The 117151-nt window shown below is 35.8% G+C and overlaps 6 protein-coding genes across 7 annotated transcripts in view; 3 read left to right on the forward strand and 3 right to left on the reverse strand.

Moving 5' to 3' along the window:
- Positions 1 to 12431, forward strand: part of LOC121369696 (protocadherin-19-like) — a 46192-nt gene extending 33761 nt beyond the window's left edge. The window contains exons 11-20 of the mRNA XM_041494747.1: positions 783 to 956; positions 2012 to 2146; positions 2588 to 2764; positions 3648 to 3706; positions 4625 to 4769; positions 6161 to 6249; positions 7390 to 7464; positions 7901 to 7963; positions 9402 to 9575; positions 9894 to 12431. Of these exons, the coding sequence (XP_041350681.1) occupies positions 783 to 956; positions 2012 to 2146; positions 2588 to 2764; positions 3648 to 3706; positions 4625 to 4769; positions 6161 to 6249; positions 7390 to 7464; positions 7901 to 7963; positions 9402 to 9575; positions 9894 to 10998 (2196 nt within the window). The 3' untranslated portion in view covers positions 10999 to 12431. The remainder of the gene's footprint in view (positions 1 to 782; positions 957 to 2011; positions 2147 to 2587; positions 2765 to 3647; positions 3707 to 4624; positions 4770 to 6160; positions 6250 to 7389; positions 7465 to 7900; positions 7964 to 9401; positions 9576 to 9893) is intronic.
- A 2791-nt stretch (positions 12432 to 15222) lies between these two features.
- On the reverse strand, positions 15223 to 24537 carry LOC121371956 (mucin-5AC-like). Of its 2 annotated transcripts, none has more exons than XM_041498185.1 (4): positions 24373 to 24537; positions 18968 to 19189; positions 17093 to 18496; positions 15223 to 16583 (listed from the first exon to the last, which is right to left on the reverse strand). In XM_041498185.1, exons 2-4 carry the CDS (start codon positions 19179 to 19181, stop codon positions 16363 to 16365), a joined length of 1839 nt encoding a protein of 612 aa, XP_041354119.1. In that variant the 5' UTR covers positions 19182 to 19189; positions 24373 to 24537; the 3' UTR covers positions 15223 to 16362. The 2 variants fall into 2 exon arrangements, with proteins under 2 accessions (XP_041354119.1, XP_041354118.1); XM_041498184.1 differs by lacking the exon at positions 24373 to 24537 and adding an exon at positions 24092 to 24364.
- A 1514-nt stretch (positions 24538 to 26051) lies between these two features.
- Positions 26052 to 33039, reverse strand: LOC121371957. Its single transcript, XM_041498186.1, has 4 exons — positions 32882 to 33039; positions 30618 to 30697; positions 29805 to 29870; positions 26052 to 27775 (listed from the first exon to the last, which is right to left on the reverse strand). The coding sequence occupies exons 1-4, from the start codon at positions 32962 to 32964 to the stop codon at positions 27282 to 27284; spliced, it is 723 nt and encodes a 240-aa protein (XP_041354120.1). The 5' UTR covers positions 32965 to 33039; the 3' UTR covers positions 26052 to 27281.
- A 2151-nt stretch (positions 33040 to 35190) lies between these two features.
- LOC121372673 (TPR repeat-containing protein DDB_G0287407-like) lies at positions 35191 to 66857 on the reverse strand. Its single transcript, XM_041499119.1, has 19 exons — positions 66786 to 66857; positions 66238 to 66334; positions 62484 to 62720; positions 61982 to 62166; positions 60189 to 60299; positions 59131 to 59248; positions 54954 to 55049; positions 54078 to 54195; positions 53177 to 53299; positions 51842 to 51862; positions 51107 to 51225; positions 50648 to 50753; positions 48965 to 49086; positions 48013 to 48216; positions 46688 to 46900; positions 45254 to 45448; positions 44530 to 44678; positions 39255 to 39327; positions 35191 to 38940 (listed from the first exon to the last, which is right to left on the reverse strand). The coding sequence occupies exons 2-19, from the start codon at positions 66283 to 66285 to the stop codon at positions 38605 to 38607; spliced, it is 2574 nt and encodes an 857-aa protein (XP_041355053.1). The 5' UTR covers positions 66286 to 66334; positions 66786 to 66857; the 3' UTR covers positions 35191 to 38604.
- Positions 66858 to 67369: 512 nt separating this feature from the next.
- On the forward strand, positions 67370 to 75966 carry LOC121372150 (8-oxo-dGDP phosphatase NUDT18-like). The gene is made up of 8 exons (XM_041498421.1): positions 67370 to 67582; positions 68139 to 68262; positions 68677 to 68837; positions 71788 to 71908; positions 73227 to 73323; positions 74140 to 74286; positions 74702 to 74807; positions 75381 to 75966. Exons 2-8 carry the CDS (start codon positions 68157 to 68159, stop codon positions 75642 to 75644), a joined length of 1002 nt encoding a protein of 333 aa, XP_041354355.1. The 5' UTR covers positions 67370 to 67582; positions 68139 to 68156; the 3' UTR covers positions 75645 to 75966.
- Positions 75967 to 83447: 7481 nt separating this feature from the next.
- On the forward strand, positions 83448 to 109987 carry LOC121372675 (5'-AMP-activated protein kinase subunit beta-2-like). The gene is made up of 7 exons (XM_041499120.1): positions 83448 to 84478; positions 94116 to 94273; positions 94644 to 94737; positions 99011 to 99131; positions 103266 to 103408; positions 104418 to 104486; positions 105160 to 109987. Exons 1-7 carry the CDS (start codon positions 84338 to 84340, stop codon positions 105235 to 105237), a joined length of 804 nt encoding a protein of 267 aa, XP_041355054.1. The 5' UTR covers positions 83448 to 84337; the 3' UTR covers positions 105238 to 109987.
- Positions 109988 to 117151: the final 7164 nt, after the last annotated feature.

Consider the following 117151-nt stretch of genomic DNA (forward strand, 5'->3'; position numbering starts at 1 on the left):
TAACCTTTTCAAAGATGTATTTAAAATGCATGAAGTCAAACTAATATGTGCTAATCGTGATGACGTCATATTATCGATGGCGGCGACTTTTTTAACTGTGATTTATTCAAAATTTCATTAAAATATTAATTTAGAAGTGTTATAGGATAAATAGAATTCGCTACTCGTGTTTCTTAATATGTAAAATATCAACCTCGTCTAGTTAATCGGTATTTATCTCGGCAGAGCCTCGACAAATACCGATTAACATAGACTCGTGACGAATCCTTTATTTATATATCGATTTAGATGTATTTTATCATTGTATGTGAAAATGATTGTAAAACCTTTGCCTGCTTTACAAACTGTGGATATCATGAATGAAAAAAAATCGAATACAAAAAGAAAAAAACGCGTTATATGTCGTGCTGCTTAACAATGTGGTTATGATCGTATTAAAAATATTCATTATTTTCCCCGAAAGATGCTCTGTTCCCAACTCGTGGGCTATTATGGGTTTCTAAACATCCGAATCCCCATCTTATACGCCGCATTATCCCTACATATCTTCTCGTTCCAGCCAGTGCACCACGACTGGTATATCAAAAGCCGTGGTATGTGCTATCCCGTCTATGGGAAAGTGCATATAAAAGATCCCTTGCTGCATTAGGAAAAGTGTAGCAGGTTTCCTCTGATGACTACGTGTCAGAATCACCAAATGTTTGGCATCCAATAGCCGAGAGAGACGGAGTGAGAAATTGTAAGACAGACAGTAAATAACTGTCAGTGTATTGTATATTTAGGCGTACCAGGCTGACGGCAATCGTGGAACAGTGACAGCGACACTCTCCGTCCTTGTGCTGGACGTCAACGACAACCGCCCTCTGTTTAAGGAGACTGAATACACCATCACCATACCGGAACACACACTGGCAGGCACTGAAGTACTTGTCGTTACCGCCATAGACGCTGACGAGGTGAGAGTTTAACGTTGCATAATAATATAGAAATGGTTCAAATGTTAACATTTCTAAAGCATATCGTTGTTAATGACAGGTCATAACATTTCATGAAGTATATTGCGATTGGTAGTACAGGACAGTCATAGAAATACAGCGTGATAGGTAAAAATGTTATCACTCCATGCAAAATCATTGACGTTAGTTAATGCTAGCTTTACTGTCACAAATTGAGGGGATTGTTTTTTCGAAGACTCTCACACTTATAAACAGCATGTAGAACGTAAATTTCAAAGGTGATATTAAAAAAGCACGTCGGTGGGGTTTTATTGTTGTTGGTGGTGGTGGTGGTTTTTGTTTTTGTTTTGTTGGGTCTTTTTTAGTTTTGGGGGTATAAATAAAACAAAATATCAGTAACGCTTATACACAGAAAATAATTACTACGTCAAACACAATTTCATATATTATATATGATATACAATGCTGCTATATAGAACAACTGCAGGGGCAGATGCATGGTATTTCTAAAGAGAGTTTATAAGTATTACATCTACCAGAGTAAAAGGAAATGAATTCATAATATTCATATGTTATACACAAGATTTCCGGGTGCTTCGAAGTCGCGTGCAGCGCACCCCCAGCACCTCTCCTTTGGATTAGCGCCTGAATTGTACTGTTTGCCAAGGCACTAATACAAAATACCACAAGGTGTAATCTCTCCATATTATTAGTTCCTTACCGGTTCTACCAGAGGGAACTATAGGTTTTGTCTCCATCCGTCATTCCATCTGTCTCTCTATGTATGTTTGTCTGTCTGTCCGTCCGTCCGACCGTCTGCTTGGCTGGCTGTCTGTCTGTCTTACATACATTTTTCCGGACTTTTTCACAATACCAAAAGATATAGAGCTACAATTTTGCGTATAGCTTTATCATGTATCCGCTACAGATAAAGTTTTTGGAAGATTGTTGACTCTTGAACGTACGAGGTATTAAAATGTTTTGGTCACGGTAGGGGACATGCTGTCAGAATGTTTGTTATCAGATACCTTCTATAAGTGTCTTTTTACTTTCAGGGGGACAATGGCAAGTTCAGCTATAGAATCGTAAGCGGCCATGGGTTATTCGATATTGATGCTTCGACTGGGAAAATATCAGTCGCAAATTCAAGTGGTCTAGATCGAGAATCAAAGTCGCAGTTTAGTTTTACAGTAAGTATTATGTCAGTGGGCTCAGCCATAATAAGTATTGTCACGTCTCTTGTGGCCATGATATCACTGTCTTACATTCATATAACATGCAAATGATTATACAATGTGAATATGAACACATAATATATTACAGTAAAACGTTAAAGAATGGAAGAAGGGACGAAAAAAACGAAATGAAAAAAAACTGAAGAAAGAATCGATTTGAATATTGAAAATAGTAAATTTTACGTGTAATAAATACCTCTGGAACAATATACTGTCATGTCTTCTTCTTAGGAATTAACCAATGTGGCTAATACTCATCTTAATCTTTGAACTGTCGGTCTCGTGTGTTTAGATACCAATGTAATTTTTGCTCATGGGGGAACATATACATGTATAGTGCCATTTTAACTATGCTGTGTATACACTAGTAGGGTCTATATGTATAAATAATTTCAGATAAACACAACGGAACCAATGCCAGTGTTAGGACCGCCGTGTAACGCCTCATGTACAGTGACAGTCATCGTGAATCTTACTGATATAAACGACAATCCTCCAGTGTTTGTGGAAGACCGATACTCTTTTAGTCTAGCAGAAGACGCCACGACGGGATCTTCCATAGGAAACGTTACGGTATATTTTATCAACTCAGTCCAAGCACATGAAACGATCAATACAGACACATTTCACGACAAGTCCAGACACATGACAAGACAAGTCTAGACACATGACAAGGCAAGTACAGACACATGACAAGACAAGTACAGACATATGACAAGACAAGTACAGACACATGACAAGACAAGTACAGAGACATGACAACATAAGTACAGATATATGACAAGACAAGTGCAGACATGACAAGACAAGTACAGACACATAACAAGACAAAGTACAGACACATGATAAGACAAGTACAGACACATGGCAACATAAGTACAGATATATGACAAGACAAGTGCAGACATGACAAGACAAGTACAGACACATGAAAAGACAAGCACAGACACATGGCAAAACAAGTACAGACATATGACAAGACGAGTACAGACATATGACAAGGCAAGTACAGACACATGACAAACAAGTACAGATACATGACAAGATAAGTACAGAATCATGGCAAAACAAGTAAGACAGCTGACAAGTACAGACAGGACAAAGTACAGACACATGGCAAGGCAACTACAGACACATGACAAGACAAGTACAGACACATGACAAGACAAGTACAGACACATGTTAAGAGACGCTCAGTCACAAGACAAGTACAAGGATAACGATAAGGACATAGTGAGCACAGGCACCTGTCTTGGATTGGTATGTACACGTAAATTTGGTAAATATGTGTAAATCAGATATATTTCCGTAACATTTGTATTTACTCCCTACAGAAATATAACTTGTATTGTCATTTAATATGTATTTATTTGTAACATAAATTATGATATTCTCAACTCGAATCTCATTACATTGCATATGGTTTCACATTAAATCGTATCGTGTTGTATTCCAGGCAACTGATAAGGATCTCGGTGTGAATGCAGAGATAACTTACAGCATTCTGGGATCGAAGTAAGTAAATACACGCTGTCAAGTATATCGCGTAATACCTATTTTCGTCCACTTTTAGTTATATAGAGAATACTAAAACAGTGGCCTTTATTTACCAGTTATCTTAATGAGATTTTAAAAAACTTATCTAACAATTATTATGTATATACTTGTAGGGTACTTCAAATTGTGAAATCGTGTTTCTTTCTTGGTGGTCTCATTTTAATGGACTAGTGCAGTCAACGAATTTAAGAACACAACGAAAATATAATACATGTGTACATATTACGAATTTCTTATACTACCTATTGAATCTACGAAACGAAATGGGAGGGAGCAAAACCACGTGGGTAATTATATATAAATTTAATGTAGTTTTTAATGTTATGTAATTATATGACTATGTTGTTGTTTTTTTGTTGTTGTTTTGGGGGTTTTAATAAATAAATAAAACATTCCAAACAATTAAATAAAATAAAAAAAACATATTTGGGAGAACAGTAAAACTTGCACAAACGAAATGCGACTGCTGAATATTTTAAACTGTTTTATCCAATAAAACCAAAATATTGAGAAGTCTCTTGTTTAGGCATCATTTTCCCAGCTCGCCATAATTTTATTCAGTGTCTAGTATTTGGTAGTTACTTTAAACCTAACGAATTGGGTCACTTGAAAAGTAAAGCCATTTGGTGGAGGGGTTTCTCTGCAATACTAGCAACAAAATAGGATTTTGTAAAAAGTGACATTCGTAAAACGTATTACACATTTTCATCAATTTTGTTATATATATATATATATATATATATATATATATATATATATGTGATTACTTCTACTTTTTCATCAATTTTAACATTATTTTTTAAATAAAGTTTGTTGGCACCAGAAACAAATATGGAAGTGTCAGGGTAATTATATCTACTCATGTTTTTTTTCTAGAGATGCCAGTACGTTTTCCATAGATGCATCATCTGGGTTGATGACTCTGAAGACACTTCCAAACCAGGACCAGAAGTTCATAGAGGTTTTTGTCCAAGCAGCCGATGGAGGGACGCCATCTTTACTCAGATTTGTATCTGTTAAAGTAAGCTGAAGTTTACTCTTATATGATACCCAGGGTAACCTATTGCTATGGGTTTGCAATCTCTCTCTCTCTCTCTCTCTCTCTCTCTCTCTCTCTCTCTCTCTCTCTCTCTCTCTCTCTCTCTCTCTCTCTCTCTCTCTCTCTCTCTCTCTCTCTCACACACACACACACACACACACATACATACATACATGCATGCATACATATATATACATCAATAAATTTACAATTACTGTTATATGGTCGAAACACATTAAACAATGCTAATAATGAAGAAATATTTACTTGTGTTTAAATATATATCAAACAAACGCATCATTTTGATTAATAAAGTATAATTTACATTACCATGTGGATTATTTTTAAGTATGATAACGAGTTTGACTGCACGTGAAATATTATTTGTGTAATCTAATGCATCACTGTTTATTTTCTTCGTTTTCTTTCATATTCTTGTGTATACAATATATTTAGTTTAAATTTACAGCTATGTAATATAGGTCGCCATGTATATTGTATGTATATAGAAGAGGGCCTCGTAAGTTGTCAGACTTGTGCCCGATTTTTTTTGTTCTTTGTTTTCAATCAATCAGCATACATACACAGACACACAAAACCCTGGATTAACAAAAGCAATGTGTGACTGTAATGTAGTCATTGTTAACCCATTTTGTTTGAGTGTTTTATTTATAGATAAGGGCTATGTTTTTGTGTGTCAAGTTAGATCCTGGCTACTGGGCTAAATTCAGCCAGACCGAGCAGAAACTAGACTGGTTTGTGCGCTTTATTCAAATTACCACATCTGGAACCAGTCAAATTGTTCAGGCGATGGTCAGCTTGATACTCCCCTCAGCTCGATGCTGTGTTCAGCCAGACCGAGCAGAAAAACATCCGATAGACTGGTTTATGCGCTTCATGGTAAACCAAATAGCCACGTCGGGAACCAATCAAATAGTTCGCGAACGTTAGCGAAACGTTTGCGGGCTGAACCTGGGGCTGACTTTATAACGCCGTTCAAAGAGTCACGTCTTCACACACTTTCTTCTACGTCACCACAAGAACATAATTTGGCTTTGATGCCCGTAGGAGCATCGGGTTTCTTCGTGTAGCGTTGGTACTGGTTAACAACATGTAAGTTTAAGGTCATGACTGGACTCGAGATTAATCAAACGAAAGCTCTGTGGCATCATATTTAGGAAAAAAGTGTATTTTAGATACAGTAGCTGGCTACCATTTTGTCGTTAATTGCAGATTCAGTACATACAGTCCTCTTAAACCTTCCCTCGACGACATATAAAAGCTATGAAACCCAGAAACCGGCGTGTATGTATGTACATTAACAACCTATAGATTTCGTTTTATTATATAATGAAGTTTTTGTATTTTCCCAGGTGTTTCTTAGAGGTCGGAATGGGACAGTGCGCCTTAGTGTCCCGGTCGCTAAAGAACTTTTAGAAAAAGACAAGGTCTGGATTCAAGGGTAAGAAAAAGAAAGAAATGTTTTAGTGGGGTTTTTTTTTTAATACCGCAGTCCTATAGGATATATAAATCTTAAGTGCCATTATTTAATCGGCGGCCTAGGCGCGGAATTAAGGGGAGGGTGTATGGGTGTGCTCTCCTCATCCTGGTCGGCTGAGTTTTTTTAAAGGAGGATTGCTGTTTTAATAATGCATGCTAATTTATTTTTGGAGTACTCTATAGGTGCCTTTGTTCTACTGTGCACTCCATTCTGCTTTTGGGTCCATAAAATATCAAGATTATGACAAATATGATACAGATCCAGAATAATAGATATACATGTGTATACTTTTTGTGCACACAAGATAGCAAATGCCACGTTTGTTTTTGGGGGTGATGGGGGAGTGATGGAGGTGGGGGGATTGTTGTTGTTTATTTTGGTGGGTTGTACCCCAATCGTGGAATACATGATAAAAATTAGTAAGGCCTGTCGCTGGCCGATGCAGACAAAAGATTTGTTTATAGTAACACAATCAAATACAGCTGGATCAGGGACAGGTTTGCGTCCATTACGAATGTCATGGCAACCAGGATTTAGAGTCAAAATATTCTTAACGATTGTTATTGTATAATATAAAAATAAGATATAATCAGTTATGTGCTGTTACATGTTTTCCAGTTATAAATATGAGTCGACATAATGGTATTCTAACAGATAAATGTGTACAGACTGTTATATAAGCATATAGCATATGCAGAAATATTTGTGTCGGCTTCGTGTGTGGGTGTTGGAAGGGTATCTGAAGTGAAAAGGTTCAATTAATGGATTTATCCAATGTTTACTTGGATTATTTATTTTCATTTCATTTCAAGTTATGTTCGTGCTTATATCCAATTAAGGTTCAAGCACGCTGTCCTGGGCACATACTTCAGCTATCTGTCCAGGACAGAGGGTTAGTTGTTAGTCGTTAGTGCTTAGTGAGAGAGAAGAGGGTGTAGTGGTCTTACACCTACCCACTGAGTCGTTAAAACTTGCTCTGGGTGGGAGCCGGTACCGGGCTGCGAATCCAGTACCTACCAGCCTTATGACCGATGGCTTAACCACGAAACCACCGAGGCCGGTATTGGATTATTGATTGATACAAGTGTTTGTGTTTTTCAGTGAACTATCGAAGATTATCAAAGCTGATGTGAAAATAGACTACTTCAACAGAACATACTCACCATTCGGTGATAGGTAAATACAGAAATCTTGACACTCATTTCGTAATACATTAACTAACAAAATCAATGAAATGAATTGTAAGATAAGATATTAATTTTACTGGTATACCTGTACTCTCTTAAATGTCCAGTAATACGGTCTTAATGTCCAGTAATACGGTCTTTAAAGGGCATTTTAATTATCAATAATCTCGCAGCATGTTACCTTTACACTGTTGTACATTTTTGCTAATGTAAAAATACTTTAGTTTGACTGGCTGTTTTTTATGTCTTGTTGTTGTGTGTGTTTTAGTTTGCTGTTGGTGTTGATGATATCTTCGTCTTCTTTTTGTTGTTATGTAGTTTACTTTGTTGTTTATGATATCTTGTTGTTGATGGTATCTTCTTCTTGTTGTTTGGGTGATATTTTAACGTACATACATGTATATACTAATATATTTATGTTTCAGTTCAGCGATGTACATCTCAGCTACCAATAACAGCCTTCCTGTTTCTACAAATGATCTATTAAAGTAAGCTTTATTAACCTGTATTAAAGGGACATTCCTGAGTTTGCTGCAATTTTTAAGATGTTATCGACTAACAGAGACTTTTTGACAATTGTAATTACATATCAAATATATTTTTCTGCATAATATATTAGTGACTGTATATTAAACGTGTTTCTGATCGTTCTAATATTTGCACTAGTTTAAATTTCATTTAATTTCCTAAAATATTTTTTTTCGTACGAATTATTTGAAGACAAAATCCAGTTAGGACTTCTTACAAATATTAAGATGACCAGAAATACATTGAATATACGACACTAATATTCTAAACAAGAAAATATTTTTAATATGTAGGTTTAATCGTAGAAATATTTGAGTAGTCGGAAAGATCTTACAATGCATCAAACTCGGGAATGTCCCTTTAAACGATGTCCTAAAATAGTAATATAAAATGGACTCTTATGAAGGTGGCTGCTTAATACAAGTTGCAGTTTGTACTACATTAAATAAAACTTGGAGTATTCTATTAAAATATTAGGTATTAAGAGGACATATTAAAACGTGTTCTTATTAAAGATGTCACTCGTCTAAAACAAGTGCTCTTCAGTGATCAAACAGTGCTTATATGCAAGCACATTAAAACGGTGGGGTTAATATGGCAGACATCCCAGAGCCAGGGCCGTCAGTAATTTTTATATAATCCATTTGTGTCCCACAGCCAGTGGTGTGTGTGTGGGGGGGGGGGGGGGATTGTGTATTCACAATACTGGACAAAGTGATGAAACAAAACCACTATGATCAGACTATCCACTGGGTACTCTTGGGGTTATAATAAAGGCTTCACAATTGTATACACAACGCAAGCATACGAGGCTGGACTACTATTGAAAAATGTCTTAAGACTATATATCAGAAATACCAAATGTCTGGCATCCAATAGCCGATGATTAATAAATCAATGTGCTTTAGTGGTGTCGTTAAACAAAACAAACTTTAACGAGGCAGCCTTTCAATACACCCCCGCACTCTTCAGCTCTCAAAAAAAATATAGACATTCAGGCAAATGTCTAATGAAATGTCTAATAAAACTGACTGCGCAAAACTTGTACCGCAATCGTTATATAATACATACGATTCACCAACTAAAGTAGAGTATTTATATAAATATTATAATAATAAACTGTGCTTGGATATATCCTAAGATAGATATTCTTCCAATCTTACTCGATTATCGAAGCTTGAGTTTGTTGTTATATAGTGAGTTAAGGTCAAGGAATACATCAAGCATTTCCATAAATATTAACTTATAATTTTAAATATAAATACTAATGGAAAATAGTTTATCCTCGTATGCCATCCATTTGAAGTGCCGGACCTTTAGGGTATAGTATTTAGTGTTTACACACATTTGTTTACCGAGCTGGAAAGCATACATGAAGGACTCCATTTTAAATTTCAGACTCGTGAACGATAAGATTGATAAAATCCACGCTCTCTGGAAGAAGTATGAAAAAGTTTCACAACCAGACGACAAGAAGTTAACAGATGTCAGCATAGCGCTCATTGTCATAGCAGGCGTTATCCTTCTTGTTGGAATTATCTGTGCCGGTGTCGTCTGCATGAAATACGAAAGGTGAGCTTGAGGTTACAATCCATGTTTCTGGCATCTTTGTAATTATTTTATTTTCAGAAGAGGAATGGAAAGGAATGTTTGTTTAATGATACCTCATGATATGTTTAGTTATGGCTATTTAGTATTTATGATTATTTCGACTCTTGGTCGAGGTAAAGAGAGGGAGGTCTGCTGCCACCATGCACGCTACTCGTATTGAAATGTAATAAGGCGTCTTATATACACAATTCCATAGACAGGTTTGTACCTACCATAGCCTTTGGTGTACCTTTTCACTTTATCTCACACTACAATGTATTGATTGCATTTTATTCACAGATATGAGAAGAAAATCCGACTTTTTGAAAGAATATGTTCCGAGACTCCGATATACGACAACCAAGACGTGAAGTTAGAGATGGAGGAGGAGACTTCAGACTACAGCGGGTCTGGTTCCATGACGACAGAACAACTCGCAGCCAATGGCGACTACAACACAGTGACGACCTGCATCAATCCGGCGTACGAGTCTGACGAGGAAACGGAGGCAAAGGCACTGGAAGCTCTTCAAGGATCCCCAGCCGTTATTGAGGTGACTACTGAAGAAGATGTCCAAGAGGCGGTGTTAGACTTTGACGAAGAAGAGGCGGATAAAGGAGAGGTCAGTACATGGTGTGAGGATCGCGTGGAAAGTGAACCTGTTAACAGTATTCTTACAGTTGTACTACAGCATGACGAAAATGACCGAGATCTTTCTGATGATGAGGGGCAAGTAGTTATTGGCCGCAATATAAATGAAGAAAAGAACAGTGATGAAACAGATTATGTAAATTTACCACCTGAAGAGGAAACTGAGAAGAAAGACAGTTTGTCTTTGGGAAGAAGCAATGCTAAGTACCTGTTGCCCCCACCACCTCCTATTTCTCCAACGCTTGACCATCTTGAGACACCACCACCTTCACCACTACCACCGCAGTCAAATCTCTTTCCTCATGATCCTACACACGAGGATTCCGATGTCTTGCCACAGCCACCAACATCTTTGGAATTTTCGCTTGATCCTCAGCTCCCACCACCTCCAGAATTTAATCCAGACCTTAACGACTTGGATCCATTCCCCACTGGTTCTACGAGCGGCCTAGTTTTACCACCAACACCACCTCGGTGTAGAAAACATCTCTCTGAAAGTGATGAAGATGCCGTCCTTGATCAATGTGATGAACCCGAGCCGGATTACGCCAAGAAGGTCCATTTTAACGAAGCCGTGGTAGAGGTGAAAGACGACGATGCCAAGCTTGTAGCAGCTTCCTCGTCTGATGCAGAATCGGAACCAGACTTGGAGCCAAACATTGAAAGTGTACAAATCACTCCACCCAATGGTTTATTAGAAGAAGATTCAGCAGAGATGTTCCATATGGGAGCCGACGAAATCACAGCATTGTAATATTTATAATTGTTAACGTAAATTGTATTCTGTCTGTGAGCTATTGCAATCAATGTATTTTAAGCAATACAAGTTTGCTGGTATTCTGTTATTCCTTACGAGCCAATGACATAATTGTATTTTAACTAATACACTGACTATGGGCGTATGTGTATTTTAAGAATCAATAATAGCATAGCATTATAATTAATTATTGTATTTAGATTTCATTTAAATAATTGTATTTTATTACTACAACTTTGAGAATGATCTTTATTCTTTTGGAAGCAAAAGAAATCGTTGCATTTTATATATACACACGATTGCTTCTAGTGTAAACCAATGAAACCATTGCATTTGAACTAAAACACCTTTTAAATTGATTCGTGTTCACTTAGGAGCCAATGTAATTGTTGCATTTTTATTAAAAATGTGTTGAGAGTGATCGTTGACCTCATGGGAGCCAATGAAATCGTTGCATTTATGTAATTCAGCCTTTATAGTAATTTGAGTATTGTATGGAAATCAAATAATCCATATTTTTAATTAAAATGTTTTTCCGATATTCAGCTCTGTGTTATTACAAGATCAAATTCTGCTTACATGTGAAGTAATTACAATAATACGAACTGCATATTTATTTAGATTATGGAATATACTAGTAATTGGTGGTATGCAACTGTAGGTAACACGTTTAAAGACGGAAGTGGTTACATTGAAAGGTATGTTAAATGGAGTAACTACTAAGAGGTAGAATGCTAGTGCACAAACGTGTTTTGCCTTCCACGCAGCCTTTTAGCAATCTCTTCAGTTGTGGAAATCCTAAGAACCTTTGATGCGGTGACATTTTGTCACCAACATTTGCAGTGCTGCACACACTTGTCTGTTTAAACAAGATCCGTTTGGAATGATGATGTCTGGTCAACACCCACAGACAATTAATTTTTTTATGTGTATAGTTTCTTCTTCTGTTTTTGGCATGAGAACTTAAAGTTGGTGCCATAATTGGTGACATATAATAAAGAATAAATTTTGACTAAATAAAATTATGTTTTATAGGCATCTGTTAAGTAATCTTACGATGCACTGGTTTGTTAGTGTAAAGGAATGTGTCATTTTATTCTAGACAAATTATATTTTATCTGAGACAATGGGGGCAATATTTACCTGTTTATTTAATATTGCTATTCAATTTATATAATGTATAAATATCTTATTTTGTAACATTTTCTGTATCCAGTACTTAAAGCTATGGTAATAAATTATGTTTATTATTGGTAATAATCAGTGTAAAATGTTGCTTCATGTTATTTGCATCGTTCATCTCTTTAATCGTTTTTTTTTATCCCATGGAGAAGTTATAGGGAGAGGAGAGGAGGAGAGGGAGAGAGAGAGAGGGAGAGAGAGAGAGGGGGAGAGAGAGAGAGAGAGAGAGAGAGAGAGAGAGAGAGAGAGAGAGAAATGGGTTTTTGTTGTTTTTATTTCTCAAAGCAATCATTGGTGTGTGTGTGTGTGTGTGTGTTGTGTGTGGTGTGTGTGTTTGTGTGTGTGTGTGTGTATTATATTGGGTGTGGCAGTCCTCATACAGGCGAAACGGAAACCGTGATTTATGAAAGCAGTCACGATCTTGTCAAAACGTCTATTTTACTGTCTTGTGCCGAGATTCTATATGGAAAATTTGTACTGGTGTGTCGTTAAACATTAATTCATTAATTCATTCTATCTGGAAAATGTTAATATTTCTGTTGTTTGTGAAAGGACTACACAGCATGCACGTGTAATTTCAGTTCAATACTTTATTTTATATACAAGGTCATAAGCTCAAACACTAGTACAAGTACAAATAGACATGACGTTTCCAAAGAGTATCTCATTTTATTGAATTAGGACCACTACACAGCTGTGACGTAGATAGAAGTGATAGGTTGTGATTGACAATTATATAGCAGGTTCTACTGAAATCATCTGTAAACTGTGATCAGTATTGCTCAATGATGTGATATGCAGAGTTCTATTTTACATATTTTATTACTGTGGGAAATAAAGGTTTTCACAAATGTGTTCCTTCATTCAATTATATTTTATCACGTGTTGCTTCACTGTGCGAAAAAGAAAGAAAGAAATGTTTTATTTAACGACGCACTCAACACGTTTTATTTACGGTTATTTGGCGTCATACATATGGTTAAGGACCACACAGATATTCAGAGAGGAAACCCACTGTCGCCACTTCATGGGCTACTCTTTTCGAGTAGCAGCAAGGGATCTTTTATATGCACCATCCCACATACAGGGTAGTACATACCACGACCTTTGATATACCAGTTGTGGAGCACTGGCTGGAGCGAGAAATAGCCCAATGGGCCCACCGACGGGGATCGATCCCAGACCGACCGCGCATCGAGTGAGCGCTGTACCACTGGGCTACATCCCGCCCCTCATTGTGCGAAGAATATTATTTTGTTAATGTAATTTGAATATTTTTATCTAATCAGCATTGAAATGTGTTCAGCATTGTTTACATGTTTCATATTGACAAACATCAGTGGCGGGATCCAGAAAATCCATTTAAGGGGGCCCCAATGACACGAGGCGAAATGCCAAGGGAACTTTGGGGGAGGTTTGGAGGAGGATCGTAAAAAAAAAAAAATGAAAATTGATATATAATAAAATATATAACTGTCGCAAATTTAGTGGGACCGGGCCCCTGCCCCTGCCCCTGCCCCCCCCCCCCCAGATCTGCCTCTGAACACCTGCGTCAGAGAGAAACTAAATAAATAACACTGACACGCGTTTTGAATCGTACAGATTTTATTGCTTTCATACGAAACAACCCTGTTGTTGTGCATATGAAATATCAATGTATTCAGACCCTATACCTAGACAGCATAAGCATACGAGCTCCCATTTTTGTAGGAGGGGCAGGCATGCACTTGCCCCAGTTAAACATAACTGCCCGAATCTTAATAACAGTTTTTCATATTAACATTACCGCTAAATATCTATATAGGGTTGCAAACAAATCACTACGCATTTTTACATGAATTACAGCTATTTTTGCGAGTAGAATGATGGCAATACATGGTAAAAAGGCCACAAATTAGCATAATTTGACCGAATATCTCTATCATTTTTGCCCGAATTTCAGGATTCGCTCAAGCACATGTCCCTCCACCCAATCGTTTTGTACGCTTATGCCAAACAGTTGTTCTAACACCTGATTATCCCCATCATTGTGAATTGGTCTTCAAACTCACAGGATTTCAATCTGATAGAACACATACGAGATACATGTGGTACACGTGCTTTTACAATCTGTTGAACTTTCTGTTGACTATATAACAATTTAGCATAAATCCAAAGAAAAACTGTGTACTAGAATTTAATGTATCTTTTTCCGTTTTTCTGAACTGCGACCTGGAAAATCGTGGTTTGCGTTGTTCTATGGTTCGGTTTGGTTTTCTTCTCTTACTATTAAATTCTAACTGAAATATTATGGTGAATATATAATTTCTACGAATTCCCAAAGTGTTCATACAACATTCTAACTTGTTTTGCAAGTAAGTGAACCCTGTTTAAACTGGATCACGCCGGGAACCTTATATCCGATTATGACAGGATCCGTTGTTTAGAGGGTCGAGTGTTAGATTTTAGACAATTCGAAACCATAAACCGGTTTAGACAGGTTTCACTGTACTTGGAAATAATTAATAATCGCAAACCTCGTCATGTGATGGGAGCGATCACTCTCGCTACCCATCGCTCTCCTCAGACTAGTTCAAGAGGTGTCAATTTAAAGCTCCATTTACCATGCGAATATATACTTTTCAAAAAAAGGTAGGGGAACCTGAAATATTAATGTTAATATCAACTATTAGACCGAACATACGTTTTGACCACAGACATCTTAGTAAAGAACGTTCAGGTCTTTTTTATCAACACACCGAAACACATTCCATAGTTTGCACGTGCATCATGCAGTTGCCCCGTACACGTGCGTGGGGTGTCATTCTCGATTTTGACAATTTCCAGGAAGGTCCATTAATCACTGTGAAACATTATTTCTGTCAATCTTTTTTCATTCTGTTGATCATACAGTTGTTATTGTTTTGTTTTTAGTCATTTCTGTTGTTTGAATTTGCGATTTACTGTTAAAAAAAATGTCAACTTCAAAATTTCACTTCTGACCCCAATCATCCTTCAAGATCTTTGGTGGTCATAAAACCTACTGTAATACTGAACTACCGGTTGTAATGTTTGCCCAATTAATTCACTATTATCATATAACCATTCCCCACAGCTAATATACCTTACAATTTTGGCAATTGTAAATTCTTATTAGAGTTACCCTACTTTTTTTTTTAAGAGTTTATATGGAATCAGTATGGTGATATCTGAAATGGTTCCCCGGTTTGGTGGCCAAATGTAGCTTGTGTGAAAGATTCTAATTAAAGGTAACATGCTGCCCGTGAATAGTTTGTAAAGCACTCTTCCATTCATTACTCCAACAGGTCAACACATTAACAACATAATGTCTCAATTAATAAACGTGTGACACAATACCTACAAGAAACTAAAACCAGTCCCGTGCATTGCATGCATCTCCTGCACCAGGAGGTAGGTCTGTCACAGACAACACTAGAAAACTGGAACACCCAAACAATCGTATTAAATGAGATCGGTCTCGATGGTGTATGTAGTGGTTAAATCTTCGACTTAACGCTGGTAGGAACTGGGATCGCACCACGGTACCAGCTCCTATCCAAAGCGAGTTTTAACGGCTTAATGTGTAGGTGTAAGGCTACTACACCGATTTCTCTCTTACTAACCAGTAACTCACTGTCCTGGACAGACAGCCCAATTGTTTTAACCTTAATAGGATATAAGTACGAAAATAAGTTTAAAATGAAATGAAATATCAAATCACACATATTAGTTTTGTCTCACCTGTCCCTTTTACTTGACGTAGCCATGACGAATGGCATCATAATGTGCAGTGATATGTCACCTTTGATAAAAACGTTTTGCGCACTTAGTGCACTAAGGACGACCCTATATTTCTATCAAATACATCAAAAGATCTGACACAAGTGTGAGTGTGCACATCCCTTACACCCCCACCTTGTATCCGCCGTGCAAACCATTCAAACACAAATGCAATGATTACTTGCATTAAAATGTCCTGAAGCATGTTCGAAGGATGCAAACTTCATAACTGTGTGGCTGTCTGTGTGAAGCTTGATGCTAACGAGTTGCCACGCTCCAAAAGATGCATTGATGAGACTACATAAATCAGTTGTCTGAATCAATGGGCAACTGTATCTCTTGCACAACTATCATACCCTCATTCCTGAACCCCAGCCAACCCTCAGTAGACGCTCCTGGTCAATTGTACATTCCGTTCACTAGGTAGTCTATCCGAGAATAATGTCTTCTCTGCCAGCTCTCATAAACACGTCTACTAACAAGGGCGATAACTGCGACGAAAAATATCATGCCCAGAGAGAGGGCGCCTATGAGAACAGCGACAAGCCTTTTGTCAAGTGATGTAGTTGACATCATAGTACTGTTGGAGTCCATCAGTGTGGAATTTGCTGTCGTAGTGACTGAAAAACAAAGACTATATTAATCGAAAGATCATGGAGACATGGGTTTCTATTGTAAACATTAATTTTAATGGCTCATAACTCTATATGTGCATGCGTGTGGCTGCGGGTTCACAATCCCCCCCCCCCCCCCCCCCCGCCCCGCCCCTTCTCTCTTTCCTTTCTAACTCAATATATAACACAGTCTCACCTTCTTCACCCCTTTCTCTCTTTCTCTCTCTCTCTCTCTCTCTCTCTCTCTCTCTCTCTCTCTCTCTCTCTCTCTCTCTCTCTCTCTCCCTCTCCATCTCTCCCTCAATTTATGTTCTCTCTCACCCTCTCCATTCTCTCACTCTATTTATGTTCTTTCCCTCTCATTTATCTGTCTTAATCTATATCTCCTCTCTCTCTCTCTCTCTCTCTCTCTCTCTCTCTCTCTCTCTCTCTCTCTCTCTCTCTCTCTCTCTCTCTCTCTCTCTCTCTCTCTCTCTCCTTGCCCCTACCATTTATTATTATATATATATGCATACCCATAGGTTGAGATGACAAATAATCGCCTGGAATAAGTGTTAAAAGCACACCATCAGTTGAGGACGACGGTGGATAGGAAACACTAAAGTTAAGACTTCCAGTGACATCACTGACTGGTGCTTCTCCGGGACCACTTGTTGAACTCATAGACTGTTCGGTGACATTTTGAAGACCCTGTGTCGAATTCACAGATGGGCCTGTGGAATTGTGTATCCCTGCCGTCGTCAGTGCGTCGCTTGGTACTGTTGTGTTTGCTTCTACCGCTGTTGTCACTGGCGAATCAGTTCGTGGTGGAATGGTGGTTGTGTTATACAAGATGGTTCTATTACTGGGTAGTGTTGTCGTAGTTGTTTGCATAGACTTAGTCGTCACCTGTGGAGATGTATTGACAAACGTAGCGGTTTTCATCACTGTATTGTTGACTTGTCGTGTTGTTGTAGTTTGTGTTGTATTTGACGTAATTGTAGCTGGTGTTGTGGTATTTGATATTATTGCAGTTGGTGTTGTTGCTGCTGTTGTTGTTGTTGATGATGATGATGATGATGATGATGGTGGTGGTGGGCGTTTTGTTGCCGGAACGTCAGTACCATTGACAGTTGCATTTATTGTGGCATTTGTGTCTGGCCCTGTGGTAGAATTTGTCATTGTTGTTGCTTGCGGTGTGACTGTAATATTTGTTCCTTGAGAACTAATTGGTGCTTGTTGGTTTGTGACGGACTCCGTTTTATTTGTTTGTCCATTGCTCTGTGTCACTCCTGCTTGGGTTACTGGTGGGGCCTTTTCTGATGCATTAGTGTTCGGAATGGGCGGCTGGGTTGTTCCTAAAGCATCTGTTTGTGGAGCTGTTTGTGAAGTTGAATTAGCAATAGCAGATGTTGTATTCTTGCTTGTAGCCGAAGTTGAATTATGTAGCTCCGATGCAGTTCCACCAGCATTTTGTTGTACTGGAGTTGTTGTAATGATTTGTCCTTGACCAGATGTAATGTTAGTTTCCTTAACAGGCGATGATTGCTTTTCTGAACTGTTGCCAGTCTGTGCAGCTTGTTGGGTAGTCGCCGGGATGGTTACATTCGTGTCTGCTTTCAATATGGGCGTAGTAACAGTATCTGTCTGATTTGTCAGAGTGGAATTTGCATCTGTCTGCTGTATTTTGGGTACACTTGTGTTAGATTCTGTGACAGGATTAGGAGCTGTTGCATTGGTAGGTGCGTCTCTCCTAACTCTACTCCGCAATACAGGGTGGTCATCAACAAACTCCAGCATAACATTGTCTGCCAATGTTGCCATGGCCACGTTGGTGTACCTCTGAATGCGACATTTATTGTTAGCTGCACACACATACAAGAAACAGTTTGGCTCAGACGGTGTTGCGTCTTTTTTAAATATTCCAAGAATGCACTGTTCTGAAAAAAGAAAGAAAAAAAAAACCGATTTAGTATAGACTGTTTACTAGTTTCAGAAGTACGTACCTCTCTTTGTTGGTGGTTTCTTCTTCTTGTTGTTTGATTGATTGTTTGTTTGTTTGTTTAGGGCTGTTGTTGTTTGTTTGTTTGTTTGTTTGTTTAGGGTTTGATGTTCGTTTGCTTTGTTTTTGTTTTGTTGTTTGTTTTGTTGGTTGAGTTGTTTGGGGGTTGTTAGGAGGTTTGGTGGGGAGTTTGCTTGTTTGTTTGTTCATTTGATTTTGTGAATTGCTGGCATTTGTTATTGTTATTCTTTTGTTTTTGTTGTTGTTTGTTTGAGGGTTTTATGTTGTTGTTGTTGTTGTTTATTTTTTTATCTTCTACTTCTTTCTTTCTTTGTTATTGGTATAAGGAAGGACAAAAATAAAACCAATATAAAGAATTGCTCAGAAATGGAAATGTATCTTGTATTACCTTCTGTTACACTACAACATTTACGTCCGCAGGCTTCCTGGCTGTTTTGTAAAGGTGGTTTTAGATATTTCAGTACTGTGGATCCTTTTCCTTTAAACGGTTTCATGAGAACTAGTTGTGTAGTAGACCGGACAGGAAGCGCCGTACATTCGTCCCCCACAGTTAGAGGCAGCACCAGTAACAGCAGTGTTATGACGGACACGACTTGGGTCATCCTCACCTCTGAAGATAGGTAAATTCAAATAGGTAAATAGGTATATTTGGAGATGTAAATATAAATTAAAATATAATAATACAAAGTAAATGAATGTGTGTGTGTGTCTGTATGTGTGTGTGTGTGTGTGTGTGTCTGTGTCTGTGTGTGTGTGTGTGTGTCTGTCTGTCTGTGTGTGTGTGTGTGTGTGTGTGTGTGTCTGTGTTTGTGTGTGTGTGTTTGTGTTTGTGTGTGTGTGTCTGTCTGTCTGTGTGTGTGTGTGTGTGTGTGTCTGTGTTTGTGTGTGTGTGTTTGTGTTTGTGTGTGTGTGTGTCTGTGTGTGTGTGTGTGTCTGTGTGTCTGTCTGTGTGTGTGTGTGTGTGTGTGTGTGTGTGTGTGTGTGTGTGTGTGTGTTTTAACTTGATTATAATACGTCGTTGTCTCATTAAGGTTAAATATTCAATGTTTGCCTCTATTTACGTTGAGACGGAAATGTATTTTTTAAGAAACATACACATGTATATTTAAAAGACTTAATCATTAAAAAATAATCAAACACAAAATATTACCATCCATGATGAACTTAAATTACGTTTATTAATGCTAAACGTTTAAACATATACGATTGTACTAACTTAAGTCTCAAATAGTCAGACAAAATAGTATACATACGTAATTTGACATTTGTCATTTCTATTTTATATTCACTATTAACATTAATGTTAATTAACTAGATGTGTATTTATGTATATGCAAGGTAATGTAGTTATGTGTGGACCTAGCCCGAGTACAGACGGATATTTGGACAGTTATAACGCTCTCTTTACGGCCAGAGAAAACTTTATCAAAGATTCCCGCTCTAATACAACAGTAATCCTATGTTGATGTATAATATCTTTACATGCATCATTTTTTGAGTTCGCTGATACTCTTCCGATTGGCAGCAAGGGATCTTTTATTTGCACTTCCCACAAGCAGGATAGCACAAACCATGGCCTTTGTTGAACCAGTTATGGATCACTGGTCGGTGCAAGTGGTTTACACCTACCCATTGAGCCTTGCGGAGCACTCACTCAGGGTTTGGAGTCGGTATCTGGATTAAAAATCCCATGCCTCGACTGGGATCCGAACCCAGTACCTACCAGCCTGTAGACCGATGGCCTGCCACGACGCCACCGAGGCCGGTCTGTATGTTTTGAATGCATGAATTCACACAGAACTGGATACTGCCAGGACGAGAACAAGGATATTTGAATTAGGGGAGTGGTGTAAAGTTTAGGATGGTGGAAAGGTTGAGAGGTTGTTGTTGTTGTTTGTTTTGTTTTGTTGTTGTTGGGGTTGGGGTTTGTTTTGTTGTTGTTGTTGTTGTTTTTTGTTGTTGTTTTTTTTGGGGGGCAAGGTTAGTGATTTCAAACAAATCTGTAAAACATCATAATATTCAAATTGCTATACCGTGAAATAGTATCACAATCATCGAATATGAGTTGTACAAAATATGCAAATCAATGATTGAACAAATATAGAATATTATTCATTTAAATTCCATAGAGTAAAAGTCCATACACATAGGTATCGCAAGCGGGCGAAAGGCAGCGGTCAACTTCCCCCTAAACCCCCGCACCAGCCCTCCTCCCCCCACAACTCTGAAGATAATACATTGCGTCTGGCCGCCCCCCACCCCACCCCCCGTTGAAAAATCCAATTAATATATAGCTGCCACCACCTCCACCCATATGTTGCTGACAACACAATTACAGACATGGCCCTACCTTACTACACATCATTGCGAAGTAAAATAACACGTCAAACACAGTAAAACAGGCTTCATACCTAAAGCTGCCTTGTGGAATACAACAGTGTTATATTAAATATTATATTTTTAAAAGTTGTTATTCAAGACGACCATCTTTGCTGACGATAACGGTATTTAGCATGTCTTCTCGAAAATCGGTCCACGTTGCGAGTTAAGATAGCCAGTTTGTCAAACAAAACGGTTACCAGCGGTGAACACACCGCTGTACGTGACAGGCGGAGTAATTTTAATCTGGCGCAACATGTTGTCGCTAATTGAGAATTTCCGTATGTTCGATCAGTTGAAATTACGTAAGTAAACCTGTCAGTCTGTTGCATTGACAAATGTTTCATTTAGTTATGTATTTGCATACTGAGACTGACAGGAATAGTTAGACTGACAGAATTACAGACAGATACACAAATACACACAGACATAGAGAGACGGACACCCATACACAGAAGACACAAACAAAAGAAGCATATTACGAACCAACGTCTTTATCCTTTTGCCCCACCAGTGGTATATCAAAGACAGTGATAAGTGCTGTCCTGTCTGTGGGAAAGTGCATAAAAAATCCCTTGCAGATAATCCAGTAGCTGATGATTAAGAAACCAATCCGGAGTGGGGTGCACAATCTCTAGTGAAGTGGACATAGTCCACTGGCGTAGCCAGGATGTTATATTTAATTGGGGGTATCCCACTATTGGGAAGGCCAACTAACACTATGTATGTCTATGTATGTATGATTTTATACAATTTAATACAGTAAAAAAAAAACGAGAACAGGTCTCTGGTACAGTCTCTAGTGTAGGGGGCACGTCATTTGTTTTGCTTTATTTGGAGAAGAAAAAACATCTTTTACACTTTCGTCCTCAAGTAGAGACGTTTCCTCTACCTTTTCTTTAATCTATCAAGTGTTATAAATATTCGATCTAGCAGTGTTTATAACATAATAGCATCATTAGCGAATCCATCATTGGTTAACCTTTTACCCCCTCTCCCCCTCCCCTCGCCCGTTTGAAGTGCCCTTTTAAGTACCTTTTATTGTTCAATTAATCTCCACGAAATTGCTCGGAAAAGGGGCCTCTGAGCATATTTATTTTAAACTGTTCATATGCCCCTGGATCTCTACAGATCGACTCAAACTGCCTTTTTTATTTTGTTACTCTTACAAAATCATGGATCCGCCCCTGAATATTCTATTAATGATACTAGTATACAAAATAAAATAACTTGCCATTGTATTTCAATATAATAATATATATGGATGGAGCAGAGTATTACGCATAAAAGAATGACTTGAGTGTCTGTGTATCCGCTCCCTCTCTCGCCTATTGTCATTCTGAAAGAGTTTTAATATAGAACTAATATAGATTTACTGTTGAATACTGGTGAAAACATCGCCAATAAAACCAGCTGGTGCCAGGTGCATTCAAAACAATATATAGCATATTGTAAGTCAAAACCACAAACAAATAACAATCAATAAAGTGCTGGAAATTAATATATGATTGTTGTTGTTTTTTTCTTTTGAAGGGGTTGGTCTGTTCCCAGTGAGAATAGACTAAAATATCACCGACACTAAGTGTGGAAATAAGAATTATGTTAAAGATACTATACTGAATGTGTTACTATTCTAAGATATTTCTCAGTAATAAAATTGTGTAACGACTAATATTATATACTAAATATCGATTCATGTTTGGAATAGCATTGCCTGTATATTCAGTGTGGTTTTGTCGTCCTAATTGTAAGCAGCCCAAACTGGATTTCCACTCCTAATAATTTTGTACGTACGAAAAAAATATATATATTAGGAAATAAAACACCAGGTCTCTCAGGAACAGTTAATATATAACCACTGATAATGCATGCAGAAAACTATATTTAATATATAATTATTATAGTCATTAAAAAGTATCTTGTTAGTCGGCAGCATCTTAACAACTGCAGCAAACTCAGCACTGTCCCTTTAAGCTGTGTACATGTATAAGTAGAATGTTCAGGGGCAGCCAAATGTGTGTGTGTGTGTGTGTGTGTGTGTGTGTGTGTGTGTGTATGTGTATGTGTGTACGTGCGTGTGTGTTAGACTAGTTATTACAGCAATTACTTAAGGTTGGAATACGGGTTCAAAGAATGGATTAAACGTAATAACGGGTACGATTCTTATGTTTTGTCATTACGTGTGTACATGCATCGTTGCCTTGTCATTGCCGTCAAACGCTACATGTGCTGAAGTGTGGTTTATGGAACATTCTTTTCATTTTCTTTTTTTTAAACGAAGCTGTGCTACTCTTGTTTTTTATGTCACGCTGAGTTCCTATAGCTATAAACGAACATAACTATACGTTAAGCGGTTTACATTAAGTATTTCTCTTATAAAAACTAGATGCATACAACTAACTTGCGACGCTTTTTCCCCTTGAAAAGCAATGTGGAAAAAAAAATGATAAAATGAAAAAGAAAACAAAAAACGAACTCTTTTTAACTGTGTTGTTTCTTAACTCGACTGACAGTCCTGCCAATATGGCCAATATTTATTTTATTTTAACGTGTTGCAATCCATAACAGCGGGGATGTATCCTTAGGTTTTACTTTAAAATAACAAAGAAACACTTCGGTCTAAATATTTGACCTTTATACAAAGTTTGTCTTGATGTTTGCGTACCTGTGTGCGTACATAAGTACGTACGTCTGTGTATAACAAAAATAGAAAGGTGTTTTAAAAGAGGAAACAACAAACTGAAGCGAAGTGATATTCGTAATTCGGGTTACAGTGTTAATGTTTGTCTTGTTAGTTATTACCTTTGACGGGGCGGGATTTAGCTCAGTCGGTTGAGTGATCGCTTGAGGTGCTTGCGTCGAAGGATCAAACCACCTCAGTGGATCCATTCAACTGACTGGATTTTTTTCTCGTTCTAACCAGTGCACCACAACTGGTCAAAGGCCGTGGTATGTGCTTTCCTGTCTGTGGGAAAGTGCATATAAAAGATTCATTGCTGCATTAGGAAAAATGTAGCAGTTTTCCTCTGATGACTACGTGTCAGAATTACCAAATGTTTGACATCCAATAGCCGATGATTAATTAATAAATGTGCTCCAGTGGTGTCGTTAAACAAAACAAACTTTTTATTACCTTTGACGAACATCCTTCCAAAGTTCAGCTAAACTTTTATATCCAGATTCTTTATAGTCTTCACCACAAGCTAACTGTCCACATCGTACATTTTATGTGTTTATCCCGTCTCAACTAGGTCCCGTTTCTTACTCCAGCGCCTATAAACCGACTTCTACCATCTTGCTAGTAATGTGCCGTACAAGCTATAACCGATGCAAGTAAAGAAAAGTGTCGTATACTAATAACGTCGTTTCGTCTTACTATGATAAAATTAGTCCCCAAAAGAACAAAATCATTACTTTCGTGAGTAACCAGCTCCACGCCTTCAAAACTTCAACAAAGAGGTTGGAGCAGCTGTCGCTTCCGTAGCGAAATCAATGAACGCAGAAGGTAAATTTTATCGTCTGATTTTTCAAATGTCAGCCATGTTGGCTGGTTCTGGAATGCATTAGATCTATATTAATAACCTTAGGCGCTGCGGGGTTTCAAGAGTTGAGTACTTTTGGGTCAGTTATGCAGTCGTCTCGGCTGAATGACGATGTGAAAATTCTATTTGCCCATCTACTTCTTAAATCTATTTTGTATTTTATTTTATTTATTTATTTTTATTATTTACATTATTCATTCATTCATTCATTTATTCATTAATTCTCATTCATTTATTCATGGGGCAACACTGTGGTTTTACATAAATATATCTAAATAATATTTTCATATACTTACCATTTGTGACACCTAATAGCCGATGTGTATTTTTGTGCTGGGGTGTCGTACATAATTCTATCGGGTGATTACAAAAAGAATCCCACTATTTGAAAGTGATTACTGGCCTTGGTGGTGTCATGGTCAAGCCGTCGGACATAAAGCTGGTAGGTACTGGGTTCGCAGCCCGGTACTGGCTCCCACTCAGAACGAGTTTTAAGGACTCAGTAGGTAGGTGTAAAGCCACTACACCCTCTTCTCTCTCACTAATCACTCATAATTAACAATTAACCCACAGACAGCCCAGATAGCTGAGGTGTGTGCCCAGAACAGCGTGCTTGAACCTATATACTGGGATATGAGCACGAAAATAAGTTGAAATGAAATAAAGTGATTAGCTGAAAACGTATACAATACAGAACATTGCAATTAGACACAAAACAGTTCTGTTTTGGTGCGTATTTATGATAAAAATGTCATGATGATACACTGCCTACTGTTGAAATGGTGTATGGTACAGGAAGTAATGTCAAATAAATGCTATACCACTGACGATCTTCACACCGTTTAATGTGTGCACTAGAATAATGGTCGGCTGGCCTTTCAATCTCTTACTATTAATGTAAAATATGTTGTAGCATTTCCTTTGCAGACTATTTGTCATAATTATTAAAGGGACAGACCCTAGTTTTTATACACGAAGGCATGTTTTTCACTATTAGAGCCGTTTATGATCACTGAAATCAAATTTTACTTGTATTTTATTGTTTAGATTTCTTTACAGCCGAAGTTTTTCTGGTCATCCTGATGTTTTTAATACCACAAAATGCATTTTTTTATATTTTTAAAAACGCACGTGCGTCTGAGAAGTAACAGTTATGGAGTCGAGTTTTAGTCTATTTTAACGGTATTTCACCGTTTCAACCTTACATATTCTTGTTTCACTCTCTTGTAACGTTGTCTAAATGTGTTATAGGTTTGTTACTTAACCAAACTTAGTGTCCATGTTTACAGGTTGAAACTAGGGTCTGCGCCTTTAAATGGTTTGACACCCAGCAATAGATGATTAATTAATCATTATGCTTTAACTTCAACTCTTTTACATGATTAATTAATCAGTGTGCTTTAACTTCAACTCTTTTACATGATTAATTAATCACTGTACTTTAACTTCAACTCTTTTACATGATTAATTAATCATTGTGTTTTAACTTCAACTCTTTTACATGTATATAACAGAGCTTACAAGGATTACAAAAGGCAAGACAGCTGTAAACATGATTACAAATTCATTTCATTTATGAATACAGTACAAAAGAGTGGTACTACATTCTATTACACACAACAATAACAGAACAAATTGAGTTGCATTGTATACTTGATGTAGCCTCCGATTTTGAGTTTGTTTTTATGCTTTGTTAATTTACAAAGTTTATGGTGGAGTATACCATCATCATATTCAAGCATATTTTAAAGGATGTTTCTCTACAAGTAGACTTTTTCAACTCTTTTTTTTTTTTTTTTTTTGCTTTTTGTGGGGTTTTTGTTTTAATTTTTTATACATGATGCATGTTAAATCAAAATATATTTTGTGGGTGGTTATAAATTATTTCAATTTAATATGTAGATGGTAGGTATGAATATAATCGAATAATAATGAAATAGCCCTTTTCTGTTTGCAATAATGTCTGGCACATGTTTTCCTAAAATTAATTCCAAAACATTCATCTTAGCTTCCATACCATAATCACATGTGTGACAGAATAATTGCATACGTCATAGCTTTGGTGTATACATTAGCACAATTCCTTGCAGTTTAGAACAATTCTGTGCCATATAAATGCGAGGGGACAGCATGTTACTCTTTATATCTCACCATTAGGCAGACATACACAAATATAAACACAGTGAGTCTAATTTACGAAGCCCGCTTTTCTTAATCGCAGGCTGTTCTTTGTAAATGTTACACGCGAAAAACACTCAAACAGACTTTATAAATTTGGCTCAGTGAGTTCGCTTATACCAATATGTTGGCTAAATGGATACAAAGACAGCCATGAATGTACACGAGTGCTCTATCTCTCTCCATCCCTCTCTCTCTCTCTCTCTCTCTCTCTCTCTCTCTCTCTCTCTCTCTCTCTCTCTCTCTCTCTCTCTCTCTCTCTCTCTCATACAAATTGTAACAGGGTGGTCAACACTAACAATGAAATAAATAAAATAAAATAACACATTCAACATAAGCACATGCATACACACAAACACATGTACACATCCATACCAACATAACACCTGTATTTACAAACAAAGTGTCTCGGGGAGGGAATAGGAGCGGCAGCCAGGACGGAAAAACGGAGTGCAGAAAGGTGGGAAAAAAATATTCATGCATACACAACTGCATACTGTCACAACAGACGGAGCTAGTGATTGAAGGACATCAACCTCAATCACTACTCCCTTATAAAATAATCACATGGGGCCTATAATAGGCCACAACCACACAATTAACTCAATCCTTCTCGTAAATTGTTGGTAACGTTTGATACAAATCCAAAACATCAAAGAGAGGAGGTGGAAAGTCGACAGAGTGGGTCTCAGTCTGCGAGACGAGATCGACCCTCGCCCAGTCAGGGCAGTCGTCCAGGGCGTGCTCGAGATTCCCGGCCCTCTCTGCCATCTCTACCTCTCTGTGCCACATCACCCCTCCTTCACAAGAAGAGTCCGGGACCATGACCCACTCTGGGTAGTTCATGTGGTGGGCCGAGGAAGATCTTGATGCCTGGCCGACTACAGCCAGCTGTGAGTTGTTCCAAGTTGTTTCGGTATCTAAATCCACGTCTGACCATGTGACGTCATGAGTAGCAGTAGCAGAAGCAGCAGTCGCGCATATTTTCTGGAAGAACCGCCATGTCGAAGATATGGCCGATTGTGGATTAACCGGATTCTTTATATTATACTTCACTTTGTATCTCCTCAGAGTGAAAACGCAAAGATATGTCACTCCTGCAAGAAAGACAGTAATACACCAGTTATTAATTAATAATAATTGTAATGACGTCCAAAAAAAAACCTTTATAAGGCTTGAAATTTGTATTATAGAAAACTAACACATGTTATATGGTGAGAGTATCATGATGTTCAACATTTAAACGTCACAATGGACTTCGTGATGCATGCAAAGTGTTTGTAAGGTGGTTTCTAAATTGGTTCTTTTCGATTACAAACAATAAATTTATCGTAATTATTTAAATTTTATGTCTGTAAAGTTTCTTTTGGACGTCAGTGTATATCATTATAAAATGTGTTCAGCAGCCTAATCTAATATAAGATTCTGTTCTCAGAAATGGCTTTACACTTCAGGAACTTCGTTTCCCAGTGACAGCTAATGGTGTTATGATAGGACTATCAAGTTTTGTATGCCTGCTTTCTTCTCGTCCCAACCAGCACCTCACGACTGGTATATCAAAGGACATGGTATGCGCTGTATTTTTCTGTGTGAACGTGCATATAAAATATCCCTCGTTGCTAAAGAAAAAATGTAGCCGGATTTTCGCTAAAGACGTTTCAGAATTACCAAATATTTGACGTTCATTAATTAACCAATGTGCTCTATTGGTGTCGTTAAAAATAACTAAACATTTTATGAACTACTAAAAGCCAGGCCTTCTTAAAGGGAAATGCCCTAGTTTTAAACACTAAGGCATATTGTTTACTATTAGAGCCGTTTTTGATAACCGAAATCATACTTTACTTAGATTTTATTGTTTAGATTATTCATTTCGGTACATTCGAATTGTTTTTGGTCATTCTGGTGTTTTTAATATCACAAAATGCATTTCTCATATTTTTAAAAATGCACGTGCATCTGAGAAGTAACAGTTATAGAGTCGAGTTTTAGTCTATTTTTAGAGGGTATTCCACCATGTGACTCGTGTTTCACTCAATTCTAACTTTATCCAGATGTGTTACAGGTTTGTAGATTAACTAAACTTAGTGTTAATTTTCACGGGTTGAAACTAGGGTATATCCCTTTAAAGCTTCAAGACGACTTTGGCCACTGTCAGTTTTAAGAGCTCTGGCGACACACTTAAATGTGTACTCTCACGTATATTTGTAATCTACAATTTGTCAAAAAGATGGCGACGAGATATGTTTATCTCGTCAATGTAGTTGATGATAATAAAAACACTCGGGGTTATTAAAATGTGGCTAGCAATAGTAAACTATGTCATGTGATGGGGAGACGAGACTAGGAGTTTATTCAAACAGTGGTTGTGTTTGTGTCTTGCATTAGTAAACGATGTTAAACGATTGATAGGCGAGGTTGCAACTTTAAGATCAAAATTTAACAAATGTCTAAATCTGAGGCACCTACGGCCCTTTTTGTACCCAACTCCGTCGTATTGATCTGCTAGCAACGGATATGCCCGTCACCACAAAACATTTAAACATTTTAATTGCCTGTTAAGATTTTGTGTTAAACACTTTCTTTCCTCAAACATCTTGGTTGTCAGTATAAACAAATGGAATTATTAGCTATAAAATCTGATTCGATGTATCCGCATATGTATACGTACTCCGTAATAGGTACCTTTTTGAAAATTACTTTCTGCCAAGCATATGCGTATGTGTAACAATGTGTTTACATATATATATATGGAATCAAAATCAGACTTAAAAGCATTCGACGGAATATGGGGTTACGCGTGAAGTAACAGCTTTCACATACGTTTTGAACACATAATTAATTGCTTAAAGGAGAAGAACTGACTGCTGTTTCCGTGTGTGTGTGTGTGTGTGTGTGTGTGTGTGTGTGTGTGTGTGTGTGTGTGTGTGTGTGTGTGTGCGTGCGCGCGCGCGCGCGTGCGATGTAGATACTTTATCTTATCTTTACCTAGGATTCTTGAGAAATTCAAAACAATACGAATTGCTATATTAATTTGTAGTTTAAATTATATTTATCTCAGTTATACTAAATGTAAAATATGACACATGTGACTATGATAATGCTCCTTTTTGACGTTTTAAATACCTATGTTTAAAACGAAGACGCCTGATAACCTCAAAAGATAATTCTTTATAGGGATGACACTTTCTTCTGAAAAAGAAAAACCAGAGCTTATCTTTATTCGAGATTTCTATTTTTCAATAGGTAACTAATGCTAGGGTCAGACTGCCAACTGCCAGCATAAAGTTGGCCAACGTTTTGCGACAGTCTACAACAGTCCAGTTGGTAGTCTGAGCGCTCTTACAACTCGATTCACGCCGTATAACCCATTAGTTGTTAATCTGAGCGCATACGGCTTAGATCGGGCGTCGAGTTGGCCAACTATGTGCTGGCAATTTGTAGTCTTACCCTAGCATTAGTTGGAACTATATACGTATAATATTATATTACTATTTTATCTACGTCGTTAGTGAATGAATGAGTAGGTGAATGAGTGGGTGAGTGAGTGAGTGACACCCCTGTACTCGTTAGTGAAATCTAAAGTTATATACGGGTAACTACAAATCTTTTTACAGAATTTTCTAGTTGTCAAACTTGCATCGGAAAAACTTGGATCTTTTAAAATGTAAACATAATAATAATAATAATAATAATAATAATAATAATAATAAATAAATAATATTTTCGTAAGATTAAATTCGCCACCAAAAGAAGAGCATGGCATATCTATCTCCTAAATTTGCACTTATCATATATTAAAAAAACACCTCGATAATTATATTTAAATATGTGTATATGTTTTTAGCAATAAAGACGTTTTTGTTTAAAATTACAGTTTTTAAAACAAATAGCTATCATTATTTCTTTCTGGGTTTTTTAATTAAAATGATTACAAACCTTGACCCAACTTTGTTTCACATTCAGGTGAAGTTGATTCCTTCGTTTGATTGGTTAGAGTGACTGGTTTCTCTGACACACTGAAAGAAAAACGTGAAATACTTCAAACAAATAAATACAAATTGTAAATGTTAAAATATGACTTTATTTACTGTTAACTATATCTACAATCAATAAATAAAATCATTTGTAAGAAAATAAAGGTCAGTTTTAGCGCAAAGGAAATCGTAAACATTTTATTCAATTTTTGTAAAGCCTTAAGTCGTCAGTTTGTTTGTTTACATATCAAGTACACAATCATATTTAAACCTAAAATCTGTGTGGTAGGGTGTGGGTCTTTTGTGTATGTTTTTTTAAATTTAAAAATTGTAATGGATGGTATTTTGAAACGTATTTTCTGTAAAACATTTTCGAACTAATATTTCGAAATGTACTAGTGGTATCGATTTAAGTTATTTGAATTGAATTATTCTTAGGTCTAAAAAGATTGTTTTTTCCTGGAACGTGCCCAAAAATAATTAGGTAAGGAAGGTCGGCTTGTTTTATTATTATTATTTTATTTATTTACTTTACTACATTCACTCCAGTATGTACTCTTTTTACCTACATATATTAATAATTTTTAAAATTCGAATAATAATAAAAATAAAAAAATACATCCGATATAAAAAGTGTATATTTGTAAACATTTGTTTTGTTTAACGACACCACTAGAGCACATTGATTTATGAATCATCGGCTATTAGATGTCAAACGTTTGGTAATTGTGACGTATAGTCTGCAAAGGAAACCCACTACATCTTTCAGTTAGCAGCAGCTGATCTTTTACGTACTATTCCATAAACAGAACAGCACATACCACAGTATTTGATATAAACTATCAATCGTGGGGCACTGATAGGGATGGGGTAAAACCCCAATCACAAAATGTGTCTTTATGGGGATTCATTTCATTCCAATTTATTTTCGTGCTTATATCCAACTGAGGTTCAAGCACGCTGTGTTGGGCACACACCTCAGCTATCTGGGCTGTCTGTCCAGGACAGTGGGTTAGTTGTTAGTGGTTAGTGAGATAGGACAGGGTGTAGTTGTCTTACTTCTACCCAACTGAGTCATTAAAACTCGCTCTGGGTTGGAGCCGGTAGCGGGTTGCGAACCCTGTACCTACCAGCCTTATGTCCGATGGTTAAACCACGATACCACCGAGGCCAATGAGGGGATTCAGTCATTTCACCCAGTGGCGGGACGCAGCCCAGTGGTAAAGCGTTTGCTTGATGTGAAGGTCGGTCTGGGATCAATCCCCGTCGGTGGGCCATTTGGGCTATATCTCGCTCCAGCCAGTGCACCACGATTAGTATATTAAAGGCCGTGGTATGTGTTATCCCGTCTTTGGAATGGTGCATATAAAAGATCCCTTGCTGCTAATCGAAAAGAATAGCCCATGAAGTGGCGACAGCGGGTTTTCTCTTTCAATATATGTGTGGTCCATAACCATATGTCCGACGCCATATAACCGTAAATAAAATGTGTTGGGTGCGTCGTTAAATAAAACATTTTCTTCCTTCCTTCATTTGACCCAAGCACCTCAGACGAGAAGTCAACCAACTTGGCTAAAACCTGTCCTGTATATACGTGTAATGAACTTGTAGATGAAGGTATGTCATTAATTAATTCTGTTAATGGCGCCGATCGTAACCTAGGATTATTCATTAATCACCTAGCAAATAGGAGGTTCTAATGATGATGTGAGACCTCAGGATTAAGCATGTAATCACCTAATAAAGTTGTGGGTAAAATACATGAAATTAAGTCCGGCAAAATTATTAGGATGCCTACTGTTCTGTAATTTAGACTTATTACTAAATAAGGGTTGCTTGTGAAACGGTTTGCTTTGAAAATTAATTACTATTGTTAAAGTATATATCCTTTACACACGGCCTTCAAAAGAAAGTACACCGACGCTGGCACTGTGTTGGAAAACGTACAACAGAACACCTGTCAACATAGTCAAACGTCAACCTAAGTTTGATTCTTATTTAGGTAAGTGTTCATTTATTGTGCAATATATAGCTTTCATACTACTTTTTAATAGATGGGACAGTATATACCATAACATGTACTAGTCGTGGGGCACTGGTTGGCGTAGGGGGTAGGGGGTAGGGGGTAGGGCAGTTCATCTCTAGCGGACGATCGATCTACAGCCCACCCCTATGGAGGAGAAGGCTAATATCAAACAAGTGTTTATCAATTTAAATTTTACTTACCGAAAATTAAGATCCTGATCAAGTAATGGAAGCAATACAAATAATATAATTACATAGATATAAAACTTTTTATGAAATATCATTCTTACATGTTTCCAAAATGTGGGAAATATCGCTTATTGTTAAGTGTGACGTCATAAACGCCCGACGTGTTACGGATACAGCCGATAACAGTTAAACGTCTTCTTTTTCTTCGTTCAAGCTGCATCATGCTTTAGTTAGATTTGGAGTCGGGTTGTGTTGAAATATTCCGCTTTGGTGCCCCAGAGTTTGTCAGCCAGGGTTGCTCCTTTCGATCACGGGTCGGGACATAGCCCAGTGGTAAAGCGTTTGCTTGATGCACGGTCGGTCTAGGATCGATCCCCGTCGGTGGACCCACTGGGCTATTTCTTGTTCCAGCCAGTGTTCCACAACTGGTGTAACAGAGACCGTGGCATGTACTATCCTGTCTGTGGGATGGTGCATATAAAAGATCCCTTGCTGGTAATCGAAAATGAGTAGCTAATGCAGTGGCGACAGCGGGTTTCCTCTCTCTCAATATCTGTGTGGTCCTTAACCATGTCTGACGCCATATAGTCGTAAATAAAATGTGTTGAGTGCGTCGTTAAACAAAACATTTCCTTCCTTCCGTTCGGTCAGTGCTTTAACAATGCTTCATTGTACAAAGAACAGACTAAAGGAGTGCTCTCGATACTGTGACTTAACGTCTTCCAATAGGACTTATAATGGATGTGTCAAAAAACAAACAAATACAAAACAAACAAAATAATACAAAACAAAACAATAACAAATAAAATAAAATAGAACAAAACAAACAATAGAGGTTCAAAAAACAAATATAGGGCTTAAATTTTGCTTAAATTTACATTAAAACATGAAGTAGGCCTAGGACAATTCGACAAAAAAAGAAAAAAGAAAAAAAAAGCTTAAAGTATCTTGAAACTCAACTGAGGCCTGACGTTTTGTAATGATATATGTTGTGAGGGATACGCGTGTTTGTAATGCGTTAAAGTCGCAGAACCTAGTTTGAACCCGTGAAAACATGACACTAAGTTTGGTTAAAGAGACAGACCCTAGTTTTTAAAACACTAAACGTATTTTTCACTATTTAAGCCGTTTTTTATTATTTAAATTAGAAGTAATTACTTTTTATTATTTAGACTTCATTTTTGTTCACCTGAAGTGGTTCTGGTTATCCAGGTTTTTGTAATATCCCAAAATGCATTTTTCATAATTCTGAAAACGCACATTCGTCTGAGAAATAATGGTTATCGAAACACGCTCTACAAGTTCTAGTCTATTTTTGGACGATATTTCCCCCGTTTAAACATCATAGACTTTAGCCTCTCTATGTTATAACCGTATTCAAATGTGTTGTAGGTTTGTAGATGAACTAAACTTAATGTCCATTGTTACGTGCTGAAACCAGGGTCTTCGCCTTTAATTCACGAACCTCTAACACATCTGATTAAAGATGAAATAGATGAAACAAGAGTCCGTGACGTTAAAACGGGTAACTTCAGACTATAGCTCGTCTCCACAACCGGTACTTCTAAGACGCACGTGCGTTTTTTAGAATTATACTTTTTTTTTAAAGAAAAACATTTTGTGGTATTATAAAAATCAGGATGATCATAAACACTTCGGTTGTACGGAAATGGATATTCTAAACAAGAACAACTTATTTTCGTGCTTATATCAAATTAAGGTTCAAGCACGCTGTCCTGGCACACACAGCTATCTGGGCTGTCTGTCCAGGACAGTGGGTTAGTTGTGAAGTTGGTTATTGAAAGAGAAGAGGGTGTAGTGGTCTTACACCTACCCACCGAGTCCTTAAAAACTCGCTCTGGGTTGGGGCAAGAACCCTGTACCCACCAGCCTGTAATCTGATGGTTTAACCACTGCGCCAGTTTATGAAGCTTAAAATACCATATTTAACAGCAAAACATTGCAAAAAAGAAGTGAATCCGGCAGTAATATATTCCTTGCGCGTACTGTAACCTGACATAGACACAGACCATCTGTTCAAAACTCGCTAATACAATTAATTTAGGCGCTCCCAATCAAATCCTCCAAAAATAATCAACGTTAAATGTTCTTGCGTTTTCACCACCACCACCCTTTATTTTCCATCACAATTTTAAAATGATTGAAAATTGAAATTATATAATATAAAAGAAAACAAATTTGGTTTTAAAAAAGACGAGTTTTAGATGTCGATATAGGATTACAGCCTACAGTACTTTTTTTTTTAATTAAGTGTGACATAAGTTACATTTTTAAAATGAATTGAAAACAAAAGACAAACAATCATTTTAAAATTTATTCGAGATCTGTAAGGCTTTGTAAAATAAATTAAATATCAAAGATACAAATTAAGTATAACATTTGTAAAAGAATATTTCGAAGTAAAGTTTGTTTCAGGTTTGTAGCTATTCTTAGTTGAGAGACAAAGGATGCAATGGTGTCCCATTTCGTGAGAAAAAAATGCTTTTGTTTTAACTTCAACCAATACTCTACAAATGTACATCAAAGGTTATGGTCTGTGATATCCTATTGGTGAAAAGTTTAATTTAAAAGACCATTTGCTGCTGATTACAAAATAGTGGCCTACACGAAGTGATGGCATGCTTCTTTTTTGTTTGGCTCCAGATTGGTTGTTTTAAGTACATTGTTTACCTAATATCACAAAACTATAATAATTTATGTAGTTGCCATTCTTGATTTTTAATACAGATACTAAGTATTTATCTCAATATGAAACTGATTTGAATCAAAAAACAAAATAAAAATAAACAGAATTTTGAATTTATTGCCCTTGTCTCTTTTACTCCGATTAGCTACATGCCTGGTGACATAGGAATGTGCAGACTATAAATATACCATAAATATATTGTAAAATATATATAATGTAACAGGTAAGAGCAGGAAATGAGTAACATATTGTATAGTAACTAAAGTAAACAATATCTAACAGTACATGTACAAACATAACAATAACAGAAACGATCACTTTTCATTGTTCTACTTAAAAAGAATGCAGATAGATTCTGTTTCTGTTAAAGGCACTTTGCCCTCGGAAGGAGTTACGGTATTTTTATGAGAAAATTGAGGATAATCTGCGTTAATCTACTCATCAGTAATACACCATAACTATATACAAAATTTAAAGTGTGTAGCAGAAGCCGTAAAAAAAAACCCATGACAATTATGCATGTCATTAGCATATTCATAATGGCAGCTCTACACAGGACTGATTCCAAAAGATGTTATCATAGAGCCATGAGTGTATAATGCCATGGCTATCAGGTGCTTTGTCTACAGAGCTGTTCTTGACCATGGTATATGGTTCCAAATTCAGCCTGTAGGAGGACTGCCACTTTATGGAGTAATCCATTACAGGTGCCAAAAACCTTTTTACAGCTTCCTTAATCCATATCTGTGATGTCAAACTATTGTTCTAGGTGGAGATTATTTTTCAAGAATCTACGCCTGTGAAACAATGCAATCTGAACAAGTACAATGATTGCAAACATCTGCATCATCAAATAAACATGTAATTTAAGTCTTATAAATGGTGAGATTGTCGGAAACTAAATCTGTAAAGAGAGATTACACATTTAGCACATACATCATGCTTAATGTCATTCAGCCATCCACTGCTGAGGATTTCCTGACCAAATTGTTCAGGTTAGGTTCTAAAGGATCCTATCGTTTTGGGTTATTAGTTTGGTAAATATTCTTTGCCATTTTAATTACAAAAACATCAAATAGAAGTTAATTTAGCAGTTTAATGAATAATGGATTAAATCGGAGAATGCACTTGGAAGTGTAGATTCATAAACAATTTTTAAATGAACTCGCTCCTATGGGGCTCGTGAATTATTTTTTCACAAATATACACCTCCTCGTACATTCTCCATTACATGAACAAAGGGACATTTGAATGCACACACTAGTATGCATACAATAATATTCCAAGCAAGCATCTCTAAGAATTTAGCAGAAATATTGTGCAAACTATTTTGATGGCAAAGTACCTTTAACTGTTGATATGAACTTGATTAGAGAACCAACAGCAAACATTACACATACTAGGAAATACAATAAACTGGATCATTTATTTTAATTACTTAAATATTAAAAAATATATTCAAGATTGCAGCTTTTATTTCAGCAAATGAGGTACGTATTTATAATCATTTTTGTTTAGCACATCACATGGAAAACAGAATGATATGTATAAAAATCTCAATATTCAAAACAGATAAAAGGGTGGTCTAATCAACCCATAGATCAATGAAAATATAAATAATAGAATATCCTACTGTTTATGTACATATTTAAATGTCTTTAAAACGTCCACTGCATGATAAAATATTACAAGTACAAGTATGTAAAAAGAAACCCACATATACATATTATATATATTAAATCTGGAACAAAGGCAATCCTTAAACAAACGGTCGATTATAGAGTCTGCAGGCACTTGTTGGTATTTAGGATTTCCTAGGCGGGAGTGCACAAGAGTGCATTTTTTGGGGGGGAGGGAGAGGATCTATAATGACATAAATTACAACAAAAAATTTAATTGAACCAAAATGGACCTAATACTAGTAATATTATATCTGTTGGGGATGCATATGCACCCATCAAACTCTCCTGGGTACTGACCCGGTATCCCAAGGGCAGATCCAAGGGTGGGGACCAGGGGGACCTGTCCCTCCCCCTAAAAAATAAAAGTGCCCATAAATTTTAACAATTTATTTACAATTTTCATTGAAGTGGCCTTTTCAGGTAGTTGCTCTATGTGCCCTTTGCCCTTGGTCCCCTCCCTCAAATGTTTCCACCCTTGGACTAAACATCATAAGTTTACGTCTGCTACTAGCAGTTATACCGCCCGTGCGTTTACTTGTGTTTGGCATCTATTTCACGCAGAAAGTTACACCATTAAGGAAGCTGGAGTATTTTAAGAACAAAAGAAATTGAAATATGTGTTCTTCAAACTATATTTGTTGAACTGTAACAGTAATAAGAATTGTAGTTTCACTAGGCTTACGATGTTTTCTGAAACTGGGCCCAGTGCTGTAAACTAAATCACCATTTTTGCAGTCAGTCAGTCTGTCAATCATTTTATTGGTGAGTACTTTTTAAAAATATATCATGTTGAAAAAAAGAAGCAAACATTCTATAAGGTTGGAATACAGCCAATAGTATTTTGTTTACGTTTTACATAATGAGTACACTGTGCTTTAGGTATCTTCTTCACCACACAAATTAATATACTAGTATTTAACCTTTTACAACCTTTACACTATTCAAACTTCAAGTCTGTCAATAAGTTAAAACTGCCAGCATGAAACCTTATTACAAGTACTGGTGTACTTAACTGTCTAGTAATTTGTACAGTAGTCAGTCAAGAAGTAACATGAATTAAGCAGAAGGCAAGAAAAAACTAAAAAGAAAAGTAAACATGTTTTGAAAATAACAAAAACATACTATTTTTGTGTCCAATTTAGAAAACAATTGGCTCAGAAATAAATAACTTGTAGTAAATTCCATAGTATTGAAAAAATGTGTTCCCTGTGGAACGGACTATAGTATGCGTTACTTTCTTCAACATATTTTATCACACAAATATTAAAGTTTGGAGACTATTTGTATGAAATCTGAACCCGACTGATTTGGCTACAGAATTTTACAGTGGACCGTTTATTATTACCCTAATTAACATTAATCATCACACACTTTTTCCCATTAACTCCAAACGCACATCCATTACACAGTTTGCCTGCTATAGCCTTAGTATCATTTGGAAATATGTAGTGGTTACATAAAAAGCATGAATTTCTGAATTTCATGGCATGGAATGAACAGATTCGGCCGGTCTGACGGTTGCCAAAAGAAAAACAGTGAGCGGCACAAATGACGCAGCTGTGCTCAGCTAGGTTCATGTTGCCTGGGTTGAACGCTCGCATCCTTTTACAACACATCCAGCATATCTTCACGTCCTGCGTCATCGACATCACTTTGTCTGCTAGGCGGAAGCATCGCAGATCCTGAAACACAAAACATGTATACACTGTGATTACTATATGAGTGGCGGATAGAGAGGATTTACTTATTAAAAGATTTATTTCAAAATACAGTGAAAGCCGTCAAAACCTTTTTTTGACACAAAGTCTTAGACGAAATCTACATTTTTCCAAAAGCAGCAACGGGTCTTTTATGTCAACAGAACAAAGTGCAATCACCATTTTCCATCTTTAGGCAAGTATGGAGCATCTGCAAGCCATTGCTCGTTTGTTACAGAGAAACAAAAGATTGATACACACTAGCTAAAAAATATTTGTTGACGTTTGTTTCAGCTCACCTGAAAATATCTGCTGCGTTGGAATGGAGCCATCATCATGGAATTAGCATCATTACGGAGATACTCAATCAGACTAAATAAATAGGAAGAGAAAAAAATTCAGTCATATTAATTGAAAAAAAAGTTTTCTGACATTTGTGAAAGAATTAATTATCAAATAAAGTTTTGTATTATAAAACTGAAATATCACAAAACATGAAAATACAGTTAACTTTAAAAACTGATAAATACATGTACATATTATCTAATACAAGGTTTATGACATTATTTGCCCAAATGAGATAATACATAGAGGCTATTTCATGGGTTTTTCCGAATATGATTTTTATGTCAACTCGTGATGTGTGAAAACCATATTTTGATGAATTGCGAAGCAATGAGTGAAAATATGGTTTTCACACATCACGAGTTGACATTAAAATTGTATTTGAAAAATCACCACGAAATGGTCTATTTATTATATACATCTTTCCTAGTTTTTGACAATATTTTTCACTTTTTTGTTAATATCTTTCACTGATCCTATTGAAAACATGTAACGCCATGATATATTTCTTCCAGTTGAACTTTTGTTGAAAATTTACTTGACCATGTAATATTTAAAAGAAATACTAATAAAAAATATTTTTATTTAATTATTTTTCAATAATTACTTAATAGTACTGGTGTGCAAAAGTACCTAACAAAACGATCCTCTTAAAACAACCAACAAAAACAAAACAAATCGAACTGCAAGTTTAAAACTTACACTCAACAACATTGTGATATCATTATTTAGCTTCGTTTTCAATCAGTTTTAGATATTTTATCGTAATTGCACTTCATATCCATTTTTCAAAGGTACAATTGTTTACATTTTTTTTTTTTTTTTTTTTAAATACTATCAAATGCATTGGTAATCATGAAACTTAAACTTGTAATAATTTATAAGGGAGATAACTGAATCATGAATTTGTTCACAAATTATAAATATGATTTCTATATTTTCACTGCAGCTAAAATAAAATACAGTGAAAATATGACTTTTCACCAAATATCACTTTTATGGTTTCGTTTGATCTATATATTTCATAGCTGTGTATATAATGAAAAGTGAACTTATATAGTCCTATTCAATTTGTATTTCACAATAAAGTTGTTTAAAAGCTAATACCCTCCATCCCGAATCAGGCCACCGATCTTATCGGAGGTCGGACTCGGGATGGGCGTGTTCGAAACCCTAGTGGTATATGGGCACGTTAAACTAGTTATCATCATCATCCTGACTCGGGATGGGCGTGTTTTTAACCCTAGTGGTATATGGGCACGTTAAACTAGTTATCATCATCATCCTGACTCGGGATGGGCGTGTTCAAAACCCTAGTGGTAGATGGGCACGTTAAACTACTTATCGGAGGTCGGACTCGGGATGGGCGTGTTCGAAACCCTAGTGGTATATGGGCACGTTAAACTACTTGTCAGACTCGGGATGGGCGTGTTCGAAACCCTAGTGGTATATGGGCACGTTAAACTAGTTATTATCATCATCCTGACTCGGGATGGGCGTGTTCGAAACCCTAGTGGTATATGGGCACGTTAAACTACTTATCGGAGGTCGGACTCGGGATGGGCGTGTTCGAAACCCTAGTGGTATATGGGCACGTTAAACTAGTTATCATCATCATCCTGACTCGGGATGGGCGTGTTCGAAACCCTAGTGGTAGATGGGCACGTTAAACTATTTATCATCATCATCCTGACTCGGGATGGGCGTGTTCGAAACCCTAGTGGTAGATGGGCACGTTAAACTAGTTATCATCATCATCCTGACTCGGGATGGGCGTGTTCGAAACCCTAGTGGTAGATGGGCACGTTAAACTAGTTATCATCATCATCCTGACTCGGGATGGGCGTGTTCGAAACCCTAGTGGTAGATGGGCACGTTAAACTAGTTATCATCATCATCCTGACTCGGGATGGGCGTGTTCGAAACCCTAGTGGTAGATGGGCACGTTAAACTAGTTATCATCATCATCCTGACTCGGGATGGGCGTGTTCGAAACCCTAGTGGTAGATGGGCACGTTAAACTAGTTATCATCATCATCCTGACTCGGGATGGGCGTGTTCGAAACCCTAGTGGTAGATGGGCACGTTAAACTAGTTATCATCATCATCCTGACTCGGGATGGGCGTGTTCGAAACCCTAGTGGTAGATGGGCACGTTAAACTAGTTATCATCATCATCCTGACTCGGGATGGGCGTGTTCGAAACCCTAGTGGTAGATGGGCACGTTAAACTAGTTATCATCATCATCCTGACTCGGGATGGGCGTGTTCGAAACCCTAGTGGTAGATGGGCACGTTAAACTAGTTATCATCATCATCCTGACTCGGGATGGGCGTGTTCGAAACCCTAGTGGTAGATGGGCACGTTAAACTAGTTATCATCATCATCCTGACTCGGGATGGGCGTGTTCGAAACCCTAGTGGTAGATGGGCACGTTAAACTAGTTATCATCATCATCCTGACTCGGGATGGGCGTGTTCGAAACCCTAGTGGTAGATGGGCACGTTAAACTAGTTATCATCATCATCCTGACTCGGGATGGGCGTGATCGAAACCCTAGTGGTAGATGGGCACGTTAAACTAGTTATCATCATCATCCTGACTCGGGATGGGCGTGTTCGAAACCCTAGTGGTAGATGGGCACGTTAAACTAGTTATCATCATCATCCTGACTCGGGATGGGCGTGTTCGAAACTCTAGTGGTAGATGGGCACGTTAAACTAGTTATCATCATCATCCTGACTCGGGATGGGCGTGTTCGAAACCCTAGTGGTAGATGGGCACGTTAAACTAGTTATCATCATCATCCTGACTCGGGATGGGCGTGTTCGAAACCCTAGTGGTAGATGGGCACGTTAAACTAGTTATCATCATCATCCTGACTCGGGATGGGCGTGTTCGAAACCCTAGTGGTAGATGGGCACGTTAAACTAGTTATCATCATCATCCTGACTCGGGATGGGCGTGTTCGAAACCCTAGTGGTAGATGGGCACGTTAAACTAGTTATCATCATCATCCTGACTCGGGATGGGCGTGTTCGAAACCCTAGTGGTAGATGGGCACGTTAAACTAGTTATCATCATCATCCTGACTCGGGATGGGCGTGTTCGAAACCCTAGTGGTAGATGGGCACGTTAAACTAGTTATCATCATCATCCTGACTCGGGATGGGCGTGTTCGAAACCCTAGTGGTAGATGGGCACGTTAAACTAGTTATCATCATCATCCTGACTCGGGATGGGCGTGTTCGAAACCCTAGTGGTAGATGGGCACGTTAAACTAGTTATCATCATCATCCTGACTCGGGATGGGCGTGTTCGAAACCCTAGTGGTAGATGGGCACGTTAAACTAGTTATCATCATCATCCTGACTCGGGATGGGCGTGTTCGAAACCCTAGTGGTAGATGGGCACGTTAAACTAGTTATCATCATCATCCTGACTCGGGATGGGCGTGTTCGAAACCCTAGTGGTAGATGGGCACGTTAAACTAGTTATCATCATCATCCTGACTCGGGATGGGCGTGTTCGAAACCCTAGTGGTAGATGGGCACGTTAAACTAGTTATCATCATCATCCTGACTCGGGATGGGCGTGTTCGAAACCCTAGTGGTAGATGGGCACGTTAAACTAGTTATCATCATCATCCTGACTCGGGATGGGCGTGTTCGAAACCCTAGTGGTAGATGGGCACGTTAAACTAGTTATCATCATCATCCTGACTCGGGATGGGCGTGTTCGAAACCCTAGTGGTAGATGGGCACGTTAAACTAGTTATCATCATCATCCTGACTGGGGATGGGCGTGTTCGAAACCCTAGTGGTAGATGGGCACGTTAAACTAGTTATCATCATCATCCTGACTCGGGATGGGCGTGTTCGAAACCCTAGTGGTAGATGGGCACGTTAAACTAGTTATCATCATCATCCTGACTCGGGATGGGCGTGTTCGAAACCCTAGTGGTAGATGGGCACGTTAAACTAGTTATCATCATCATCCTGACTCGGGATGGGCGTGTTCGAAACCCTAGTGGTAGATGGGCACGTTAAACTAGTTATCATCATCATCCTGACTCGGGATGGGCGTGTTCGAAACCCTAGTGGTAGATGGGCACGTTAAACTAGTTATCATCATCATCCTGACTCGGGATGGGCGTGTTCGAAACCCTAGTGGTAGATGGGCACGTTAAACTAGTTATCATCATCATCCTGACTCGGGATGGGCGTGTTCGAAACCCTAGTGGTAGATGGGCACGTTAAACTAGTTATCATCATCATCCTGACTCGGGATGGGCGTGTTCGAAACCCTAGTGGTAGATGGGCACGTTAAACTAGTTATCATCATCATCCTGACTCGGGATGGGCGTGTTCGAAACCCTAGTGGTAGATGGGCACGTTAAACTAGTTATCATCATCATCCTGACTCGGGATGGGCGTGTTCGAAACCCTAGTGGTAGATGGGCACGTTAAACTAGTTATCATCATCATCCTGACTCGGGATGGGCGTGTTCGAAACCCTAGTGGTAGATGGGCACGTTAAACTAGTTATCATCATCATCCTGACTCGGGATGGGCGTGTTCGAAACCCTAGTGGTAGATGGGCACGTTAAACTAGTTATCATCATCATCCTGACTCGGGATGGGCGTGTTCGAAACCCTAGTGGTAGATGGGCACGTTAAACTAGTTATCATCATCATCCTGACTCGGGATGGGCGTGTTCGAAACCCTAGTGGTAGATGGGCACGTTAAACTAGTTATCATCATCATCCTGACTCGGGATGGGCGTGTTCGAAACCCTAGTGGTAGATGGGCACGTTAAACTAGTTATCATCATCATCCTGACTCGGGATGGGCGTGTTCGAAACCCTAGTGGTATATGGGCACGTTAAACTAGTTATCATCATCATCCTGACTCGGGATGGGCGTGTTCGAAACCCTAGTGGTAGATGGGCACGTTAAACTAGTTATCATCATCATCCTGACTCGGGATGGGCGTGTTCGAAACCCTAGTGGTATATGGGCACGTTAAACTAGTTATCATCATCATAAAAGCTAATAAATGAATTACGTATTTGATGCCGTTGTTTCAACTAAGACAAACAGCCGCAAATGTTCAAGTACAACTGTACTGGACAAACCAGTTTTGTTCCCCAGAGAGATCAACACAAAATGTATTAAACAATTCCAGCTTAAACAATACAATTCCTATCTTAAGTGCAAGTACTGACCGTTCATTTTCTCCTGCCCTCTTTAAATGTAAGGGGAGATAATTAGCCTTCATGTAGGGCTTGTCACACCAATATTGGTAGTAATTGGCTAGATGGCGCTGCCACGTCCGGTCTTCCTCGGGTGTCGACAAAAGATTTTTTCTGACAGCCTAAAATACAAACAATTAAAATTAAAGCTACTAAATAACATCATTTAATTTGCACAATACTTTTACACATCATAAGCATTGTTTTAACATTTACTTTGTTTTAGTAATTACAATATGCATATGTGCTAAATTTAAATGATGCATATTAATATTATTACACATCATAAAGAACTATTTTCATAATTACATAGTTATACGTCAAATTTAAGTAATTAGTGTAATTTTCCATACAAAATATACCAGTACTCATTTGTTTATTACTTATCTTAACACTATTTGTATTTGAGACCAGTGATTATAAGTTTCCCTTAATCAATCCTGTCATATTAGGGGAATCCAATTTTTGTTTTGTGTATGAAAGGCCACTTGCCACCTCGTCAACTTTCTGTACACTGATAACAAATGTGTTATAGACTAGGTAATTAGGCAACTGTAGCATCTTGGGAGGGCTGCACAGACATAGAGCATGCCCCCCCACCCCACCCCACCCCCCCCACACACACACCAAGGATCTGCCACTGCATACAGATTCATATGAAATTACAGACCAATCTCGTTTTCCGAGATGATCGTACCTTCCAGATGGCTTCATGGTAAAATGTGACGTATTCTTCAGGAAAGCCTGTCACCCGAATGTAAGGTTTGAGGTGTCTTCTGGCCTGGGCCCAGTGCAGAGCCGGGGCGAACTCTTTCTTTTCTGTGTCTCCAAGGACCTTCAGAATGTCCGATGACAGAATACCTGCCTCAGAAGACGCCATAGAACAGAGAGCCTGCAATCAGCAAACATGAAAATAAAATCCACAAGCAAATATTTTAACAATAAAATGCATTTTCCAGATTGTATTATGGTGATGACTAGTATGAACACTTTCATAAGTCACTTGTTTTTGAATACTAGTAACAGGGTTTGAATTCTACCATAGCAATGTCAGCAAGGGCTGTCTTCTCCCTCATTACTTGGCATTGTGCTCAAGAAATCGGACGTCACTGACACTATATCTGACTCACTGTGCCCTTTCATATGGTGAAATTATTTTTGTTGGAAAAAAACTTTATAAAAGTAAGTTGCCTTAGTGCTCCTCTCTTGAAGGAAACATTTGCCTTTGTGCCCTAATTATTGTTATTAAACTGAAGGCTACACTTGCCATGCCCCATAAAAATTAAAATCTGGTCCCTGGTATGATTCTAATTTGTACAGTACATGCCATACAAATTAATATACCTGTAGTAGAACAATGACTGGAACAGGTAAACCTTTACTGTGTTTAAGTGGAGTTTACTAATCCTGTCTCAAGGTAGACAAAAGGCTTTCAATAAATATTTCTTACAGGACTTCAATAAGTGGCTTTTCAGTTCATTTCCACATTTATACTTAATTAAGGTTCAAGCACATCATCCCAAAAGCAAAAGTAGGAATGTTCAGGGGTGGAGAGAACAATTCTAAGCAGGGCCCTCTTGAAACCCTGGACCTGCTGAGTCAGCGGAGGACCATTTTACCACAATAATCTAAATCATCTGGTAGTTATAAGATATATGGAAACTCTATATATGTTTAAATGAAAAGTAGAAAGCATTGGTGTTTTAATGAAAATGAAATGGAAAAAAGGGAATTGTCATTCAAGGGGGGGCAGGCGTGGATTATGCTTTAAGTAAGGGGGGGTTCCGAAACAATATGTAAATATTTATAATTTGAAATTATAAATTTTACATGGACATCAATTTAGATCTATGTGGTGGGGTTGTTTATTTAGCGGGGAGGGTTTCCGTGCAACTGGACAAAAAAAACATAATCACCCCTGGGGGAGGGACTAGATATCAATATTCTTCCCACTAAGATCCACCCTGGAGTCTGTTAATTCTAACATATGAAGCCAATCTTGTAGGTTAAGTCTTAATCTCTGTCATCAAACTGCCACTACAGTTTTACATTTCTGTACCTCTATACAAATGGGGTATACCTAGTGCCCACAATATACAGTCACTCTATGACAGTTCAACCACTAGTTCACCTTCTTGATACATCCCGTGTCATCCTCAGCCTGCAGACGGAGCAGAATGACACCAAACAATCCGTCCAGGCTGTCGGGCATCTCTTCAATCTTCTTGTTGATCGTCCTGAAGTCTCCGAACACCCGCAGCTCCTCACACATCAACGTCATCCACAGCGGCCCGTCCACCTGGCTCCGAGTCATCAGGCATGACAGCTGCTGCTCATCCAACTTCTACAGAGTGAGAACAGCAACACACGTTATCAGGCAGGGTTCGAAAAATCTTCTAGCTCTCGGTCCCCGCTAAAAACATTTTGGTCTGGGCAATTATGAACTGTATTGCTATAATACATAGGACACTAGCAAAAGCTTCTGTGAGGGCTAGGGTCTTCCTCAATCACTTGATCCATCAGGGATAAAATGTAATGGCGGTAAACTGCTGCAGTGCCCCTAGCCATATGCCCCAAGGTCCTAAAAATCAAACAGTCTTATGACCATATTCGCTGTTTGTTATTTTGCTTGTTAGTAATAAGCCATCATATTCAAACGTGATCAGTCTAAGTCAAAAGTCCTTGATTTCTAATTTGACAAATTCAAGACCTGCACTGTTCCGTTCACATGTCGGTTTCACAACTTTAATTTCTTGTAAAACTGTCTATCAGTTATGGTGAACTTGAGACATTATGGACATTACTGTACCAAGTGTAAAAGCATATTGGGGTTTTTTTTTTATAATTTGTAAGACAGTATTTTCATTTTTATAATCACTTTGCTTAAATTTACAGCATCAGCTAGAAATAGTGTGAAATTGAAGGTAATTGATTAGCTTATGCAAATATAATTCACTTAATTGAATAAGTGCATGAACTGAACACTGGTTACCTATTATCCCACTGGATAGAAGAATATCAAAATATAGCTGTATTCAGGGCTAGCTCTGGGTGATCAGAAAATTTCACCAAATCAACATTTTAAACATTAAAAATGACAAAACCCCAGTTAGTTTTTAATAAAATAACATTTATTACATGAAATTTATTCGCCAAATTAAAATAAAATTTGTCAATTGTTTTTCAAATTCGCAACTGGGGAATTTGGTGACTGCCAGAGTTAGCACTGACTGTACTGATAATCAATAACAAAAACTATTTCAAGCACAGTTCAAGTTAAATTACTGCAATTGTCTAGCCAGACGAAATCATATTTTATGACAAAACGTGCTGTCACACATCACACCACTGGCAGGCAATGTTTCATTAATGTGACATTCAAAGTTATGTGCACTTTGAATTTTCACCCGGTAAGATGGCATATGGTACACTACTACCAGTAAACAGATGTCATACCTTTTTGAAATTGCCCAGATACTTGATTGCTATGTTCTTCAGACTCTCTGGGCTGAGTGGTGCCAGTTTGAACCAGTAGGCTGGGTGTTCTCGTAGTCTGGCTAACGTCACAGCGTGTTCGTTACAACTCACCACCATCCGGAGATTCTTCGGAATGCTCGGTGGAAGCCAGGCAAGATGACTGATTGAGTTTTTGGTATTCAACTGTTAAGGAAGGAAATGTTTTATTTAATGACACACTCAACACATTTTATTTACAGTTATATAGCGTCAGACATATGGATAAGGACCACACAGATATACAGAGAGGAAACCTGCTGTCGCCACTTCATGGGCTACTCTTTTTGATTAGCAGCAAGGGATAGTACATACCACGGCCTTTGTTACACCAGTTGTGGAGCACTGGCTGGGACGAAAATCAGCTGTTAAAGTACAGTCAGATTATAAAACAACTAACATATTTTAAGTGTATTTGTCAATAAAAAAATTTAATAGACTGGTTTTAATTGTTAAAACAATTTGCTGTCTATAAATTATTATTTTTATTTATCAATGCTGAAAAACATACGAGCTAGTTGTCATATGCAAAAATCTCGAACTTAGCAATACATCAGAAACTGAGTAAATGTGGCTCAAAGTTCGACATTGTTTACTTTGGTGTTGAAAAAAATGACATCATTAATGCTGTGTTTCTAAAATAGAGTGCTAATACACATATACATGAGATTTAGTTTTTGAAGGTTACCGGACATTTCTTTTAATGTCAAATTGAAGATATTTCCATGTGATGGTTGAATGGATGGATGGATGGATGGATAGATAAGACAAATGGACAAACTCAATGATTGATTGATTAACTGATTGAATAACGAAATAATCAATCGAATGACTGATTTAACAAATATTCCATTCCTTTCCTGTGATAAAAAGTATGACAAATAATTACATCTACCTCATTGACAGCATCAACAACAATGATGGCGTTTCTCTCACACTGTCGGAATCTGACGAGAACGGTGTTAAGCAGATCTATCTGTTCTTCAGTAGAACCTTTCAACAACTTCAGCTCATCATCTGAATACAAAACATCAGTTAAGAAAACTTAGTTAAGAAAACTTAGTCTATGAATAATATTTAAAATATTGTAAATACTGTAAAATGTACATTATATTTAAACATAGTATGTTAATTTTGTCTTTTTGCAACTGTGTTTTAACTGCATATGATTACTAGCTTCAGTATATGAAACAGCTTCACTGCATCTTTCTGAAATTACATAAGACAACCAAACCAAACAATCGGTGAGGAATATAAGACATGTATTGTAAAATGGGCATTTTCTTCACCGCATCTTTCTGAAATTACATAAGACAACCAAACCAAACAATCGGTGAGGAATATAAGACATGTATTGTAAAATGGGCATTTTCTTCACCGCATCTTTCTGAAATTACATAAGACAACCAAACCAAACAATCGGTGAGGAATATAAGACATGTATTGTAAAATGGGTATTTTCTTCACCGCATCTTTCTGAAATTACATAAGACAACCAAACCAAACAATCGGTGAGGAATATAAGACATGTATTGTAAAATGGGCATTTTCTTCACCGCATCTTTCTGAAATTACATAAGACAACCAAACCAAACAATCGGTGAGGAATATAAGACATGTATTGTAAAATGGGTATTTTCTTCACCGCATCTTTCTGAAATTACATAAGACAACCAAACCAAACAATTGGTGAGGAATATAAGACATGTATTGTAAAATGGGTATTTTCTTCATCGAGGGTTTGGACGTAGCCCAGTGGTAAAATGCTTGCTTGATGTGAGGTCGGTTTAGGATCGATCCCTGTCAGTGGGCTGATTGGGCTGTTTCTTGTTCCAGCCAGTGCACCACAACTGGTATATCAAAGGCCATGGTATGAGTTATCCTGTCTGTGGAATAGTGCATATAAAAAATCCCTTGCTACTAAAGGAAAAATGTAGTGGCTTTCCTCTCTAAGACTATATGTCGCAAAATTTTACTGAATGTTTGACATCCAACAGCCATTGATTAATAAATCAATGTGCCCTAGTGGTGTCATTAAACAAAACAAACTTCTTTTTTTTTCCTCATGGATTTTGTTTTCATGTTTATTGCAAATGTGTTTTAAATGCAAATACATTACACTGATGCAAATAATTACAAAACAAAATTCTCTGAATACTGGTGTCAACAAGTTTAATCTCCTTTATACAATCTTTGTTCAAACAAATTTGGTGCTTCATACTAATATAATAGCATTTTAAAAAAGCCATATATACATTTTATTAAAAAAAAAACCCCAGACAGTTTGTCACTTTAATACAATACACATAAGTGTTTTTAATATGTTTTGACATTCTACTAAGGACAAAGCTGAATAACATATACATGAAAATAATGACAAATATCTCTACTTCATTTATCTATTTATTTATTTACTTATTTACTTATTTATTTATTTATTCATTTATTATTTATATTTGTTTATGTATTTGTATTCGTTTATGTACCTATGTATATATTGTGTTAATAATAAAATTTTAAAAAAATAAATAAATAATAATAATAATAATGATGACAAATATCTCTACTTGATACCAACCTGAAAGATCTGGTGATAAAAACTCTATCATTGACTTCAGCAGTTCATGTTCACTGTAACTTCGGGCCGTGCTTCCACAAAAATGGAAAAATAAATCAGGCATTTTCTGAAAAATTCAAAAGAAAAATTAGATCGGCTAATAAAACCAGCATTTTAAATTAGGCTTGACACCCATGGCTCTAACTTTGGAAAATTTAGTGTTAATTTTTTTAATATAAAATTGGAAATTTTCAATTTAACTTTAAAACCACCCATTAAATAGAAAAATCGGGGAAGGTTTACATTCAATCTTGAAATTTTGTCTTCACAACTGAAAATGAAAAACAGAACCGTCTGTGGTGAATGTTGCCAAAAATGAGTCTAACAACATCAGTGATGAAACCCTGTATTCATGTAATGGTTTAACAACAATGTACACTTGAGATTTGAACTCTTTGTTGATAGAGACTACAAACTTACTGTGTTGGTTTCAATGACAAAGCGAGACAGGAGAGATGTTTTTCCCCATCCACTTCGACCCTCCACCACACAAACAAGATTATCATCATCACACAGCTCCCAGGCTTGGCCTTTCTCTCCTGCACACAGTCAACAATGTTCGATCAATAACACACAAACAAATAATAATAATTTCAAAGTTAAATAAAGCTAAAATTATCTTTAGAAATATTAAATGAAATATGCTGAAATTGTTTAGTTTCATAACCAAATAACATAGATGCCTTTATTACCCACATTTGTAAACAATAAATGGCTACATAATTATCATATTATAAATAAATGGTTGCTGAATTTATGTTATTTTATTATTTTAATAAATAGGAACTATTTACTATGTATGGTACAGTATTTAATATTATTGCAGTATTTTAACATCTTTGTAAGTGACTTTGAAGAGTGATATTATTATGTAGGGAACACAGTTATACTTAATGTTGTTATAGATTATAGTTTATGTTTAATAAATACATTTTAACACTTGTATTAGTGCCATACAAAATTCATGGAACTCTTTTTGGGGATTGTTTCATTCTCTTCCTTCTCACTTGGTGAATAAAATAATTTCCAAACCTGTTTCATAAATATCATATGGCACTCATATTCATGCAATAATAATATCTGCATCTTGTTAACACTGGAATGAAATATATGTAAACTTTTGTGGAAAATGTTTCAAATAATTACTATACTTACTTATTGTTGTCTCTGCTTTGGCTGAAATAAACAACGAGAGACTTTATTTAAAACATCTAGAGGACATGTATTCTCCACCAGTTTTAAACAAATACAAATTTTAACAACCATTTTAAGAGTCCTGCTAAAACAACACGTCAGCTACCAAACTCAACAAATCTCCTAAGTTCAAGGGCCATAACTCTGTCACAAATGGGTAAATGCTCATGCAGGAAAGACAAACGTGATCTGTAACTCTATGATAAACCTTCATGAAAATGTCAGCTCAATATCTTGAGGCACTGTGAAAAAACAGTCCAGAAAACTATATGTGAGACAGATGGACAGAAAGACGGATCGTCAGTCATAGTCAAAACCTATAGTCCCTTCCAGCTGGACCGGTAGAGGACTTAAAAACAAAAAAGCAAAATATATAATAGGCATTCAGGCATTGAAATAAGTCGAGAGTAGTTGTTCAGGCTATCGGGAGGTTACCACATGTCAAAACATGTTGAGAAAAATACTTTATTAAATAATAGTAACATCACCTAAAGTTTGAACAATTGTTTGTACTTCAAATACAAGATGCACATTCAAGAATAGTGTTGTGAATGAAGAACACAGTAAGAACAAAGTATAAGTGGGTCTATGGACAGGTTTATAGTAGTAATAACAGGAACTGTAAACGTGACTAATGTGTTGCAACCTATAGGTTACCAGATCCGTATCTTGTGGTAACCAGTACATGGGTTATTGAACACTATGTTTATTACAATGCCTGTTACATTCAATGCCTCCTAACAATTGTCCAATTACAATAACTATTACACATACAAAATGCTATCTTATTATGTAGACTTCCTTAACTGTAAAAATGGCTGATTTCTTTAAACAGTGACTGACTATAAGACTTCATCATATGTGGTCATGTGGGATAGAAAAAGTACACCCGAGGTGGTGAAAATTTCAACCTGGGATGAGGCTTTTCACTCATTCATTCGGTAAATAAACCATTATTTTACACAGACAGACAAAGATGGCTGAACAAGTAACTTTTATTTGCCAATTTTATTATAAATAAACTACACTATCATATTTATTGTGTTTGTTTCATGTGTTAAATAAAATTTAACACTACAAATTTAACAAGATAGTTTTCATAATGAAGGTTTTAGTAACAAAATATTAATTTAGAAACTGTGTCTAATGACCTCACGTCACCATCTCACATTAATATGATGTCATATTAAAGGAGTGTGCGTGATACCCATGTAGGATAGAAATTTCTTACATAGCTTTATTTCATAGGATAACTCTGTCCTATATAGCTGAGGATGAGAGAAATATTCTTATTACCTATTTTATCAAGCTTGTCCGAGTCAGCTCCTGTTATGTAGTTCATCAAGACCTGTATATCATCATCCCGACCAATCACGAGGTCAGCCTTCTGTGTGATAAATATCGTCTGTAGCTCTTTCTCTGTAACAAATAACAAAAACAACTGTCAAATAAAAACCTCTACCAAATGGTTTTTGTTTTGTTCTATTACAAATGATTCATCCAAATGCCACAACTGTATCAGTATTATGATAAGTTATACAAGAAAAGTAAGACAAGTAGCTGGTCAAGACATATGGATGTGTGAGACAGATGACTGTTTTTAAGACAGAAGGCTGCATTTGGGAGGTGCTTACCTAAGATATGAAGGAAGGAAGGAAATGTTTTATTTAACGATGTACTTAATACATTTTATTTACGGCTATATGGTGTCAAACATATTTTAAGGACCACACAGATATTGAGAGAGGAAACCCGCTGTCGCCACTTCATAGGCTACTATTTTTCTATTAGCAGCAAGTGATCTTTTATATGCCCCGTCCCACAGACAGGATTGCCTAAGATAGGAAGTCATATGATGCTATAAGACAAGTGACTGTTTGAGACAGGATTATGTTAAAAGTCGTGAACTACTGTTAGAACTAGGTGGCTGTTTAAAACAGATTTGCCAATAAGAGTTTCAAACTGGTGGCTGTTAAAACTCAGGTGGCTGTTTTAGACAGATGGCTGATTAAGACAGGTGCCTGTTAAAATTCTTCCACAGATGGCAGGTTGAGACAGGTGACTGGTAAACTCAGGTTGCTGTATATGAATTTCAAGACAGATGGCCGTTAAGTGAAATGACTGTTAAAGTGAGGTGTCTGTTTAAGAGTCTCAGCCAGCTGGCTGCTTGAGATGGACAACTACCTGTATTACATACCCTGATCTGTTTCTTTATAGTTTGTAATATCCTGCTGGTCAGGATATTTTTTCTCTATTGCTGTTTTGAAGAATGCCAAACACTTGTTGGCAAAATCGTCAAGATCTGTGATCTGCACCTACAAAAACAGCAATCATCAAAAGGTACAGATCTATATATGTCTAGATCTTCTTGATGAATGGCATAATGCCTTTATAATAATTTAATTTATTGATTTTTATGCTTACAGATTCAAGCATGATGTCCTGGGCACACACCTCAACTATCTGGGCTGTTTGTTTAGGACAAGGGTTAACAGTTAGTTGATAATGCGAGAGAAGCACAGGCATATGAGATCCCTTTTTTTCTTCTTTTTTTTGGAGGGGGGGGGGGGGGCAGGCTGATCTTTGCCCGAATTAAATAAAAATGCTTAAATCTGGTTAATAACATTTGTTCATAAGTATCATTACTACCAAACAGCTATAATATAGGATCGCAAATGAACCACTACACATTGTTATATAAATTACAACTAATATTATTAGTAGAACGATGGAAACATATGGCAAAGAGGTTTCAGGCAAACTCATTTTGCCCAAATGTCTCCCATAGTTTTTGCCTGAATTCAAAGACTTGCTCCAGCACTGGAGGGGGTATGGGGTGTGGGGGGGGGGGGGGGGGGGGGGGGTGAGATCAATTGGCTTCCTCTCCTTGACACACACACACTCTCATCTTGTACACCTATGAAGAGAAGTTGGTGTAGTGGCTTTAAGAGTTCTCCACTGAACTGATAAAACTCATTCTGGGTAGGAGCTGGTTTTGGATGCATAACCAATAGGCCAAACAGATCTATTTATTTGGTGATTGTGTCTTATTTAGAAAATATTGAACAATTACCATATTTCGACCTGTAGAGGCATCTATACCACCATAGGTAGCTGTATAATCAAATGTGTTGGCCGGGAAAATCTCCTTTAACTTTGACTTTAAAACCTGTAAAACAGGAAAGGATTAAAATTAAACAATTAGGAAGCAGGTTTGTAAGATGTATAATTGTAAAACAAACACAGGCAGGTGACCCACACATGGTTTCTGATGAGTTGAATTAAAACAGGCGACCCACACATGGTTTCTGATGAGTTGAATTAAAACAGGCAACCCACACATGGTTTCTGATGAGTTGAATTAAAACAGGCGACCCACACATGGTTTCTGATGAGTTGAATTAAAACAGGCAACCCACACATGGTTTCTGATGAGTTGAATTAAAACAGGCAACCCACACATGGTTTCTGATGAGTTGAATTAAAACAGGCGACCCACACATGGTTTCTGATGAGTTGAATTAAAACAGGCGACCCACACATGGTTTCTGATGAGTTGAATTAAAACAGGCGACCCACACATGGTTTCTGATGAGTTGAATTAAAACAGGCGACCCACACATGGTTTCTGATGAGTTGAATTAAAACAGGCGACCCACACATGGTTTCTGATGAGTTGAATTAAAACAGGCGACCCACACATGGTTTCTGATGAGTTGAATTAAAACAGGCGACCCACACATGGTTTCTGATGAGTTGAATTAAAACAGGCGACCCACACATGGTTTCTGATGAGTTGAATTAAAACAGGCGACCCACACATGGTTTCTGATGAGTTGAATTAAAACAGGCGACCCACACATGGTTTCTGATGAGTTGAATTAAAACAGGCGACCCACACATGGTTTCTGATGAGTTGAATTAAAACAGGCGACCCACACATGGTTTCTGATGAGTTGAATTAAAACAGGCGACCCACACATGGTTTCTGATGAGTTGAATTAAAACAGGCGACCCACACATGGTTTCTGATGAGTTGAATTAAAACAGGCGACCCACACATGGTTTCTGATGAGTTGAATTAAAACAGGCGACCCACACATGGTTTCTGATGAGTTGAATTAAAACAGGCGACCCACACATGGTTTCTGATGAGTTGAATTAAAACAGGCGACCCACACATGGTTTCTGATGAGTTGAATTCAAACAGATCTATAGGTGCCGACTTAAAGGTGCAGACCCTAGTTTTAACCCGTAAAAAGTGGACACTAAGTTTAGTTAATTTACAAACCTGTAACTCATTTGGATAAAGTTACAATAGAGTGAAAGAAGGATCTGTAACATTAAAACATGATATATCCTTAAAAATAAGACTAGAACTCGAATCAATAAACTGCTACTTCTCAGACGCATGTGTGTGTTTAAAAAAAAATTGGTACTACAAACACCAGGATGACCAGAAACACTTCGGTTCTATGAAAATTGATAATCCAAAGAATAAAATATAAGTAATGTTTTATTTCAGTGATCATAGACGGCTCTAATAGTGATAAATATGCTGTAGTGTTTAAAACCTAGGGTTTGTCCCTTTAAATATAATGTACATGTGGTTTAGAAGTGTGTGTTTACCAGCTGGGTTCACCCTGCCCATTGCTAAATTAGCCAACTGTTCATTTTCATACAAAGTGACTACAACATTCAGTAGATCTAGCTAATAAAATGTGGCATAGATACTCTACATATTAAAAAAAAATTGGCTAAAACTAAATTATTTTAAAGGAGAGGACAATTAAGGCATTTGGCCTGGTATGCATATTCAACAATATATAATGCACATTATTGCTTAATATCAACACGTATAATCGTATAGTTAATTAATAAAACGGTTAAATGTGACGGCTGTTATATATAACGGGCGCAACCATTTTGTACCATCTCAGTGAGTATGCCCTCTGGCGAGCTGGTGGTTACGTAATACTTAACGCGTAACGGCAGGAATGAGCCTTAGAACTAGAGAAACACAATCTACCTGGTTTTTGTGGGATGATAAATAGTCATACATTGCAATGTTCTGTAATAATACACATCACAGTAAGCCAGCAATAAGTATATCCAGCGCTATATATATTTGTTTTTAATACAAAATAAAATACCATTGTTAAAGTGGCTACACAACAAGTCGAAACAATTAACAATGTTTTGCCCATGCATTAACCTACGTACTGAAATGATACACGGAGTGTTTTCTTAGTTAATTGGTCTATGCTGTTAGTTGCTTCTACCCGTAATTCCTGATTGGCAGGTGTGTATTTGATTGGTAACCAGACGAGCCAATTAATTGACGCTGTCTAGACACAAAAATACATACAGGTATTGTGGAATATTACCTGTCGCACCTAAAATTGTAATGGACATGGTTTATTACTGTAAATAGTTCTGTAAAACTATTGATTAAGTAGACTTTTCCATCTAAAACCACAGAACTGACCAATCACGTAGTCCCAAAGAAAAGAAAATCATCACTTGGGTATCGTGGGTTGTCGTTTTGGCTCCAACGTAGCATATCAATAGGCCTAATAGTGTACATTTTTCCTTTGGATTATTAAACAGAGAAAAATACTATAACCCCATTTTGTTCCGTTAATGCAACTTGAAATATATTTAGTTAAATAGTTTATTATATTATTATGTCATTTATGCTGTTTTACAAGTCAGATTGATCAAAGAAAAGCGCCTTGTCAAAAATTACTGCTTTTGTTTACACTGTACATACAGAAGATGGTCAGGAGCTGACGTCACTTCGCCCCAAGGTATGTTGGAAAGATGCATACCCGGACCACCGACACATACTGACACTTTAACAAATGAAAAAAGCGTAATTTTAGAATTAATAAAAAAACGTGATTATTCCTGCTAACTGGGGGCAGCCACTTTGTTTAGTTTTTGTGACGTCCGGTGGTATAGCTTGGGGCGAAATGACATCAGCTCAGGTCCAACTTCTCTATTATGCACAGTGTAAACAAATGCTCTAATTTACGACAAGGCGCTTCGCTTTCATCAACCTGACTTGTAAAACAACATAAATGACTTGATAGTATAATAAACTATTTAACTAAATATATTTCAATTTGCATCAATATAACGAAATGGGTTTTTTTTTAAATCCAAAGAAAAAAATGCATATCATTAGGCCTATTGGTAGGATACATTTGAGCAAAAACGACCACTCACGATACCCAAGTGATAATTATCTTTTCTTTGGGACTACGTAATTGGTCAGTTTTGTAATTTTAGATGGGAAAGTCTTCTTAATCAAGGGTTTTACAGAATTACTTACAGTAATAAAGCTGGTAAAGTCCATTATGATTTGAGGTTATCACACAATACCCTGTGATCTTCATAAAAGAGGGACATCTGTTTAGTGTATCTAGACACAGTGTCTAGGGACCGTCTAAATATACACCAGCCAATCAAGAACCATAGGTACAGGCCACTGAAAGAAAAGACCAATTAAGCAAGAAAACACTCCGACTATTATTTCAGTACGTGGGTTAATTTATATACAAAATATAATGCAGTTATTTCAACACTTTGACAATGGTGGTTTATTTTGTATTGAAAAATAAGCCACATATACACGTTGCTGTGTTACTGGGATGGATATTATTACAGAATATTGCGATGCATCCGCAAAAATCAGGTATGTTTTGTTTCTTCAGTTCGAAGACTAATTCCTGATGTGACACGTTAGGTATTACATAACCACCAGCTCGCCAGAGGGCGTATTCACTGGGATGGTACAAAATGGCTGCGCCCGTTATATATAATAGCCGTCACATTTAACCGTTTTATTAATTAACTATATGATTATACTTGCTGATATTAAGCAATAATGTGCATTATGTATCGTTGAATATGCACACCAGTCCAAAAGCCTTGCTTTAGCATTCCTTTAACACAAACACAACACACACCAGTACAACTAGAAATATTCTTACACAGAGGTGTTCCCTACTTAACACAAACACAACACACAGCAGTAAAACTAGAAATATTTTTACACAGAGGTGTTCTCTACTTAACACAAACACAACACACACCAGTACAACTAGAAATATTCTTACACGGAGGTGTTCTCTACTTAACACAAACACAACACACACCAGTACAACTAGAAATATTCTTACACGGAGGTGTTCTCTACTTAAAACAAACGCAACACACACCAGTACAACTAGAAATATTCTTACACGGAGGTGTTCTCTACATAATGAATCTACATCTTCAAACTTCGGATGGTATTCGTCAGGAAGATCTGACAAGAATGAAGGATCTCGGAAAAAGAATACTGCATTCCGATTCCGGGATCTGAAATATAGTATAGTACAGAATCTTTTACTTTTTGGATATAGCATAGATCTTGGATTATACAGGTGTATTTTTGTTACAATATGGGAAACAGGAGAATATTCCAGTTATCTATCAATAAATCATAATAAAATATATAGCTGAAAATAGACAAATATTACTGTTTATGTCCTGAATGAAATAATTTTCATGAATTTTAGCGAATGATAAACTAAGGAAATATTTTCCACAAGCTTTAGCGAGTGACATAAATTATTTCACTATCAAGCTTTTACAAACATTACAACAAATTGGAACATACTGAATGTACAGAAATTAGCACTATAAGCAATACACTTGAAATTTCAGCCAGAGGTACATATACAGAACTTCACATACGTTGTTTTCACTTTTTGTTTATTGCACAAGTTTATTTTGCACAAGAATATGCTACGCGGTCTCGTGGTATGTTATTTTGCAAAATAAACGAGTGCAATAAATAGGAAGCGAAAACAACGTATGTGAAGTTCTGTATTTATTACATACCTTCTTTTATATTTTACAAAAACAGTTTTTAATTTAATGTCATAACAACACTTTGTTAAATCTATGATCAAAACTCATTTCATGGATTTGCTTATCGTTAAGAATCATTCTCTGCAGCAGCCTTGTGTAATGTTTCAAATACGATGTGACATAATTTGCAAATCATACATGACATCAGTAAATAAAAGGTGCTAACTGCAGTAAAAATAAAAAGAGAATTCCCCATTTAAAAGTTTCGGTACTGATTGCACATATGTGTAATACAAAATAAATTTATTACACGGTTTGAAAATGTCTTTATCACTATAGTAAGATTGAATAGGTATGTAATAAAATACAGTATTTCATAGGATAGAGCCCCTTTAGGAATACCACAATCACCTGCTGGTAATCAAGTCTCCATGACACAACTTACCTCAAAGCTCCATGCATTATTTCCATGAACGTAATGGAGGAGCCCAGAATCCAGCTGTACTTCTTCTGCACTTCTAATGGAACCACATTTTTGTCAGGCATCCAGCCATATCTAAACAGAACAATAAACAGCACCACAACATTCATAATAAGGCTGATCTTGTAAATGAAAGTTAAAGTTTGTTTTGTTTAATGACTCCATTAGAGCAAAAAGAAAGAAATGTTTTATTTAACTACGCACTCATCACATTTTATTTATGGTTATATGGCGTCGGACATATGGTTAAGGACCACACAGATATCGAGAGAGGAAACCCGCTGTCGCCACTTCATGGGCTACTCTTTTCAATTATCAGCAAGGGATCTTTTATATACACCATCCCACCCATTAGAGCACATCAATTGATTAATTAATCATTGGCACTGGCGTAGGAAGTGGGGGGGGGGGGGGGGGGGGGGGTGCATATGCCCCACACTTTTCAGATATTTTGCTTTATATTTGCTTTATAATAGTGTAAAAGTGTGTAAATATAAAAGTGTGGCCCCCCACTTTTTGGCACCTTCCTACGCTCGTGATTGGCTACTTCTATCCTGACATTTTTTAAATTCTGACATGTAGTCTTCAGAGGAAAACTGCAACCTTTAAGAGCAAAGGATATTTTGTATGTACTTTGACACAGACAAAACAGCACATACAACAGCCTGTGGTGTATTAGTCATGGGGTATTGATTGGAAAAATAGATAAGATTGTTTTTTTAAAATTTAAATGATATCTTTACGGAAAATATTCAGGGTCTATGCCCTGCACCCATGCAAGCATACACACAAACACATATCAATACTAGATTCGGGCAGACAATGTATAACTCATTACCAAAGTAATCACTTGAGGTGGATCTGTTGAGGTTTTCCCCTCAAATCAAACCACTGTACATCAAAGATCATGGTATGTGCTGTCCTATCTATTGGATCCATTGCTGCTATTCAGTAGGAGTAGCCTATGGCAGCTACATGTTTCTTAGACTAAGTATCAAGCTGATTGTTTGATAGAAACCAAATAACCGAACATGTCTTCTTTTCTTTCTTTAATGCTTACGTTCCCCACCTATCCACCCCCACCCTAAAAAATAATAACCACTCAAAAAATAAATTCCTCCAAAAATAAAAGCTTAAAATTATAGAAGCCCACAATGTATTTGAGAGTATATCTACATTAACAAACATTGGCATGATGAACCATAAAAAATTACTTATCCCCCCCTTGTTTTTTCTTTTCCCATCCCATCACATAAGGTAGCACTAAACCAAATAACTTCCGGCTGGGTCAAACTTCGAGGTGCACCAAACTTTTGATAGAGAAGTTAACACCACAACTCCTGTGATTCGTTATAAATGTGAGTGTGTTGGTTGTCAAAAAAAAATATAGTTTCATCTGGGCTAAAAATGTATGCAATAAAACAAAAGTACCCAAATTTTTTACAAAACTAAGGGTGTTGTGAAAACATCTGGTTAAACCGAAAATGAGCCATGAAAGGTACCATTTTTTTTCAGTTAATATTTTGAGGTAGGGGTTGTAGTACTGATATTTATGGGTCACAGTTTGGTTGATATATTGCATATAGTGTTTTTAAACACAAACGTTAACATGGTCGCCGATGGGATTTTATTTGGTATAGTAATACCATAATGGATCCTCTGAATCAACCATTGGTGTTGATTAAACTGTCTACAAGTAGTTTGCAGGTAGATTAAGTTATGATGCGTTTGTATTATCACATACATATATAAATTACCTTTCTCCGAGCATGTTGAGAAAGAATGGTTCACCTTCACTGGATGCATGACAGTTGTCCAGCTCTTCCAAGCAGATGGCGATTGTCTCCCCTGATGTAGAATCAGATGGGATTCCCCATCGTAAATCCACCTCGATCAGTTTCACTCGTCTTTCACTGCACCATTCACGAAGCTCAGGAAACACCTGTCATACAACATTGTATGAAACTTAAAACGTAAGGCAGCATAAGACAAGTCCCATAATGGTTGGAGAGACAAGGATTGGGATGTGGAGACTGTACAACAAAGGAAGTTGAAAGACAGGAGAAGCTGCCAGATGAGGTGAAGACATGATAAGAATACAAAAAAAGAAAAAAAAGAGAGCAGAATAATAATAAAATAATTCTAACAAAATTAAAGCCATTATTACATTTTTCAACAACAAACGTAATTTCTGCCAACATGTTAATAATGAAGTAGTGCTGATTAAATTCCTATATATGTATAAACCAAAATGCATACCTTTTTGACAAGAATCTCCCTCTCACTGAAGAAGTCAGTGAATGTTGATGACACGAAGAGGTGCACACTCTTCCATCCTCCGGGGGCGGGCAGATTGTGAGTGACAGGTTGTGGGCGGAGCTCATCATGCTGTTTCATCTGACGACCAACCTCCACCCAGCAGTCTGTGACAACCTTCTTAACATCATCACTGACGTCATTACGATGACAAGGCCCTGCCTGTCCATGACCACTCGGCTGTAGAAAAATATATGATAACAGTTAAGGACTAAACAACATACATGTATTTAGTTTTTCTGGTAATGTTCTGAACAAACTTATGGTGATTTGGGTGGGTTCATTTTACTACCTTCACTCCACACAGGTCCAGATATAATGTTATGTGTATCCTCTTTTAACATACATATTAATTAAAAAAAGAAATTACATTTGGAAACAAATTAGGGTTGGCCTGTTTTGTCTACGTAAGGTTGGGTTCCCAGAAACACACATAAATTTGGTTTTAGGCCTAAGGTAAAGAAATTATACCTTCAGTTATGCATTTCATCTCTGTGTACTGCAGATTGATTATTAGAGTGTTAATCAAAAGTATACTCGACAGTAAAACCCGAAAATGTAAACCTGAAAACTTTAAATTAAAATTAGTACATTAATTACTTATTACTGCATACAAATTTCAACAGGCATGATAAAGGTCAAAAAGCAACAAGGACAACAAATATACCATGGCTTTTAATATACACTAATATGTACTAATCATGGGCACTAGTTGGGATCCCAAAAAAGCAATGGGTCCAGCATAGCGGTTCACTCATATGACCCAATGACCTCTGGCGAGCACTCTACAGTTCCAGTTAAAATAAAACCTTTTGAGTCTAGACATAAGACTCCACTAGTCTGAGACTTTAACATCATTGCAATGCCATACAAATTGTATGCATGTGATATGATTAAAGATTCAAGTTTAGACTTTAAGACTTTATAAGCAAGGAACTATGTCTTGTTGACCACTAAACTGTATATTTTTCCGTTGACCGACACCCAATAGCCGAGATTTATGTTTGTGCCGGGTTGTTGTTAAACATCCATGTATTTCATTTTCCACTTTTGAGTCTGGTATGTGCTGACCTATCAAACTGTACATGTAGTCTCAAGTTCATATAACTTGCAATGTCTTAAATTTATTAAGTTTTTTAAGATGAAGTAAAAAAAACTAAAACATTTGGAGGAAAATATTAAAAAAATAGAGAGATATTGATCTAGAATTACTTTAAATTAATCTTTGTGTAATGCAGGCCTGTATGAAGAATTTTTAAAGGGGGATGGGTGCAAATTCCTTGTGATGGGACCAACAATGGTTAAGACTAAAAAAAAAAAAGGAAAAAAGAAAAAGAAAAAAAAGAAGAAAAAAAGAAGAAGATACTTTACCATTATGTAATAAATACACCTATCATCACAAAAAAAACCACACACACAAAAACACAAAAAAACAATAGCCAAGACTCGATAAGAATCAACGTGCAAAAAACCACAAAAAAACACATAAATTTACATAATGTTATCCAATTTTTATAGAAAATAGGTGGACCTTTGGTAATGTTTTGTGGTGCATACGCACCCATCGTACACACAAACACCCCCAAGCGTACTGGCCTGTACTGTATGTGGTATGTACAGTAGCTCTGGTTGGTGATTTACAACCTACTTGACCTAACTGAATGATAGTAGCCAACTAATGTCCTTGTATCCCACATTCTGTTTGTCTCCACTACAAATAACAGATAAAACATTTTTACAAGGGTATTCTTGTTCATTGAGTCATTACAGGAGTGATGTACTGTGTCTCTTAAAATCAACTGATAAACAACACTTAATTTACTGAGGGAATATGTTCAAACATGAACTTAAGACAATATACCTTTCACATTACATTAGCATTACAATGTTCACATCCATTGGCTAACTCAGACCATACTTGCAGGGAAAACTGCCCTGCTTACAAAGAAATAAGAAAAGGGGTCCATTTAGTTTAGAAGTCCCCTTTATGTCTAGCTGGAAAAGACCCTCTATATTTCTGTGCCATGAATTGGGTTTCTTTTACTGCCACTGCTCCTGCCACACCCACCATTATTATTAATTACATATGACCCTGTAGCCAGGTACTAATTATTGCCAAACGCATCAAGTGTTTGTGAAAATTTAAAAAAAACATATTAAAATACAGGCTCAGATCCAGAAATTTTTGCAACTAATTATGCAACTACTTAAATGAAAAATATTTAAGAGTGCCTATTCATTAATTAAAATAAGTGGGGGCAAAAAAAATTTGTCCTGAGCAGGTGGGGTCTGGACCCCCTCGACACATCTGGATACACGCCTGAAATAGCATAAATCTTTCAATGTCTGATGTATGATTTGAATTTGTTTCATTTGGATAAAGTGTGTAATGCCTGGGACCAGTGATTCAAATATCAGTTAGCTTAACCAGTGGTAAACAGAAAGTTCAAAACCAAGGACTCAATCAATACAAATAACAACTGAACACATAACGTGGAAACCAGCCAAAGGTTATTTTAACTATGCTTTGTACAACTAGTTCCTGTAATTTTACCACAAGAAAACCTACTATGTAATACATAATTGTATTATTAAGAACACTGAACTTCAGTTTGTCCAGGGTAATAACAATCACACAGCTGACATTTGCTATTAACTGTATATACATGTATAACATTTGTTATTGTTTACAATTCTTAACAATTTTGAGATCCTATAGTATTACTGCTTTAAAAAAAAAATATAATAAATTACATAAGACATCCATAAAGAACATGCAATAATGGACTTTTGTTTTACACCCCCCCCCCATGTATACCTTTTGTACATTTAATCATTAACCCACCACCACCACCACCACCATCACCACAACCATGTACAGGAGTACACTGATCATCCACGTTGAAAAGTACATTGGATACAATTAGGAGCTAGGCTTGAAAACAGGCCCAAACCGTTCTCTCTCTGGGCATACGTACTTTACGGATCCATGGTCCCTAATCATTTGCCCAAATTTCAGAATGATAATAATTACAGTGGCAGATCCATGGGGGTGAATAGGGTAGCTAGCCACCCCCTCCCTTCCTGGGCAATTTTTTTTTAATGTTCATTCCAATCATATTTAATGAATTTTTATGAAATTAATCGCAGTCGCAGTACTGATCGACATTTGCCATTTTTAGCAAAATATATTAAACAGGACACCACAGACAAAATATTACGTTTGCATCTGTGATATTTAATGTTATCTTTACCGTAAGCATAATGTTATCAGTTTCACTGATGAGAGCGCACCTGCCAGTCTATTTATGCAAGATTTCCTCACAGGCAAGTTCATATATATAATAGTATGCCTGTTGTCAATCAGGTGTACAACTGTATCGAGTATGGCTTGCATCAATAAGGACAAAATTAAATCGTTTTCTATAATTTTGGTGTGAATCAGGAAAACGGAAAAAAGTTTATCAACTTTATGGAATTATTAATTAGGAATTAGATCCTCAGAACTCAGTGAAATAAGGCTCTAAAATGTCCAGAATGCCGAAACTTTAGGGGGCTTTGCCTCTGGAACCTTCATCATGGCTCAGCCCCCGCCAGTTCACTCCATCTCATCCAATCCCCCCCCCCCCCCCCCCCCTTATTATTTTCTAGATCTGCCATAATTATTTCCATAATTTGTGTTTTGTAGTTTAATTACCTCCAAGGATGTTTTGTCTGTTAGATCTTTCTTGTATTTAGCATACATGACACACCAGTCACATCTGGAATCACAAACTGATGCACATCAATAAATCCTGAAAATAGCCAGAAAATTAAATCAAATTAAAATTAAAATTCAGAATTAATTTTACAAATCACATGTTTTGGCTCACATTCAAAGCATAATGTGAGTCAGTAGAATGACAATTTCCATCTGGCCGTCTGTCTTGACCTGTTGACTGCGCCAACAATTGGTAAAAGTGAAGTTAAAGTTTTGTGTATCCTGCAACCACCACAGAATAAGATGAAGGGGTTCGACCCCCAAACCCTGAACACACACAGAAGCCTGTATGGCGTTCTTACCCCTACCGCTTTTTATGGTCCACTTTAAAATCTTTTAAAAAACCAGAACCTCTCCAAACCGGACACCCTTTATACCGGGCGTTTTACTTGGTCTTTTTGACGTCCTTTTTAGAAAGGGTTTTCTGCATACATTATTATGACAAAACATTGAGATCAATATTCCTCCAATTTATTATATAATACCTTTAATTAAAAGAGAGACCCTTCTAGGCTTCCTGAAACTCGATTTCCCTCACACGTGCTTGTTTGGGTTTGTTTTGACAACTGGGTACGTAAAATTTGAGAACCAATACTTTTCCGAATTGCAGGCACACGTTTTCGTGATTCTTTTACTGTCGATTTGTAAAAATTTTATTAAACAAACAAAATTTTTAGGACTGAACTAACTGTTCATTAAGTATGACAATATCTAGTAATGTAATTATGAATATAAAATTATTATTAGAATTATATGTCTCCCTTTTCACTTAAATAATGTAAATGGAATACTGACAGCGCAAAAGTTCTATACTGCTCAGTACTGAGTAGGGTATACGTACATATTCTTTTCAAACTCCTATTTTTGGATTGTACCTTGTAGTACATTATCGTACATTAAACTTAATTAAATTAAACTTATTACAAACTGCGCAGACATTTTAATTTTCAAGGGTCATATATATTAAATTAAAAAAATATTGCAATCTTTGTGCATTTCGAAGTCCGGAATCAGCCGAGGTCTTCCGATTATCAAGGGAAGAGTACTCTTGTTATTTCGCAATGACAGGACTTCAGAAGACTTGTTTAACTTTAATGAAAAGATGCTATATAAAATGAACGATTTACCGTTGTTAATGACAGCAGTTAGACTTTAAAATGAAATACTATTTGTAAATTATGGAAGATATAACGACATTAAAATATTAGAACATAATCAGAATAATACTTATGTTCTTGTAAAATAATTTGCCGTTAAACGAAATTTTTATACCCAGTCTTTTGTGAGTTTTGTATATTTCAATCATTGTACTAATTATTGGTTTACTTTTCATATATTTTATTATAGTAGAACGTTTTGTAAAAAAAAAAAAAAAAAACTTCTTTCTTTTTAACAGTAAGTACTTTCAATGGTTTTAATTATTGGAGATTTTTTCTGGCAAATGATTTGGAAATAACAAAGAAATGCAATTTGTGTGTGCAATTTACAAATCAGTCGGCTCAGAAATCATTAACTTGTAGTAAATTACATATGGGTTGTTTTTCATTCACATTACTGATTGCTATATTCTATTTTTAAAATATGTAATAACATAATAATGTTATTATTCACATTAGATATGGTCTATTTTTAAATATGTGTAATAATATTCAGTTTCATTTACATGTAATACAGGTAAGTTCATTCATGTTAGTTCTGATATGCTCTGCATTTAAATGCATGTGATAACATATAATAACAAGAATGAACATTGTAGGAAGGAAATAAATGTTTGTTTATGATACTTCAGAACCATGTTTAATACAAAAAGAAAACAAAATGACTTCTTTTTGTTTCAGAGACAAAAATAAATTATAATGGAGTCAACAGAGTGGGTGTGGAGCCTTGAAGCCTCCATGAAGCGCCTATTGTGTGGACAGTCTGTGCCAATTGTCGGTGTTGATGCAGTCAGCGAACAAGCAGGTTTGGTTGTTGACTCAGTGTTTTGCCCAGGTTCTAGGTGGACCCAGGGCCTTCCTGTAAAGTTAACCAAAACTGGTGTCAGTAATTACAGGGGTTATATTAATTTGATTTTTAACTTTGAAAAGCTTTTCCATTTCTTAGGCCTGACTGACAATAATTTTTCTGGGTAAAACTAACATGCGCCGATTTACTCAAGATTTTGAAATATAAACTCCTGTGTTGCATATAATATACAGTATCCCTGGATCAGCCCAGTCTGTAATAAGAATGCATCTTATCAATCATTGATTAAATTAATTATTGTTAAACGCACATGACCGAATTTACAAAGCCTGTATTTAAGAAAAACAGACTTCATAAATTTGGCTCTTTGTGAATAAATAACCATAGACAAAATGTATACTTTCTATTCAGAGTCAATTAAACTGATAACAAAGTTTAACCTCTGCTACATTGTTGCTGGGGTACTGTTTAATGAGAAGGATGAAGTGTTGATGATACAGGAGTCAAAGAGGTCTTGCTACGGGGAGTGGTACCTGCCAGCAGGACGCGTGGAGCCGGATGAAAACTTCAAGGTATATTAGCATAAACACTGTCGAGAGAATCTGTTAAACATACTACTATTATTAACATAATATAGAAGGGCTGTTATATTTATATTATACATGTCTGTAGGGTGTGGGATGTTTGAAGAAATAAAATTATCAGAATCATGTAAATTTGTTCCATTGTAAGGTCTAAAGTTGACACACACACCCCACCCCTTGACTCATTCAAACCATACTTAAATGCAAACTAAACTCTAATCCTACATATATTGCATTTTTCCATGTTTAATTTTTATCTAGTTAATTTAATCTTAATGAAAAGAAAACTATGCAGTGTCGTGTTACAGGTTTCTTCTCCTAAGTTTTGGAATATGTGTTTCGCTTTTCCTTCCATTAAAATTAATACTACACTAATTGTGGCCTGGTGCTTATAAAACTTTTAGAGTCTAGACTCGAGATTCTAATAGAGTCTGAGACAGTAACGTCTTGACAATTCCATACAAATTGTATGTGTGTGTAATAGCACCAACAAACACGGTAGTCGTTCTTGATGCGTTTATTCATAGGTTCGAAGTTCAACATCATAAAAATAAAAGCCCTATAAATATAAAATATATAAATATTAGTTACAGAAATATTAACATAATTACATTTTCAAAAGTTTAACATTTCATAGTACATAATCTTATCTCACATATATAATATGTCATACCTATTACATTAGTACATACCAATATACATTATATATATTAATATATACCAACACATGTATACATATATAATGGCATACACAATATAACATCCATGATAGAACATACATATATCCTTTATAATAATCTTGGTTATAATGTGGGTTTTACCTACCAGGTATATGGACCTGGGCTTCCAACAGGTAAAACTGTCCATTCCGTCTATCAATATCCTTTCACCTGCATATAAAAATTACATATCTTAAAATAAAATATCAAAACCATACTACAATACGTTACAAAACCATGGTAATTCAAACCACCATAATTTAATGTCGTCTAAATGAAAACACATTTCCTAATAATATAAAGCCCCCAAAATGTTATTAAAATACATACAGGTAAACAATGAAAATAGCGCATACCATAAATAGTAATTATAACCCTGTTTTAGTTGATCGTTAAAGATAATCTACAGTAAACGTTAATACGTTCATACCAATACTAAATATAAATATATTATACAAGAACTCCTTACCATAAAATATAAAATTACTATTAAATAAAAACTCACTAACCTGACGACATCCCGATCCGACAACACCCAGTAATAAGTGATAACGTTTCCCCAACACACTGTCTATTTATGTAGTTACATGACGGACAAATCGTGCGTGTGCAATAAGCTGCAGTGCTACGTGTTCGTGCAGTTAGTGTTATCTATGCTGTATGCTGTATATCGATTTTGTACCCGATAGTGCAATCAACAGATCGTATTTTCTAAATTTACATTATACTTTAGTTGCGGCCAACCTATTACATAAAACATTAAACATAAAACTATGTACATACATAACACTCCCCCATAATAAACCATCTACCACATGTGTGACATCATTAGAGATGGAGTCTGGACTCTAAGGCCCCGTATCCATAGACTGTTCCCTTGTTCCGTATTCGCTTGGGACCTTGTGACGCGCCATATAGATAATGAACCTTTGTTTTGCTTATTGGCCGTTCCCATAGGTTGATCCCGGGGAACATGTGGCCTTGTGCACGTCACGTGTGACCTACTGACTGGGAACACAAGGAATGAAAATGTTCATTCTTTTTCATACGCCACAAGAGCATACAAGCCACTTTGGTGTTGATAGTCTTGTGAAGCTATTCTCAATATGAGTGAAGCTGAATTTATTGAGGAGGTGACAGGACATGAGCTGCTGTGGGACCCTAAAAATAAGGATTACCATGACAATCGTAAACAAAATAATTTTTGCATTAAAAGCTTTTGTGATTTCCTTGATTTCCATTCTGTTCAACATTTGTTTTATAAGATAATCACGTGTTGATAAGTAGAATAAATCAGTAGTGCACAAGCCACAGGGAACATGCTATGGAGACAGAGTATACGAGGCCAGGTCACAAGGTCACAACGTCACAAGGGAACAGTCTATGGATACGGGGCCTAAAAATGGTTTTATAAGCATGGGCCCAGGGCTCTGTGTAATAACATGTAAATGGTCATAAAGTAAAATAACAATACAGGTTTGTTATCTTTTCATCAAACTTTTTTTTATAATTTTTTACATTTTCACTTAGTGCATGTTCCTGGATTGCTAAAAGATTTAAAGAATGTATTTTTTATCCTTAAAATAAATAGTGATAGTGGTGTTTTATAACAAAAACATGTCATGATATGCAGATTTCATTCTGTTTTTTCTCATATTGACCTCTCACTAAAAGCTTTCCTCTCACACACACACACACACACACACATACCCATGGACATCCCATAGCCAACTGAAATGCTGTAACTTTCCAATCTTTCTACAAGTTCCACTTCTACCACTTAAATTGTTACAGTCATATGACTACCCCTTCTTTCCTCTGGAGCTATTGATAAACAATCTGGGTTTTCTTCGTTTCATAAATCATTGCTGGACATAGCTGAGTGGTAAAACTCTCTCCTGATGTGCTATGTCCCCATCTGTGTGCCCATTGGGCTACATTTCTCATTCTACCAAGTGTACCAAGACTGGTGTATCAAAGGCTGTGGTATGTGCTATCCTGTCCATTGGATGGTGCATATAAAAAGATCCCTTGCTACTAATGGAAAAGTGGTGCATACTTAAACTGAATGTGAAAATTACCAAATGTTTGACAGCCAATAGCCAATGATTAATAAATCAAAGTGCTGTAGTAATGTCCTTAAACAAAACTAACCTTTTTCATAAATCATCCATTTGATCCATTTCACTTCTAATGAGCATGTTATTTATGTGTTACAGGATGCTGTGATACGAGAAGTGAAAGAAGAGGCGGGACTGGAGTGTGAACCGTCAACCCTGCTGTCGGTGGAGTTTGGAGGGGGACACTGGTATAGATTTACCTTCACCGGGAAGGTCACTGGTGAGATGGGCACAGAAACACCAACATAACACTGTTTTACTTTATTTCAACAGTTATCTCCTCACAAATGTTTCTTTATATACTGTAATTCTGGGCCCATATGCATGATATGCATGGTAAATTTAAACCCTGATAACTCCTGTATCAGCATTTCAGTTACATAGAAGTGAAAAGTTAAGGTTTGTTTTGTTTAATGACACCACTAGAGCAAATTGATTTATTATCAGCTATTGGATGTCAAACATTTGGTTTAGAGAGAAAACCCACTACATTTTTCCATTAGTAGCATGTGATCTTTTATATGCATCATCCCACAGACCATCTTCATAAATCAAGGCTAATATTCGTTCCTCGTATTCAGCCTTGATACATGTCGTCAAGAAATCATGCTACAAAATGCTTAAATTTCATTGGATGCGATGAGATCTGATTGCAACGAATCGCAACGCTCCTTATAGATTCCCTTGTTATTGTAAACAAAGATGGCAGCGTCAGCGTCAGGCGGTTAATTTTTTATATTGCTTTCAAGATTGTCACATGTTTCCGATGCTGTGATTGGTCAGCGATGTCATCGTGTAAGGGACATAATTGGCGTTACACATTTTCTTCCAATAGAGGGCGCTAGTAGTGGATATCAGTAATCTTGACTACATGTATCAAGGCTGAATACAAGGAACGAATATTAGCCTTGATTTATGAAGATGCCCACAGACAGGATATAGCACATACGAAGGCCTTTGATATACCAGTTGTGGTGCACTGGCTAGTTTGATATATGTTACACACAGATAAGGGCCCTATCCGGTCAACATGCATATATGGACCCTGGTGTGTAATAACAGTACTGTAATAATTTTCGAAAACAAATCAATTACAGCCATTCCAGTTGTTTGATGATAAAAGTAGTTTTAGAGTTTCTAGGGGCAGGATTTAGCTCAGTTGGTTGAGTGCTCGCTTGAAGTGCTAGTGTTGCAGGATCAAACCACCTCAGTGGATCCATTCAACTGATTGTTTTTTTCTCATTCCAACCAGTGAATCACAACTGGTAAAAGGCCATGATATGTGCTTTTCTCGTCTGTGGGAAAGTTCATATAAAAAATCCCTTGCTGCAATAGGAAAAATGTAGCAGGTTTCCTCTTGATGACTACGTGTCAGAATTAAGATATGTTTGACATCCAATAGCCAATGATTAATTAATCAATGTGCACTAGTTGTGTTGTTAAACAACACTAACAGACTTTTAGAGTGTCTCAAGAAAATATTCCTTTCTGTTGCATTTGCATTTCATCAAACAGTGTTTTAAATTGTTATATTGCAGGAGGTAAGTTGAAGACGGAAAGTGAACAAGATGCGGAATCGATTCAGGCTAAATGGGTGAATCCTCACGAGGTCAGGCTAAGACAACTTCCTCTTCGGTGAGTCACGTGATTACTTGTTAAGCTTGCCTGTAAAAACAATTATTAAAATGTGTCTATTATAAATAGATTCACCAGTTTATAAGTGGGTTGGTATATGGACATTATATTGTGTTGCCTTTACGAATTAAAAAGACAAGATATAGGTATTACTTTTCTGAAGAAGGTGGTGGCATTAGCATCAACTTTTGCATTAAAGGTTAACGTCAAAGTTTTGTCTCACAAATTTGAAGTCTTGAATCATTAAACTTGATGTGTAGTTGCATCTATGGACGTACATCATGATGCATGTAAAAACATATTTAAAAATTAATTAAATTAACATTTTAATTGATTTTGTTTTTAAGTTGGGTTTTTTTTATCAAGTTTTTAACATCCATTGAGATGACCATCTATGGACGCAACTGTCATCAACATCGAATAAGTTCATAGTATGCAAATCATTTAATTCTGTGGTTTCTTGTTTCACCATATTATGTATTCTCCAGCTAATGTGGATGCCAGGGGTTCTCTATTCTCCCCAACCTGTAGAGCAAAGTGAGAAAAACATTTCACCTCATTGGGTCCATAAAACCCCATACTTTTTGGTTTGGTTCTCGGGGTTTTTTTTTTAAATACATCCCAACATCACCCTACCCAACTCTGGATAATACACACTTTATGGAGACAAAAAATGTCTGTATCTTGCATAGCACATCTATACAGAGCGATGATTATTGTTATTTTCCAGTACTTTTGATATTGTCCGCCTGATAGAGATTGTTATTTTCCAGGTGTTTTGATATTGTCCACCTGATAGAGATTGTTATTTTCCAGGTGTTTTGATATTGTCCACCTGATAGACATTGGTATCCGTCACAGACAGTTGGCGCCAGATGAACGACCCTTAGACTTGATGCCAGCCATTCAGTCACATGACCATATGATAATGAGATGTGTCATAGTTCACACAGCATCCGATGGGTAACTTGTTGTTTAAATCTTTTCAGTGTGCTGTAATTTTGAAAGATCTTTATTTATCTATTTATGCTAAAGTTCCTGATTCTGGTTATCAGGCATCGAAATAAGCCATGTGTCTGGTAAGCCATGTACAGGTTACGACAAAATACAGACCTGGTAACCTGTAGGTTATATATATCTATATTCCATTATTACTTCACAGACACACTAATACTTTGTTATTCATTCAACTTTTGCTTGCATTATCAATTTTAGCAAGTAGCAATGTTCTGAAATGTATCTGAATATTCAATTTGTAAGTAATATTCATTAAATAGGTATTATATTGCAAGTAATGATTAGCCTCACATTTTATTATAACTGGACTAGGTTACAATAGTGGTACATATAGTTTTCTTCCTCTTTTTTTTTTACACAGAAAGCTGAATATTTTAGTGAACAAGGGAGGCAATGTCCATTTTCCATGTGCTAGCATAGCTCCAAGAGATTTCTCTTCAGATGTCTGTATTTTCCGTATATTTAAGGTAACGTTTCTTTTATTATTATCTTCTTTATGATCTACCATGTATCTTAAGAATGGTATTTAGGCTTCAGCAGGAGAATTTTAACCCCCATCCTCCCCTCTTCCCCTCCATTAACAAAAGGGTACCTGTCAAGTCCCAAAATCAGTAACATGCAATATAACTACAAAATATAGCAGTCTATCCCAATATCGCTCATCATATCACATTAGTAAGCCCACCCCCATGCTTGACATGAAAAACATAAACTGATTATGTACATTCCTTTAATAAAGAATTTGGGGGTCATTTTCAAGTTCGAGGAAAGGGGTGCACACCCTTGAACCATTTCTGAATTTTCATCAGACTTTGTCATGCTAAACATTTCAGTCTTTTTCTTCTTTTCGTTCCTTCTTGTAATGATATCACAAGGAGATGTTTGCTGCCAGGATGAATATCACAGTGACACGGAGGGATTCCTGGTCTCCATAAAAAACATCTTCTGTGTTTTCCAGTGTTGGCCAGTGAGCATCTCTGAGTTGGCTGTGTTGTTGGCAATATTTCAGTTATAATTTATAATTTTGTTTTCCTCTTCAGATTGCCTTTGGTCAAGTAGGCCTCTCCGACTGTGTGCCAGATGTCTGTGGCCTTCTGTCCGTGGAACATTGTGGTATTCCAAAAGGAAAACATGATGGAATGTGTTTGACAATACTTGTGACCGTCACCTCCAAGTCTGGCAACCTGCTGGATGTGTTGACCCCGGACTACGCATGGTGTTCTCTTCGTGACTCTGATCTCTTGTTAGATGTTAAAGACAGACTTGCTAAACAGAAAATTGTGACTTATATTAATCGACATTAAAGGTAGACTAACTCCAACAAGAGCCTTATGTGTTGGAAAGATGCATACCCGGACCACCAACACATACTGACACTTTAATAAATGAAAAACGCATAATTTTAGAATTAATAAAAAAAACGTGATTATTCCTGCTAACTGGGGGCAGCCATTTTGTTTCGTTTTTGTGACATCCGGTGGTATAGCTTGGGGCGAAGTGACGTCAGCTTAGATCCAACTTCTCTATTATACACAGTGTAAACGAATGCTCAAATTTACGACAAGGCGCTTCGCTTTCATCAACCTGACTTGTAAAACAACATAAATGACTTGATAGTATAATAAACTATTTAACTAAATATATTTCAATTTGCATCAATATAACGAAATGGAGTTATAGTATTTTTTTCTTTTAAAAAATCCAAAGAAAAAATGCATATTATTAGGCCTATTTGTAGGATACGTTCGAGCAAAAACGACCACTCACGATACCCAAGTGATATTTTTCTTTTCTCTGGGACTATGTAATTGGTCAGTTTTGTGATTTTAGATGGGAAAGTCTACTTAATCAAGGGTTTTACAGAATTACTTACAGTAATAAAGCTGGTAAAGTCCATTACAATTTGAGGTTATCACACAATACCCTGTGATCTTAATAAAAGAGGCACGTCTTTTTAGTGTGTCTAGACACAGTGTCTAGGGGCCGTCTAAATATACATCTGCCAATCAAGAACCACAGGTACAGGCCACGGAAAGAAAATACCAATTAAGCAAGAAAACACTGACTATTATTTCAGTACGTGGGTTAATTTATATACAAAATATAATCCAGTTATTTCAACACGTTGACAATGGTGGTTTATTTTGTATTGAAAAATAAACCACATATACACATTGCTGTGTTACTGGGATAGATATTATTACAGAACATTGCGATGCATCCGCAAAAATCAGGTATGTTTTGTTTCTTCAGTATTACGTAACCACCAGTTTGCTAGAGGGATGGTACAAAATGGCTGCGCCCGTTATATATAATAGCCATCACGTTTAACCGTTTTATTACTTAACTATACGATTATACTTGTTAATATTAAGCAATAATGTGCATTATGTATTGTTGAATATGCACACCAGTTCAAAAGCCTTGCTTTAGCATTCCTTTAACATCATCCATGTGCAATAAAATGTTTTTTTATGTTTTTATTTCTTAAAGGAAGGGACAATTAAGGCATTTGGCCTGGTATGCATATTCAACGATATATAATGCACATTATTGCTTAATATCAACAAGTATAATCGTATAGTTAATTAATAAAACTGTTAAATGTGACGGCTATTATATATAACGGGCGCGGCCATTTTGTACCATCTCAGTGAGTATGCCCTCTGGCGAGCTGGTGGTTACGTAATACTTAACGTTAACGCCTTAGAACTGGAGAAACACAATCTACCTGGTTTTTGTAGGATAATAAATAGTCCTACATTGCACTGTTCTGTAATAATACACATCCCAGTAAGCCAGCAATAAGTATATTCAGCACTATATATATTATTTTTCAATACAAAATAAAATACCATTGTCAAAGTGGCTACACAACAAGCCGAAATATTAACAATGTTTTGTCCATGCATTAACCTACGCACTGAAATGATACACGGAGTGTTTTCTTAGTTAATTGGTCCATGCTGTTAGTTGCTTCTACCTGTGATTTCTGATTGGCAAGTGTGTATTTGATTGGTAACCAGATGAGCCAATTAACTGATGCTGTCTAGACACAAATATACATACCGGTATTGTGGAATATTACCTGTCGCCCCTAAAATGGTAATGGACATGGTTTATTACTGTAAATAGTTCTGTAAAACTATTGATTAAGTAGACTTTTTCATCTAAAACCAAAGAACTGACCAATCACGTAGTCCCAAAGAAAAGAAAATCATCACTTGGGTATCGTGGGTTGTCGTTTTTGCTCCAACGTAGCATATCAATAGGCCTAATAGTGTATATTTTTCCTTTGGATTATTTAAAAGAGAAAAATACTATAACCCCATTTTGTTCCGTTAATGCAACTTGGAATATATTTAGTTAAATAGTTTATTATATTATTACGTCATTTATGCTGTTTTACAAGTCAGGTTGATCAAAGAGAAGTGCCTTGTCGAAAATTACTGCTTTTGTTTACACTGTACATACAGGAGATGGTCAGGAGCTGACTTCGCCCCAAGCTATCCAACCGGACGTAACAAAAACAAAACAAAATGGCTGCCCCCAGTTAGCAGGAATAATCATGTTTTTTTATTAACTCTAAAATTACGCGTTTTTCATTTGCTAAAGTGTCAGTACGTGTTGGTGGTCCGGGTATGCATCTTTCCAACACATAAGGCTCTTGTTTGAGTTGACCCTACCTTTAAAGGCATATTGTCACAGACCGCTGACCTATTTAATGGTCTAACAAAGTATTACCTGAACAAATATAATTTGATTTGTCCCTAAATGTACTTTATTCAACCATCTTCATAACCACCATACTCCATTTATTAATGATATATTTTTTTTTAAATAATTGAATTATGGCAATGGTCCATAATTCAAAAACTAAAATTGCCGAGAGGGATGACATGGATTTCACTCCATCATGGTTCAGTTACGGTGATGCGATAGCTAGATTTGGTTTCCAACATATACATATACATTGTGTTTTGTTTTTTTATGACCTTATTTATTTCCTTCTAAACAGTGCCTCATGACTGGTATATTATTCATTCATTTATACTTATGTTTGTGCTTATATCCAATTAAGGGTCAAGCACACTGTCTTGGGGACACACCTCAGCTATCTGGGCTGTCTGTCCAGGACAGTGGGTTAGTGGTTAGTGAGAGATAAGTGGGTGTAGTGTTGTACCTATCCATCAAGTCGTTAAAAACTTGCTCTGGATAGGAGCCGGTACTGGGCTGCGAACCCAGTACCTACCAGCCTTATGTCCAATGGCTTAACCACAACACCGTCGAAGCTAGTATATTAAAGGTAAGGGTATTACTGTCCTGTCTGTGGGAAAATGCATATAAAAGATGACTTTCTTCCAATGGAGAGATGTAGTGGGTTACTCATCAAGTGTTTGATATCCAGAAGCTGATGAGTAATTCAATCAGTATGATGTGATAATGACATTAAAACAAACAGGCGGGATGTAACCCAGTGGTAAAGTGCTCACCTGATGCATGGTCCATCTTGGATCAGTCCCCATCGGTGGGCCCATTTATTTCTTGTTCCAGCCAGTGATCCCCAATTGAAGTTACAAAAGCTGTGGTATGTACTAATGTAGCGGGTTTCCTCACTTAAGGCTATGTCAAAATTATTAAATGTTTGATATTCTATAGCCGATGATTAATAAATCAATATTCTCTAGTGGTGTCATTAAACAAAACAAACTATTTGGCATGTACTATTCTTCTGTGAGATGGTGTATATAAGAGATACCTTGCTGCTAGTGGAAAAAGAGTAGCCTATGACATGGCAGCAGTGGGTTTCCTCTCATTATCTGTGTTGTCCTTAACCATGTATTGTCTGACACAATATGTCATTAATGTTGAGGGTGTTGTTAAATAAAACATTTCTTAAAACAAACTTACTGTGATACTATAGCTCTTCCTCAGTGAAGGAGTCTGGGCCGTGTCGGTGGTGTTTTTATTCTAGAAGTATTCGAAGTTCCAAATTGTTTACTGACCCGAACTAGGATCCTTGGACACTTTATTTTACTGCTTCCTACAATGCTGTATTAGATCTGATTTGGGGTGGGATGTAACCCAATGGTAAAACACTCGCTTGATAAATCCCCATTGGTTGGGCTATTCCACGTTCCAGCCAGTACACCACGAGTGTATATCAAAGGCTGTGGGTTGGTGCATATAAAATATCCCTTGCTACTAATGGAAAAATGTAGCATGTTTCCTCTCTAAGACTATAATGTCAAAATGATCAAATATTTGACATTCAATAGCCGATGATTAATAAATCAATGTGTTTTTTACCTTAAAATGTGTAGTTCAAAACAGGTGGAAATATACCAGAGCACTCATTTCAAAGGCTCTATGCAAGGATTATGGTCCTGACCTCTCTCAAATTGCTTCTCTGAAAGTAGCAATATACCAAATAGCATCGCACTCGGTCAAAGTTCGAAGTGCATCTAACTGTAAATGTCGCATTAAATAAGACCATGTTTTTCATTGGTGATATATAATATACTGAACAGCATTGAAAACGCACCACCAGTTGATGCTAACAAATGTGAATGGGGCCTATATCAGCATTAAAAATATTTATGAATAAGTACCATACTACCTTATAGACCATGCATGTCGACAATAACTTACAAAAACGATTGCCTGAACACTCCATGAAACCACACCAAAACAACATATTGCATGCATAGCATGAAAAACGTAAATTGAATGTGCAAATCAAGCTGATTGGTGCAATAAAAGATGGTCTCTGAAAAGCCACTTTCATTTATGAAGTAGTCTGAGAGAACGTTGAACAAGTGATAGCAAGGTTGACAGCTGAGGAACGTGAACATGCCTATAGAGTCATCGCAAAGCGGTTTGGATGCCACCATTCAACAATCACTAGACTCCATAGGAGATACTAGCAGACAGGAACCACCAGGGACCGTCCACGTCCCGGCCAACGACTAGATTGCCATGTTGTTCGCCTCCATATTCGTGATCGAACGCTGCTAGATGCCAGGACTGCACCAACTGTTCAAGGTCGACGAGAGGTTATCAGCGCAGATACTGTGCGTCGCCGTCTTCGCTCTGCTGGGTTGCGTGCTCAGTGACCATATGTTGGACCTATTCTGACTGATCGACATCGAAATGAGCGCCGACGTTTGGCAGGAAGGTATCGTCATTGGAGATTACAACATTGGCATGGTGTGCTATTCTCTAACGAATCCCGTTTCTTTTTAAGGAATACCGATAGTCGGTTGCGGGTGTGGCGTAGGCGTGGAGAATGTTACCACAATGACTGCTTTGTCCAGACAGATCGATGGGGTGGAGGGAGTATCATGGTGTGGGGCAAGATCAGTTATCATCACCGAACAGCACTCCATGTTTGCCGTGGCAGAATGAATGCCATTTACTACCGGGATAACGTCTTGCAAAATCACGTCATTCCCTTCTTTCATCGGCATCAGGATATGCACACATTTCAGCAAGACAACGCCCGAGCGCACACAGCACGTGTTACAACACAGTATCTTTGCTTGAATGACCAGCACTGTCCCCTGATTTATCGCCAATAGAGTCTTTGGGATTATCTTGGTCAACGCGTCTCACGTCGTCCACAAATGAATAAACTTAGAGAACTGGAAAAGGCACTACAGCAGGAGTGGAATGCTATCTCCCAGAACACTATTCGCAGACTTATCGGGTCGATGAGAGGACGCCGCATGGCTTGTGTTGCTGCAGATGGTGGTCATACGCGCTATATTGACTTTTCATTGTGACCCCACGTGTCTTTCATACATGATCAACTAATCAATGATTGTGCATCCTTTTTTGTTTGTTATTATCAATCATCCATCTATTGCTGTTCACATCAAAAACATTTATTGCTCAGGTATTCTTTTCGAAATCCAAACATTTCTTGGTGGTGCGTTTCCAGTGATGTTCAGTATATATGTGACCTGTCGCAAACGTTTGCTTCATCTGGCCAGTATATTCCTGTAATACCAATGTACCAGTTACCATTGTATTTGAAATGTGAGGTCCTACAACAATAGGATAACAATTTTGTGTGTGTAGAACTCGGTATCAACGACGTTTCATTATATATTTGAAACTCAGGCTTGTGTGCAGAGGGCGGTTTTCGTGGGTCGAAACCCGTTCCTGCTCAAGTAAATTTAGTTTTTTCAATACATTTTCTGAGAAAGCATATGTCTCGACCCCCCCCCCCCCCCCTCCCACACACACACACACACACTATAAACTTCGCTAGCCAATCGACACCCAATAAAGGCCTACATCAACATTTCCGGTACATTAGTGGAAGGAGCTTAATGCCAACGTATGCTTTTGAAACAATTTGTCGAAAAGATTCAACCCTGGCAAAACTTACATTTTTCAATGTAATTTGACGAAAAGGACGGTGTAACAACAACTAATATATATATATAGACCCTATACATGTGTGTGTGTGCGTGCGTGCGTGCGTGCGTGCATGTTTATGAAAATGTTCAGAATGGTCTGAAACAAAAATGAAAACAGTGTTGGTGGAACTTTTTGTTAAAAAGTCACAATACTTATTTCATTTTAGGTACAAATCAATTTAGTGTTCAGGTACGGCTGTCCAGGGCACAACTTCTGAAAATAGGGCCTACTTGTAACACATACATTCATTAATTGTACATATCCAAGAAGAATATGTCTAAAGGGTAGTTCATTAAATACACATTTAAATTAAAATGAACCGGTCAAAGACATACGTGGAATTAAATTAAATATGTGCCACTTGGATGGAACGAAATTTTGATGTGTGGGGTAAGTAGCTTACGGAGCAATACTTTTTGGGGGAAAAGACATTCTGTGGACAGCGTCAAATATTACACGATTTTCTAGCATCCATTCTTTCCATTCCATTAACTGGAACAGGAAATAACCCGATAAGCATAAGCGTACGAGACCTATGTTGACCTGTACGTGGCACATCGATTTTGACAGATAATGTGATTTTTTGTCTTGTAAGAAATAAAAATAAAACATAAGTGCGAGTTTAGGCCCTACTTAGCAGTACCGGTAGCCTACCATTGGCAGATCCAGAGGGAGCGTCAATGTGGTCGCGTGACACACACACACACACACACACAGCCCGTTTAAAGTGTCCCTTTTAATGACTTTTTTTTTTTTTTTTTAATTCATCATCAACAATACACAATATATTGCCCTTAAAACGTCTGAGCATCTTCATTTCAAAGTTCTCTTCATCGCTAGGCCCATAAATTTGCCTTCGACAAACTCAAATTGCCTTTTTTAGAATTTTGGTGAACAAAATCCCGGCTCCGCCCCTGTCTAGCTTAATTATAGGGGATAAAATATAAATGTTCCAGGTAGGTACGGTCCTGGGCCCATATTTTCAAAGCAATTTTAGCCTACGAAATCGTAAAATTATCGTAAGCTATGACGTCAGTATGGCGTGTGCTGTAGTGACGTCACACCCTACGATGGTTTTACGATTTCGTAGCGCTAAGATTGCTTCGAAAATATGGGCCCTGCTCTTCAGATTAAAACGCTTGTTTTGTTTAACGACACCACTATAACACATTGATTTATTAATCGTCGGCTATTGGATGTTAAACATTTGCTAATTCAGAGAGAAAAACCTGCTATTATTTTTCAATTAGTAGCAAGGGATATTTTATATGCACCAGCCTAAAGACAGGATAGTACATGCCATGGCATTTGACATACCAGTCGTGGTGCACCGGCTCGAATGAGCAATAACCCAATGGACCCACTAACGGGGATCGATCTTAGACCGACCGCTTTACCACTGGGAGTATTCCGTCCCTTCTTCGGGTTAAATATAGCCTACAATAGCCGTCTTCATTAATTGTTATTGTTTTCTCTTCTTTTTTTTGTCCGGACTGCATCTGCTTGTCTTTGAATAATATATTCTCGCTTTGATGTGTATGGAGTATGAACAAATTAAGAATACAACTGATGATGGAATGAATTAAAAAAATCTTTAAAACATTCACCAAACGCATAAAAAAAACAAAAACACCAACAACACCAAATTAATATGTCGATAGTTGATTTACAGTATGTGATCTGAAAAATATCACATACTTTGATTGCACTGAAAATGTAAGATGTATGATAAAAAAAAACTTTATTGCATATAAATATTCCACATACGGAACTGCAAAACATATGCATAAACAAAAAACAAACAGTATGAGCCTTTGAATTGTGTGTAGGCTATTTGTTTCAAATAGAAAACAATAGAAAATCACTTTAATAACAAATAGGTAATATGACCGAATTTGTTTATTAAATATCAATGATACGTCAGACGTCGCACTTGAAATTGGTGTCTTAAATTTAAATCCCACCTTACCAAATTAGCAGTAGGCCCCAAGCATTAACCCAGAAGACTATTCACCTTAAAGAAATAATCTTTATTTGAATTGAAATATATCAGTCACATATGGTTAAATGGTTTCTGTTTGTTGTTATTAAGCTTAGCACATCTTATTTTAATAATTTCTATCATTGCATAACAAGTTTAACTACAATGGTCGCCATGCATGGTTGGTATCAAATGGTATACCCACAATGCAAAGCGAGACACGAGCACACTGTCCTCCATATTTGTTTATCATGTTTATGTCCTGATTAACTGGCCGTGAGTTTTCAAGGATGTATTTAGCGACATGAGAGAAGAACAGGTGCTTAAATTCTCTTAGATGTTTTTAATTTGGACCGCTTTTCAAGAGTACCGTCTAAATCGACTAAAATAGCCAATTCGCGAAAGACCAAGGGAATTCGCCGAATTTAGCGTGACTGAGGTAATCGTGATTTCGCCAGATCGTGAGGGTCGCTTGATGATTATTGGCGTTAAACATTGGCCCTCTTTAACAGACGATTTTGTTAACTGTATGTCTTCGTTCTGAATCCCGTTTTCCATAATCGCATGCATAGAGAGAGTTGACAAGCCATGGGAAATACGAGCTCCGCCAAAAACCGACACCCATCGGGGGATGATGCAGCGCCCACTTTGACAGCCAAACACATGGACTCCAACATAATGTTGATTGAAGACAATGACACGAATTACGTTCCGCCTGCACAAGGAAGGGTAGGTTGCTTTAATCACTCAGCAATCTGGCCACCATGTAGCGTTGTTGTGGTGGTTAGCTAAGCCTGTAGGGCACTGGGGCATTTATGTATATTAAACAGCAGGTATTCAGCCGTATTGATGTGCATCAATAAGTCATTGTTAAGAAAACATCCACTTAAAATTTATTTATGTAGTTTTTCTGGTAATTTTCAAGAAATGCAGGTTAGTATGTTAAGTGTGTACCAGGTTTGGTGGTTACCATATGGAATCGTGTTTGTTACATAGTTGTTTTTACTTGTTCTCTGTTGCACTATTTACTGATATGTGCTACCGACTTCCACCGTACATGTGCTTGACCTTTCTGAGGGTCAAGGGCACTTGGGATCCAGACTTTGCTTCCTATGTAAATGTTTATGATTTTAGAGGCAGACAAAACATGGTTTATAATCATTTAGGTCTCAAATTTGAGTTAATTAAAGCTACTGTAGACATAATTTTACCCATCAAAGGGAATGGGAAATTCTACTAGTGGCAGTTCCAAAACTGAGGAGATTTTAGATTTTGTTCTGAAGGATTATGAAGATGACAAAATTCTGAGACAGAGTGACCTTAGCATAGTACTGCCAAAGACAGAGGCAGAATGTCAGGAAACCATGGGTGTGAGTGTAGTTGTTGTCAATATGGGATTTTAAATATTATTAATGTATGATGTTACACATATTGGTATTTGTCTATATTGTGTAAATCTACCATATGTAAGAAATGTTTGATACAGTATACACACAGACATGTGCTTGCCACATGTATTTTGGCCATAATTTGGGGCAACACTTTGCCCTATACCCACCCTCCCACAATGATTGTTCCCACTGCTGCCACCACACCAATAAGGACATCATCAATGTTTTTCAAACATTTTTTTATCAGAATGAGGGATACTATAAAAACAGGATTGTAATGGAAAATGAAAACATGCAAAAACAGGACTCGCGTGGAAACCAAAATAATATTAATTAATAAACAAGTTCAATTAATATACTGGTGCTGTCAAATCAGTATGGGAGAATGGATGTAACGTTTCAGATATATCAATATATTATTTCAATCCCTCAGATGTTTTCCCATACCATACAGAACCCCATTACTGGCATGTCAAAAGCTGTGGTAACTAACGGGTCTCTAGCTTCGAGTCAGTAGGAGTAGCCTGGATGATTTGTGCACGTAGTGATACCTGTATTGGTTGATTATGATTGAGAATTGATACAGTTGGCTTTACCGATTTAAAAATCCATATTCGATTATCATGGAAAATGTTAATTGATGTAATTGTACCTCCATTTGTTGATAGTACTTACTTGAATTTCTCAAAATTAATGGTGTGAAATGATCATATTTTTTATCCAAGCTCCTAATTGTATCCGAATCCGATTTACTTTACACTGTGGAATATAATGATCAAATGTATAGTGCACCCCCTGCAATTGCCCATGGCAATTAGCAATGCCATGGTACTTTTTTACCTTCTTTTTTTCTTTAATGGCATGGGGTTTTTTGGCCGTTGACATTGTCTTACTTGCAGGTGTACAGGGGCTGAAGGGGGAGGTGTGTGATAAAATATCCCAGATAATGTGTGTACATGGTTTATGGATGGCCCCTATTCTGTCCTTTGCCAAATTATTAAATATGAAATACATGTAATTGTATTTGGCAAATATATCTTCATAATAAATTATTACACATAGGCCATTTTAAAACATTAGTTCCAAGACCAATTCTGCACATTTAAAAAACAGACATCATGACAACTAGTCAAGCAAAATGATTGAAGATTCACAGGGCACAATATTTCACACGAACCACCATTCTGTTCGCAAGTTCTGTTCGCAAATTGGTTACGTCGTAACCTGTAGATGTTCAGAAATTAAAACTTGCACACTTCACGATTACTGGAAGTTTATTCATGCAGACGTACTACTAGTATACCGACAAATGTTTTAGGCTGATTTTTAGATACTTAATGCGCAGCAAACCAGTAGACAATCTTATATTGCAACAGATGTAACTTGCGACCATTCTAAACTATAGTCCGTCCCATTACCTAAAAACATGTTTCTTGTAAAGTAAATAATTTCAGTTTGGTTTGACTAAGAAGAAAAGTAAAAGTATTTTGGAAATAATATTGGATTGCCTATAATGTTACAATGTTGAAAACAGTTTTAATGTATCTAAAAGTGTCACAAAAGTTGAAAAATACTAACATCGCTTAATGAGCTTTAAAAAACTATTGGAATGTTACTGTAGTAGAGAAGTGCCATCGATAAAGTGAAAGTAGCATGGCCACCACAAAACAAAACAAAGAAATGATTTATTTAATGGCACACTCAACACATTTTATTTACGGTTTATATATGGCGTCAAACATGGTTAAGTACCACACAGATAATGAAAGAGGAAACCCGCTGTTGCTACTTCATGGGCTACTCTTTTCGATTAGCAGCAAGGGATCTTTTATATGCACCATCCCACAGACAGGGTAGTACATACCACAGCCTTTGATAGACCAGTCGTGGTGCACTGGCTGGAACGAGAAATAGCCCAATGGACCCACAGACAGGGATCGATCCCAGACCGACTGCACAGCAAGCGAGTGCTGTACCACTGGGCTACGTCCTGTCCCTCAAAAAAAAAAAAAAACTTTGTTTGAGTTAAAAATGATGTGTTTGAAATGTAATTTCAACGAAACTTGGAGGTAACTGATCAGGTTATTCATGGGTTATGCAAATATAGTTCACGTAACCGACCAATTGATTACCTAAGTAAAAACCACATGAACCGACTTCCGGTTACCTCGAAATATTGTCCCCTGGATTCATGCAACATTTTTGGAGCGAGTTTGTTTTGAGTGCAATCCATTGCTCCCCTAATGAAGGGACCAGACAGATTTAATTAACAAATTAATATTTAATGGGCTTTTATTTTGTATAGATGAAACAAATTGAATTTGACTGCACATTTTCAAATACAATTTAGCAAATCATAATATAATAATATTTTTTGTCTACATATATCTAGTCAATGTTTGGGTATGGCCTTATGGAACTGTATGCAACCAGTCAACAGGAGGTATGGGGGGCCTTCCTCAGAAAGAAAATGTATTAAGTTTAAGGCAATTCCACCAAAAAAATTATACCTCTGGCGTGAATTTTTTTTCCCTGTTATGCCTTTACTTTTCACATAGAATTATTTGTTAATAATCAATAAACCATAAAATACTCAGGTTTTAATTCAAAACTGTGTCTTGTGCTATTACCTCCTAAGACTAGAACCCAAATTGCACTGAAATCTTTTTTCAAAAATGTCATTAAAATTGGATGAATATGATAAATAGAGGTTATTACCAGTGTTTTTCGGTATCGTCAATATCATATATTAGGAATAAAAATTGTATTATGCGAGCCTCTGGCGAACATAATACATTATTTTTATTCCTAATATATGATATTGACGATACCGAAATACACGAGGGTAATAATCTCTTTATCATATAAGCTCACGCTTAATACAACATGTTTTTGTAAACTGTACACGCAACTTTAATTCCATTCCGCCATTCAAATGACGTAAGCATATGTGGCGTGGTGTATTTTTAATGGAAATGACGTCAAACTCGAATGACGTCATTTTGGATGTCCTTACATCAAAATAAAGTTATGCCTAACGTTTTTTGTTTTCTGAACGCTGGACAGCTTTTAGTGTCAAATTGCCATTGAAATGTTTTTATTTGAAGACTATGAATGCATACGTCAATCATGGAGTGTCACCCAAGTACTTTTGCTTAAATGTCAATAAACCTCGACTAATTTACATCTAATTTGCAAACTTACCAAATTCTTAAAGTATGTGATCTGAAAAATATCACATACTTTGATTGCACTGAAAATGTAAGATATTATATGATAAAGGTAAGTATTGCATTTTGTTTCTAAGATGTTAATGGTAATTCCCAAACAACACAAATTAATAAATTTGGAATAGATTTTTATTAATAAAAACTTGAACTTATAGCATGACCTCGTTGTGTCAGTTACCTTTTGAAGCTTAATTTTAATATTGCCCTCCTAGTCCTACATTACTACCATATATTTTTTTAATTATCTATTCTCTTAGTTGTGCCATAGTTACATAACATGGCAACATAATAATCTAAGTGGGCACACCAAGAATTAAAATTTATTGGTAACTGACGTAACTTCCCCCAATCGGTAACTGACGCAACACGTTAACACATACATTTTGTTTCATTGTTATATTTCTTGGATGCTTAATGTAAGATTGTGAAATGTGTTAATTCCCAAACTAGAGTGAGTGCTATAAAAAAAATTAACAATAAGTTTCAGAATTTTCTTGACATTTGCATTTGTAAGTTTTATAATTTCTTTATTATCACATCTGTGTAAAACTAGAAAAAAAATAGTTTTCAAGAACTGCAAATACTGTCACTCCTTAGAAATTAATCTAAAGATGTCTATTTCACTCAAATATAATAATCATGACTCTGTTAACACTGTTTTTAAATAGATACATGTATGTAGATGATAGCAGTTTCACAAGCATCAATGCATATACCCTTATACTTCAAAATATATACTGTATAGCTTTTGACGTCAGATGCACTGTATAGAATTTGTTTGATTAGATATATTGTATTGCTTGTGATGTCAGATGTAAACAGTATCTATAATGTTTAATAATAATTACCGGTAACACAAATTTAGAACTGTAGTTGAATACATATAGTGGCACGTCACTTATTTTGCTATTTTTACATTTATTTATGATAAATAACTACACATTAGATGCTTTCATACATAATCTTTCATAATTAACTCAGAAAAATAAATCAACATTACACCGTACTGCCACAGTGGTTTCCCATAAATTCTTGGCTAAAATTGTAAAGTACATAAACAGTTTGCATCAGTTATTCAACAAAACAGCCAATCCTTTGTCATTGTAATTTAACTCAAATTCAAAATGTGATTTCACGCAATTAACTGTTGGTCACCTGAAATTAATTTTGTAATGATATAATTCTTTTTTTTACCTGTAAATGAAGTTATTTGGTTGTAATATTTTATGGGCATGTAATTTAATTCAAGAATTATCTTTAAATTTCAAAAGATAAATAAAATAATAATAATTTTTGAAAATGTATTATGCAACTATAATATTGCCCCTTTAATAGTTCTAATTTATAGCTAATGTCCTTTCATTTGATAAATTAGTTACTACTCCTGAAAATATCCCAAGTTGCTGATGTTTTTAGTAGAATACCTCCTAAGACAGCAACCTAGAAAATGAACGAGAATCAAGCACATTTGAATGAAGACAAAGAGGTTGGAGAGGGAAAAGAGAATAGTAAAAAATGGAGCAAAATATATGTAAAGTGAAATCAAACAAGAACACCCACCCCCTCCCCCCACACCCCGATTTTAAAGAAAGAATATGGGTTATTTACAATATCTGCCTTATTCCTATCAATTTCTTGCAAAACAATTGGTTCGGTTCAGTCATTTGGTAATGCAAATTTTTAAAATTAATTACACTTCAATTAAGATGTACATGTAAACGTAAGCTGTTGTCTTATTGTTGAGGCATGTGTGCAGAAAATTTTGAAGGGAGTGGTGGTTTAGACTGGCTGGCATCGAGGGTGCAACTGCCCAAGTTACCGGTAGGGAGAGGGTTGTGTTAGAAAATTGTGAGAACCTGATGTCCTAAAAATGCAATTTTTTGCATTCTACAAGTAAAATTCATCATGACAAATGCATGTGTATGGATATTAAAATAATACTAATTATATTGCTTTGAGTAGGGATAGGGTTGGGAAATGGGGGGTTGACCCCCAACCCACCATACTGAACATGCACCTATTGTTAGTTTTTTTTTAATTCCCTTTTAAGATTTATGTATTTCTTACAGTTTAGATGAACCAGTTGCCAAAGACATGTTTTATTTTTAAAATATGTTCTTATTAGTTTTTATGATTCGCAAATGTTGCGTCAGTTACTTTTGGTGTTGCGTCAGTTACCCATTGATAAAAAAGTTAGTAAAAAATTCCTTGTAGAAAACTTACTTCTCTTGTTCTAGTGATCACAGATTACCTGTGCACTACACTTTTCTGTATATACCTGAAAACTTGATACTTCAGATTCAGAGAATTTTGGCACGTTCAAAGACATGTCAAATACAACTTACTTTTTTTGTTGCGTCAGTTACCCACACTTCATTTGTGATTGTAGTTGCGCTGAGATTGTATGCAATGAAATTTTCTTTTGACATGACTTTGTCACAACATGTCAAAAATGTAAATTTTCTTTTGACATGACTTTGTCACAACATGTAAAAATAATAATAATAATCAAGATGTTAAAAAATGTCTGAATGTTGCGTCAGTTGCCTTGGAATTGCCTTTTAGGGTTAGGGTTAAAAAAATGATAAGAATAATTAATTTTGTCAAAAGCTTAACTTAAAAAAAAAAAAATCTGCAAATATTTTGGGTATGGCGCCATACCCGTTTTACCCTCTGGCAGAAACCCTGCTAGTCTCTTTTCTCCATCTTGTAACATCTTACAACTATGGTTTTAATAAATTTGTTTGGTTTTTCTATCAAGAATTGTTGTTATTTGCAGGGATCACACTGGAAGTTGACATTTTTTTGGTTTAGACAATTTTTAAACATGTACGTGTATGTCAAGTATTTCCTTGAACATTATTAAAATTTGGTAAATTTAAGTACTATTTCATTAGCCAAAAACTAAATGTAGCCATTTTTAATAAAACTTGATAATTGTCTAATGTACAGGGTGTACCCAGAGCTTGAACTTAAGAATTTATCACCCACGGCAATTAAAATGTTGACAAATTGCCGTCGGTGAAAGGGCCGACCGCCAGCAATTTTTTTAAAACTGACTTTTGCAGCAAATAAACTTATTTGAAAGGTTATTTTTCTGTATGTACATGTAGTCAAATTTCTTCAATGTATATCAATAAACTTCAATAAAGAAGAATTTATTTTATAAATGGAATTATGGACTACTAGTATAAGCTAACATTTAACGGAACCTGGTGTTTCTGAGACGAAGTTGCTCACGTTTTCAGTGAATATGATGTGAAAATTGTTCTATGGATGACATTGAATTGTACCTATATCGTGTTCTTGCTGGGTGAAAATTAAAGGAGGATGGTTGCGCAGCCCTAACCCCACCCCACCATTAAGAAAAAACCCACCCCAACAAAAAACTGAAAAGCAAAAAAAAAAAAAACAGGAATGTTTCGTTACCGTATGTCGTCGTGTTTTGGTTGACTTTGAGGAAATACCTATACCTTATTTTGCCCCTTGGTATCTGGTACTGAAAAGTTGGTATGATGTACAAGCTGCCTGATCTTTTGTGCACTGTTAGTTAAAACATAGTTCAGTTAAAACGGAGTGTCGGTCTGACATTCACGGGTATTCATTTTGCGAAAACGATCAAAGTTTTAATATTATTATTTTAATAAAGATAAAAATAATAAAGGAATTTTTTTTAGTGATCCCCTACCATGGGATAAAAATTTTCAGTTTTTTTTTCTTTCTTTTTTTTCCATCTTTATCGAGTGAATCGATCACATTGATATTGCCAGCTGATAAAAAGTTTTGTTTTTGTAACTTAGGCAGTGTATATATTATTTGGCACCCAAGATAAATTATTTTAATAATGAACACTACCACTTCCGTTTTTATAAGCAGTAATATACCCACACAAAAAAACACAAAAAAAAACTTTTTAATATTTTATAACGAATTGCTGAATAAACAAATGACAGTGAATGTGAATGGGTTTTAGTACACTAATCCTGAGGTCAACCGTTTCTTTGATTTCACTGTTCAAGTTCGCTGCAACTTAGTCAGTATACCACTTTTGTGAATTGTTCTTTCGTTATGACTTTGAAATACGTCTACATTCTTAGGGAGATACAGTTGTACTGGTACATATATGCTAATGTTTAACCAGATTTAGGTAACTATACACATTATGTAATTGAATTCTGCAAAAATATGCTTTGAGTAGATCTCACCAAACACACTTGGAACTAAACAGGTTAATTGATGTGTACACAGACATGTTAGTGAGTTGGTCTCATTTTAAGACAACTGTAATTCAGATTGAACCAAAAAGTACACAGGCGTGTTTTGCTAGGAAAGTAATATTTTAGAGGGAGGCCACTCACAGCAATTTCATGTCATATTTTAGTCTGCCCACTGTCACTCGCATTAATTTCAGGATCTACAGTATACCGTTTGATATCGGTATCATTTCAATACAGCTTTGCCATAACGAGGAAATTTCAAAATACTGAAATTTCGGTAATGAAACATGTTATCCGCTATTTAGTAAAGCACTAACAATATATCTGATGAACGCAACATAGCTAAAAAGAAGAGACAGATGAGAGCCTTGTGTATGGAATTAATTTTATTTAGATGAAATTAGTGGGTGAGACTTTAACTTGGGCATGCATTTAAAGCTGAGTATACTGAAAATAACGCTGAGTAACAGTACCAGTATTGTATCAATACCGAATACCAATACTGCAGACCTTGCTTTTTAAGATGCGCGGGTGCGATCACGCTCATACAGTGCACATAATTTCAATCTGATGAGTGTGGAAAACAGCGCACGTTACACTCAACAAACGGTGCACGTAAAATAGATTGGTATATATGTTTATTTTCACTGTTTACAAAAATCAACAGTTTTCATAACTCATTTAGCTGATAGGAAGGTCCTTTTAATAAAACAATAAAAATTAAAAACATGGCAGTGGCTTCCATGCAGTTGTTAAACTGGTATTTTTCTTTGTTGAACAAATCGGGAAATACTGGTTTGATAGACAATTTTGTAGACGTACCAGTCAAACTCCCAATTGGAGCTACGCTGCCTATTTTATTTATTTTGGAGAGTGATTTTCACTCGCCTTAGCATATTGAGGTGTGCAATTTTCCACTCACCTATAATTTTCAAAAACCATGGACTGATACTGAGGTAAATCGCCCCACAGATACCGATACCAAACCTGAAATTTTAATACCGCCCAGCTCTAGTGTTTGATTTTAGAATTAAGTGATCTTAGGGAACAGAAAATAAATTGTAAAGTGTATGTGATAAAGAAAACTGGGTAATCTCTTAAAAGTTTTGACCACACTCTAGCATTAAATACTGGGGTGAATGCTTTGGTCTGGAGAAAATCATGGGATGTTCGACATTATCAAGGGTATGTTCAATTTTCTGGAGTTGGTATCTGGAAGAGTTTACCTAATGATGTTAAAAAATGTACTAGTTTAAAAGTGTTACAAACGCTTCTTAGAAACATGATTGCTCTTCTACATAATTATGTCTTAATATCTTTTATGATTGTATATATTGTACATGTATGTTTTTGTTAGTTTTTATTTTTAATAATTAATATGATTATTATTGTTATAATTAGTAAGAATGCCTCAGGGGAGAATAGTCTAGAACTAACTGAGCTACCTTCTATAAATAAAGATTTTATTATTATTATTATTATACAACATTGGTCATTTTTCCTTAACTATTGTATGTAATTTTTTTAGCGTTCCAGGGCGAGTACAATAACCCCTGGCCAAGAGCCCACCATTATGATGGTTGGCCGGGCATTGCCAACAGTATTCAAGTGGGAAGGTGGTGGCAAGGAAGTTGCCATTTCAGGCTCATTCAATGGGTGGAAAGGAAAAATACCACTGGTGAAAAGGTTGGTTGGTTATATTTTTATTTAATCATACTTTGAGTCTTGATACAAATAAATAAAGAATGCTGAATGAGTGCAGTTGCCAGATGACATTTATGAAATAAACTTCAATTGTTTGAATAATAGTGTTTTTCATTTTGATTGTCTAGAGTTGTCAAACATTTTATAACATTTTTGTCAAGTTTGCACCTAAGGGCATCATTGAAGATTAGCATTAGCTGTTGTCCTCAATAAATAAAGTGTAATTTATTATTATGATAAATATTACTATTATTATTATCGTTATTAGTATTTACTGTATTAAAATGATAGTATTGATAATGGTATATATATATTGCATTATTTATTACAAACATTTTGTAATATTTTTCAGCAACAATGACTTCTATACAATTGTGGACCTGCCTGTAGGCGACCATCAGTACAAGTACTTAGTCGATGGACAGTGGGTTCACAACCCTGGGGAGGTATGTGTTTGACTTCTTGTGATGGGGGTATGACTTTAACCATTTGTATGAGGAGTAAAATCTCCAGGGGTAAAAACTGATGCCTGACAGACTGGAGGCAAAACAGCTCCTCATAGATGAGAATCCTCTTTTTGTGCTGCCTAATTTAGTTAGATTCGGGGTTTTGTCAAAATTTGCTACGTTTCACCCTAGTAGTCGGGGTTTTATATCAACCACCATTTTGGCGATTCCAGTATAACCGTGGTTGTGTTATCCACATATGTTATCTTTAGAGGCGCTGATTTTCTGCGATCGCGGAATCGCGGACGGAATCGCGGAAACACCTATCTGAAACGGAATTCCCGATTTTTTTCCACAACATTATTTAACTTTAAATAGCGCATTTGATTAATTAAAATTTATTTTTCGAACTAGAAACTATGGACACCGACATCTGCCTGTGCTACGCTACGACACTAGTACCTTTGTATGTTATGCCAAATGTTTAATGTAGAGTATCTAGACGTTTTACCAGTCGTGTTTAACGGGGAAAACTGAACATTGTGAGTTAAAATTGTCCAATATTTACTCAAGTGAAAGATATATTATGTTATGTTTGCTTATTAATTTTTAACATTTGCGGCATTGCCATATTTCTGATCTCAGAAAAGAATGCAGTAATTGCATATTGTATGCCAGGCTTTGTTCAAAATAAATTATACAAGGGAAGTTGTTTATAGTGTGATCGTTTGTAATTATTTTCCCGATCATATCGTAAAGAAAACTGAAAATGTCCGAAGTCTGTGTCGTGGCGTATTCTTGTTTAAATTTAAACCAAAAATAAATACAAACTACTGACATGTTTTGCCTCATTGTATATTTATTTATTTTATACCAGCAATTAATTGTGTTGTGTGTGTGTGTGTGTGTGTGTGTGTGTGTGTGTGTGTGTGTGTGTGTGTGTGTGTGTGTGAAACAAAAACAGAATTTGTTTAATACTGAAACGGAAAAAAACGGAATTTGTAACATTATGAAACGGAAAAGGGAAAAATCTGAAACGGAAAATCAGTGCCTCTATATCTTCATCACCATTGGTCTGCTTTAATTTCGCAAGATCTGTGAGCAGTGTAAATGTGTGAATTTGTTTCGACAAAAGCGGCGTGTGCCGGTCGATGCGCCCTCACGTAGCTGGCATATTAATACCTGCCAGCCAAACAAGTGACAGCAGCAAATTAATTGGCAAATTCCAATACAGCAGCTGCTGTTATGTCTGCATCATTTAAAATATAATATTAAATAAAAGTAAAGTCTTTAAAACCACAAGTTTAAAATCTCTACGTTTTTGTCAACTAAATGTTGACATCATCAGAAGAAGACTAAACATAAAAACAGGAGTTGGCCTTTAAAACCAGTAGGATAAAAACAGTTCAAGTGAAACACCAGAGTTAAAAGAATGATCACATCTAAAGATAAGCTGACTGGGATGACTGACAAAATAAAGATCTAAAACCAGGTCAGATAAAAGAATCATACTGTCACCAGGTAAAATATAATATTGAATAATACAAAGTCAACGACGAAAAATACTTCCTTTTTTTTTGTAATATAACATTTAGCTGTAGCCTACAGCCGAAGACTTGACAAAATAAACAAACAAAAATGGTAGAAAATGTTTTTTCCCGGTACGTATTTTTAGCAAATGATTAATAACACTACATGCGATATAATTCGATATTTGGTACAAAATGCAATCTGTTCTTAAATCGCAAAGTTGTTTGACAATGTACTCCACATATTCTTTGAGGTGGACATATTATGACAACTTTTTAATAACCGAAGTCAAAAACCCACACCATGTACAATTTAAAGACGTAATCTGCCATAATGTGTCGCTTTTCACCGGTGTTTTGTAACCGATGTCTGTCGCTAAAAAAATAAAACATTAAATGATCTAAACTGATAATTAGAAACGGATTAATGCCCCCAAAACCCTCTAGGAGTCTTTGACTACCTTGCATTAGTATTTATAACCTGCTAAACATTATGTCATTTAAACAATTTTCTAAATAAGCCGCTGTAATTTTCAGGATTTTTTGGGATGACTCATGAAAAATTTATGGTTCATTTGCCATGTCATGAAGCCTGGCATTTTATTTCGCTATTATTGTGATGAGAAAATAGTTTTAATATCTTCTAGTTGGTTCTGTTATAAAAAAAAATTCTCTCTCTCTCTCTCTCTCTCTCTCTCTCTCTCTCTCTCTCTCTCTCTCCCCTTTCCCTTTCCCCGCGTTATCTATCTATTGTGGAAAAAGGAAATCGGTTGATCAACAATTTTAAACATTGTAATTATGGATTTTATTTTTAAATCCTTGAAAATGATTTGTTTAAAAAAGAGTGGAAAATTCCGTTAAAAAAATTGTGAGGAATTGGGTTAACTTGGCCCATGTTGTTTTCAAAATCTTGATTAGCGATATTTCTAGACAATTGAAAATTGATTAGCAACTACTGTTTAATGTTTTAAAATTGTGTAGTGATGTGATACTGACCAGAATATACCCTAGTTTATAAAAAAATATAGAACTTCACATACAGGCTTTGTTTTAATGTGCTTTTGTTTATATAAGTTTAGTATGCACAAGAAGTTTTAAGATGTGTTCTTGTGCATAATAAATTCAAGTGCAATAAACATGAAGCGAAAGTATTTATTACATTCCTGGTACTTTTGGTTTTACAAATTTGATTTTTAATTAAATGTCCATTGGAAGCAAGTGCAAACAAGGGTTTTTGGTGAAACAGGGTGACATCAACAGATATGTCGAACAGTACAGTATAAAAATACTCATTGTTATCTTCAAAACTGATTCAACCATTGAATTATCTGTTTGATCCAAATTTGTTATTAAAAGCTCCAAATAAGAAATCTTTTATTCAAGAACATTTTTTTGAATGAAAATTAAAAAAAAAATTGTGCTGGTAAGGCACTGTTTCAGAGTTATGTCCCTTGAACATTATTATTTTAATTTTATTTCTGCGGTGAGAAAACAAATACGGAATTTTTTTTTTTTTTTTTTACTAGTTACTACAGGATCAACACAAAATAAATAACTATTGTGTATTTTCTTTTAATAATACAAAATTGGAAAACTTATGTTTTAACCTTTAGATTACTGGATTAATTTTTAACAAAAACCACGTTGAGTGGGTACAAGTTTATAATTTTTACTCACATATATTCACTTAAATGTTTTATAAATACATGAAATAAAGTTCATATATGAATCGGTAAGTATTATTTTCATGTCTTTTTTTGTAATTTTTATTATTTTAGATCGGCTAATGGTGATTAAAATGAGGCATTTGTGACCAGCTGTCCAGTATTTATGTCCATTATTCCCGATAACGGTGGTTTTCTGACCAGAATGTTTTTTAAAACCCGAACTACGATTCATATTGCAATATTTGGTAATTTTCGTTGTTGGTAAAACGATCAAATTTATTATCAAATTAGCTGTCACAATCAGCTATCGATCCCTGAAAATGACCGCGACGTGCCGCCATTGTTGTCAAGCGAAAATACTTGCCGAAAACCACTTTTTGAACTCAAACTTTCAAGGTATTTTCAATTGAAAAAAATCAAAACAAAAGCCACCATTTTGAAAAAAAATCTTTTTTCTTTAATTATATTTCCGTTTCCGGTGAGTTTCATGTGCAAAACGGCGGGAAATATGAATTGGGGAATGCACTGTATATAGTGTACAGTATATCGACTGCAGTACTCAGAAGGTTAAGCAAGATTGATATTTATGGAAAATTGCAACTTGATATTTTTGAGGAAATTTGTTGTTGAATGAGTTACAATGGTCTTTATAACAAGATAAAATGCATTTGAATTTCTGCTTCAATGAGGCAGTTTTGTTACCTGCTTGGGTCTTTAAAATCAAAGGACCCTGTGGTACCAGTAGTCCATCAAAAGAAATATACATGCATTTTGTCATCCTGCATGGATTGAGTTTACACATGGCTCACACTGTCAGTTGACAAATTAGCCAATTGATAAAAAAAAGTTTATGCAAAATGACTACAAAATTTAGCATTTGGCTAATAAAAGTTTCTTTAAATTAGCCTCTTTTGAATGATTTTGAAGGAAATACTCTAAAAATGTGCAAATTGCCTAAAACAAAGTTATTTCCAGTGTGAACCCTGTTAGACAGCATACATTGTATAATTATTATATTTATGCACATATTTTCACATTGTTTTTGTTTTATTTTAATTATTTGTTGTCTATTTTCAGCCAACAACAAGCAACAGTATGGGGACGTTAAATAATGTAATAAAAGTGAAAAAATCCGACTTTGAAGTTTTTGAAGCACTAGCAATTGATAGTAGAAATACAAATGCTTCTAAAAGACACCGTAAGTAGCAATTAATTTTAAAATATATATTATTAGTCGCCTACTGGTCCAACCCCAGGTGATTATAGGTTTCATCTCTGTCCTTCTGTCTGTCGGTCCATTCGTCTGTCCTACTTAAAGGTTTACAGATTTTTTTTTAACATTGTCTTGAGTTACGGCTAATCAAGTTTGACTTCCATGGCATTTTAGCCATTTTTCACAAGAGATCAGGTCTTTGAATTAGGAGATAAAAAAAATGAGTCTCCTACCAGTCCAACTGGAGGGGACTATAGGTTTCATCTCCGTCCTTCTGTCTGCCCATCCATCCCACATATAGTTTTTTAGAATTTGTTTTTCACAATGCCTTGAGATATTGAGCTTACATTTTATGTGTAGCTTTGTCATGTACTGTTAAAAGTTGTACTTTCATGGCGATTTATCCATTTTTGACAATGTTATGGCCCTTGAACTTTGGAAATATTAAACAACAAATTCCAGACATGTTTTTGCAATAGCTCAAGATAACGACCTGAAATTTCAGGGGTGCACAAATGTGAACCAGTAGCTGAAGTTTGGTTGCCCAACATCATCTCTTGGTTGCCCACATATTTCATAAAAGTTTTATGAATATAATTTTGAACAGTCATTAAAATGAAACTGAAATTCAAAATGTTTTTATTATTATCATTACTTACCAGTTTAGTTTTATTTCTTTTTTAACATTATTTATCTACAGCTCATTTTCACTTAGGCTGAACACCACTGGAGTGCATTGATTAATTAATCATCAGCTATTGGATGTCAAACATTTGGTAATTCTGACTCATAGTCATCAGAGGAAACGAAACCTGATACATTTGTCCTAATGCAGCAAGGGATCTTTTATATGCACTTTCCCACAGACAGGAAGGCACATACCACAGCCTTTGTCCGGTTCTTGTACACTGGTTGGAACGAGAGAAAAACAAATCAGCTGAATGGATCCACAGAGGTGGTTCGATCTTGCTTGGGCTGTCACAGTCATAATACTTTGATGAACTCAGGGTTCACCCAGGATTAAAAATACCCGTAGCCAAAAAAATTGCCAAATGGGATTTTTATTAGCCATAATGAAAATGTTTTAGCCAAAATTGTTTTGTGTAGTATAGTATAGAGTATTTATATATGAATATGAAAATGAATTTTTTTCAGCTAATTATGTACAAACTGGAATACATCTGAATAACAAAATTACCCCCTGATCAAAATCAAAGATAAATGGGGGTAGGGGCAGTTAATATATTACTTTGATTTTTCAGTGGGTGAGGGGAGATAAGCAGAGTTGGAAGCCAATGCCCTCTGCAAACACCCCCCATATTCTATGGCCTGTGGCATTAATAAAAATTTGACAGCCAATACTCTACAGAGCTCATTATTTCTGTAAAATAGCAATCTTTATTTTGGTTTGAATTGCTTTTAATTCTATTTTAAAGTAACCCATCTATTCCACATTCCAACAGTTTTGTAATTTGTGCCATTTTGTTGATTTCCACGTCATGTTAAATGCTTGTTGTTGATTTCAGCTTGTAAAATACGTAGCCTAAGAATGCTGACTTCACATTATGATAACTATCCATTGATGTTAAAAGGTTTTGATTAAAAAAATAATGAATTCAAATTTAAGGTCTTTTTAAAATCTAGCTAACTTTTGAGATGTCACCTCACAGTCAACAAATTTATATAATATTTTTATCTAACAAATATCATGATTATTTTTAACTAATTGTATTCAGTATACATTTAACCACAATTTGTATAAATACTGCATGTTCCTTTCCTGCGATCACGAAATGCATGAATGCGAAATTAACAAGGAAACCGGAAATAAACAAACGAAACGGCAATTAAGTATTCATTGATGCGAACAACTATTTGGTGGTGGGTTTTTTCTCACAAATTTACATCAAGATTTACTTGCGTGTAATCGTATTGTTTAATGTCCACAACGGTGTCTTTTGACACGTGCAACAGTCTCGGTTGACTGTCAAGCATGACCTATATGCACACTGAGAACAGCCAATGAACGTTTTCCTGACGTTCGCGAACTATGTGATTGGTTCCCGACGTGGACATTGGGTTTAATGTGAAGCGCATAAACCAGTTTAGCGGACATTTTTGTTTTGCTCGGTCTAGCTGAACTCTGCCCTAGCCTACTTGTCTTTGACCCTGAACTAGCATGTGTATTGAAACTGACACTCAATTTCGGTCTGTTTTTATTACTTTGGTTCAAAGACTTTACAAAGTTAAAATAACACGCTACAGATTTTTCACTTTTCTTTCATACATGTTGCTGTTAAAATTAATAACTGTGATTATTAAAATAAGCAAACATTGTTATGCTGAATTGTTGATGACACTGCTTCTCATTACCAGTCGTGAGACCCCTGTTAACATTTGGTATTATTATGATATGTTAGGTGTCAGATAGATTATGTAACCGATTGTTCACATTGGAAAATAGAAAATGGCTTAGCCTTCCAAGGTATTTTACCCATTTTTCACATAATTATGGACCTTGAATTTAGGAGATACAAAAATTTGTTGGGCCGTGTATGGGACATGTATTGCTTCAGCAGTATTCTATGAATGCTAGTTAATACCAAAAAATCGGCAAATAGCATCATGTTAAATTAGGCAAAAAAAATAAAATAGGTGTGTTTCTGATTGCATCCCCCAAAAAATTAGGGTAGGTAGGTAGTTTTTTTTGTTTTTTATTAAATTGAATACTATAATAATTATAATTATAATAATAATAATAATAATAATAATAATTATTATTATTTATCATCATTATCATTATTGTTATTGTTGTTGTCGTTGTTGTAGTAGTAGTAGTAGTAGTATTGGTATGCACTGTTTGTGTATTTCCTTAAATTAATGGGACATTTGTATTAATTTCGTTGTCCTTAATTTAAATACTTTATGCAAACATTTGAGATGCATTAATAATAAGACCTGTTGATTTAAGTGAAGACGAGAAATAAGCTGAATTGATACGATTATATTTAATCGAAATAACCTGTACCAAGGCTATGTTCGTACATTCGGTTACTTCCGTGACCGACCAAGCTGTTCGGTGGTAGCTAATCAAGGGAAGGAACTCTATTACAAAAGCTTTTCCATAATTTCTCAATGTTTTTCGGAAGGGAATTACATGTGCAAAATGTACATAAACAATGTGCAAGGAAGGAAATACTCTTGTTTGGTGATTTTTTACTCCTTTTTTTTCTTTTTTTTTCAGTTTAAGAGAAAAAGAATTAGGGTCGGGGGTGTAAAACAAGGGACGGTCGGTCGACCGGAAACACACTTATTTTTTTGTTTTGCCTTATGTGTGTATTTTTAGGTCACATGAGACTCGAGTGACTTATTAAGATCCGTTTTCATGTGGCATTGTGTGTTGTCATTTCTCCAAAACTACATGACCAATTCCAACAAAATTTTGTGGGAAGCTTCCTTGGCACATGTAGAAAGAAATGTGTGAATTTGGTCATTCCCAAAAAGGGAAAATTAAGCCAATTTGTTTAAATATATGATATAACCGAATAGTCTTCATATATTTACATATCACTAGATGGTTTATCTAATTTGTGAATGTCATTAATGTCCGGTCCACCAGGGAGGGTGTGAAGTTTACTGTAGTTATATTGTATTTGTATATAAAGAAATGCATATAAACTGTAATTTCTCCAGATCTAATGGAGAATTTCTAACTAAATTTGGTGGGAAGACACACACAGAAGTGAATTTGATCATTCTGACCCTCCTCCTGTCCATGGGCCTGAGGGGTGGATCCCAAAAATGGAGGGGGAAGAAAGATCATATTTCAAAATCTTCTCTTCCGTAAATGCCAAACCTTGACACATGGAGAAATATATTTGTGAATTTCCCCTGGGGAATAAAAGGCGGGCCCAATATGGAAAAATTAAGTCAGTTAAAAATATATAAAGACTCTACTTCCACAAATGCCATAATTGAATGGTCTTCGTATATGTAAATGTCATTAGATTTATCAAAGTTGTGAATTTCATTAATGTTGAATCCGCTGTTTAACTTGAACTGTGTTGTCTGTGATTTATTTGACATGTAACACTGTATGAGTTTTTGTCTGTATTTCAGAAGACACCCCTTCATCGGGTTCCCCGCCGGGTGAATATGGCCAAGAAATTCCTTCCAAACCAGCCGGCACTAAGCACAGTGCTCCTCCCTTTTTACCTCCTCAGCTCCTCCAAGTGATTTTAAACAAGGACACACCAGCCCATGTAAGTGATGGGGAAACATCAGCTCCAAGTTCAGCTAGCAAACTATTTGATTGGTTTCCGACATGGCCATTTGGTTTACCGTGAAATGCATAAACCAGTCTAGCGGATGTTTTACCGCTTGGTCTGGCTGATATCTCAGTTCTGTTCTAGCTGGCTGAATTTTGTGGAATTGCGGATGTAAATAAAAAAAACTTTAGATTGCTCTGTTAGTGTGAAAACTTGTTATTTATTTGTACATAAATACATGGATAATGCAGTGGTGGAGGGGCAGGTGAGAGGGGTGCATGGTTTTGGCACAATAGTTGTTTTCTCTGTTGTGCAAATGTTCTAATAACATGATAGTTTTCGGATTAAAAACAAATATGGCTTTTAGTGCATCTTGCAGAACATTTCGTTCAAAGTCAGAAAATGTAACATTTAAAAAAATTTCAATAAACCTATAAACATTATTTTATGAAGTACACTATTTTTATTAAAACAATTGTCATTATCTTTACCTTATTGCTGACTAGTGAATTAGTAAGTCCAATATCATGGATATGAAATAGTGTTTTCCCTAGCTTGTTTTAGCATGATCCAGCACCATGCCTCAATAGCCTTAATCAGTGACATGCTGCCCTGAGATTAAACGAGCCTTTTTCAATAATTAATTCTAAAATTGCCTTTATAAAACACCCAAAATGGTATTATTAATTAATAAAATATGCCTTTTATATCTTTTGCCATTCATTTATTAAAGCAAGAACATAAATTACATTAATGTTTATTTCAATTAATTTTTGTGTATTTTTAATGAAAAACAAGTGCCCCGAAAATGGTGAGAATGCCCCAAAAGTATTTGGTCTACCATGTCTTGCCAAATTTTGTAGGGAAACCACTATGAAAGATGCACTACTTTATATGTGTAGAGTGCATACATGGTTTTTATTTTTGCTACACAAGCCCACATACAGACTATAGTTACGACAAGAAATAAGATTTTTCTTATTATTTTCTTTTCATTTTACAGTGTGAGCCTTCATTACTGCCAGAACCAAACCATGTGATGTTAAACCATCTTTATGCCTTGTCAATAAAGGTAAGAAATAGAGTGTTTTACTTGGTATATTGAATTGTAGCATAAAATTCAGAAATGTCAGATTGTATTCCAAAACCAGTTTTAAAAACACCTGTTTATGTTGCATGTTTTTGTTTTTTTACAGTCTCTTTGCAATGTTGTAATAATAATATATAAAAATTGATTTTTATATTAGTGTGTATCATTTAATTCATTTGTTACATATTTTATCATTTAATTCATTTGTTACATAGTTATTGATGGTCAAGTATTCAATAAAAGTAGTCCCACACTTTTTTTTTAAACTATTTTTTGGGTTAGGAATTTTTCCTTCTCTTTCCATTGTTATATACTGTTACACCAGCTACATACACTGATTTTTGTTAATTCATATACCTTTGTCCGATACCAAATGGCCAATTCTTGTATTATGCTGGAGTATTATTCATCCATTCATTCATTCATTCATTCATTAAACTGTTCCTATTCTTGTTTTTTTTATTACAAGCTTACAGTTATTAAACCCTAAAATAAATTATTAGTCGCTACTGGTCTGTTTCGTCTGACTGTCCATCCATCCAGCTATCCCACATTTCCAGGACTTTTGTGACAGCTTACCTGTATTTTTTTAGCAAATATAAACATGTGTTGGACTACTGAGGTCTCATACCCATGTTATTTTTTTTCATTGCAGGATGGAGTAATGGTTCTCAGCGCTACACACCGATTTAGGAAAAAATATGTGACAACTTTGTTATATAAACCTATCTAGTTACTTTGTTTTAATTTACAAACATGTCATCAGAATCTGGAATCAACTTAGCAAGTGAAGGAACTAGGATTAGCTTTTATCATCACATCTGCAAAGGATACTAGAGTTCATCTCGACATGGCATTAACAGCTGTGCTTAGCCAGTGTTTACAAGAGATGTTTTCAAGAAACATTTACATGAGATATTTACAAGAAACATTTACAGGAGATATTTACAAGAAACATTTGTAGGAAGGACAGGACAACCTTGGGTATTCACCAATTGCGAATTTCAAAAACAGTTGACAAATTTATTTTGATTTGGCAAAATAATTTATATTTTATTATAAAATATTTGGGTTTCTGCAATTTTTGAAGTTTAGTAGATAATTTAGCAAAATTTTCTGCTGACCCAAAGCCATATGTTTAACATTTAAAAGAGATGTTTCAAGCTGTGGAGTAGAAACCTGATTTACATCCTCCAGCAGAATGAATCGAACACATTTACATGAAATGTTTACAATGAACATCTGTGAAAGATGTTGAATAGAAACATTAACAGATGTTCCAAGATGTGGAGTTGAAACATGATTTACAGCCTCCAAAGACGAGGAATTAAACAGAATTAAACATGGCTTCACATTATGTACTTTCAACCCTGCTGAAAAAAAAGCTGATACAAATTTTGTGATGGAAGTTTTATAGTTATAGGATATTATTTATTTACAAATTGTTCCAAATTTCTAGGGCTGTACTTGTGATGTTTGTTTTTGAATATAGCTAATGTGATACTATTATAGGAGTTATATTTATGTAGTAGTGCCACACACCTGTCGTTTACAAATATTAGCTACTTCCAAGGAAACTATCCAGAGTTGGTAGCTAATGTCATATTTGTTTTCGCCAATGTAGTCTTTTTTTTTTCTTCTTTTTTTTTTTTGCCTTCTTTTATTTTCTTTCTTTTTTTTCTTCTCTAAAATTACAGTATATTTATATGTTTGAAGTAGATTTATATGGATTTTTTCCCCTCTACTATATATCATCGCTAACAATTTATTTTTTCTTTCATCTACCAAACACCATTACCTGTAATTCGCTTTCATGACTACAACTATAGCTAGTCCCTTTAACTTCCAGCAACAAATGGACAGATTGACAAACCATTACTGAAAAGTCGTATTTAAGAGGGTTGACTAATTCTGTAATTATGTACTTAAGTGCACAATAACTCGAAAATATCATCAGCTTTAAATAATGTCTATGGCAGTGTGATTTGATTTCCCATTCTGATGATTTGTTTGAAGTGTAATAATATATCTATATATAGTGTACATTGCAAGTAATGATTACCAGTGCTGTTAGCGTAGTATCTAATGTGGTGTGACCGTAATCCAATTGTGTACTACTGCGTGTAATATTATGTAAATATGTAAATTAACCAGTCGTTTGCATGTCTTGTGAAGGATACAGTGTTATGTTTGTGTACGTTTGTTGTGTTACTAAGGTTTATATAAGCAGAATATTATTGTAATCTTGTGGTAATAGGAAAGTTATTTGTTTACAAAATGTCGTAGGTTAGTTTTCTGAAGGCATGTAGTATGTTAACTTGCATATTAATTGCCAAAATTTTGCCACATAACCTTCAATGCATCTGTATCTCACCGTATTCCATCTGCTATCGTGTTTTCAAATTTGTTTGGTTAAAAACCTGTTCTGACCTTGATATTGTTTTATCTTTTAGTAGACCAATAATAGTGCCATTAAATACTATTTATCTTACAAGTTATTTCAAAATATCTAATTATCATATCTGGACATGAATGTATTCTGAGGTTTTTACTTCTTTACAAACCAAGTTTAAAAAATGTTGTAACATATTTTCCAACTTAATGCAATTAACTTGTATGTAATAGACAGCAAGTTGAAGTTATGACATAAATGTGTTCATGTCATGCTTGTTTGACACCCCTAAGTAATGTTACATATGGTGATATGGGATTTTTGGCTCCGTTAGAGATGGTGTTTGACACCCCTAAGTAATGTTACATATGGTGATATGGGATTTTGGCTCTGTTAGAGATGGTGTTTGACACCCCTAAGTAATGTTACATATGGTGATATGGGATTTTAGCTCCATTAGAGATGGTGTTTAAAAAGTGTACAGTTATACAGATTTATGGCACTTTTTAACGGAGAAAAAACAACCTATTCTTGGTACAAATTTTAGGTTAACCAGTCGTTGCGACATTTTGAAAACCGTATTTTTTGGTTTAATGCACATGACACAACACAACAATAAAGTCACCCATCACCCATAGTTTTTTTTTTTGTTTTTTTTTAGTTTATAATAATCTTAACCAACTACACAGTACAGCAGGAATAGTGATTGGCCACCAATTAATAGTTAATTTATCAAACTGTTATTACAATGTACATGGTCACACCATCTAAGCAGACAATCTGTACAATGGTTGGTTTGTTGGTTTGTGTACTGTATTAACATTATCCTTATGAATCCTTGAACTGTTAGTTAAAATGGCATTAATTAAGTCTTTCTGCATGGCAATTTAAATGAAAATTCAGATTAACATTATTATTCTTATGGAAACCTGAATTGTTTGGAATTCATATGGCATCAAACAAGTCTTTGTATATGGCAATTTCTGTGAAAATTAACTATAGTTTTGCATGAGTTCGGAAAGTGTTAAATGATTTTTGTGTTTTGCTCATTTATTTTGTGATTAATTTCTAATATATGTTAAGGTCTAGTATATGCTGTTTGTAATTTAGACATGTTTTGTTGTTTGTCTTACATTAAAACAAAATCCATAACACCCCATATATGTGTAGGATGTTTTAACAGGGTTCGGTCTTAAGAAACATTTTGAGTTATTTTCTGGGTAAGTGATTGTCCCATCAACATATTATATGAGAACATATATCGACGATACTGAACATGTTTCTTACTGGGAACAGTATTGCAAAAGCTTAGGTAACTAAACTCATTTCACATGAGTTTTACCTAGATAACTAATTGTTTGGTTACACAATTTATTTTTACATGACCGGTAAAGTTATAAATAAATGATACTGAATTTTGTAACTTTGAATTTGAGAAATTAACATTTCTCCACATAACAGATAGGCAATGCGCGTAAATTTAAAGTTGCATAATAAATGTGAATAGAACAAAGGTTCGCATGAAATATTGTGCCCTTCTCTTAATGTCCGTCAATTAAAATAGCATCCTTTAAATACAAATTGTGTCGCACTGAGTCAAAATAAAAATAACATTTATCTGTAGCATTGCCTTGTAGGTCAGTTTCAGTCATTCCACTGACTGCTCGGTCCAGCCAGTGCACCATGAATTGTACATCAAAGGCTGTGGGATGGTGCATATAAAAGATCCCTTGCTGCTAATCGAAAAGAGTAGCCCATGAAGTGGCGACAGCAGGTTTCCTCCCTCAGTATCTGTGTGAACCATATGTGTGATGCCATATAACTGTAAATAAAATGTGTTGAGTGCGTCGATAGATAAACCATTTTCTTCTGCCACTGTAACGGTCAATAAATATCACTTTCAGATGCGATGTTACCAAACACTCATCTTCGTGGCACTGACATCAGTGTCACCTTCATAATCATCCTCGGTATCGGAGTTTGTTTCAATGTCACTCTGATCCATCTCTAGTCTTTCTGTAATAATTCCCTGATAACATTGTCTGTTTTGCCATTGGATTCTTAGAGCAGGGCATAATTCACTAAACTCTTGCAACCATGCGATCTTGTAGTGCAGTGCAAAGGACTCGCAAAGACTGCTTTGTTGATTTAGAAAGCCTAAGAGGGTTTTGTGAATTAGGCCTCAGGGCCCATATTTGAGTTGTCCATTGATGTTTTCAATTGCCAAGAATGATTGGCCATTCATTAATTTGAACCCTGTTTTACGTTGAGCTTGGCTAATCATACTATGTGCCAAAAAGCTAACTTGCAAATTAACATGCTTTAATTGACATTTTGATTTTGACCTTTATGGGGGATTGGAAATCATAGTGGTATAGATTTTGTATTTGCTGTTAATGTTTTACTATATCTTGGATAAAAAAAATTCTGTAGGAACATTTAAATTTTAAATCCCATTAAAAAAAAAACCCACAGACATTTCTTTTTTAATGGAAAGGTTGGTGTAGCAAGACCAGTTTATTGATCCCTCCATCTGATGTCCATTCCTGATACTGATCCCCAGTAGTACTGCTGTTTATTCTAAATTAGCAGATTCACACAGAATGTTTACATTTGTCTTTGAATAACGCACAACACCATGATGTTTGTTTTTATTGTTGGTAATAGGATACCCAAAAGCTCTTTCATATATAATATATGTAACTTTTTTCTCTCATCTGTACAAAACATCTGTATGCATACAAACTACTTGAAACTTGTGTGTTAAACTAGAATTTTATATTCCAATTCAAGATGTGAAACGGTGATACACCTCTAAACTGGACCCTCTGTAAACTGGAATTCCCTCAACATTGGACGTTTTTTTACAGTCCATTGTTAAATATCAGTATATAACAGAACCTCTTTAAACTGGAGTTTTTAATTGGTCTTGTGAGTGTCCGGTTTAGATGGGTTTACAGGGCCGGGGCAAGGGGGGTCCCCAAAAAACAAATTTGGTAAAAATTATACTGGTTATTGATATTGACGTATATAACCTCTGAATGGCTGCAAAATGGTATTTCATTTGTTCTAAGAATTCATCTTTCCCCCCCCCCCCTCCCCCCCCCACACACTCCCCCCCCACACTCCCCCCCCCCCCCCCCCCCCCCCCCACACAATCCTAGCTATGGACCTGGTTTAACTATCTTAAAAACATACACAAATTATTATGCAATGAGTGAAAACGTGTTGTTTTTTTTAAATCATAATTTACAAATATTTTTAAAACATTCTTCAATAAGTTCCATCACTGGTTAAAATGGATTGCCATTGCAAAACAGATAAATTTATCTCTTGGTCATCTTTAATTAAACAATATAATGATTTGTAAATATGGGTTTTATGGAATATATGCATGTACATCATAAATATTGAAACTTTATAGGATTTTGTATTTGAAATAATACCATTAAAAAAAACTGGTGGTGTTTTAGATAAAAATAATTTTTGTTTTAGATTTTAAAAATATATATTTGTAAATGCAGCTCGATGTATAATAGAATATTGATTTTAACTGAATGCAGGTGCAGTAAATATCTTGAAAGTATGATTTTCAAGGGTATCTTGTTATGTCTCATTATTTGATTTCGACATTTTGCTGTATAATAATATAACAAAGAAATAATATATATGTATACATTTTTATGTATGTCATATCTTGTGCACAGCTGTATAAAAACGATTTGTCCATGTACTAGTTTTGTGCTGAAATAGCTACTTCGACTCAGTTTTGTACATAGTTATTTTTGTGCTGAAAACCAATACTTTAAAGAAGCTTACATTTGTACATGTGTGTACTCGGTGCCATTGGTTTGTTGTTATTTTTATCTCAGGGTTTGTATAGACCTATTCAGGCATCTATTTGTAACTGACAAATTGATATATACAGTCAAGGGTATATGACCTACATTACTTGTGTAACGGTCTATATGTCATAGTGGCAAGTGTTATGTTCACTAATTGCATAATCTTGGCATAATTAACTACAAAATATCAGATTGAATTGTACTGTCATTGACGTTAGACTTTTAAAACTGCTATTTTTTCTTCTCAAAACTTAATGGCTAAAAATTGAAGGTTAAAAATTCCACAGAAATGCAGACACTATTTTGAGCTGTTTGAAAGCACAAACATTAGTTTGTCAGTCTGGGCTGCAGATGTGAATTATTTTCTTTTTGACACATGGATACTTAAAATATATTTTTGACTTAATCCATTCTGTTGAAGTATCGACTTGGAAGTCTAGCGGGTACTTTTCTTCATGCATAATGTTATGTTTTAAGTGCTTGAATTTTATCCAAACCCTGTATTTAAAAAAAAAAGTTTTAAAAAAAGCATTTAACACATTTCTATTAACAAATACCATGTGTTGTAAATGGTGCATTTGGGCAGGGTAGAAATGTTGAGTAAACATTTGTTCATTTGTGTGGGAGTTACAGGATAAGTTGTTTGCAAACGAGAGGTGACTGTTGAAAATTGGGAGTCCTTCAATACATCTTTAAAAAGTCCAGCATTTTTGTATACCATGACCGTTATTACTTTTATGGCTATGACATCTAATAGACATTAAAAACAAATGTATAGTAGCTGTATGATACAGTGTAGGTCATTTGAAATGTTTGACAGTTGGAAATATATGTAGGCCACACTATTTTAGCTATGTCCAAGAAATTGGGTCATTTGTTTATTATTTGAGTTAATGCCGTGTGAGAGAAAAACAATGGAAGAGAGAGCTGTTTAATAATTCAACTAATTTACATGTAAAAAGTCGAAAGACTTACTGTAAAAGCCTTCTGCTTTTTACAATTTTAGACAGTGACAGTGATTTTAAAAATCTAGTTTAGCTAAGATTTTTTTTTTTTTTTTTTTTTTTTTTAAATCTATTGGAAGTAATATAATTTAACTTGATTTTTTTTTTTTTTTTTATGGCCGAGGATTTCTCATGTTTTTCTCATCATGTTTTTCGTAGTTGTCATTCTGACATCATTCTCATTGTGTTGCAGATGTACCTACTAGTATACATCTACAACACTGTTGTGTGTGTGTAAATATTTGTGTTTGATTTGTATCAGTGTGTGCTTTGGGGTAGATTTTAGAAGACCTCCAATATGATCAGTTATTACAGTACACAGATCATGTAATGTATGTGAAAACATTACCCATATTAAAACCTTATGTTCGTTCTGACAGTTATAGAAACAATTATTTGTGTTAGAATGAGATGCAACTATTGTATAGTGAAATGGTCATGATTTTATTACAAACTGTTAATCACGTCCAGTGTTTCAGTCATGGGATTGTATTTCCCAAGATCTAGTGAGTATCTGTTCTGATTTGCATAATATACATCATTTGTTTTATGAATCAGTTTTAAAAAATGCAATTTAATTTTAATGGTGATTCATAATCTTGACATTGGGTAACACAAACTTCAGGAGTTGGTTAATTCTCGAGGAATACCACACTAAGGCTGACGTGGAATAGATCGTCAGGAGTTGGGTTAATTATCGAGGAATACCACACTAAGGCTGACATGGAATAGATCGTCAGGAGTTGGGTTAATTCTTGAGGAATACCACACTAAGGCTGACATGGAATAGAACATCAGGAGTTGGTTAATTCTCGAGGAATACCACACTACGGCTGACGTGGAAAAGATCGTCAGGAGTTGGGTTAATTCTTGAGGAATACCACACTAAGGCTGACATGGAATAGATCATCAGGAGTTGGTTAATACCACACTAAGGCTGACATGGAATAGATCATCAGGAGTTGGTTAATACCACACTAAGGCTGACATGGAAAAGATCGTCAGGAGTTGGTTAATCCTCGAGGAATACCACACTAAGGCTGACATGGAATAGCTCATCAGGAGTTGGGTTAATTTTTTAGGAATACCACACTAAGGCTGACATGGAATAATGGTCAGGAGTTGGTTAATTCTCGAGGAATACCACACTAAGGCTGACATGGAATAGATCATCAGGAGTTGGTTAATACCACACTAAGGCTGACATGGAATAGATCGTCAGGAGTTGGGTTAATTCTCGAGGAATACCACACTAAGGCTGACGTGGAATAGATCATCAGGAGTTGGTTAATACCACACTAAGGCTGACATGGAATAGATCATCAGGAGTTGGTTAATTCTCGAGGAATACCACACTAAGGCTGACATGGAATAGATCGTCAGTTTTGTTTTTCAAACCAGTTCCTGGGTGGACTTCATATAGTACATGTATATCCATTTTATAACTGACAGAAACATTGATTTTGACTGGCTTTTGATTGTAAATGTTTCAACATGCTCAATTACATGTATTTCTTGCAGAGAAACACATTTTTTAAATAGTAATGTTGAATGGCAATGTAAAAACATGTACAGTCTGAGTGAAATTAAATAAAATGTAAATTTATTCACTTTCTCTGTTGGACAATACCACCATAGTTATGAGACCAACAGCTGGTGCATAGAAGATGAATAGTAAATTTTTAAAAACATTTTTGATTTATTAAGATGGATTTTTTCTTTTTAATACCTTATTAATGAATTGTCTGTAAATATATAAATACTACTGTACATTTGTAATATATATGTGTGCATATATGTATGATTTTTCACAGTCGTGGCAAAAATAACAAATAAATTATTGAGTTTAACAATATTGATTTGCTAGATTAATGTTATATAAATGAAACATTTTGTTTATTTATACAGGTTTAAGTATGATGTGTAATTAAAAGATGCATATAACTTTGGATCTGTATTTATAATATATAATTAAATTGATACTGGCATGTATTCAACCGACATGTTTATGAGCAGAAAATACTTTACAGTCAGAGATGAATATATCTCAACTATTATTCAAAAATGAATATATTTGGATTATTCAAAGATGATTAAATTTGAATTATTAAAAAATGAATATATTTGGATTATTCAAAGATGATTAAATTTGAATTATTCAAAAATAAATATATTTGGATTATTCAAAGATGATTAAATTTGAATTATTCAAAAATGAATATATTGGATTATTCAAAGATGATTATATTTGGATTATTTTAATTATGTAAAGATAAATATATTCAATTATTCACAGATGAAACTTTTTGAATTAGGTAATGTACTGAAGTATTAATTTCTGAGCCATATACCGGTAGACATTTTATATAATGTATCTTCTATTACAAATAATAACATACACATGATGGTGTAGTTTGTAATAGAATTACCACAACTTGTCAATAAGAGCTCAACCCAAGAAACAGTCTGGATCTACTCAAATATAGTCCAGCTGGGTCACCAGATATTTTTCCATATCAGTGTGTTTCCCATTCCAACCCAGAACCTTTGGATTGGATGTTGAAATCTGGGATGGTTAATGGTTAAGACCATGATCAGATTTATCTTGGGGGGGGTTTTGTTGCTTTTTTGCATCTGCACCTACTTCTGCCCACATTGTCCATCAAATTTGATTGCACTGCAGACAAGTTTTAAATGTTTGGAAGCAGGGGTAGACCGATCAGTTTGCACCTGCTGATTTGATGGATAATAGACCATGTGTGGTAGCAGATGCAAAAAAAGCACAAAAATCCTGATAAATCTCATCGCAGTCTTACTCCGTTTTGTAACGGGTATGATGTTGAATGTTTAAAGTGTCCCTTTATATAAAATAAAAATAAAGCGGTGGGCTATTATTTAATTTAATTTTTTATTTAATGTACCATTATTTTTTGGCAAAAATAAACAAAGGGGTGGGCCATTATTTTATTATTATTATTATTACTTTCAACTGCCCAGCTCCAACGATCGTCGTCCAGATACCCTGTATTAATGTGACCACTTTCCTCCATGTACTGTAGTACTGTTAACATCTGCAACTGTTAACATCTGCATTGTTGTACATTGCTTTCAAAATAAGCAAATAAATTTTTCAATACTTATGTTGAATGTTGTGATTTTGCATCAAGATAATATATACATGTACTGGTATCATTGTGAGAATTGTGGGAAATTGGAAATTAGGTCAGATATATTCTAATTTTACTAGTGCTAGATGCAAATTAAGTCAATACTGTTCACACTTCCTACATCCATTTGGACTATATTTTTACTAGACCTCAAACAGCCATTGGTTATAATGTGCTGAAGTGTCATTAAACAAATAATGTCATCGTTTTTATAAAGGAAATTCATACGAAAGATTCCTTCGGTTATCTCACCAATATTATTTTTTAGATACCTGAGCCTGTGTAGAAATTAAACCGGAAAAACGTTTAACTTCTTACTTTAAGAAGATCAAACCCCTATGATGTCATTCTACCTGGAGTTCGAAATATTATCACTCTTATTTTGAGGTGTCTGAAAGGGGAAGCAACTTAAAGGTCAAATTATTTCTCATTTCAACAAAAGGGGCATTTTTCAACGGAGCTATAATCATTGCCTATGTCAGCAATGGTGATAGAAGCCCTTGATGCTTTTTGGAAGTAGCAGCAAATATGGCAGCAGTGTCTTTTGGATCCGTGTGACCAAAGACGTAGCAGGTATATTCTGCAGTGATCTTATCTTTACACCTGGCCAGTGTACCACAACTGGTACATCAACGGCTGTGGTATGCGTTATCCTGTCTATGGGATGGTGCATATAAAAGATCCCTTGCTGCTAATCGAAAAGATTAGCCCATGAAGTGGCAACTGCAGATTTCCTCCCTCAATATATGTGTGGTCCTTAACCAATGCCATATAACCATAAATAAAATGTGTGTCGTTAAAACATTTCCTTACTTCTTTTACACCTCAGGGAGGGTATTGGACATGTGCAGAAAACTTGAGTGTTGCAGATAATAATTAGTTGATTCCTGAAGTGTTTTGGTCTTGTCCATCTGTTTTCTCCTGGAATAGGGGTGGGATATACATTTAGTTTGGATGTACAAAGCTTGCCAAAGGAGTGATGGAGTGAAGAAAATTGTAAATATGTAAAGCTATGAAAATGAAAAACTTGTGCCCAATCTAGTTGCATTTTAAATGCAATCTAGCTGTCTGTTGATGACTGTTGACGCCATGTTGTTGAAACTGACCGACTTGAGACGTTGGATGTGTTATGGACACACTTTTTATATAAACTTTCAACTAAAATGAATTTCTAAAAAAAGAAAGATCATTGTTAATTTTTACAAAAAAGTACCTACAGTATTTAAAAGTACACAAACATGCATTATGTATATGGAAGTCATCTTTTGAAAGACTTGGCCAACCAAAATATGACATGTCCCCTACTAAAAAAAAAAAATATTTGCAATATTCATCCGTTATAAACATTTGTTTGAATGAAAAAGAAACCCTGAATCGAATGTAATGAAAGGAACCGATCTTATGATCCATGGTACCTCAGTTGGGCAGTGTACCACTGAAATACACGGGTGGGATGGGGTGTGTGTGTGTTGTAGCAATGCTAAATTCATCTTACAGTATTTGGACCGTTTAATGACATAAAATTTACAAATGTGTGAATGCCTGTGGTGAAGTGGATTTAATATTCACATATGTAAAAACAAAACAAAAACCAACTGCAAACCAATACCGTGACTATCAAATGTTATCAGTATAATCTTATACCCTTAGGCCACCTTAAACTGAATACAATGTAGGTCTTTGTAACCCATATCTAATTTGTTCTCACCTGAGCATAGTGAAAAGGTGAGATATAAAAGTATTGCTTTACTGACAGCAGGGGTGACAGCTCGACTTTTGTATTTAACTCGGTGTTCTATTTTTGTTTTTACATAAGTTTCTCACAAACTTTACGTCCTGAAACAACAGAACTGGGTTTATGTTTGCACCTATGGATATTCATTACAATGCATGTGAAATTAAAAAAAAATAATAATAATATTTTAAAATACTTTTGCTTTTAGCTCAACATTAAAGTTTCATGCCAGTAAATTATATGTACATGGATTAGGAATATGGAGAACCTTTGTTTGAAAAAAAAAAATTAATGTCAAAGGGTCTGATCCCGACTTGTTTCTGGGGTTAATAAACTTTAAAAATAAAATTAAAAATATATATATACTACTATATACTATTATATACCACACTACACTAAACAATGATTTTATTTTTAGTGCTTTTATTAAGGCAGAGATTGGCAATTTAACTACTGATTTATGCATATGTGTTCAAGGACTATGTTATTCTGACCTCAAGTTTG

Source organism: Gigantopelta aegis, chromosome 4, assembly GCF_016097555.1.
Source record: "Gigantopelta aegis isolate Gae_Host chromosome 4, Gae_host_genome, whole genome shotgun sequence".
Lineage (NCBI taxonomy): Eukaryota > Metazoa > Mollusca > Gastropoda > Neomphalida > Peltospiridae > Gigantopelta > Gigantopelta aegis.

Coding starts and splice junctions, on each gene's coding strand:
- LOC121371957 (XM_041498186.1), bottom strand. CDS start 32,964: ATGATATTTCATAAAAAGTTTTATATCTATGTAATTATATTATTTGTA. Junction 30,698..32,881: donor GATCAGGATCTTAATTTTCG/GTAAGTAAAATT, acceptor TTTTTCTTTCAG/TGTGTCAGAGAAACCAGTCA. Junction 27,776..29,804: donor CGTCTTCGTTTTAAACATAG/GTATTTAAAACG, acceptor TCTTTCTTGCAG/GAGTGACATATCTTTGCGTT.
- LOC121372675 (XM_041499120.1), top strand. CDS start 84,338: ATGGGAAATACGAGCTCCGCCAAAAACCGACACCCATCGGGGGATGAT. Junction 94,274..94,643: donor AAAATACCACTGGTGAAAAG/GTTGGTTGGTTA, acceptor AATATTTTTCAG/CAACAATGACTTCTATACAA. Junction 94,738..99,010: donor GGGTTCACAACCCTGGGGAG/GTATGTGTTTGA, acceptor GTCTATTTTCAG/CCAACAACAAGCAACAGTAT.
- LOC121371956 (XM_041498184.1), bottom strand. Junction 18,497..18,967: donor ATGTTGTAGTGTAACAGAAG/GTAATACAAGAT, acceptor TTCTTTTTTCAG/AACAGTGCATTCTTGGAATA. Junction 16,584..17,092: donor TTTGTCATCTCAACCTATGG/GTATGCATATAT, acceptor TTTGTTTTTCAG/TCACTACGACAGCAAATTCC.
- LOC121372673 (XM_041499119.1), bottom strand. CDS start 66,285: ATGTATGCTAAATACAAGAAAGATCTAACAGACAAAACATCCTTGGAG. Junction 55,050..59,130: donor TATGTAGAGAACACCTCCGT/GTAAGAATATTT, acceptor CCTGTTTTACAG/GTTTTAAAGTCAAAGTTAAA. Junction 38,941..39,254: donor AACGCAGCAGATATTTTCAG/GTGAGCTGAAAC, acceptor TTTGTGTTTCAG/GATCTGCGATGCTTCCGCCT.
- LOC121372150 (XM_041498421.1), top strand. CDS start 68,157: ATGGAGTCAACAGAGTGGGTGTGGAGCCTTGAAGCCTCCATGAAGCGC. Junction 68,263..68,676: donor TGCAGTCAGCGAACAAGCAG/GTTTGGTTGTTG, acceptor CTTTCTATTCAG/AGTCAATTAAACTGATAACA. Junction 74,808..75,380: donor GTATTTTCCGTATATTTAAG/GTAACGTTTCTT, acceptor TTTCCTCTTCAG/ATTGCCTTTGGTCAAGTAGG.